The sequence below is a fragment of the Nuphar pumila genome, chromosome 10 (assembly GCF_984573655.1).
Source record: "Nuphar pumila chromosome 10, dmNupPumi1.hap1.1, whole genome shotgun sequence".
NCBI classification, from domain to species: Eukaryota; Viridiplantae; Streptophyta; class Magnoliopsida; order Nymphaeales; family Nymphaeaceae; genus Nuphar; species Nuphar pumila.
In genome coordinates this window covers 81,093,653-81,237,831 of record NC_143258.1, presented here as the reverse complement: position 1 = coordinate 81,237,831, position 144,179 = coordinate 81,093,653, and the positions used below count along the sequence as shown (strand labels likewise).

The 144,179-nt window shown below is 37.6% G+C and overlaps 4 protein-coding genes across 4 annotated transcripts; 1 reads left to right on the top strand and 3 right to left on the bottom strand.

The window, feature by feature from the left end:
- Nucleotides 1-37,265: 37,265 nt before the first annotated feature.
- LOC149827015 (mitogen-activated protein kinase homolog NTF3-like) lies at nucleotides 37,266-44,989 on the bottom strand. The gene is made up of 3 exons (XM_090019118.1): nucleotides 44,062-44,989; nucleotides 40,241-40,667; nucleotides 37,266-38,375 (listed from the first exon to the last, which is right to left on the bottom strand). Exons 2-3 carry the CDS (start codon nucleotides 40,661-40,663, stop codon nucleotides 37,695-37,697), a joined length of 1,104 nt encoding a protein of 367 aa, XP_089875244.1. The 5' UTR covers nucleotides 40,664-40,667; nucleotides 44,062-44,989; the 3' UTR covers nucleotides 37,266-37,694.
- On the bottom strand, nucleotides 42,741-44,068 carry LOC149827016 (uncharacterized). Its single transcript, XM_090019119.1, has one exon. It carries the CDS (start codon nucleotides 43,930-43,932, stop codon nucleotides 42,844-42,846), a length of 1,089 nt encoding a protein of 362 aa, XP_089875245.1. The 5' UTR covers nucleotides 43,933-44,068; the 3' UTR covers nucleotides 42,741-42,843.
- Nucleotides 44,990-55,587: 10,598 nt separating the features above from the next.
- On the bottom strand, nucleotides 55,588-100,420 carry EMB2762 (CCAAT-binding factor). Its single transcript, XM_090019117.1, has 14 exons — nucleotides 99,933-100,420; nucleotides 98,694-98,786; nucleotides 96,047-96,120; nucleotides 89,033-89,094; nucleotides 84,542-84,670; nucleotides 83,593-83,684; nucleotides 59,433-59,531; nucleotides 58,620-58,678; nucleotides 58,352-58,526; nucleotides 58,057-58,230; nucleotides 57,584-57,743; nucleotides 57,287-57,344; nucleotides 57,095-57,200; nucleotides 55,588-56,133 (listed from the first exon to the last, which is right to left on the bottom strand). Exons 1-14 carry the CDS (start codon nucleotides 100,332-100,334, stop codon nucleotides 55,927-55,929), a joined length of 1,890 nt encoding a protein of 629 aa, XP_089875243.1. The 5' UTR covers nucleotides 100,335-100,420; the 3' UTR covers nucleotides 55,588-55,926.
- A 17,514-nt stretch (nucleotides 100,421-117,934) lies between these two features.
- On the top strand, nucleotides 117,935-120,449 carry LOC149827013 (3-ketoacyl-CoA synthase 4-like). The gene has a single exon (XM_090019116.1). It carries the CDS (start codon nucleotides 118,569-118,571, stop codon nucleotides 120,087-120,089), a length of 1,521 nt encoding a protein of 506 aa, XP_089875242.1. The 5' UTR covers nucleotides 117,935-118,568; the 3' UTR covers nucleotides 120,090-120,449.
- Nucleotides 120,450-144,179: the final 23,730 nt, after the last annotated feature.

Sequence of the window (144,179 nt, the reverse complement as noted above, 5' to 3'; positions counted from 1 at the left end):
TAGCCATAACTATTGAGGAAGATCATAGGAGTCAAAAACAAGTTGTGATGCCAACTGAACAATCTAAAGTGAATATGATGACTGGATCATTTAAAGGCAAGGGTCAAAAAGTTAAACTTACAATGAAAAACCAATTCAAACCTAAGGCCAAAATCTAGAAAAAGACAAAGAACAAATCTTGCTGGAACTGTGGACAGGTTGGGCACTGGGCCAAGAAATATCCTTTCAAGAAGGCCAAGGCTCATGGGACCACAAATGGTACTTCTCATGTCAATATGGTGACTGAGGTCATTGGGACTAGTGTTGGGTATGTTTCGGTTAACCCTCAAATATATCATGTTTATGAGTCAACTGAGTGGTTGGTTGATACTGGGGCTAATGTGTACATTTGTTCTGATAAGTCTGTCTTTGTCTCTTACCATGTTGTTGTAGGCAGATCCATGACTATGGGCAGCTCCACGGCTGCAATGGTGTTGGGGATTGGATGCGTGGACCTGAAGTTTCCTTCAGAATGAGTTCTATTTCTACACAGAGTGCATCATGTGCCTGTAGTTAGAAGGAATATTTTAAGTGGCTCATGTCTAGTTAGAGAGGGTTATGAGTTTAACTTTAAATGTAATAAAGTTGTTATTTTATATTATGGAACATTTATTGGCAAGGAGTATTTAGATGATGGTTTGTTTAAACTTCGTCTTGAACATGTTTGTAGTAATAAATTAGAAAATGATACTTCTTTTGATTCATTGTCTAATGTTGCTTACAATATAGAATCATCTGATTTATGGCATAATAGATTGGGTCATGTGAATTTTAATTCTGTAAAATGCATGATGAACTTGAAGATGATTCCTGAATATTCCATAAGTAAAACTAAAAAGTGTGAAATTTGTGTGCAAGCACAATAATGTAAGAAACCATTCTATACGATTGTTAGAGATTCTAAAATATTAGATTTGGTGCACACAAATATCTGTGAGTTTAATGAAATGTTAACTAAAAATCATAACAAGTACTTTATCACTTTTATAGATGATGACACTAAATATTATTATGTGTATCTGCTAAAATCAAAAGATGAAACTTTTGATAAGTTTCTTATTTTTAAGAATGAAGTAGAAACACAAACTGATAGAAAACTTAAAAGATTGAGATCTGATAGAGGAGGAGAATATACGTCTAACAAACTTGATGAATATTGTCAATTTATTGTCATAGTTTATGAATTTACTGCTCCATATTCTCCTCAATCTAATGGGATTGTAGAAAGAAAAAATAGAACCCTAACTGACATGATAAATGCTCTACTTGAGAGTTCTGGATTACCTACCTATATGTGGGTAGATGCTCTGAATACGGATTCCCATAATCTGAATAGAGTTTCCGAGAAGTATAAGGATAGTAGCATATTTGAACTCTTGAGAAATAGGAAATCTATCTTAAAATACCTCAAAGTATGAGAGTGTCTTGCAAATGTACTTGTCTCATAGCACAACAGGAAGAAACTTGTCTCATACCATTACTGAAACCATGATATGTTTTGCTGCAGATTACTCCATCTTGCATCTTTGTTTCTTCATGTTTTCATTCTTTGAATTTGTGGGAGAATGTTGAATATAAAAAAAGATGAAGAATTAATTCAAAGGAGAAAATAATTTGGGGACCACTCTTTGATGGAGTTCTTTTTAGACTTTGATGATGTGGAATAGTCTCATATTGAAGAATTTCAAAAAGGTTATGGGGTTTATAACTTACATAGAGATTATATCACTTGTTTCAAAAAACAAGAGGATGGGATGGTTACCACACACACATGCGCCTGCCATGCCGGGCCGATTCGGGTTCGGGTAATTGGCCCTTTAGGGCCATATCTATTATCTAAGTTCAATGTTCTTTTTGTCCTGCGTTAATTATTTTATTTGGATTAAATAAAGAGAAATGAGAAATGGATAACAGATCATTTTGTTGATGGGTCATGTTACTTCGTAACACCGGTAACAGATCTCTTCCACGTTTTAGTACCTGTTTAGAAATTATAAAACGTGGTTAGAGGATTGCGATTACACAGACAGACTCTAGTGACTCTCGAATTTTGTTTTCCCTCTTCCTGCTCTCTCTTGCTTTCTTGAAGGTGTTTCTCGAAAAGAAGAGTTCTGCAGTAGTCGTTTATAGAGGTTGTTTTTTAAGGATGATCTATCATCGAAGTGCACCGATCTAGATCATCAAGGCTATTGTATCCTGAGAAAAAGATGTCAGACCTTTTTTATATCGTATGTGAGAACAAATCTTTTCTAAAAAAAATATTTTTATATGTTTTAGCTTATTACAGAATATTAATATGATTTTATTGTTGTTCTTATTTTGTTTTATGCATATGTTTGATTTGTTCATCTAAATTTTGATTTAAAACTAAACATGATAAACAAGAATATCATATGTACTGGTGACTTTTAGGAGTAGGTTGGGCCCTTCTGCACTCTTGAGAACAATGAGGTCATTCCTCTTATCTGTGTCCTGGCCCCATAGGAAATGTGCTTTATGGTGTGACCAACATTAATTAAAATACTGTATACGTGTGCAGTTGTGGCCCTTTAGGTGTGCCGGACAACAAAATTGAGGTTAATGACTTGATATTAACACACCATCATTGCTCATAACAGGAACAAATGCTTTGGGTGGCACTCTATTAACTTTAGATTGATGTCTTCAAGCAGTATAAATAGTCAGTATATGATTGGGCTGCACAACACTTGCATGTTGTTTAATTTTCAGTTTTTTTGAAAGTGACTTCTTACAACTGGCTTATGTCACTGATGATGTCATAGGAATTATTGCCACCAAAGTGAAGTCCTTCAAAAAAATTGACCGAAAGATGCTTTTACTTGCCTTCATAAAGAAGGCTGTCATGTTTATGTTCTTAAAAGTGAAAAAAAGTGTGGGCACCCTGTTTCATTTAGTATGGTAGACTGTAGTTCCGCATTTTTCTTTAACCAAGCCAATTTGGACAAGTCTTTCACAACCCCATCAATGTTTACAGTGACAGAGGAGAGAGAGAGTGAGGAAAAACAATTTTATCGCGCGCGAGACAGAGACAGAGAGAGAGAGAGAGAGAGACTTTTGCAGTAAGCAATGAAACTTTTTTAGTGGAAAACTCAAAGTGCCCTTGAGCATGAGACCAATCCTTTAGTGTGACATGTGTGCATGTAAGCGTGAGAAAGTTAACACATACTTGGAGTTCATAGGATCCTTTTCTTTTTTTCACATATTTCTTTTTTGTGGAGGAATTGACAAGGCCATGCCATATTTAGTTTTCTCTCTTGACTGAGGGTCCATTGATAATAAAAGTGTCAAATGTGCAAAAAGCTTAAGCTCCAACCAAGGCTGCATCAATCACTTAGTGCAAGCCAAACCCCTATATCCTCATCATATCCATTCATGATTTTGGAGAAGTGATATCATGTGACTGTGGTTTTTACTTCTCTCTCTCTCTCTCTCTCTCTCTCTCTCTGTATATATATATATATATATATATGAAATTTCTTATAGTCCTTTAATAGTTCTTAGTGCCAAAAAAGCTATAAGATCTCCGTACTTCATGAGAAACAAGGGGAGCATGCCTATTGTTCCATCCACTTTAAGGGAAGCAGATCAGGCAATTGGGATCCAGTCATCCCTAACGTCATATCCAATCAACATACCACCTAGAGATCTTATTGTTACAACTTGTTTTGTTTTGTTTTTGTAATCAAATCTAACCGGTAGATGGAATCAATATGGTCGATTTGATGGGCGCCAACCGTTGGATTGTGTAGCTTCAACAAACCAAAACATGAAATTTTAAATAATAAAATTTGGTGTTTCTACAGCCATTTGAAACAACGAAAAATCCTGCACACAGGTCAGATTCTAGCAGTTCAACTGATGTTCATTAAACAGACCACATGTAGATCATATCTAGGGGGGCAGATTTTGTAAAAACAAGTGCCAACATTGAGGTCTCTAAGTAGGTATGACGATAGACGACTAGATCCTTTTCTGCATGTCAGGTCGTATTTTACATAACTTGTCAATGATTATAATCAATTTCTACCACCCATCCCACTTGAAAATTATGAGGCTTGGTGATGCGGGAGTGGGAGCGAGACATTACCGGGTCTAAGGACTATTTGGATTCATTTTGATCATTTATGTTTTTCATAATTATTTATTTAAATATTTATTCTTGACTCATGCTTGGATCATAGTTTAGGGTTAGATCTGTCTCAGATCTATATTGGTTCTTGAGTCTTATTTGGATCATAGTATAGGATTGGATCTATCTCATTAGGATTAGGGTTTCTAGAGTTTTTCTCTCTTCATTATAAATATTTATTGTAAAGAGGGAAAAAATGAGTTTGATGAATAATTATGAGTGATTTTTTTGTTAAATTTTTTATTTTCTGTTAATTTCTTGTTTTTAATAGTTTTGTAGTTGAGATAGGGTACTGCTACAGTGGGGCCCATGCACGTCTCCATGAGGTAAAATGTGTAGTGGAGATTGAATATAACAAAAGGATCCGATCATATACAATATGACTGGCCTTCCAAAGTGCTCCCTATAATGGCATGCTAAACATGCATTTTATATCAACATTTAGAAAGATGGAGTATGTTTTGTCTTTTTCTTTTTACTAGTCCACTTGATCCACTAATTTACACATTTCCATGTTTATATGAATTCCAATCTGTTGTACTTGCTCGACCAAATTCAGTTTTAAATTATAGAACTCCCAAATTTGTTTGTAATCCAAGATCAGCATTATCAACAAGTGATTAGATTTTTTATTTTTTTAATCCAAATGCACAAATCTTGATTTACAATTCAAACTAACAATATTTCTTCTTCTAGACAATTTCCACATGAATTTAGTAAGACCATGAACTACTTACATATACCCCTATGTCACAGGGACACGCAATTTGGGTCTTGTATCTAGGAGATACGACACAATACATAGACATGCCACGTGAGATGCTGTGACACGTACATATGGTGCTTTATAAATTTTTAAATATTTTTAATAGTTTAATTTTATTTTAATACTAATTATACTTTGAAATTTTAAAATATCAAAAAATATTTTCCAATCAATTAAATAATTAAAGCATTTGTATCCTTGTGACCTATTTTTTCAAAAAAAAAAACTGTGATTCCGTGTCACGTACTCATATAAAGTCCATGTTCGTATCTTTGTGACATAGATACACCTTTCTTATTAATCTGATAAACCTAATTTATTGGGAAAGCCATATTTTACCTTACATGCATTTAGGTATTTAACAACTATCTTTTGACCATCTTACCTTGAGAGTTTATTTATTAAATTATTTATTTATTTATTTATTTTTGTTGGCTTGCAATGGTAAGTCTACATCAATAAAAACGTTAAGCACCACTTTGGCCTCGTTTGGGCAAACAGACTGACCGAAGCAGCAGGGGGTAACAGACAACATAAATCAGCACCTAACATGTGTTCCTTGGGGGTAGGGGTGTCAACTGGTCGGGTTTACCTGGACCAAATCCTATAGGTTCGGACCCAAGGTCCGATTAATACATGTACCTGGGTATAATTTGTGTAATTTTATATCAGACCCATGTCTGACCCGAGTTCTGATTAAGACCCATAATTTTTTAATATAAAAATAATACAAAAATATTATTTTATCAGGTATGGTCTGGGTCTCGTTCATATTGTTCTTATCGAGTCCGAGTATGGTTTCTCTTATAGTAGACACGATTAGACCCAGGTTTGAACCCGATATCATACCCGAAAATCTGATCCAAGTCTGGTTTAGCTTGGGTTCCATCCAAATCCAACCCGTTGACACCCCTAGTTCAGGTGACCTAATTGAATAAATGGGTGGGGCCCGGTGGGCAGAACCCACTTCGTGGTGTGGATGCATGACACGCATATGGTCCAAAAGGTTTCAGAGAGACAAAAAGAGCACACAAAAAAAAGGCACTTAGAAATCTCTTAAGAACAATCTCAACAACTGGTTGGATGCGCTCTATTCTTCGCCGTTGGATCCCCTTGTCAAAGTTGTTAAATTTCAAGGGCATCTTTGAACGCTCGTGAGAGAAGATATAACCAATGTTGGCAAATGTTTGTCAATGAGTGCGTACACAAATATGTAAGACACATGTATACACGGTCAGAATTTAAAAATAAAACAAAAAAGACAGAAAAACTCATTTAACATGTTTTTATCATATATATATATATATATATATATATATATATATATATATATATATATATATATATATATATATATATATATATATATATAGATAGATAGATAGATAGATAAAGTGGTAGCTGTGCAACCCCTTAGGTGCGCAGCTAGTAAAACACAGCAAGTGATGGATGCTCAAACTCTTTTTTCTGCAAAAATTCCCGAAGCAGGTTATATGTTCACTGTTTGCTACAATACGTGTTTGGGGACCCACCATGTGTGTAAGCATGTGTGGCTCGTTTCCCCATGTTTGTCAGCATCAGTTAGCGTTGGAGTCCAGTGTGGTTGCAAAGACTTAAGTACCCTTTCCGCCATTGGTGCCATAAAATGATGATTCTAGAAAAGAAGCGGTTGCAAAAACTTAAGTACCTCGGAGATGGTTATTTAAGACCCAGTCCTTGCACTGCAGGATTATCCGAAAAAAGAATCCCCCCTGAAGAAGGCCATGAACATCAACCCCATCTCTCTCTCCCTTCTCTTTCTGCCTCTGTGCACATCTATCAGACGATCCTACACTGCTCCATCAAGCACTGACTGACCTGCACACTGACTGTAGCATTGTTCAACTTGATAAGTTGTGAAGTCTGATTCAGACTTTTTGCTCTTACAGAAGGAGGGGTCTGGGGGCTCCCCTGGCACGAGTCTCGGGGGAGTTTCTTTTCTTTCTCTCTTGTAACTGTCGAAAAAGAGCAATAAAGTTTTTCCTCTAGGCGGCCATGGTTTTTTACTCCCTCTCGGATTTGAGGGGAGGTTTTTCCACGTAAATCTGTGTGTTGTGTTTTGTTTGATCATTTTTGTTTATTGTTTCCTTCGGTTGTTTCTTGATCACGGTTTTCGTAACACCCTTTTCCGCCATTGGTGTCATGAAACGATGACTCTAGAAAAGGGGAAAAAAATTGCTATGTGATTTACGAAAATTGCGTTGCGATTTGCCTTTTTATTTTTGCAACGTGATTTAGCGATTTACAAACACCGTGTAGCGATTTGCGGGTTTTTTTTTTGTTTGCTACATGATTTTCGTAAATCGCTACTCGGTTTAGCGATTTTCTGGTTTTTTTTTTCGCTACATTGTTTTTGTAAATCGCTACTTGATTTAGCGATTTGCCATTTATTTTACCGCAAGGTCCGTGACGAGGAAGACGGAGAGGAACGTGTCATTCCCGACGTCAGCGGGGAGGTAAGTCCTGTCGGAGAACACAACGTCGGAGGTCAAGATGAGAACCTCACGGTGCCAAAACCCGACGAATGTCCGCCAAGACTTGAGGGTGCGAACGCCTGTGTTGAGTAGCGTCAGGGTGGCCTGAAAGGCATAGCCCTGATCGAAAGTATTGTTGACGTAGGGGTAGACGGATTGTACTTTGAAAGACTCTGTTGTAGGTGTACTAGAGGAAGATTCTATTGTAGGTGTCCCTCGAAGGTGATGAAGGGGCCGCCGCAGTCGGTTGCCCGCTGGACGAGGGAAGCATTTTGGCCACTGCTAGCAGAAAGAGAACGATGATCGCTATCGGATCGCCGACTCTTTGTCTCCCTTAATTTCTTCTCTAGAGAGAGAGGGTTTTACAGTGTTTCACGAAGAAGGAAGAAGGAGATGACGACGGAAAGTTCAAACGAAAAAGAAAGAGAAAGCGCTTCAAGTTTGTTTCGCTGTTTGGACTTTGAAGAGTTAACATCATCCTCGACTTTCTGGATGAAGGACATTTTTGTTTTTTTTTTAACCGTCGTTTTCCTTTTTTTGAATGAACATTTTTGTCATTTTCTCCAACCATCATTTCATAATGAGAATAGCAAGAAAGGATACTTAAGTCTTTGCAATTGCACCGGACTCCGATGCTAAGTGATGCTCACACACACGTGAATACGAGCCCCACGTGCTTACATACGTGGTGCTCATTTGGACCCCCGAACACGCACTGTAGCAAACAGTGTGTCTTTGGAAGAGAACACACAACACCCTCCAAAATATTCCCCACTAAGACCTTTAGCATACATTATTTTAATATCTTAGCACAAATACCCACAAGCCCTTGTAATTCATACTTTATTTTAGGCCTTCTTTTATTTGCAAAAGTGGTAGGTCATTAGCATAAAGCCCTAACAATGTCCTAGATCCTCTTAAACAATGGTTGTAGGCACTATTCTTTTCTTATTTTCTAGTGGAATCATACTTGATAAAAGGAAATGAAAAGGAGAAAAATTTAGGATCTTCTCATGTGCTAATGGGGTTGACACTTTATCTGTCCCTCCCCACAACCCCTCCCCTCCCTTATGTGGTGAAATGTGCGGTCAGCCTTTCCTGTTTCTCTTTTTGGTCGTGCTTCCCTACACACATGGCTACCATCAAGTTGCGTGCTCACTCATGGACAATGGTTTAAGACAACAAGCACCATGCACCGTGAGAAAGGACATTTCTTTGGACCTAAGCATCCAAATGGGGCAATGCAATAATTTCATAGGTCCTTCAAACTAAAAAATGATATATATATATTGCATGGCCATTATTTCTGTTGTTTCTCTTTTTTTAATTTTGATTTAGTTTAAAATATTAAACTTTTGTCTCAATGTCATTATTCCTTCTGTAATCCTTTTTTGTTTTTAAATTAGTTTAAAACATTAAAGTTTTGTTCCATGGGACATGAAGAAACTCAATGCCCTCTAGGTCACAGTCCACTAGTGCACCACCAAATTTTTTAGTTCTCTCAAGCCTATATAACATCTTGGTGATTCTCAACTTTGTCATTTCCCCCTGTTGTCTTCCTTTCTAGAACATTTTCTACCATTTTGTTTTTTTTTTTAGAGTAAGGACCAGAAAATGGTCCACAAGTGTTGTGCACACCTGGCTAGGTGAGTCAGCTTATGACATTCAAGCTAAAGGACGTTGAGAGTTCGATACTTGGGGTATACGTCTCTTGTTGCAAGGCCTGCAGCATCAGGCTCTGGTGGCAAATAGTTTTATCCGCAAGTTTTAAAACTCTTGGGCCCCACCACCTGAACTGGAGTTTTGACTTGTTACACATGAAAAATAAATAAAAAAAGACTAAGAAGGTGAGCCATCAAACAATTGGTTGGCTTGACTAAAGATGACTAAGGCTGGTTAAAATGCATCCACTTGATTAAGAAAATCTCCATCATAGGACCACTTCTTGGTCAGGTAGGGGACTCGATATTTAACTGCATTTTGAAAATGAAATGTACAAGAAGCATAACTCACTTGAGAGGTAACTTTTAATCAACTTTCTGCATCCCAAGCAAAGTTCAACAATGGGGAAAAGTGGAATTGGTGTGAGGGAAGGTAACCTAGCTCAGTGGATGCCAGGGGTGCCACAATCTTTAGGTTACTACAAATTGGTGAAATAGGTCATGACCCCACTCATTCTCAGGCAATTTTTTTTGTAAGGCAATAAAACCCCATGATTCTGGCAACTGCACCCTAGTGAGAAAAAAAAAGCATCTTTTTGAGGTTCAAATGGCAATAGAGCAAATATTATGACGGGTAAATGTTTAGCACTACTAATGAAGGTACAGAACTATTTAGCTGAAAATCATAGATGAAAGTTGTATCTACTCAATCTTACTAAACTCCTAAAACACCCACTTCCAAAACTCATTTTCTATCAAGTAATTTTTATAGATTACATTCGTGGGGACTGATTAAAAAAAAAGGAAAAAAAATAAAATTAAAAAATATGATTCCTACTCAATTGTTTCATACCTTCGTTAGTATCAATTAATATTTAGCATATTATATATAACACACATTTTTGTGGTTAAGTAACACGAATCCATTAGTGTTTACTTGCACTGTTAAAATATTTTTATTGAAGAACAAAAAAGGTTACTATAAATATGAGTTTTTTAAAACAACCTTCCAGTAACTCATCTACCAAATTAATTAGGGTTGGAAAGTGCAGAGTTGGTGTGTGTGGTGGAATGAGTTTTCTTCCACTGTTTGATATTGTCCAAGTTGGCCAGTGCAAAAGTGCAGAGAAAGCGCCACTTCCTCTGCCACACAAATGCACTCATGCATGCTGTTGGCAAAAATCATCCAAAATATGAAAAGAAGAGAGGTATGGGAAAAAGATAAAATCAAAAGAAAGCCTTTAAAGATACAAAAGTGGGTTCTAGATTGAGAGGCACATGTGCTATTAAGGAATATGGTACGAACGAGGCGTGATGGCAACTTGGAGGATTGCATTATTCTGAACCACTGTGCTTCTCACCCTCTACTATATATTGGTTTCTACGTTTGGAGCAATATTTGTTGTCAGTATCCGTATCTGCTCAGTATCGTTTAATTTGGCCAAGGTGAATCGGCACAAGTAGGGGTGGCAAAACCTGACACGACCCGCCAACTCGCCTCTTAGGCGGGTTCGGGTTTGGAAAAAATGAACCCGTTTAATAAACGGGTCGACCCGCCTAACCCGTTTATTAAACGGGTCGGGTTCGTGTTAGGGGTATGCCAACCCGCCTGACCTGTTTAATAAACGGGTTAGGCGGGTGGGTCGACCCGCCAACTCGTCTGTCAACCCGTCAACCCGACCCACCAACCTGCCTACCTGCCAACTCGATCCGTCAACCCGCCAACCCGACCCGCCAACCTGAAAACTCGTTTACCCGACCCAACCCATTTATTAAATGGGTTGGCGGGTCGTGTCGGGTTACCCGTTTATTAAACGGGTCGGGTTCGTTTTTGCCACAGCCGACCCGTTTAATAAACGGGTCGGGTTCGGGTTGAGGTATGCTGACACGCCAACCTGCCAACCCGACCCGATTGCCACCCCTAGGCACAAGTGAATCATTCTGAATCGGTCAAAAAATAATTAAAAAATATTGTGTCAATCAAAATGTGACACATGTTAAAGCCACTAAAATAAAATCAGAAAAATATTTTAAATAATTTTTATATTTATTAAAAAATAGCCGATACAGGCCAAACGCACCAATACTGACAACATTGGTTTGGAGACAATATGATAATTGTAGCTTCAAAACTTTTGCAATTTTATAACTAAATTTTGAATGTGTTTTCTTGAAGGTCGTATATCAGTGACACAGGATATATATATATATATATATATATATATATATATATATATATATATATATATATATATATATATATATATATATATATATATATATATATATATATATAGAGAGAGAGAGAGAGAGAGGTAGGTGTGCCAATGTTTTTTTTCTTTTAATTCTAACCATATAAAAATATTCAAAATTATCAAATTAGTAGGAAGTGGCTTTTGAATCATCCGATTCCAACATATAATAAGGTTTGTTTAAGGGTTGAAAACAGCTCATAAGTTTTTTAAATTTTAAATGTCATAAAATCATATTTTTCATTGGAAAAACACAAACTAAGGGTTGATTACTAGCAAATAAATGATGTTAACACATCTGTATGGTTAAATCACCAAAAAATGGTGTATGTCATCAAGCATGCACACCCTCTCTCCCTATATGTATAGGTTAATCTAACATTAAACTAGTCAGTTTTAACATTAGATGAATTCAACCTTATTAAAATGGCTAAAATACCTTTAAAAAAATTTATTTTTTAAAAGTAATTATTGGTTACTATTGAAGGAAGGAACTAATTAGTAGAAATCACTTTTTTTCTTTAAAAAAAATCAATTTTTTTAAACCAAATATTACAAATGTGATCTACATGGTTTGTTATGCAGAAAACGTGTTTTGAATCATGTGATTATTATAAGTATTTAAGTTTTTTAAACGGTCAAAAAATTAATGGCCCACAATGTGTTAAAATTTCATACTCAAAAGATCACATTTTTACTTCAGAAAAGCACGATCCATGGCTTGATCCTTAGCAAACAAACCATGTGGAACACATGCACCTATGATTTATAGCTCATTAGTCTCTTACCTTCATTAGCTGCAAATATTTTTCTTTTTTTAAATGCATGATTTTTTTTTTGGGTATTATAGGTCTTTTGAACTTAGAGGGAATTGAAAAGTCAAACATCTTTTCTATAAAGTAATTTTATGAAGCTATCAAAGTTACCTATCAACCTCAAAAAGTAACCTTGTATTTTAAAAATGTCATTATTTTAAGAGTATTTTTGTTATTTTCATAAGGTTGAATTCATCTAATGTTAAATATAATTAGTTTAATATAGAAATAGTAGATCTAACTATACAGATGTGTCTAATGTGAATTATTTATTATGTTAAAAGGTTTTATCGTTTAATACATCATAATATCCTATTTTGAGATGGTGAAAATCAACTGCTCACAATTCATAAAAGCAAGGGTGGTCTAAAATTGTATAAAATATCATATTTCTATCAACTTTGGCACATAAAAATAGTAAATAAAACATGTTAAACATTATTCAAAGGTCAAATTTTGTATTTGGAGCTTAGATCTATGTAAATCAAGTGTGTACCACAACCATAGAAGTTCTCCCTATATGTATAATATATATATATGGCCACTAGAATATGTTAACTGAAAATATATGAACCGGAGTGTGAACTAAGCATTTCTAACACTTTTTCTACAAATCCAACCCTCGTGATGTATTTGGCATGGTCTATTTGCTAGGAATTGACTGTTGAGTCATGTATTTTCGATGAAAAATTATAATTTTTGGATGTTTGAGTATTTACGGAAACTCAGAGTCATTGATTTTCAAGACTTAAAAGATCCTTCTTATAAATCATAACCAGATGATCTAAGAGTCGGTTTCTATAAACCAAAAGCTTGATCACATCCATATGGTGAAATTTAAGGAAAAAATAAAAAACCCATAAAAATCTCAAGTTCATACTCTAGTTGGTATATTTTTAGTTTACATATTCTAGTTTTATATATAAATATATATAATCAGGAACCCTTACCAAGAATTGGTGACATAATGGGCCTGCCTATGATGTAAATATCAGGTCACTAACACCCAAGCACTTATGGATCCCACCAGCTAAAGGAACCTGCACAATCGGTGGGAGTCAAACCTGGGATGAAAGTTCAGTACCTTCTTCCCAAGCCCAATGCCACTCAGTGACCTGTATATATACATGTTAAATGGTTTTTTTTTCTTTTCCAATTTTTTTTATTCCAACTCTATAGATGTATCATGTGTTATCGATGAAAAAAGTTGATATTTGGTGCCTCAAAATTTTACAAAGATTTTAGACCATTGATTTTTCAAACCTTATAAAAGCCTACCCAAGTTTCAAAATCGAACACTTCAATAGCTAATCCCTGTAAAATCAAGTGTGTAGATCATATCTATACTGTCAGGATTTAGAAATAAAACAAAAAAGCCTGAAAAACTCATTTAACATGTTCCTTTTAGCATATTTTATTTAGCACACACACACACACACACACACACACACATATATATATATATATATATATATATATATATATATATATATATATATATATATATATATATATATATATATATAAGAAATGGAAACCTAAGAAATGGGCACAGTGCTAAATGAAACATGATATTAGATTTTGGATGTTTTTTTTAAATTCTGACCATAAAGATGTAATCTATATGCTTGTTTTTATAGGAAACACTTCTTGGAGATGTTTTTTTTAAATTCTGACCATAAAGATGTGATCTATATGCTTGTTTTTATAGGAAACACTTCTTGGAGCATTTGATTCCGATGCATAATGTTTAAAAAATCAATGGCCTATAATTTTCATAAATTTCTAAGGCTCCAAATATCACTTTTTCATTCAAAATGCATGATCCAAGTGTCGATTTTTAGTAAATCAATCATGCTGAACACAACTATAGGGTCAAAATTTTTGAAAAAAAAAATCAGAAATCCACTGTCATATTTCATTTAGCACGGTGCCATTTTTGTAGGTTTTCATTTCACATATATAATATTATGAGAGTGAGAGAGGAAGAGAGAACATCTCTTTGATTGTATACTTGCTAAGTGTTACCAAATAACTCAAGATGTAATCTATTTGGACTACGTACTGAGCTTGGTTGGTTGTGTGTTTCTTGAGATTCCATGCAATCTATCCTTTTTGTCTTTCAAAATCGATGGCTATTAGATCGCCTTCATGCTTAGTCATAGGCCCCCACAAACTTGCATGGGCTTATATTCATCCAATTTGCAGCCTACTTTTGTGGGACTGCCCTTTGAAAGAGCGTAAAATTGCTGGCCAAAATAGAAAAAAAGGGTAAAAAAAGAAGAAAAAAACAGCAAAGATGGTTTTGTGGGGAACAAAGACATCTTTGAAAAGGCCTTCACTGCAATTTCGTAACTCTGTGGGTGCCTTTGTAGCTTTCACATGCTCTTTAACTATTCAAAGGTGCGGTATCGAGTGGAAAAATAGGACACAAGGGTCCCCTAGTCAGAGCAACAGCCAGTCATTTTCTTTTCTTCTTTTTTCTTAATTTTCCTCCAAGGCTAACTAAACTAACTCGGTAGAAGCAAGTCATAGGACGTCTCTCTCTCTCTCTCTCTCTCTCTCTCTCTCTCTCTCTCTCTCATGTGCATCTTTTTCATCGTATAAGGTTGTACCATCTAATGAAAAGATATGCAAACAGATAATATGTATACATTGTATATATAGTTTTCAAACTTTTATTTCAATGTCATATGAACATATGCCTACCACTCAATTAGTGCACCTTTGATTCGGTACTCCTTTTTCAGCTTTAGTGCGAGGCATGCCCTAAACTTCCAAGCGTTTCTTTCAGTTGCTTATCAAGAAAAAAGCAGTCGCAGGAATAAGGCTGGGAAGCGAGATGAGCCACTAGTGGCTCAGCTCGTGTTTGGCTGGTAAATGGTTCATTAAATAGGCTTAACAAGCAGAATACGAACAATGAGTGTTCGGCTCAGCTCAGTTCGTATAGGCTCATTAACTAATAATAAATATATTTTATATCATAGACCATAGATAGTTGAAGTGTTTGGCCAGAGCAATAAGTTTATAGTTCAAATCTATTGCTTACAGCTTTGCGACATTGTATTTATTTTATGAATGAGCTTGGCTCAGCAAGTTTAGAGTCTATTCTATTGTTTTGAATTTTACTTTTTATTTGTTAATGAGCCAGCTTGAGCTCCGCTTATTTAACTCAAGTTCGGCTTGGCTTGGTACAAGAATAAGGTGAACTTGAACCCGCTTTGCTCAGTTGGTTCGGCTCATTTACTTCTCTCTCTCTCTCTCTCTCTCTCTCTCTCTCTCTCTCTCTCTCTCTCTCTATATATATATATATATATATATATATATATATATATATATATATATATATATATATATATATATATATATCCTGCAGATCAGGCTCTTAATATGCTTCCTCCCTATAACATATCTAGGGACAGTTTTTTTCTGTTCAAGCATTCTGTTTCCTCCTACATCATTTGTAACTATAGAGTTCGCAAGTAGATAAAGCAAAGAAAATAAATGTTATTCTTCAATTTACCTATTATAAGGATGATGTATATAGAAATTTATATGACAGGAATGTTAACATAGTAAGATTAGCATACGTTGAATAGATTATTTGTACTGTAGAATCAAACTATGCTAATTTACTAAAATGTGAATTTTTTACATTGCAACACGAATTGCTAAAACCAGATTCCTTTGTTGGAGGTATAAATTGCCAACTTGTTTCTGTAATGCATTTGCCGATTCCTGATACCATAGTGCCTGGCTGATTCATGTGGGGTATCGATTGAGAGAATATTCTTTTGTTTCTGGCCTAATTGAGTTTCAGGCCTGAAGAACTTCTAGATTTGTACTCTCTCAAAATGTTAGTTGGAGTATATCTCTAGACCTAAAGGTAGTAAAATAATTTCTTCAATCTTTGAAAAGGGATTAACCTACCATACCAACCAAAATATACCCGTGTAGGTTGCCAAACCACAGAGAACAGTGTCTTTAGAACTGATAAGATCCTTTAATATTTAGTGTATTATGATCATAGCTTTTTAGTTGTATCTTTTTATCTCTGATATCCTTTGGTCAAGTTTTGCTTATACCATCTTTCTAGGAAGGTTCCTACTTGCTACAACACTGTACCCCATATTAGATAAACTTTATATGGATGGTAAATGAGCCGAATGAATCAACCATAGGGTGTTCAAGCTTGGCCCATTCTTAATAACAAACCGGCCTGAGCTCGAGCTCATGGCGAGCTCAAATTAAATCAAGCTGGCTCATTAACATATATATATATATATATATATATATATTGAAAGTGATAGAAGTTGAATTCTAAACCTACTGAGACAAATTCAAACTAGGCGCTCATTTACAAAATAACTGCATTGTTTCAAAGCAATAGGCAATAGTGTTCAAACTCTAAATGTATCGCTTGCAAACCCTTTTGAGCGAGACAAATTCATATGGGACACAACTGTACGTATTTGTATTAATCATCCTCATTCGAAAGCACAAAAAATTAACATTTTTTTTATGATGATGAAAGAAAACCTTCACCGAAAATTGAGAGAGGATCGGCCCCATCGCCATCCATCAGGTCTTGAACCCACACCTAACAGTCCCTGTCCCCAAGATGGAGGGTGATCAGGTGCTTAATGCACAAATATTTGTGGAATCATATTGCACCTGATCTTTTTACCCGAGAATTGGGTCACTTAATGGGATCACCTCCCTACAAGGTAAAATGCCTTATGTGCCCCAACCATGATAACGCAATGGCAAACCCCATGCGCAAATGGAATTTGATCCTGGGCCTTCAGCTTGACACCGGACCCTACTGACCACATGGATAACCACCTACCTTATTTTACTGGCAGGCTCAGCTGGACCAAAATTCCTTTTCCACTAGTGTCCCTTTGGATACAAAAGGGAGATAATTAATGGCAAGATCTTTCTTATGTGACCTCTTTTGTTTGCATATTTAGAAAGTAGTTCTCTAACAGGGAAAATAGTTGAGCATATTTAAAGCATGGGAAGCCACCAAGCTTGTTTTTACCCTTAGAGTAAAAAAAGTTTAAGATGATCATGTAAAATTGGAAGGGTGGGGCCTGGTTCCTCCATTGGTGCCTAATTAAACCCCATGTCTTTATGCTCATAATTTTTTGAGGAAAAGACTCCTCATAGGTGCTCCCGAAAATAACAGTCTCTTAGTCACATCAACCAAGTAAAGTAAAAGAATCTTGTCCCAAGGAAGGGTTGGCGTACTGGGGTGGAACCTTGGCTGCTAGACGGGCAGTCATGGTTCGATTCTCATGGGTTTTGCCATTTTGTGCAGGCTAATGCATAGTATAGACCCCAGGGGCAGGGGTCCTAGCCTCGGAGTTTTACGCTGCCGGCACAACGATCGTAGATATGTCTGACTGAACTAGCGTGACCAGGTCTTCGTGCTGGGTACAGTTTCTTCGAGTTATAAATTCAAAAAAAGTCAAAGAATCTTGAGTGAAAGCCGATCGATGCACATATATTTAGATAAACACAGTTCAAATACACATTATTAAAATCATATTTCAAGAGCAGTCATGGGTAATGATACTGCAGTATGGGTTGAACAATACTGGCTTGCCAATTTCTTATATTACTTTATTTTAGATCATAGAATGGTTAAACCTTGCAAATCTTAATGTCATAATGCCTTTCAAACCCTCTAACGATTTCCCCGCTGTAATAATTCTTGATAAGAAAAATGCCGATGTTGTAGTTAATTTAATTTCATTCAAAAGGTAATTATTTTGTTACCTCAGTCCTTGCATAATGCTCCAAGCTCTAAGCTGAGTATCATGAGCAACTTTTTATTTGTTATGAGGCTAGACAATGGATTCGATGAGTTAAGAGACCATAATTAGGCAAACAAATATATGAAATCATGCATACCAATGGGTCCTCCGTTTGTCTGATAGGAGCAGTTAGTGCACATTATATTGTGTCGAGATATTTCAAGTTCAAAACCAAATGGTACAGACCCAAGGGGTTTGGCATAATAGGATCGGGGCTTAAACCGTTTGATGGGCAGTCTAGGTTCAAATCCCATGGGTGTCACCCCCTAATAAGCCAAAGCTTGGCTACTTTTGGGGGATAGAGGAGTCGGAGTTTTATGCCGACATGGACAGACACAGTAAGTGTGGACAGCCAGATCTCTCCACCTCCACCTTTTCTCCGAGTGAAAAAAAACCAATGGTATGGTTGTGTACTGATGGGGTTTTGCCTAAACCCAACATACTTATAAAAAACAAAAATTGCAATCGATAATTGGCTTGACTATAGCTCATGGAGATGGGAAATGGAGCACGCCAGTTGTACCTTGTAAGCTGAAATCTGCTTTTGGTAATTTGCACGTATTCAAACTAAAATGATTGTACAATGTGGTGCACCACTGTTGTCATGATTAACCCTTCTCCCAAGTCCTAACTGTACTTGAATTGGTCAGCTTTTGGAAGGCCAATTTTATTCACTCACTTGCATCTAAAGTTAAGTTTTCAGTCACACAATACACTTCCACCCTATCCCCCTAATTAGTGTTCACTTTCTTTTACTTCTTCCAAACTGTATCACATCAACCTTACATTACATACCAATGCTACCTCAGGCCTCCCTGACATATGCCTAAGCAATCTTACTCAATATTCTCATGCGTTACTGTGTATTCCATCATTCATTTATTCTTGATCTTTTATGTATTACTTCAGACATCTTAGACAATTTTCCCATGCATATACTTGTTGGTTTTATCAGTCAATGTTGCATGAACAATTATTCATAAAAGACTCTCAAGTATAGACTGTTTTTTTTATGACAAAGGAACCCTCAGAGACATCCAGGCTACTTAATGAGCACGCCTCCATGTGAGGTTGTGTGTTCTCTCCTAAAGACAAATTTGCGTGTTATGGAGTGTACGGAAGAATATCTTGGGACCCGTGATAATTCATATGCCAATGTTACCCATGATGATTTTATAATAAAATAATATATAAAAAAAAGGTAGATATGCATTTAACAAAAATGTTCTCCCATAAAATAATATCCGTTTAACAGAAATACCCTATCGTAAATAGCTTTTCACATTCTCGTGACTTTTATCATTGCCTTGGTTTTTAGCTTGTGTTATAATACATTGTTGCCTTATCGTTCTTGCCTTGTGTTACAAAATATTTTCAGGTTCGTTCCTATATTATAAAAACGATTTAGCATGTAGCCCATCATCTCCTTCAAGAAGACAATGTCTGAGCTGAAGTTTGTGAAGCATATTCTCAAGAGTGCACAATTGCTAGAGTCTCTAACAATAAGCCTCAGTCCAAGGAAAATTGTGCAGTAGGCTGTCATTAATAATAAGCTTATTTGCTTGAAGAGGATGTATCATCAACTGCACATAGAATCGCTTTGCAATAAGAAATAAACTCGATGATGAACGATATGAATGTTTTGATGATCTCTTCTATAAAATTGAAAATCTCTAAAAGATAGATATGCGTTTGACAGAAATGTTCTCCCATAAATAGCTTTTCACATTCCTCTGAGTCTATATTCCCGTGAGTCTTCTAGATCACCTTTTGACAATGCACCATCTATTGTAACAGGAGCTCCTTTTAATGATGTACCCTTTGTCGTCGTCTGCTGCCGTCAGAGCACATTTTGTCATCGTCTATTGTCGTCAGAGCACCTTTTATCATTGTCTATTATCGTTGGAGAACCCTTTGACATCGTCCGCTCATGAGAAATAGTTCAACTACTAGAGGAATCGACATTTTGTCTATTGTTCATTATAATACAAGGATACAAGCATCGAACTGAGTAGACAGAGAATAATGATTTACAACAGAGATACTGGTGGCAGCGTCAAACTGAGTAGATAAAGAGCAGCGATTTACAACAATAATCAAATCAAAGAGTAACGATTTACAGTATAAATCATATCAAAGAGTAGCAATTTACAAAAAAAAGTAAATCAAAGAGTAGCGATTTACAGTAGAAATCAGATTATAGAGTAGCGATTTATAATAGAAATCAAATCAGAGAATAGCGATTTATAATAAAAATCAGATCAGAGAGCAACGATTTATAGTAGAAATCAGATCAGAGAGTAGCAATTTACAGTAAAAATCAGATCAGAGAGTAGCGATTTATAGTAAAAATCAGATCAGAGAGTAGCGATTTACAGTAGATATTAGATAAAAGAGTAGTGATTTACAGTAGAAATCAGATCACGGAGTAGCGATTTACAATATAAATCAGATTAGAGAGTAGAAATTTACAGCAGAATTCAGATCAGAGAGTAGCGATTTACAGTATAAATCAGATCAGAGAGTTGTGATTTACAGAAGAGATTAGATCTGATTTCTACTATAAATCGCTGCTCTCTGATCTGATTTTATTGTAAATTGTTACTCTCTGATATGATCTTTATTGTAAATCGCTACTCTCTGATCTGATTTATACTGTAAATCACTACTCTATGATCTGATTTTTACTGTAAATTGCTACTCTCTGATCTGATTTCTATTGTAAATCGCTACTCTTTGATTTGATCTCTGTTATAAATTGTTGCTCTCTGTCTACTTAGTTCGACACTACCACCATTATCTCTGTTATAAATCGCTATTCTCTGTCTACTCAGTTCGACTCTTGCACATTGTTATCATGATGAATAATAGACAGAATGTTGATTCTTCTGGCAGTTCAACTATTTCTCACGAGCAGACAATGACAAAGGGTGCTCTGGTAGCAGCAGACGGCGTCAAAGGGTACTCTGGTGGCAGTAAACGATGATAAAGGGTGTTTTGATGGCAGCAGACGATGACAAAGGGTGCATTGTCAAAGAGAGCTTTTGTTAGAGCATATGGTGTGTTGTCAAAGGGTGATCTGAAACGTTTAGGACAAAATATTGCGAGAAGCTTCTCTTACAACAAAGGAGTTTACTGCTTAGGGTGAAAATAGAACGTTTGAACTTTAAAGAGTTAAGATTATCCTCCATTTTCTAGATGGAGGACATTTTTATCCTTTTCTAAAATCGTCATTTCATGGCGGGAATGGCGAGAAAAGGTACTTAAGTCTTTGCAACCGCATTGAACTCTGATGCCGACACACACAGAGATACGAGCCCCACGTGCTTACATACATGGCGCTCATTCGTACCCCTGAAGATGCACCTGCGTGTTCGGGGGGGGGGGGGGGGGCATATAACCTGCTTCGGGGTTAAGGACACCACCATCCATCCTTACATGCCCCAACCGATGGTGCCAGCAGGATTCTATTATGGGCCTTTTGCTTGACATAGGACCCTAGGACTTCGCTGACCACAAGGGTAAAAGTATAAACTGCCCCTTGATAACAGAAATTTTGCAAATACAATTTGGCCATTTTATATCCTTAGCTTTAAGATGTCAATCCTCTATGACAAGTTTAGATTGTTTTATACGTGTTTGCTTTAAGTGGATTTAATCTCGCATCCTAAGAAGAATGACATCAAATATTCTTTGGTATGGACCGGATACAGATCTTTTTTTCTGGATGCTGAAGATAATCGGCAAGGACAAGGCTGAGTTTTTAACCAAAGGACCAGATCTTTATAAATAATTCCAACTAAGGATATGTTTGAGTAGACCCTAACTTTTCAACATTCCATTATTGCTTTTTTTTCAAGTTAGTATGCTTTCCTACCCCTTTCCCTATTTGCAAGATCTCTTTTCTAAGATCGAGACTGAGCGATCATCTAGTGTGAGCTAGGAAATTGGTTACGAGCCTATGCTCTTCTACCAACGGCCACTTGGTTCCACATTACTGTGCAGTTTCTTCAGCAAATTTAGATCTTTTAGACCAAAGGTTACCATAACTCAACCTTTTTGGACATCAACTAAGATAGGAAGTTGGCCTCCATTATTATACAAGGCCATAGATGTTGTTACAAGCTGACCTCGTAAGAACTGTTAGATACACGTTTCAAAGAGGGCACCCAATGTTTAGAGATTGATGTGTTGTGTTCAATCGATGTTGTGAAGCAACTTCTCTAGCACAACATCTCTAGCGCAACCTATACTCGACGTTCAGGTAGATGTCAGGTGTTTGGCAGGAGATGTGTGAGAACTGACTAGTGTTCAGAGGGCCAAAATATGGTAAGGATACTGTGAAGCAATATTGAGTGGAGAATGCATTGAACATAATAGCTGACGGTATGCGTTGGGCTATCGATGGCATGCAAGTGATAGTATATCTTGTGATAGGGCACGGTATTAGAATTGGTGTGATGGTATGTGGCAACATAGACGTGGTGTATTGTTCTGGATTGTGTTGAGCCATCGGACCGGAGGATGCCTTTGAAGATTTAGTACAGTACCTAGGATAAGATTATCTCATGTATATCATTTGGCAAAGGAGTGCATGTGGGTTATAGCTAATTTTTACAAGGATCATTTTAGGTGGTATCAACCGTGCAAGATGGCACAGAGCCAGGCAAGTGAGGGGTTAGGCATCAATGGTGTTGTGTTGCTCACTAAAACATATAGCTATCAACTGTTCACAAGGCTGGAGGTCGGCTTTCAAGAGGTCACATCTCTGCCTTGGTAGTACAACTTTGTTGTTTAATTAGATTGTTGGTTCAGATGAGCGTGAACGTCACTCTCTCTTCGAAACTCAAACGATAACTGCTTTCACACATTCGTGAAGAGCACCATGACACCGTGCATAGGATGGTATATAAAGTCGTGGCTTGGGTTAGGTCATTGTGCATAAGGTGGTATGTAGAGCTAAACATTTGTCTAGGCAATTATGCATGGAGTGATGTGTAGTGCCAATGATCATTCAATAGGCGCACATTAAGATGTCTGGAACCTAGGATCATTTAAGCTCTCAACTCCTGTTCCTGGTTCCTCATCATGTTTGGTTTTAGGTGAGTGTAGTTGTAAGTAGAAGTGACCAATGAGTCAAGCAGCCCTGCCCAATCCATCATGAGCCAGGCTTGGGCCTATAAATGAGGTCCAAGTTCAACCCAAACTGAGTCAAAATGGACTAGGCCACAACCCGGCTTGACTCGTATTATATATATAATGTATATATAGCATAATATATATTTTATATATAATATAATATGTATATTATATAATATAATAAGCCTAGCTTGACCCGATTAGGCCCATGAGTTGGGTTTTCCCTATGGGTCAGCCCTAACTGGGTTGTTGGCCCAATCCATCAATTTACTGGCTGGGCTTTGACCGGATGCAGTTGGGTTAATGCCCCGATTAGCTCGGTCCATTAGCCGGTCGGGTCGGCCCGTTGCCCACCACTAATTATTAGCCTCTTAACTACACTATTATTGCAGTTAATAACGAGGTAAAATAGGTGAATATAAGATTTAGTGAGGTAAATGGGGTAAAAATTTTGAACCATCATAAATATTTAAACCCACCAAAACCCTTATGATTCAAGGTGTTGTAAATACCTCCTCTTTATTAAAGGATTTGAAATTTAAAATTTTTAATATTTGGAGTTGGCTATGCTGATCAAGTTAGGTTCGCCTGGCGTCGCATGGGCTCACAAAAAAAAATCATGACAATGGCATTGGTACTTGATATACCCTAATCTATCGCGTATCAGGTGTGTTCATACTAAATACCAGTATGAAACTTACTTCAGTAACTACAAAAAGAAGTATCAAATATTTAAGACAATTACTTAAACAAGTATCAGCTAATGTAGAAATTCATTTCTATTATATTATAAATGAGTATCAAGATTATTTATATAAACATCTATGCATACAAATAGCAATTTTATTTTTAAAGACATTATTTTCATTAAGGCATTTCAAATATCATGCTTTATAGCCCTAAAGGGGTTTGGCGCATAGTTTTAAAAACCTGTGACTCATCAGTCGGTCAGGTCAACTCGGTGACTTGGTCTGATCATATTAACTTTGTATATATATATATATATATGGCTCGATTGGATCATGGACTCACTTGGTTGAGTCATGAGTCAAGCTAAAACTCGGGCTGAGTCATATCATGACTATGCCGTGTTTTGTTCATTTCTGGGTCATTCACTGGGTTGACCTAGTAAATAGCCCAGTAAACCGAATCATTGGATTGACTCGATTAGCTTTTAAACTATGGTTTGGCATAGTGGGATGGGGCCCATGCGGCTGCAGGCAGTCTAGGTTCAAATCCAATGGGTGTCACTCCTTGTGCAAGGAGTACGGTGATTTTATGGGGGAGGGGAGTAAGCCTACGGAGTGATCTCCACGTAAATATAAAAAAAAAAAATCAAGCTTTTATAAAAAAGTATTATATAATAATTATTTATTACATATATTTATTTAACTATTTAATTCGTAGGTGTCTTTATTAAAATATATGTTTTATATAAACTTTTAATAAATTTATTCTAATATTTTAGAAACCGTATTAATGCCTATTAGAAACCTTATAGGTCACATCAACATGTGATTCATATAAAAAAATTTGCTTGAATATTTTTAAGCCCTCACGTACCTATACCAGTACCACCCGTACCCGTTTCTGGCAAACATGGTTAGGATACAGTAGTCCAGCACTCAGAATGTAGGCAATTTTGAACGTGATGGATGGTTTGACTGAACGTCCCTCCACACGAAGCAATAAAAACTTGGGTGTCCGAGTCCTAGACCAATGATATACTCTTGGACGGTGACTAAAAATTGAGCAATAACCATATGGATAATCCACAAAGAAAGCTTTTCTGCTTGCTATGAAGCGTCTCATAAAAAAAATATCTATATTTTAAAGCAGAAATAATCCTTTTTTATTTATTTATTTAAACTACAACTGAGATGATTTAGCCTGTCATACCTACGGTCATGAGTTAACTTGCACAGAGAAGTGAGGCTAATGAAAATCAAACCTTGAATGCCCGTCCAGCACCCTTGAAACAACCCTGTTAGAATTTGAACCGAGGGTGTTTGGTCTCTAATTCACACATCTCAAGGAGATGCCTTTTGGGGGATTGAGCCAAATCGTCCTACTCTTGAACAATGTTGTCAGTACCGTCTCTGACGTGAATTGGGTGATGCCAATTCGGAGCTGAATCTATCTGAATCGCTCACCTTTTAGCCCAAGAATGATAAAAATATTATTTACATTTTTTAAAACTATTTTTCTGATTTATTTGAAAATTAACTGATTGATTCAGGTATGTTCCGTATCGATTTTCTACCAATACAACAAGTATCGGGCGATTCGATTCAGGCCTATGCAGACAACATTGCTCTTGAAAGTTGCAATTTATTCATTTTGCTTTTATCAGTAGCTTTTTTTTTTTTACTTTTTTTCTGATAACAGGGAGAAGCCATCGTCATGTTTTGAATATCCCTCAGTGAGTACGGTGTAAACTCTCCCTCTACGACACCAACCTTGCTGAAAAAGATAAGTATGCCAATTGTTGAACTTGTGACGTCCTTCAACTTGAACACCTTAAGCAAACCCACTTAGCCCGGTGTGTCGAGTCCTTGTGGGTTTGTCGATTGCACTTTTCTTATAGGGTCGCATTGAGATAACTAAATGGCGAAACTGTAATGTCATAATGTTGATGAATAAATTTGAAGGTTGAGAAGATGGGACTTGGATTCTTTGAAATCGTGGTAAGGACATTGTTACAATCTTCGACCATCCTTTGCTTGATTGGAAGGTAAAGACAGAGCAGGTTTTCTCAATCTTCGTATCTCGAATCGTGCTGCAATTCTGATATACAAATAAAAATAAATAAATGTGTATAAGTACATAATCTAATGATTAAATAAGATTGAAATAAATAGATTAGGGATCTAGAAAAAATATAATTTTCGAACTTAGGAATTATGGTTTATCGTTCAAGCTCATTCTTCGATCTGTTATACCTTCGAGCAGATGTGTTCTTCAATGACTTCTAGACATCGTGTTGACATGATTGAAGTAGGTGTGTTCTTACAGGACCAGCACGTAAGTATAAAATTTCTAGATAATTTTTAGATGCTCAAGGTATGAGGTGAGTCCTTATTTATAGAGTTGAGCGCAGTCATTTGGAAGAATTTTTTTCGTATGAAAACTCATCCAAAGAAGAGTCCTGCCCTGAAAGACATACCAGGTGGTTGGACTCAGATAAAAATAAGTTTGGGCCTATCCACATATGTTCGGTACAGTGGATGGCGGACAGAATGTGCCATCTCCTAGCGGATGATACTCCTTGTTTCGTTGTCCAACAACGGCCGATGTTCTTGGTTTTGTCATCCAGCAATGGGCGATGGTGCCTGTTCTGTCATCCAGTGAGAAGGTGTCTAATTCTTATACCTGCATACTTATCTTGAAAAGCATTAGCATTTGGGCATCATAAAATTTTTGGTGTCTACAAATTCTCCTATTTGTCATTAATCGATTTGATTCGGTTTATGATGAAAAAATAAACACGTCAAGGCTTGAAACACTAAGTCATCGAGACTTAATTCAGTCTTGTCGAACGAGGTTGAGCTAGTGTTTAAAGAAAAATTGAATTATCGAGACCATGATTGGTCTCACCGAACAAGATCGGTGCCATCATCCAAAGAGAAGAGTTGTGATGTTGAGACTATTATGGGTCTCACCGAACAAGATCGATGCCAGCATTCGAAGAGAAGAGTTGTGATGTTGAGATTGTTATGAGTTTCGCCGAACGAGGTTAGATCTGTCTAAGGACAATTGGATTGTCAAGACCATTTGATCATCTTGCCGAGCAAGGTCGGTGTTAGTGTCAGGAAGTGAACTAGATTTTTTATATCGTCTGTGGTCTCACCAAGCTAGGTTGGGCTGGTTTGAGAAACACTTTGTTTAGAGAGAAAAAAATGTTGGGTGTTAGGCACGAATATCATAAGAGAAATCTTACTCAATTTCATATCTTTTAGGCTCGTTTTGGTTTTAGATGTCTTTTTTTTTATTTTTATTTTTGAGAGTTTGTGAAAGCAAATATCATTAATCTTACACCGCTTGTGAGTTCATGGATAGGATAGAGTTATCCCAGTAAGACATTAGGGTAGAGGTGTTCTTCCTAGAATGATCAATTTGGACATAAAGTTTTTTGTCCCAGTGAGAGGAATCAGTCATACTTCGATCACCAAACAAAGGTTTTTGGGTATTCTTCAGACCATAGGAACCCTATGGTTAGACTCTTTCATGCATGCAATGAGCTTTTATGATATGTAGTGAAACTCGTGCATTTGTGATAGAGTGGGTAGCCTATGACAACGATGCATGATTAATCACATAAAGTCATAGATTTTTGCGCTTTCTTCAACAATTAGAATCTTCTTAACAAGTTGATTCATGTAGATTCTTACACTTTAGACTTTCATATTCTCAGGTTAGTTTAAGATAGTGACACTTAGCTTCACTAGTATTTTTCTTCTTTAATTCTACCTTGGTTTCAAGCAACTAGTTATAAGGATATAAGATTAAGTCTCAAGGCATTCATGTTAGGTCTGATGGTTCCCACTAAGGCTTAAACTCTGAAGCACTATGACTTGATGAGAATGTATGCAGGTACATATTTTGCCCCTAGGTAAGTTTCTTGGAGTCTTTATTTTTAACTCAAAGAGGCTTTATTTTTCACTTTTGTCATCCTTTTACCTGAAGCATGGCAACCATGGGTCTCATGGCTTCCCGATCAAGGAAGGGTACCCCTAGCTATCCAAACTCTGCTTTCAAAAGCTATATGACCGAAGTCTATCACTATGTCATAGGTTTAGATGTAAGTATTGGCTTTCTTCTAGCTCTCGCTTTTTTCTATTTCAACATATGCCCCTAAGGTAATTGTATGACCAGGACTGCCATCACACCATAGATCTAGAGGTGAATACTGGGTTTTTTTTTCCAATATTTTTCCTTGAGATAAAAAAAAAGACTCCTTAGGAGGGGCAACCTACCAAGTAGATTTGCATCGAAAGTACTAAACACCCAATCATTTTCTTGGAGAATCGGTTGCCTATATGGATTTTCACTGGATCTATATTTATGCATTGATAATAATCTCGAGCTCTTATAATTATCTTTATAGACTCATGGGCTAGAATTATTGGATTAAAGTCTCTTGGCCTCACTGTATCGTAGTCTTATTTTCTTCTAAGAATGTCTTATGTGATAAACTCTCGTGTGTGTAGGGATATACTTGCAGGAAAGATCGTAATGAAGAAAGTTGAATCTGTTTTAGGAGAAATCTCTAACCTTTAATGATCTGTCAATGTCATGTTTTGCATCATGATAAAGTTTTATCCTCTTCCTATAACTTATGGGAGTCAAGATAAACTGGACTGTCAAGATCATTGTGGGTCTTGCCCAATAAGGTCGGATCAGTTCAAGGATAACTGGGGCATCAAGATCATTTATGGTCTCGCCGAACGAGGTTGTGTCAGCATCCGAGACAACTGAGAAGTAGAAACCATGTGTAGTTTCGCCGAACGAGGTTGAGCTAGTGTCCAGAGGTTAATTGAGATTCTAAAACCATTTGGGTCTCATCGAACAAGGTTAAACCAGTTTAAGATGTATATTTTGCTGCTAAAGGTTTCTTCCTAAGAGATTTAAACTTTGAAATGATTTTGCAATGCCCTATTATTGGGTTTTAGGTAAGTTCAAACTCCTTTAACATGCCCTCACATGATTTTGGATAGAAAGGCATCATTGAGAATGGTTTAAAAACTTGACAAATGCTTCCTTAATTTCATCAACAGGAATATCATGCTCCTGTAACAAAGGAAAAAACATTGACCATAAAAAAACTTTTTGAATTTTCTTCTATATTTTTTTTGAATATTTTTTTTTTGAATTTTTAAAATTTTCCATAATTTTTTTTAAAATTTTGGTTTTTTGATGTTTTTTTTTAAAACACTATTTTACAAGATCCAAGTTTTAAAAACTTACTTGGGATCGTGGGATGATGACCCATGTCGAAGATCTTTTCTTTTCCAGACTATGGTGGTTTTGCCCTTACCTGTTATAGACCTTTTGTGAGCATGGTGGCCCTTTCCAAATATAGAGGAAGAGGAGCTTGAATTGTCGCTTGACCTTTATGAACCCAAACTGAATTGAGGCAATGAAAATGTCAGTCCTGTATCATCTCTTATAACGGACCTCCTTATCGAGTTGACGCTTGTTGACCATTTTCTAGACTGCTCTTTCAAAACTCATATGAGCTTTTTTCTTTTATCCTTTTTGTGTTTGAGCCCTTTATGGTCGAGACTCTTGGTTCTCATTCTAAGTGTGATTGTAAGAGATTCTCTTATGACCTTGAGTCTTTTGGAAAGGTTTTTGCTTGACACTTAACCCGAACTGAATGACGCCACACTTACAATTAAGCTGACCGACAGGGTCATTTATTCTTTTAACCAAACGGTTGCCATGCCAGTTTGTTCCTCGAGTTTGGACAATGGAGACTATATGGGGAGGTCATCCTTTTTCGTGATGGACGTTAGGGAAGGAGCCCTGGTATGATTGTTGTCAGGTGGGTCTAGATACATCACGCTTATCCAACTGGTTTTCTGATTTTCCCATGGAATTCCTCTTCCTTGTACCATTTGACCTCTTTGGTAATAGATTTGGGGTAACATAGGCATCGAACAGTAACAGTTACTACAGATGAGGGCTCGTGGAATATAGACCATTGTGTTGATAGAGGATCCTTGTTTCATACTATTCAATGATAATTAGTTTTCACTCGCTTCACAATCCTAAACCGCTTTTTTTTGTTGTGCAATTGTTGTTGCTTCGCTCTGGTTGTTCTTCATTCAGAAGCAGTTCCCCACTGTCTATGTGGTCTTGGATAATATGTCTCAGGATAAAACATTCTTTGGTGTCGTGCTTCATAATTCGGTGATATTGACAGTGAAATTCCACTAGAGGGGGGTGAATAGTGAAATTCTATATAGATCGATAAATTAAAAATAGAATGCAATAAGGCACAACACAAAACACAGAATTTATACTGGTTCGGTCAAAACCCTGACCTACATCCAGTCCCCAAGCAAACCACTTGAGCTTTCCACTATAACATCCGAGTTACCAGATAAATAGTACAACACCCTCTTCCTCAGAGGTCTTCTTCTCTCAACAGAGAAGGGGCACACCCTCTTCCACTGAGGTCTTCTTCTCTTAATAGAGAAGGGGAACACCCTCTTTCACAGAGGTCTTCTTCTCTCAACAGAGAAGAACAACACCCTTTTTCTCAGAGGTCTACTTCTTTCAACAAAGAAGGAATACAGTGAATAACAGAAAGTTACAATACTTCCTATAGAACCTTCAGAATGATATGAATGCACGAATGAAGGATTCTCAGAATGTTCTGTTCTTTTCACTCAGAAGATACTCTTTGTCAAAGAGCTATTCTTGACTTTTTCTCTTTCTTTTCTTTTTCTTTTCTCTTTCTTTTTCAAGGCTCTCTTTCAAATATCGAATAGGAATTTTTCTCGTTGTAAGCTCACATGTCCATTTTTTTGAGAACTATTTTGTTTGTGTTTATATAGCCTTCAAAAAAATAGTTGTTGCCTTTTTGAAATGATAGTCTTTTTGGGATGTGAGATGTCAAGTCATTTCAAAAATCACTTTATGGATATTCGAAAAAGTCTTCTTTCTATAAAAGTAGTATTTTGGGTACACTAGTCGTTGTAGTATTTTAGGTGTGATATATTTTATGTAAAAAGTCTTTTTCTTATAATAGTACATTGAACGTTGGATGTGTAAGCCATCATGTAGTTTTGTCTTTATTCTAATTAATGATTTGTAGTACTAAAGTATTTTATTTAGAAATTGTCACTTCTTTACTTAAATGAGTGTAAGTACAATAAATGCTTTGAGATATTTATTTGTAAATAATCATATCAAGAAATACTTTATGATGTGCTATTTAATGTCTACAGAGAGAATGAAGACTTTAAGCAAGTCGACATTCTTGAGTGGGATTAAACTAGTCATTTCTAAAAAGGTTTTTAGAGAAGATATTTAATGTTTTACAAAGAGAATGATGACTTTAAGTAAGTCGACATTCTTGAGTTGTAAAAAGGTAACTAAAGTCTTTTCTAAACATATTATATTTTTTTTCTTTGTCTAGCCGATTTATATGTTTTGTCTTTTTCTTACACACTTGAAATCATTTTTTTTTATTTCTTTTCAAGTTGTATTATACATGATAGAAGGTACAATTATTGCTTTTTGAAATCATGAGCTAATATATCATGTCAAAATACCTTTTCTATAAAGGTTTGTAAGAAGGTACAATTATTGGTTTTCAAAAAGGTGCTTTTTGAAACTATCGTATACTTTTATGAAATATAGCTTTTATGAATGAGTATGTAATATGCAATATGCATGTTTCTGAAGGTTTTGTTACATATGACTCTAAAGAAGAAAAAATCTTCATCTTGAGGTAGCCAATTTCTTTAGATGATCTTTAGGAATGCATGGCTCATCAAGCTTTTTCTTCAAGGAGTATGATTGCACCACGGTTGTACTTGAACAGGAGGTCTCCATCCTTTTTGGGTGAGATATCCTTGCATCAAATACTCGTTAGATACATGGCAAAGCATATCCAGTTATAATATAACATTTTTCAAGAAGACATATTATCATATCATATAAAATCAAATATGACAGTGTATCATATTGTGTGTCATCAAAATATAGTTTCTCAACATTCTCCCCCTTTTTGATGATGACAAAATATGCTCCCCCTGTCAAAAAGACATTATGCATAGTAATAATAATATCATAAAAATATTAAAAAATGTCAAAGAGTATTTTTCTCCAATAATGGAGACAGGTTTTCTCCCCCTTTGTCATGGACAAAAAGGAGGGGATCAGAGTAAAGTAAAGTTATTACAGACCAAATGGAAAAAAAGTATATAAAGTTATTACAGACGACATGAATAAAGAGTTCATTTTGAGTCGAATGAGGGGTGAAACTTCCTAAGTAAAGCATTTTGGCCGATTTGCAGTGATGCTTGACTCTTGAGAAGGAGATCTTGGGTGTTCTGTACATTGACAAGTGTTGAGAAGATGTCAAGATCAAAAGTTGATGCTGGATCTGCTTCTTGAGGGCCTTCGTCGTCAGATTTTAGGTGAGAGGACTCTTCCTCATGGAGAGAGGAGTCATCAAACGTGCGGTTGGAGTGATAGACAACATCGGTTGCAAGTGGTATTTGGAAGAATTCAAGAATGAGGGTAATGAAGTACCCAAAAGGAAGAGAGTGAAAGGAACGAAAGTTAATCATGTTATGGAAGATGACACTAGACCAGTTGATGGGAAAGGCACAGAAGATGGCATAAAGAAGAAGGGAGATTTCATTGGTAATAAATCCCCTAGAAGGCAACTTGGGGACTACGTTGGAGGAAAGAATTTTGGACAACAACAGAGCATGAGGCTTCAAGTTGCTTTCATGCCATGGAAAGTGGGTGGAGCGAGTGAAGAGGAGGACTTTCTTAAACACAGTTCGGTCGAGAGGAACTTTGTTGGGGAGCTCAATCCCGTAGGAAGAGATATTCAGAATTTGGCCTAACTTAGATATGTCGAAGGAGAAGACTTTTCCATGAACCATGGAAGTGATAGTAGAGTGATCGTGGTCTACAGAAAGGTTGGTGTAGAATACTTTGATGAGATATGGATAAATGGTCATTAATTTTGGAGAGGCTAGGACATGAATAAATTTGGAGAGTGAAGTTTGTAAATCAAATGATGGAAAGGCTTCTAGATGGACTAATTTGCCTGGTTGGATGGTCATGGAGTTTATGGAGTGATATGTGTGAATGAGATCTGAAAATCTCAACTCCGAAGCTTCAAGCATGTTAATGTCGGATGTGGAAGAGGATGTCATAGCAAGTATTTAGAAAGAAGAGCTTAGAAGGAGTGATAGCTTGTATGAAGATAGAGAAATTCGAGTGGAATGGTGAGGGATGAACCAATCTATTAAATAGAAGGAAGAAAATAATTGAGATAAGAAATGAATGGCATTTGAAGTGATTGATTTTTAGATTTTAGTTGAATAAGGAAATTCGTGAGTTGTAAATTAAGAGGCTTGTGAATGATAAATCAAATCAATTTTTGGAAGATAGTGTATTATATTAGTATGTATGTCAAGAAGGACAGTTTTAAATAATTTTTTTATATAGAGAAAAATTTACTATGGGAGAGTTTATCGAATTTTGAGATGTGTCATGGATTGAGTATGAAGTGTCTTATTAGACTTGATGTGAGATGAATGAATAAAGTCAAGAAGGTGAATAATCTATGGATTTTAAAGATTTTCGTGTGAGGAAGTGAAGAGATGTAAGGATTGTTATAGAGTGAAAGAAATAATGGCCTAATAAAACAAACAACTTTTTATACAAAGTTTTTACTTTATGTGAAAGCATTCTAAATTCGTGAAGAATGAGTTTGGAATAAGACAAACAAAGATATATGAGTGAGATGCAATAATTTCTTATTTAAGAAGTATTTTTATGGGTATGCGTGGAAGAAGTGTGAATAGTCATGAAGAAGGGTGATGCTATATACGAATTTGTAGAAAGATAATAGTGGTCATAAAGGACAACAATCACTTGATGTATGACATAAAGTAAAGTTATGATTGATATGAATTGATGTTTTGCTTAAAGGACATGGTTTCAATGAATCTCGTTTGGAGGGAGTTCATGTTTTTTTTTTTTAAATATGTAAGGGGTCAATGGTCACGGATGGAGGCTCACTTCGTATGGGATAGAGAGAGAAAAGGGTGGTACTAATCGTACTCATGAGAATAATAGAAAAAGAAAGGACAAGTTGTCGAGAATGAGTTTTTATAATAATTTTTCATAAAAGGTATGAAGGATGAAAGGACAAAAATAGATTGTACTTAAGATATGACATAAAAGATGACATAGTAAAACTATACGTGAAATATAAGAACTTAACTTTGAAAAAGGTGGTGAAAAAAAATAAGAAGGATAAACACTCGCTTATGACTTAAGTTTGAAAATCAAGATTTCTCATAAAGTTTAGTGAAGTGTTTTGATAGGAGGAAAGGAAGTCATGAAAAGGGATATATTTTGAATATAAGAACCGAAGAAAAATGATTAGTAAAGGTCTAATAAAATAAGTGAGGAATACAATATTATGTTGAAGATGGGCTAGCTTATCGTAAGAGAGGTTTTCACAAAAAAGACAAAAGTGATAAAAGGTGTTATGAGATGAGTGATGTAAACAATGTCATGATAGCTTTACTTAATGTAAATGGTTCTTATGGATATATGTGAAAGGAAATAGGACAAGGAGTTATTATTGATGTGTACTTGAAAGATGACAAGTTGAAAGACATAAAGAATGTGTCATGATGAATGTGTTTTTATGAGTGTTTAGAGTATACGTGAATATGGGAACATAGTTTGACTTTGAATAGTGGGAACAAAAAAATGTATATATATAAAAAATCGATAAGAAGGTAACCGTTTAAAACAAAATTTTAATAGAACTCATAAGATGTTTTAATCTCAATAAGTGTGATTAATTATAAGTCACTTAGTTTGCATATTCCTAATTCTCTTTTGATTCGTGTAAAGTCTTCATGTTTCAAAGGTTTAGTGAAGATGTCTGCTAATTGTTGATTAGTGGGTATGAATTCGAGTTTAATTATGTTGTTTAAGACTTATTCTCTTAAGAAGTGGTGTCTTATTTGAATATGCTTAGTTCGTGAGTGTAAAATAGGATTTTTAGATAAGTTTATAGCACTAGTATTATCACAGAAAATAGTTGTATTTTCAAAATTTAAACCAAAATCTTTCAAAGTTTGTTTCATCTAGATGACTTGTGTACAGGCTAGGCTAGCAGCTATGTATTCAGCTTCAGTAGTTGACAATGATACATAGTTTTGTTTCTTACTGAACCATGAAACTAGTGAGTGCCCTAGCATATGACATGTTCCACTTGTGCTTTTTCTGTCAGGTTTACTTCCAGCAAAGTCAGCATCATTGTATGAGATTAAATCAAATGTGGATGATTTTGAATAAAATAATCCAAAATCAATTGTTTTTTTTAGATATCTCATTATTCTTTTTACAGCTTTAAGATGTAATTCTTTTGGATTTGAGTGAAATCTAGCACACAAGCAAACACTGAACATGATATCTGGATGGCTAGCAGTTAAATAGAGTAGTGATCCTATCATACCTCGGTATACCTTTGTATCCACAGACTTACCATCTTCATCTTTGTCCAAAACAGTAGTTGTGCTCATAGGAGTATTCTTTGAAGCAGTTGAGTTCATGTTGAACCTCTTCAGAAGTTCATGAGCATACTTAGATTGATTGATAAAAACTTCATCCTTGGTTTGCTTAATATGCAGTCCAAGAAAGTAGGTGAGTTCTCCCATCATACTCATTTCAAATTCTTTCTGCATGGACTTAGAGAAAGTTTCACAGAGAGTGCTGTTAGTAGATCCAAAGATGATATCGTCTACATAAATTTGAACAATTAGGGTATGATTACTCACTATTTTCACAAATAGAGTAAAGTCTGCTTTGCCTACAGAAAAACCAGTTTTTAATAAAAAAGTTTTGAGTCTGTCATACCAAGCACGAGGTGCTTGTTTTAATCCATATAAGGCACGTTTTAGTTTGAAAACATGATCTGGATATTGTTCATTTTCAAAGCCTGGAGTTTATTCTACAAAACGGCCAAACGTAGCTGGGTGGTGCTGTCTGGCAGAATTTTCCTACAGATGTTGTCATACGATGAAATCTGGACGGCTAAAGGTTGGTGGACGGCAATCAACTGACGGCCAAACTGGCGGTCGACAATCAGCAGACTGAAAAACTAAGACTTTACAGACATGCGGGTTTTTAGACAGTGATCAACAGACGACCAAAAGTTTGGTGGATGACAAAATAGGGATTGTCATCCGACAGAGACTCAAAACCCGAAAAACATAATTTTCAAGATTTTCCTATAATGCAATTCTAACTATAAAAAGATTAATAAAATGTACGGCACCCTGTCACGGTCTGCCAAAAAACTGTTGATGAATAAATTTGAATGTTTAAAAGATGGGACTTGGATTTGTTGAAATCGTCTTTAAAAATCATAGGGACATTGTTGCAAGATTCGATCGTCCTTCGCTTGAAGGAAAGGTAAGGATGGGGCAAGTTTTCTCAATCTTCGTAGCATGAATCATGCCTATGCGGATTCTGATATGCAAATCAAAAGGTATAAACGTGTATAAGCACCTAATCCAAAGATTAAATAAGATTGAAATAAATAAATTAGGGATCTAAGAAAAATACCTTTTTTCAGACTCAAGGGGTCCATTCTATTGTTCAAGCTCATTTTTCTTTTTGTTAACACCTTCGAGTAGGTATATATGTTCTTCAATGACTTCTGGACAACATGTTGGCAAGATTGAAGTAGGAGTGTTCTTGCAGGGCCAGTACGTAGGTATAGGATTTTTAGATAATTTTCAAAAGCTCAAGGTACAAGGGTGAATCTCTATTTAATACTCACCCGAAAGAGTTTTTTCTGTAAAAAAATGTGTCCAAAGAAGAGTCCTCCCGCCCAGAGAGACATACCAGGCGGTTAGAATCAGATATGGCAAAAGGCAAACTGATCGTGCCATCTCCTAGCAGACGACACTCTTTATTCTGCATTCCAGCAATAGACGGTGTTCCTAGTTTTGCTATCCAGTAATGAACGGTGGTGTTTATTCTGCCTTCCAGTGAGAAAGAGCATGATTCTTGTACCTGTAACGATGGGTCTTGAGTTAGAACTTCAAGGCAGATACCCCTAACTTGATTATAAAATAAATAAATCTTTTATATACGTTAACATTTCTCCATTTCATTCAATAGAGATTTCCTCTAGTTTGATCGGGGAAGAATAAAAAGAAAGAAATAATAAAAGTATCAGTTATCAGTTTCATTTGCATTTGACTTTTTCTTGAGAAAAGCATAGTTGCAAGCCTCAGCCATAAAGATCACAATATATTTTCAGTTTCCAATTTGCACAAATTTCTGACTTGATTATAAAGAAATATGGGATTTCCGAGTGATTTCACAAATATAAAGAAACTCATGGCTATTTCTAGGGATGCTGCTTGACATAAAGTTTAGACTAACATGAAGACCAATAACACTACAAAGTGACACCATTGTCAAAAGTCGACACCAAGGACCAAAACAACAAGATCCTCATACCTTCAACATGATATCATCACATCAAATACACCAAATATACAACTCAAAACTCTTACAGACAAATACATACAGATCTAGAGTCAAAAACACACTCAGCTTGCAACAACTTGAAAGAAGACAGATGAATCATTAGTTAAACGGCTGATAAGTTTCTGTAAGGACTAATTGCAACACCTTTACTAATAAACCTCTAATTTCTTGCTTATCCTATGACTTTGGACTACTGCATCAAATGAGCTTCCTCCTGAATCATGCAGAGCCAAAAATGTTGAGCTCAAAACTGTCTAGGAGCTGGATAGAGCAACCACTGGATGGTAGTGAAGCATTTCCTTCCACATCATCTCTCTGACCATTTCCTCGCTTAGGTCCTCATCCATGTCAAGAACAATGGGTAATTGTGCTGGTGGATCAAGTCTCAGGTCGCAAAGAGGTGACATGTAGGGATGCTGGAGTGCCTCAGAAACACTAATTCTCTTTGAAGGATCAAACACAAGCATCCTCTGCAGCAAATCAATAGCCAATGGATTGGCATGTGGGTATAAGCGTGCCAAGGGTGTCCCAGGAGAGAAGGGCAGGGACCTCAGGTACTTCCGAGACCTTGGGTTGTCAATGAAATCAAAGTTAGACTCATCCATGCTGCCCAAGACATTGATTATCAGCTTCAGTTGGTCAAGACACTCCTTCCCAGGGAAAATGGGTTTTCGGCCCAGCAGCTCAGCAAAAATGCACCCAACAGACCATACATCAATGGAGGGGCCATAATTGTCACAGCAGAGCAGCTCAGGTGCTCGATACCAGCGTGTTACAACATATTCAGTCATGAATTGTTCTTTGCCGCTGCTAGTGCGAGCAAGGCCAAAGTCACAGATTTTCAAATCACAGTTCGCATTCACTAGGAGGTTACCAGGCTTTAAGTCGCGATGCAGAATGTTAGCTGAGTGCAAGTATTTCAGGCCTCTCAGCAACTGTAAAAGTATCAGATGTTATTAACAGGAATGTGTACTACTTACTGAAGCTCAGGGAAACAAGCATGTCCTCTAGGAATTAAGAGTTACATTGACCCCATCAATTGGAAGTTCATCAATCTGAATTCTTCGAATCCTTGCAATTTTACAAATGATTAATTCAAAAAAAATTATGTAAAACATTCTACATGCAGATCAACAAACAATCATGAAGAAAGAATATCATCAAGAGCACAACGGTTCAAGCTGATGACATGACCTGATGAGTTGAAGGAAATATCAAAGTTCAAGATAGGTACATTCACAAATATAAGATAACAGAGCTCTGTCAAGTAGATCTTAAAGAATATGTCAATGGATACGGTTGGAAGTCTGTAGCTTGATAGTTACTCCCAGATGGTGACTACATAAAGCAAAGAAATATGATGATTCTACTTTTACCATAAAAAAAGAAAAAGAAAGAAATTGGGGGTGAATTTCAGAACAGACAATTTCCTTCTGCAAACATAAACAATGGCAGGTGTCAACCTCAGACCCTACAAACATATTTGGACAAAAAAACTCAGGAAACTGACCAACATAAAAAGGTGCAAAATAATAATAATAATAACAGCAGCAGCAAACATTGGCCTATATGTGGAGGGATGTTGACTGGTAGTTAGGGCTGGGCAACAAGCCGAGTCACTTGTCGCTTGGCTCATGTTCAGCACGTAAAGATCTCGTTCAAACTCATAAAATAGACTTGGCAGGCTGAGCATGAACAATAGGTACAGGGATCAGCTAGAATCGTATAAGCAGCTAGTATTTTAGATATATTTTACATGCATTTTTTTTTATCCCATTTTTTCCAGATCTAAAACTATGTCACACGGACTCTTCTAACAAGGCACCGCACCAGCGTCGCACCGCATCCATGTGGGTGCAACACTTGGACACAGCTTCCTTTGTGTCAGGTGAAGTCCACCACACTGAGGTCCATTTTTGTCCAAAAGTAGATTCGGTTAACCCTAAGCAAGTCCAGTTATATCTATATTATGTATATAAATACATAAATGTACACACATACAAACTGTTCAAAATTATATATATACCCTCCCCGCATCCCCGCACCCCCGCACCCAAGTTTTTTTAAAGTGCCGAATCGCCGCACCCGCACCTGCACCTATGTGACATAGATCTAAAACAATGTATTTTTTCTATAAACAAGCCAGCTCGAACTCGGCTTAGCTCGTTACAAGAATGAGAAAAGCTTGAACACTTAAGCTCATCTCTTTCAGCTCGTTTACCCTAAGGCTGACCAAGGGAGAATCCACCTGCTCAGTTTATGCATTTATCCACATCTTCAATTCGATAGATAATTCAGCAGACTAACTAGGTGGTTCTGGAAGATCAATGAACTTCTATATGTTCAAGATCATTTCTTCTATCTGCACCTTCTCCACAAAAGTAAGAACAAATGGTTTTCACTCATTTTATATTAATTGAATCAACTACCTTTCTCATCCTTCCTCTAACTGAGTATCTCTGTATGTGCGTGTGTGAAATGTTCATCTCAACCATCAGCAACATATAAAGATCATAGTACACATTTTGAAATTAGAAATATCAGCACAAAAAAAAAGGCATAATGCAGGACAAAGCATTTTGATTTGCATTGCAATTGAAGTTTGAAATAAAAATTTACATGTTAGGACATGTAATTATTAGTTTGGTTTTCTTCGAGAGATTCTTGCTGCCAAAGTTTGATTCAAATATTAGCAAAACCACAATTAAAGAAGAGATCCAGCCCAAATCCGCTGCAAGATAGCACCCCTACTTAACACATTCTAACATCTAAAAGTTTTTACAACCTATGAAACTCATACCTGAAACAGGAAATATTGGCAATGATCACTGGAAAGTGCTTGAGATGACTTGATAATTTGATGCAAATCAGTGTCCATGAGTTCATAAACCAGATAAACATCCCTAAAGTTACTCCTATTGGCAGGCAACATGATATCCTTCAAAGCAATCACATTTTCATGCCGAAGATGACGAAGAAGCATTAGCTCTCTCAGAGTTCTGAGTGCATCCACACGATTCTCAAAGGCATTATGTATCTTCTTAATAGCAACCTTTTCATTAGTTTCTCTATTAATTGAGGAACACACAATACCATATGCTCCTCTACCAATTGGTTTGATTGGGATGTACTTTGTGTCCACCTCAAACAATGTTTGCCACATTGAGTAATAATGCTTGCCTTTGTTTCCAATCCCATTTGGAGGATCCACTAGAGTTGCCATTGCACTGTAGTATATTACAAACCAGAGACAAGTTAAGAGTACAAAATGTACAATAGAGATATCAGTATAACAAAGAAAGAATCCAAATGATACCACCAAATACTTCAACATTTCGGATAGATTAAAGAAGAGGATCAATTAAATTCATAAGCAAAACAAAACTTGCAATTGATATACACGCATTTTTTAACTTACAATATTTTTGAAAGCCTTTGTTCAAAAATGAAGAAAATGCCAAAGTGTCATAACAAAATTGAAAAACTCCAACACAAGTTTGTTGCAATAGTAAAATAATGTTTTCTTGAGAAATTCATGTGTCAAAAAGAATTTTTTTCTTTTTAAATGTCCAGAATTTCCCAAGAAAATCACTTACCTTAGAAAAACCTTGTTAGTATTATCCCAGACTGATGTTTGTGACTGTGTGTGCATGTGTAGTTTTTTTTTATGAATAGAACATCAACGAGACCAAAGAATGAAGACATTTCAAACATAGTAACAACACACCTATTGTCACAACAATCTATCTAAATGTAAATCAAACAAACTCGATTTTTTTTTTTGTTTCAGAAAACCCAAAATGATATTTCAGTTATGTAATTCCAAATTGCATGAGTATTTCAGTCATTCTCTAATTAGGTTTCATCTTCTTTCCCTGGTTAAGGCCAGTATCTATGATTGATCTCCAAATTTATAGTAATCAAACATGATCCCATTTTCGATAACTTTGTTGCAGAAAATTTACCATTCGACTTAAAAGATCAAGGTGGAATACTTGAGGCCAGATGGTTAACAGTGCTAATTTGTTTGGTGGAAGAGTGGAGATGATTTTGCTTGTTTTTTTGGGTTACTAGGATGCCCCGCCAGGGGGGTATTCACGGGCATGCCCCCATAGGAACCTCAACAGCCCCCCCCCCCCCACACACACACACACACATTGCAAAACCATTCCCATCAAGGTGAAAACCCCCGGGGTTGGGCCCTGCCCACTAAGGGTATCCACTCCCATTGCTTATTTGCAGAATGCTTACCCAGGCATTTGAACATGAGAGGTCCAGGAAACAGTTGGACAATCAAGCACACCCATAGCCAGGTAAGCAGGGCCCAGGTAGTGGAGATGACTCTTACAACCAAGACCTTCATTGTTAACCTTATTTCAGATATAAGGGTCTGATTTTAATCAATTCAATGTGTAACAATTAAGTTCACACAATTTTCAATAATGATAATGGTGGAGTAAAGACCAACTTTTGGCCATCTTTCTAACTAGGATATCCACAAGAACCATTTAATATGCTTTCCTGGAAGGCTAGGCAGAGGAGAAGTCCAACCTCGACAAAGCAATCTTGCACTGTATAGGTTACCGACAAATGCCAAAAAGAACATTCAAGAATTTAACTAAATCAACTTTCGTTCACGAGCATGGCTTTCATAATGCAGATGCCTGAGTTGTGATGGCATGTGAATTGAAAATCCAAGATAGATAATCCAGCTTAGGGAGTCCAATGGCTAATTTGAGGTGCATATCTAAAGACAGGCACCTGAAGCCCTTGGAGACCTATAGTCTGTGAGGTTTGAGAACTGAAAGCACTGTCTCAGAACCAAGGATTTCATTTTGCGAATTGCCTCGAGTAAGGAATCCATATCTTTGAGGAAAGGAGAATGGGCAACCAAACTATTAGATTGTTAGTTAAAAATGTTCCCAAAATCTTTGCCTTTCCACTCTGCAATCCAAATAATTCAATAGTTCTTTTAATCTGATTGAGGTCATTTACAACTCCTACAACATATTTGGCTCATAGAAGTCAAAGACAATGAAGGAAGATTTTGATCCATGGCAATCCACATTGCAAAGAACAAAGAAAAAATAGGAGATAGCCCCATCACAATTCAAAGCCATGACCCATCATTTAGGATAGTTCAACTCTATCAGTCCAGTTGTCACTGATATCATGACAGTTCTCCTTTGTTATCATTAGACGAAAAGAGCTGCCACATCCTATCACACAATAATAACAAATAAGTAAAACAATAAAAGATAGCCATTTCTTCTCATGCAAATTACCAAACCAATAAGATGTTAATCAATGCAATAAAGTCTGTTTTTTTTTTTTTTTTTAGATTCAAAAAGGTAGCCATTCTCAACAGATGTCAAGATTTCATAACATGAAATATTATTTCAATCATTTGGGGAGCTCCTTATCAGAATCAGAGTCCAATTTCCACCATGGCCCAGAGTTCTCATTTCCTTCCAAGCCCTCATCTCCATCAATATATGTGTTTTCACAATCTGTATCCATTTCAAGCTCAAAATGATCAGAGTCGCTCATCTCAGCCTCTGGTACATAAGTCCATTCAAGTTTCTTCAATATTTCACGATCATTCCATCGGCCCACGGTTGACAAAGCTTCCTTTTTAGCCTTCCCTGATGCAATCTCTTGCCATGAGAAGCTTGTGTCAGCACATCTTTTGAGTGCGCCGTCAATCTTATCACCTACAACCACCGTTCTCAGGTTCCTATACCTTGCCTCCTTTAAAACATCAACAAAATCAGAGTCATCTGATACAAGAACCAGGCACTTAAGCCCACGATCAATTGTTTCGGATATATGATCCCTAAGTGCCAAATCAGCAGCTTGGGGTTCATCTGGCACAGTCCTAACCCAATAACCTGCCCGTTTAATTTCACCAGCAAGGCCATATCCAACTTTAGGAACCAAGATATCTCTAGCCGCAGTCTTGTACTTCTGTATTTTCATCGCCATCTTGCCAGCCAACTCTATCCTCCGTTTTCCCTTACACGAATTGAGCCTATTCATCCGCTTCATCTGCTCCCGCTCATGTAATTCCTTGAAATGATTAATTAGCTTAACATTTGTGTGGAACTTCCTCCCACATACTCGACAAACATATGGAACAGCCGGTGTTACCAAACCTTTACTTTCTGCGCGATCCAACACCTTCCTCTCTCTCCTTTGTTGTCTGACATCAGGGGGAACATAGCTAAAAGCATGCATATTCGCATAAGCAACCATGTACCTCACCACACCGAATGCTGAAGCAGCTACCTTAAGCCTAACAGCGGCATCATATGGAGGAACAGAGGTGGGTGGTTTATTGTCCAGATCCCAAAAGATCCCCACACTACCATTGACAGTTTTAGGGTCCGAAAAGTGAGAATTAACACCTCTACTATGAAGTAACCTACTGATTGGCAGTATCATAGATAAGTGGGAGCGCAATCTCAGGGATCTTTGTGCAAGTGCATCCATTTGAATAAGTCAATCACAAGTTAAAGCCACGAAGAATTTACACTAATTTCTCTGCCATATAAAAGACGACATTTTCCATGGATTTGTAAACTATATATTGGAGGAGGTTCAGAGTTCAGGATCAAATACCTTTCCGTGGAGGGTTTTCTTTCCTTCCAAAGAGATGAAAATTTGACGATAGACGATCGCTAAAGCCTCCTCATTTTGCTAAGTGAAATTCCACCTGTTTTGTCGCCACCGTAGCTTCTTTGAACACTCGGAATTCTACTTCGAAAAATCTCCTCCTTTTGCACTTAGAAACCGAAAATTCCTCCTTATCCGGGCTTCTTTCCTCGGATTACTTCCCCAACGCTCTCTGACCTAAAACTCCGTAATTGTTTAAAATTTCAACTTGCACCGAACGAGAATCACATCAAAGAAATTTCGTTTGACCCAAAAATCGTTTCTTTTAAGACCAACAGACGAGAAACGAGAAAACCCCACCCGCAGATACTTCAAGATCCTCCTTTTCTTCAACAAACCCTCAATTCACTATCATTCCACCATAACTCGACTTGTCTCCCCTCTTTTATACGAGAAACATCTCGATCACCAGAAATCTCGACGCCTTTCCTTCGCCTCCTCTGGAACCAACTCCTTAAACCTCAAACTCCCAAAAGTTTCCTACTTCAAACCTCCATTTTTGGAGAAGCCATCCACCGATAGAAGAAAAAAACTTTCAGACCCTTCAAAAACTTCCCCTGGGTCCTTTCTCCCTTCAACACACGTCGATTTCTTCGCTTCGGCTGATCCGACGAGTTCTTGCTCGATGGTCTCCCGAACGCCCTGACCTCCGACACTTCCGAGCCCTCAATCTCTCCGGAACCAATGAACCAGCAGAAGAAAAAATGCCCCCGTCTTCTTCCTGATGAAAAGCCTCCAGTTCTCATGCAAGAACTACCATGCATTTGAGTTCGATCTCCAAAACTTGTACCCTAAGAGAGAGAGATATAGAGGTCTCCGGGTTTCCCACTGAGAACGACAAACGAACTTTGCCCTTTTCAGATTATTTCCTCCCTGGATAAAAATTTCCCGTTTTTCATGATTTTATCCTCTTTGCGTACCATCACGTCCAAAATAATCTCTCTCTCTCTCTCTCTCTCTCTCTCTCAGGTAAATATTTGGAACTAATTCTACAATAACTGCCAAACCCCTCTCCCACGCCCTCTCCTTTAATAATCAATTAATCATATAGAGCCGCTAGGATACGAGAATTAGAATATGAACTAATCTTTTCTTCTTTTTTTGCAAATTTGACCCTTTATATGTGTTCAGTCCATTTGTTAAAAAAAAAAACTCGATTTTTAGATACTTGAATATTTGTAAAAATTATGAGCAATTGATTTTCAAGTTTTAAAAAATCCTACTTAAGCATCACAATCAGATGATTCAAGTGCCTACTCCTTTAATCTGTAAGGACAGATTTAAGAAAAAGGTAAACTAAAAAATATGAAAATCTCAATTCACACTCTAGTGTTTTTTATATTTTAGTGGCTTTATATATATGTGTGTGAGAGAGACCTCACTAAAATGCCTCCAACCCCACCCAATTACTAAACATTCATGGTCATGTTGTGTCTAATCAAGAAAATCTAAATGACTCACATAATTTAGAGAATTTTCTTATAAAAAAATAAACAAAACACTCAAGTTAGTTGGGTGCAGTTAGATATCCAACAAAAAAACATAGCTTAAACCCTATTCAAATTTGAATATGATTTATGTTATCCTTTGCTCCATCCTAAGCGTGACTCCCTGAGGGCAGGGGTAAGCCTACGAAGTTTTAGGAGCGACTAGGTCTTTGATTCTCTGTATAAATATTAAAAAACAAATAACATTCGAGTTGGCATTTTTTATGCTACTACGCAACTACCATGATTGCAATCAGGCTGAGTACTCAAAATAAACCCAACCTAAATGTTTGGTATAAAATGAAGGTACGGAACTACTAAGTAGAAACTACTTTTCTTTCATATTTTCTTTTCTAGTTTTTGTAGATTGGACCTTGCAATGTGACCTACATGGAATGTTTAGTGCAAAATAGGCTTTAAATCACACGATCATAACTTGTAAGCAGGTTTTCTATAAGATTTTAAAAAAAAAATCAATGGCCCACAATGTACCCAAAGTTCACACATCAACCAATCATGTGCTTACGTTAAAAAAATTAAAAAAAAAAAGGCTATGATCCAAAGTCTCGTCCGTAGCTAACAAACTATGTTGAGTACATCTACCTACCTCGTGGGATTGCCAAATATTCATACGCACACGACACGGAGACATGCTAGTTGAGATCTTGTATTCAAGGGGTACAACATGACATTTCAAACACAATTAACAATTCTTTCATTATTTTTTCTATATTGGTATTTAGACATATTTTTTTATGTATAAAAACTGATAGAAAAATATGTTTTGATCATTTGCATTGTTTTTCTCTTTTTGAAAATGACTCTTTTCTTTAGCAAGACTATATGGTTTTTTGGGGGTGATAGTCGGAAAAGTACTATAATTTCCATTGAACCTTATCTGTGGGTGGGTGCAGGGTTGAGAATTTCAAAATGAGCTCCTCCATGCAATCGTAACCATGTTCGCTGGGCTAAGAGTTGGAGGTAAATAGCTTGTACATCACACATTCTAAACCAAGGTTTTCAATAAGCAGCCATTATTTTGACTGATTTTAGTATAAAGACTTGCTTCCCACCAAGATCAAATGAGATAAGAGGCTCATGGATTGACGTGAGAGAGTAGGGATGGCTATATTATTCTCTCCAATGTTTGCACATTTTACACCCCCACTCCATTGAAAAATCCCTCTGCAACTACTTCTCTGCAGCTTGGTAACAGCGAGCCTCTAGTTGACTCAAGAGTTGTTAAAGAGGAATAACTTCTCTTAGGTGTCCAATTAATATTTAAACACGTCACCCTGGCTGCCCAAAATATAAAACTATAGTATCATTAAGAAAAAAAACTCTAGGGTTTGACAAGACCCTCTGTCTCTCCTGTGATAAGGGGATTTTCAAAATCTTCAAAGATTCTATAAAGATATTATTAGAAGCTTTTTTTGTCCAAGATTGTTTCCCCCTGAGATTAGATAGGTAACTAATGTGGAGTTTACTTGTCTAGGAGGAGAGGCTCATTAAATGACCTTTGTTTTTTTCTAAGTTCCTCGTCAAAAAAAAAAATGTATACTTTCTCATATCTTCTTGCACCATTAGGAAACTTCTTAAGGAAATACAAAAGTAGCCAAACTCATTCTCCGCAATTTCTTGGGATTTTTTTTTTGGTGAATCATGAAAAAAATTGGATCACCTCTGCATGCAAACTCTTCGTTGGAAAATCATGATTAATGAAAAAATTAAAAAATCATGATTAATCTGGAAAATTGTAAATTTCACATTAATAACTATAAGTGACTTTTTTATGGAACAAATGAGTAGTTTTTAGAAACATGACCAATTTCTCTCTCAAAAAGAAATATGACCAATTAAAAACTCATTAAATATGCTCCTAAACATACGGCCATAAAATTTTGTCAAAACTGCTGTGCCCTTTAGTACATATCACAACGGATGGTCATAAAATATGACCAATTCTTATGTCATAAAATATTGTCAAAACTCACCAACGGGGGCTCCACTTGTCTGGTAGGAGCAGCTAGTGCACGTCACCTTGTGTTGGGAAGTTGCACGCTCAAGACCTAAGGGTATAGTTGTTTAACTGGTAAGGGGTCTGCCTAACCCGAGCTTGCCAATAATAAAAAAATAAAAATAAAATATTGTCAAAACTGCTCATCCCTTGCATACATATCACAACCGTGCTCCTCTTAAATATATATATATATATATATATATTCATCGTATTTGCACAAAAAGACAACACCTAAAAAAGTGCAATGAAGGGTAAGTTTTTTTTTTCGAAAAGATAAAATAGGTAAGTTCATATGCACTGTACATTTATTAAGGATAAATAGGGAATATTCCAGAATTCATCTTCAATCCTGTCATTGAAAATGAAGAAGGCTATCATTAAAATAATACAAAAAACTATCATGTTTTCCCATATTAATTAGGCAATCTGGGATTAGACCGACGTTACCAGTGCATTTAGACATATTTAACCATAGAATCCCAGTTTATGAACATAGAAAAAAAAAAGTATTAGAATTAGAAGTTTCATTGTTGAAAAAGAAAACAAAGAACAGCTAGTGCATGTCACCTTGTGTTGGGACGTTACATGCCAATGGTATAGTTGTATTACTAGCCCCCAAAATAAAGAGCTTTGAACAATAGAAGAAAAGCGCCTAGACCTAACAAGATTAAGGGAATACCCAAAACTATGATCATTTTATTTTTATCTTTTCATACATAACCGAAGAATGAAAAGGATTTAAATACCACCAAAGCTTACAACTGCAAAAGAAATTAAGTGAAATACTCCATAAACAAAGTCCTCAGCTTGCCTTTCAAAAACAAAATACAGGGATGATAACGATAGTGTGCCAATGCACCTTATCACCCTTCATTTCCAGGATACAGCTAGCCCCATCAGCTGTGGGGCCCAAGTAACGATGGAGGGTGATTAAGTGCAGCAGCACACTAAAAGTGTGCAATTACATTGCACTTTATACTTTCTGAAACACAGGGGGTCAAAATCAAAGGCCGTATTCCCAAAGGGTTTGGTGTGGTGGAAGGGGCCTTGGCCATTTAGATGGGTAATCAGGGTTTCATTCTATGAGTATCAGCTCCTTGTATTATTGAGGCCAGCTGGGATAAGCCCTTACTCAATCGTAGTCAAATGACTTCCAGGGGACGTGGGGTCTGCCACGGGTTTACACAGTAGAGACAGCGACCAAACGTACAACAAACTTAACCCTAACCAGCGTGACTAAGTCTTTGATTCCAAGGGTGGTATATTTTCCTGCATGGAAAAATCAAAGGCTGTTTCATGGTATCTAAGATGTTTTTCCCCACTTTCTTTTGGTCATACTTCTTTTTTTGATTGATGAATAACTAGAAAAAAAAAAGCAGATGATCAGTCATTTATATTAATTTGTAATTAATTGATAAGAAACAACTATTCATTTGAGAATGTGGTATCACAACAGGACATGAGCCCAAAAGAAATCTAACTTTATATATATATTGGCTACTAATGAAGGTAAGGAACTAATGAGCAAAAATCAATCTTTTCTTCAAAAATTTCTAATTTTTTTTAGATCAAATGTTACAGATGTGATCTACATGGTTTGTTTATGAGAAAACTTGTTTTGGATCATGTGATTATGACAAATAATTAGGTTTTTTAAAGGGGTTTAACAATCAACAGCCTACAATGTGCTAAAATTTCATAACTCAAAAAATCACATTTTTACATCAGAAAAGTAAAATCTAAGGCTTGATCCCTAACAAAGAAACCATGATTAACGTACATATGTGGTTAGATTGAGTTGATACAACTAGCACCTATGATTTCAAGGTCATTAGCTTCTTACCTTCATTAGTATAGTAAATATTTTCCCATATATATATTTATATATATGAAAGACTCGAGAAACTTTTTTCTTTTTTGAGGTAAGCCAAGGGGAAAAAACCCCAATCGCATACCGCATACTTGTAGGCTTCCAGTTGGTAAAATCGTCTTTCCTCGCCACGGAGAGTACACAGAAATTTTGCAGTTTGCTTCTTGCTTTGGGAGGTCATCATCGAATCTAATGATTTTCCTTGTTCATGTTGGGACGTGTTTGCTTTGCCTAGTAAAATGTAGAATTGTCTTAGAAGCTACAAATGTGAAACGGCATGAACTTTAGACGCGACTTCGCTCTTCCTTGAAAAGATTAAAACAATCGGACTCTCTCTCTCTCTCTCTCTCTCTCTCTCTCTCTCTCTCTCTCTCTCTCTCTCTCTCTCTCTCTCTCTCTCTCTCTCTGTGTGTGTGTGAAAGCGGGTTTAGGGTTGGTAGGTAGGCAATGGCAGAGCTATATACAATCTAGCTAGGGTGGGCAAGTGCCTACCGACCCTGAAATCTCCAATAAATGGGTTTGGGTCAAGGTAGACAGTGCCCACCTTGACCCAAATGTTCTCTCTATCCACGCCTCTATGCCCACATTAATCTGGATTTATGCCTCGGCCTCTGGTAGTAGCTAGTAGGTGGACTAATTCAAAGATTTGCTCGTGTTGATATGTTTCAATGTGTCTGGTTTTTAAAGGGCTGAAGAATTAGGATCCATGGGATTTGACAGATGCTGGAAGGATGAACCACCTGATCACTGGTATCCAATGTTTAACGTGTAGGAAGACCTAACTCGTTTGTAATCTGGTTGGCGTCTGCCTAACTCTATCTTGCCAATAACAAACAAAAATGTACAACTTGAAAAGAGGAAGAAAAAGTCTCAAGGCAAGTTCTAGTCTCTTTTTTGTGAAGACTTCCAAAAGAGCCCAATTGCGTGCCAAGATGCTGAGGAGAGTCCCGCGGTATATGCATTGCGGATATTGCAAGACAAATGCAGGAGACCCAAGTTCGCAAGAATCTATTTGGATCTGATTCATAGTTTGTATTTTATCATTTGGATCTTTTATATTTGTATCTTATTTAAGATTCATCGTATGATTAGGGTATTATTGTTTTATAAATAATTGTTATGGGGTTTGGGAGGAGAGTTCGATGATTGAACTTGTTATTTTCTTAAATTTTATTTAATTTTCTCATATTTTCTTTTTATTCTCATGCACAAGAATAACATAACATCAAGTTTTTTTTTTATGAATCGAAGATTCAATTTGCATAAAAATAGTATTAGAGCAAGATCTCGATCTTATAACAATTTCAAGAAATGGTAGTCAAGAAAAGAACGTGACAGAAATCATTGTGGAAGCAAAGGACACTGGATCTTCCCCAGAAACAATCGAAAGGTTGATATGCAAATTAAGCTTGAGAAAAATGTTGACAGGAACGATCGAATCGAAGGCTTGCGATGTTTGATCAACATATCTCCAAGATGAAACATATACTCGAGGCTTTCATGTGACGATCGGATGAGATTTGCGAGATGGAGATGTTGACCAATGTTGTTAGTATCGGTATTGGCCCTGAATCATTTGGCCGACGATTCAGCTGGATCGATCGATACCCATAAGTAAAAATCATTCTTTATCTGCCTAAAAATAATAATACAACATTACATGTCCTTCAGAAAGTGACACATGTTAAAACCATTAAAATAATGTTTTTAAAATATTTAAAAATCATTTTTTAGTATTTTTTTTACATTTATTAAAAAATAATCAATTCAAGGGTGATATGCAACAACATTGATGCTGACTCTTGATAGCACGTCGACGCAACCACCACCCTCGATGAGCCAGCACAATACTCACTGAACTATGGTTGGTCATGCACAACAGAGGAGGGTCCGAGACGAGCCTGCATGCAAGATGATGGACAATCGAAGTGCCTCTAAAGGCCGACGAAACCCTCTAAGGTTCTTTTGGTCTACACTGTTAGTGGGAAGAACCAACCACTGGGCATGGCCACTGGACCGGCCACGATTCAATTGCCATGGTCATGTCGACCGGATCTGGGCGGTCAGACATCATCGGGTGGTCCCCAGTGATCGGTGGAACTTTCCAAAGTTTTATCAGGTTGTTCTCTTCTCGAAAAGGGTATCCAGCCAGGTGGAGTTCCAACGCCAGCCGGGTTCTGACCGGCGTCCTTCCGCCGGTGGGATCCCGGTCAGCGGATCGTCCGTCGGCCAGATCTAGCTAGCTGGCGCCTCCCTTTCCTGGTGGTGTCGACACTGACGCCAGCAATGTGGTGGCAGTGGGGGTTGCAGCAACGTTCCAACTTTTGCGCTGTCACCGTTGGGAAGATCTCGGAAAGCATTTGTCTGTTGGTCGGATCCTGTCGGCCGGTGCCCAAGACTGTCGTAGGCGATGTCGGCGTTGATATTACGGTCATAGCGGAGGGTGCCTTACCGACGACCTCAGCATGGTGAGGGTTCTATCAAGAGACCGAACCAGTTTGAAATATTGATGTATATCGGTGATAGTGCTGGAACCTGATTCAGGCCAATTTTCTACCAGTTCGGGGATGATTCAAACTGGTTCGGTGGTCGTGTGCATTGGTTTGTGCCTTCAGGTCTTGGTTCGTTCGTCAGAGGACCCAATTTCCCTGATTACGTTCGATGAAAAAGAATGGTTGTTAAAGTTTCAAATTGGCATTGGATAATAGGCCATGATGTTTTCAAGAGGATTTCAAAAGGTTTGTTCTTTTTCTTGCCTTAAATGAAAAAAAAAATCCTGACAAACATGAATTAATACAAAAAGGAAATTGAAATTCAATTGAGCGATGTTTTTGAAGAAATCCCCAATGAAAACATATATTCACAAAGTAATGTAATAAATTTTGAATTTAATATCTAACCAAAATTGTTCTGTACCCCTATATTTGAAGGTCTACATTAAGGCTCTATTTGGGAGCTGGGATTCACCAAATCCCAAGGATCTCCGTTGATTGGAGTCACCGTTTTGGGAGGGGAGAAAGAGATAGGAGAGGTGTTAGGAGGGGAGATGATGTTATAAATGGGTGGATTTCAAAAATGTCTTCATGAGGATGTTGTTGCCAAATTCACTGATTTTATCACCACTGCCATCACCATTTGCAACAATGGCTCTCTAACATAGCCTGAACTTATGGTTCAACCATGTATGTAGGGGTCATACGGGCAGTCAGGAAATTAATGAAAAGCCATGATGACTTTTGAAAGATGTTATAAGTGGAAATATGATAGTGGCTCACGCCATGTTGACGTGAGGACAGAGATTGATTGAGATAGCTGGATGGTTAGGTTGCAATATCATAATCAAAGGTCCCATGTTTAAATCTTTAGGAGGTTCTCTCTCAATTTATTTCCAAATAGAGACCACATTTTTTTTCCTGAATAGCCCAAGGAAAAAAAAACCCTCATCACCCGAACGCACATAGGCTAGCCTCCAGTTGGTAAGACCCATGATGTCACCCCCTACGCACCGGATAATACACCCAGTTTCGACCTTCTAGTAAGGGATGCCACTTGTAGATTTTTGACTTATGATGACCTGTAGACAAGTTGCCCTTACCAGTGGAGCCATTGGGGGCAAATAGAGGCAGCAGGTTAACCATTGGGAAAATGTGATTTTTTTTTAGTTTTTTATATTGCCCTTTGAAGTTTAAAAATACGTATTTACCTAAAAGCGAGTGCTAGGTATTTTAGTCATTTTGGCTAAAAAAAACTTGAGTTAATGATCAATGATAAGAGTAATTCTCTGCTTTCGCAATTTCCAAGAAATCAGAGCACTACATTAGAAAATTAAAAAAAGTGAGGCTTTTTTTTAGATTGTAGGTGAAAGGATGACTCTTAAATAAAATTTTGTCTAAAAATAAAAGGTGTGCGCGGGGAGACCAAATTGGCTGTAAAATCAGTTATAAATAGAAGGGGAAATTTTCTATGCGGGAGAAATTTCCCCCACTTTTGAGGTGGAGCGCACCTGCCCATCAAACAAGGTAAACGTTTTGCCTTATTTTTGGAAAGAACTTTATCTAAAAAAAAGTTTAATCCACAATTGCATCCTCGACCCACATCGCCCAGGATCATCCACCTCGGCTCATTGTTGCCGGAGGCCATCTTCACCTGGACCCTCATCGCCGGTGTCTCCTCTACCAGCGCTGGTCACCGGCCATCTCTGCCAACTCTCATAGCCGGTCACCAGCCATCTCTCTCACTCGTTCCCCATTTCTGCATCAAACTGAGCTGAAAATATGCTTGGACAACCAGTTGTGAACTGCTTAACTGAAGGAAATATGGGGTCGTCTAGTCTTTGACCCATGACTGTATAGATCAATAATTGTTAGAATCGGTTTTCAAAGAAAATTTTCGAATCAGACATATTTGAATAGGAATGAGAAATTTTGCAGTTTGCTTCTTGCCTGAGGTTGCGTCAACGAATCTAATAATCTACGTGCTTGGTTTGCGTAATAAAATGTATAGATCAATAACCTTAGTGTGTGAAAGAGTAGGGCAAAAGATGGATTTTCGAACCAAAGCGCCTTTGCGACCATAGAAATTTAACTAGAGGGAGATCTTTGGTGCGTTGGAAAACTTGATTCGCATCATTTAGTCCAATTTTTGCCTGAAATTTGTCTGTAGATCTTGACCTGGGATTCAGAGTATCAAACACTATAAACCAGCTCTAAGCTAGCCAAACCAAGGGGATTTAGCCTTGTATCCATTGATAGTGTCTTTGGCCATTTATGTACTCCAAGACCCTCTTTCACTTGCATTTTGAGCGATAAGAATCTTAGCTCAAGCTTTGAGATATCATTGGAAGGTCGGCCAAGTATTAGATGACGAGGCATTTGGCTACCTTAAGAGAGTCATAGTCACTCCCGCCGTTTGCGCTTGGTCGAATTTCTTCATTTTGACATTCAGATCACCGTGCAGAAATCACACTGACCACGGGCCTATAATGAAAACTGACATGTAGCAAAAATAAGTATTTAATGATAAGGGATAGGTATCCAAATTATTGTTGTCGTGGGACTTGTGAATCCCATATAATCACCCTTCAATTCGAGGGACCCACACATGCTATTAAAATGAAGAAAAAATTACAAAAAAACACCTAACCTATTAACTACCCAAAAAAATGCACCAAATTGCGTTATTACGTTCAACCGCCCACTTATGAATATACTTCAAATACCGGGCTTCATATAATATTATTTTTGTCTTTTTCTATAAACAACTCGCTTTATGCCATCTTATGGTGGCATTTTAATCTTTGTTTGACTAAACAAGTGCCAAATGAATGATTGCTCAAGATCAAGTGGGTCTTTGAAACACAAACTATAAAAGCAGGTAGCTAAATGTAACAATTAAAAAGGGTTTATTATAAATTGCAGATAAGTGAGGCAGATTTTTGTTATTACTCTAAGGATCTGTTTGAAAGCCTTGAACTGAGATGAAAGCACCATTCCCTATGTGTTGCTGAAACATGGTTTGCCAAAATGTAGTGTTGAGGATGGAGTTGCCAAAGACATAGTCTTGTGAATGGTGTTGAAATGTGGTGTTGTGCTCCAACTCCATCCCCAATGCAGTGTTCTGGCAACATCACTGCTCCCAAACAGCAGAGAGCATGAGATGATTAGAGAAAACCACCACACACCTCTGATTCAAGGCTCCCAAATAGAGTGAAAAGCTTATATTTGAACAAATTCAATGAAACTGTAGAGTTGACATGCCCATACTTGCACATTGTGGGGCACACAGTACCTTACAAGTCAGACGTCCCATATTTCTGGGAAGCATTATTTAATATTAATTTCTTTTTACCACCAAGTTGTCTCCTATCCAAAAGGGTCTTCAAAGCTTTTGGAAATGGAACAGAAACATGTTTAAAGGGCATTTTGCATAAGAATTACAATTGGTTATTAATTAAGAATACAATGCTTATAACAGGTATGCCGATTATGGCCATTACATGGACCATCTCTGTGATATTCAAGAGCCCATCATCACATACAGAGACCACCATATTCAAGAACACATGATTTTGGATGGCGAGTACCTACGAATGAACTGAATGTTCACGACCTTGGGCCAGAACACACATTTCTCAAGGTGGTTGAAAAGATGAGCTCATCCAAATTACATGAGAACAAGGCTCAGAATTTCAGGCCTCTTCATCAAATGTGTAGATCAGAGCCAAGATGATATACATTCTATATGACAGATTATGGAGCAAAAGAACTGAAGAATCATGGAAACCCATCAAAATTTTATGGTGCAGTCGTGCAGTAAAATTTGACTGCACAACTCCTTGATCAATGAAATGAGATGATTAAAATAGCTAGCACCTAGACGTTGCATTAGTAACAAATAATGAGAACATGAACACCAGGAAGAAAAAAACTAGAGGATCAGTCACACCTTTGCCTCTTTGCACATTTATCACCATTGGTATTATTAGAATTGTCAGCCCTCTCTCTTTGATCCGAATGTTCTGTCAAAGCATCATGTTCCTGCCCACTCGCAAACGTCCACCCTGCAAAATCAGCTTTGGAGAAGAGAGATGTCGGTGTTGTTTTGTAGAATGCAAGAGGCACCTGTTTTATTCGGCGACCAACCTGATATATAGAAATTTTAGTTACTTATCAAGGCACTGTAAGAAAATGACAAGGTGACTAGAAGTAGAGATTGTGACTTTTAGTATGATATTCTAATATGGCTTGCATGTCAGAATGGGTGCACATAGGCAGGCAACTGTGATGGTAGCGATGGTTTCAAAGTAGCTAGAATAAGCAGTTTCATTCGATATGGAAAGAATGAGCTAGATGATGAAGATTTGAGATGCAAATGAACCTGCAGTTCACTTAGTGTGCTATAAACCATCAATATTACCATACACAAACTTCCATTGGATTCTAGATCACTTCTGGAAGAGCATGTTAAATAGATCATGACCAGGGTTACCGGAAGCGCCTAGCTAAAAGGGGAAGCGCGCTTCCCCGAAGCGCGCTTCGGAAACGCGAAACGTCGCGCTTCCGAAGCGTGGGGGGAAGTGTCCCCCTTTTTTGGGAAGCGCGCTTCCCTTTAATGGGGGACGTGTTTCCCTTTAATGGGGGACGCGCTTCCCTTTAATGGGAAGCGCGCTTCCCCCTAGCTTCCCCCTCGCTTCCCCAGTTTTTTCAATTTTTTGTATTTTTTATTTTTATTTTTTCCGCTTCCCCTCGCTTCCGAGACGCTTCCTAGGTCGCTTCCGAGACGCTTCCTAGGTCGCTTCCGAGACGTTCCCCGAATCGGTCCTAAGTGGTCCCACGCTTCCCCGCTTCCTAAAATTTTGAAAGTGCCTCGCTTCCCGTATCACTTCCCGCTCCCGCTTCCTCAACTGGCAACCATGATCATGACCCTCAATGAAACATCAAATAGGTTTAGTCTACATGTAAACTGCAAGATTGATGGTATTACGACAAAAAATATCGAACTGCACAGAAATATTCATTTCTACCTAATAGTTACATTAAAATAATTTCCCACACAAAACGTTTTGCTGAATAAGAGCAATCCCAGACAAGACTAGTACGCTACCTCTTCTTTAAATATTGTTCCATACGACCCTGAACTGAAATCTTTCACTTCAATTTCAGAAGTTTTGGCTCGAACAGTCAAGTCATTCTCAAGGGACAGGACAAACCTGGTTATATAACAATAATCAGAGAAAATAATAAAACAGTGAATTGCAGAAAACATTATTAAATTTAAGGGATTAGATAATATCACCTAGAAACTGCTGGACAGTAATGATGACGGAGAGTATCTACCTCCCATAAGGAACTTCCTGTTGCACAAGAATAAGCCCAAGCGTTCTTAGACAAAGAAAACAATTCACAGATTACACATGAAGCTGGTAAGGTAAAATATAGGATTCTGCCATATACAATGCACACTACAAAAGAAATGACTTCTAAGCCTACTAGATGGTCGAACTGTGGAAAAACCAATGGAATATTCATGTGAGATACATTTTGAGTTACAGATAAAATGAAAATGTGACATTTGTTTGGATAAATATCTTACTCATGGCCCTGGTCTTTGCAGGATCACTTTCTTCATTGTCAAATGGATCAATGCCTGGTTTTTTTCCAATTGTATGTACACAAGCATCTGATTCACTTTCTTTTTCACTTAACTCTTTTGGTTCAGTTGAAGTGTCACCAGCAACTTTGTCGCCAAATTGCTACAAAATCAACAAAAAAGTCACTAATGGCAATAAATAACACCAGAAAGCATCACAGTAGATCACAACTGAGATGATTCTTGTGACTTCTTGTATCACTGGATATATGGGTTTCACAGAGAAACATGATACCGAGAGAAAAACCCTTCACCAAGAAAAGAAAAAACCTACAACTCAAATAGAGAAGCATGTGCATGTAGAGACTAGCATCCAAGATGACTTGCGTAGTTTCAAGAACCATCATCGGCTTAGGATACACCACCAAAAGATTATACCAAATGAAAAATAAAAACTAAAAACAGAATAAACCCACCTGATGAACCAAAAAATTGATTGACGGATGCCTTCTAAGCAAATTGTGTATGATTGCAATAATAACCAATGATCCCGAAGGAGGTGCAGAAAGAGCCAACCTGCTTAATTTCTTGGCAAATGAAGCAGCTAAATATGCTGGGAAAAGTGGAGTTTTCAAACAGGTATCCAGAAACTGTAGGAAGAAATGGAAAACGTTTAGCAAATGTCTACACAAACTATCCAAAGGGAAAGAAGATGGCATAAATTAATAAGAAAATTAATTGGTAGATCTGATACCTATCATCATGAATTACCTCAAAAAACTTGGTCCGATGTTTCACACAGAAAACAGATGGAACCAGTAGTGCATATAGCTTTTCATAGAATTTAGGATATTCAAGACCATGCTGGGTCATAAGAATGAATAGGCTACTAAGTGCCATCACACTGACAACACCACTGGCATCATATGATCTTGTCAGGAAGTCGCTGCAAAACTCAAGAGGTATGCATCAGGTTAATTACAAGTTATTATTGAAATATTTTGCAAGCTACATCAAAATAATTATAAAAGTTCTATACCATAAAAGCAGAGGATTTGTAAGGTGAGGCATGACAGTTTGATGTAGATCAGCAAGAACCTAAAATTCAATTAAAAAACTGTCAAGGAAATCACAGACAAGAGAACAGAACACATTTTAACATATCAAAATATCTTGTTTAGCAGAATACTTGTACCAAAAAAAGAGCTGTAAGAAGGATATGAAGCAACCTAAGTATGGGTTATGTCAAAATCTTATAATTATAAAACATAGGACCATTCCAGAATATCACATGAGAAGACCAAAAGATTGACTGCAATAAATCCAACAGAAGTTGCAACAATAACAATATCTTAACAACAAATCATACAAAGTTCTGGATGTATAAGTACCCACTTTTTAAGAACATTGGGTATTAAGTATACATGGCAGTGGCAGTACGCTGGCGAAGGATATGACAGTGCCAATGGAGTACGGGCATGAACGGCCATGTCAACCTTGAACTAGCAGGGCAAGATGGTTTCATGCAGGATTAAATCTGACTATTGTGGCTGACAGAGAAAGAAAACCTAATTTCCAAACTGAATTTAAAAAATGGACCATTGCTACCCTAGTGTTCACATATGAAAACTTGTACAATCTAGCCATCTCTTTTTCGGAAGCTCTTCGAAGGTGGCTAGAATTTCAATAAAATAAGAAGAGCAATCCTCATGTACTGGCTAAAAATGTCCTTTCCTCATATTTTACAAGACAGAGAAAATCAATGAAGACTATTGTGCATGAAAGCTAGCTTGGGCAGCAGGAAGCACTAAACAGCAAGTAAAATACTGCAGATTCTGTTTTAGAAAGCTACCTTCTTGTATACATCAAGAGGGAGTGGCAATCTTAAGAAAGATATCCATGCCTTACTGAATCTTATCCTCACCTTCTTAACAAGAGAATTCAATAAAACCTACATAGGATATCAGAAAAAATTGTTACACATAATAAAAAATGCAGCATTCACTATAAAACATGCGAAGTCAATCAAGGAAGCTACGGAAGATAAAAATACAATAAAAAAACCTAGTTTTTTTGGTGAAATGAGAGTGTATGCTTTACAGAAAAATGAGAAGACTTTGGAAATTAACATAGAAGATTTGGTCAGATTGAGGAAAATTACAAAAGAAAACTTTTAAAAGTCCACTACATGAACAAGAAAACATGATTGACCAGGGGTGGGAGAAAGAATGAATCTGGGGTCAAACTGGATACTTGTTAGATACACGTGTCCATGGAGAATATAAAAAAAATAGAGTAAAAGCTTCAATACTATTCCATTGATCGAACCAATGACTATTCCTGATTTAATTCCATATTGAATCAATCCTATATCTATTACGAATTATAGGATGTTATGGCAAAACCTTGTTTGAAATGATGTGGTACAAGGCAACGTGCAACTTGAATGGCATGACCGTATATGGTTTTGTCATCATCTTCAATGAAGATCTCTTGGCTCGACAAATTTTGTAAATAGTACATGATGGAGCTCGAGAATAAATGATCATCATAGGCAGGATCTAGGGTTAGCGCCAAACAAGAGTCAACAATTTTCATCTTTTTGTGCCTTGAGGGGTCGACCCCCATACATCATGTATTGTTTCTTTGATAGTTGAATGAACGAAGTTCTCTAAGTTGCCCTAATTCCTCTTTTGCCGCTTATCTTCTTGGGTTTGCTCTATGGTATCAGAGCCATATTGAGCTCATAGAAAGACTATTTTGCATCAAGAGAGGGCGAAGACTGCATTCAGCTGCACATTTGGTGTTGTATTGCAAGCCGTGAAGGGAGTGCTGGCGTCATCAACACCCTCCAAATGACTGGAATAGAGTTGTAGCTTTTGGTCAGTTTGATCCCAGCATCTTCTAGTTCGTGATTTTAGAAGATTGTCAAATCAATCCGCACACAGTTTGGTTCAGACTTTGATTTTCTAAAGAATTTTTAAGATTTTCTGGATTTGGGGTAATTTTTCTGAACAGATTGGAAAATCGATTAATCTGAGCCAGCTTTTGGGTTTCTAATCTGCTGGGTTGGTAGTATTCTGGTCGTTTTTGGCTGAAGAAGCTAGAGATTAGAGAATCCACTCTGATGGAGTATTTTGCAAGATTTGAAGTGTTTTTGTGGTGAATACAGCAGGCGATAACTGAGTTCCGAGTTTTGTTTTGTGTGACAGGTTTTGGGTTGCTGTGTATGTGGGATATTTGAACCTGTATTGGTGATTCTGGCATTTTACACTCATTGTTTTGCTGAGACTTCGCAATTTTGATGTGTTTTAAGTTTCTCTTGGGTATTGAATGCCAATAGTCATTTCTTGGCATGTTTCTCATCAAGTTATGCCAGTAAAATTCAGATGAATTGTTTTTTTGCTGTGCTGATTGTCTTGAGAAATATGTTTTGGCATTGCTATTGTTGTCTTGGTATTCGCTTATAGCTCTTTTAGTTTGGGGGTTTGGTGAGATATGGAGAAGAAAGACTTCATATAATCCCCATCAAGATGGATGGGACTAATTACATATATTGCGGTGAATATGTGTGAACTGTAGTGAAAGGCCTCAGATATGGAGGATATCTTGATGGGTTGAAAAGGAAGCTTCACACGGATGATGAAAACTATGAGGTTGCTTTTGAGCAGTGTTGTTGAAAACGTCCTTCAAGGCGCAAAAATAGTGTCTCGCATCAAGGCGGGGGGAACTTTTGCCTTGAGGCACAAGCCTAAGGTGCAACTATGTCTAAGGCGTGTGCCTCATACACCTTGAGGTGTGCTCCTCATACACCTTGAGGCTCATACCTCATTTGATATTAAATAAAAAAAAATCGAAACAAAAGCGGGGGAGGGAGGCTTTTGCTCCCCAACCCCCGCCCTCTTCACCACCGGTGCAGGTCTTCTTCTTCTTCTTCTTCGCTCATTTTTCTTCTTCACTTCCTCTGTTGTCGCTTCTTTTTTCCTCCATTTTTTTCTTCTTCTTTCCTCCTTTTTTTCCTTCTTCCCTCCTTTTTCTTTCTTCCCTTCCTCTGCTGCCGCTTCTTCTTTCCTCCTTTTTTTCCTTCTTATTCTTCCTTTGTTCTTCTTCTTCTTTTTCTTCCCTCCTTTCTTCTTCTTCTTCTTCTTCTTCTTCTTCTTCTTCTTCTTCTTCTTCTTCGTCGTCGTCGTCGTCGTCTTCCCTCCTTTTATTTTTCCCTTCTTCTTTTTCTTCTTCTTCTTCTGTTCTCCTTTTCCTTTTTCTTCTTCTTCTTCTTCCCTCATTTTTCTTTTTCTCCTCCTCTGTTCTTCTTTCAGCCTTTTTTCTTCTTCGTCTTCTTTTGTTCTTTTTCTTCCCTCCTCCTTTTTCTTCTTCCCTTAATCTGTTGTTGCTTCTTCTTCTTTCCTCTTTTTTTCCTTCTTCCCTCCTCATTTCTCTGTTCTTCTTCTTTTTCTTCCCTCCTTTTTTTCTTCTTCTTCTTCCATTCTTGTCGCTTTCTCTTATTCTTTCCTCTTCCTTTGTTCTTCTTCTTCCTTTTTTCCTTGCATGTGATTATGTATTTACATGTAATTGATTGTGTATGTGTTAGTTTTTGTAAAGATTGTATATATCATTGTGAATGTTAGTTTGTCATTATTTTAAAATAATTTTTTGATAAATGGATATGCATGCAATTGACTGTGTATGTGTGGGATTGTATTTGCACATAACTACATATAAAGATTGTGTATGTGCATGTAATCTATTGTCTATGTGTAGGTTTGTATATAAAGATTGTTAATGTGATTTGTGACTTTTAGTTTGTGTTAATATGCATTATATGATGATGACATGATGTTGAGGAATTTAATTATTAGTATTTTGTTACTTAATTTTTCATTGAATGCTCATATTTTATTTGTTAGATACTTGGATAGATCAAGTTGTTGCATTCATGTTACCTTTACATGTTATTATCATATTTTTTGGTATTTATTTGATATTTCCTATGTCTCATTGGTTGTTACTTCATGAATAAAGCATTTCTTTTATTTATTTATACTTTTAGATATTTTTTTAAGTTGAAAAAATTGAGGCTTATGCTTTATGCCTAGCTTCAATTTTTGGTGGAGTGCCTTGTGAAAATCTCTACAAAAAGAGATTGTGTGTAACACCACAATACAAGAAATACAAAGAGTGCACAAAGGCACAAAGGAGAACACTCACAAGTGCACGAAGGCACGGATACACATGCACAACAACATGAAACAAAATGAACTTCAATTCATAAGTTCCCAAGAGGGGCTTTACAATATTGCATATGCACTCACAAAAAAGAATATGTTTACAAGGGCCACTAAGGCCTAATTATAATGCAAAAAGAAGCCACAGGTGCAGCTCAATATGACTGTTGGAGCTGCACCCAACGGTCACATTTGTGACGGTTGGGGCAGCTCCAACAGCTATATGGAGTTGTCCCTTTCACAACAGTCAAAAAGAAAAAAAAGTGTAAAAAGCAAAAGTAAATAAAAAAAGAAAAAGTAAAAATGTTAGCTCATTAGGATGGCTGACACCTATTGAGTAAAAGGACTGAAATACCCATGATGGGTATTTCAGTTTACAGTTAAAAGAGACATAATATTTTAACACTCCCCCTCAAACTTAGGGTGTCACGACCGAAAGTTTGCCAAGAAGGAAGTTAAATCTTGGAGAACACAACGCCTTAGTGAAGAAGTCTGTCAGTTGATATTCTGATGTAACATAAGGAAGGACAATGGTTTTTCTTAAATATTCTTCACGAACATAGTGGCAGTCCATCTCGATATGCTTCGTGCGCTCATGAAATGTGTGATTTTTGGCAATGTAGATTGCACTTTTATTATCACAACATAATTTTGTGGGCCCTTGAACTTGAATATTCATATCTTCCAACAAGTTGCGAATCCAAACAATCTCCATGGTAGTAGATGTCATGGCTCTATACTCAGCTTCGGTGGATGAAAGCGATACTTTTTGCTGCTTCTTGCATCTCCAAGAGATTAATGATTCACCTAAAAAAATACAGAAACCAGTGGTGGAGTGACGGTTATTTGTGTCACCTCCCCAATCAGAGTCAGTATAAGCAATTAAACTTAATTCAGACGTAGAAGATAGAAATACTCCCTTGTTTACTGTACCCTTTATGTATCTGATGATGCGAAGGATGGCGCTCATATGGACTGTAGTAGGTGCATGTTGAAATTGACTAGCAACATGTACTGTATGAGAAATATCAGGCCTGGTAATGCTGAGATACGTTAGGGATCCAACCAGTTGCCGGTAAGGTGTGGGATCTTTTAAGAGAATCCCATCATCAATCTTCATCTTCGAACCTACTATTTCAAGAGTTTCGCAGACCTTGTCATCTGTGATTCCTGATCTATCAAGAATCTCACAAGCAAGTTTAGTTTGAGACAAAAAATAGCCTCTCTGAGAATAGGCAACCTCAATTCCCAAAAAATATGTCAGAAATCCTAAGTCTGACATTTCAAATTTTGAAGTCAAAATAGATTTAATGCTCTTGATTCCTTTGATATCATCACCTGTTATTAACATATCATCAATATATAACAATAATATAACAATCCCTGCATCAGATTTCTTAACAAACAATGCAGTGTCAGTATAGCATGAAGTGAAACCATTTTCAGTCATTACATTGTTAAACCTATCGTGCCAAGCCTTGGGTGCTTGTTTCAGTCCATAAAGAGCTTTACGAAGACGAAGAACTTTATTTTTAGGGATTTTCATACCAGGTGGAGCATCCATGTAAACTTCTTCATTAAGATCTCCATTTAAAAAGGCATTTTTGACATCCATTTGGTAAATATTCCATTTTCGAATTGAAGCAATGGTGATAAGACATCTGACAGTAACCATACGAGCTACTGGAGCAAATGTCTCTTCATAGTCAATCCCATATTCTTGACTGTACCCTTTAGCTACAAGACGAGCCTTATACCTTTCAAGAGAACCATCACTCTTAGTCTTGACCTTGAACACCCATCGACATCCTATAGTTTTCTTGCCATTGGAAAGAGATTGAAATTCCCAAGTGTTAGCTTTCTTAAGAGCTTTGAGTTCACTCTCCATGGCTTCTCTCCATTTAGTACATTGTTTGGCTTCTCCAAAAAATTTTGGTTCAAAATAAGAGTGAATGGCACTCAAACAAGCTCGATATTTAGGAGAGAAAGAATCAAAAGATACGAATCTAGAGGGAGTCCTTCTAGTTCTTTCAGTTCTCCTAAGATGAGAATCATGAGTGGAAATAATCTCACTAGGTTCACTATATAGTTCAATAGCACTCCTAAAGGTGCTTCTATCTTTATGCGAATAAGTGATGGGTTCTCTAGATACATTTTCTTCTTGAGGGGTAGAAGGGTTAGAGTTATTGTTGATTACAACCATTTCATTTTCACTATTATATGTTGATTCATCATCACTAGAGATATCATCATCCTTAGATAAAAGGTCAAAAAGAAAAGAGTAATCGGCATTTTCTAAATGAGATTCATTTTTTTCAAAACCACTATCATTTTCCGAAAAAGTTACATTCCTTGAAACATATAATTTATCATTCTTAGAGTCATAACATCGAAATCCTTTTTTAGTTTCCGAATAGCCAAGGAAAGCACAAGGAATGGCTTTTGGTGAGAGTTTATCATTTTTATCGGTAAGAACAAAGCACTTACAACCAAAAACTCTCAACCTATTATAATCAGGTTCTTTTTCATATAGAATCTCAAAGGGAGAAATTTTATCTAAATTTTTGGATGGAAGTCGGTTGATAAGATAGACGGAAGCAAGAGCCGCTTCGGCCCAAAAATTTTTAGGAATATTTTGAGAAATGAGAAGGGTTCTAGTGGTTTCAATGATATGCCTATGCTTTCTTTCGGCCAAACCATTTTGTTGTGGGGTCGTAGGACACGATCTTTGATGGACAATGCCACAATCCTCAAGATATTTCTTAAACTCATTAGAGAGATATTCACCTCCGGAATCGGTCCTAAATATCTTTAAATTACTATTAAATTGATTTTTAATCATCATATGATATGTTTTAAAACATGAAAAAACTTCATGCTTATGTTTGAGAAAATGTATCCAACAATATCGTGAGAAATCATCTACAAAAATCACATAGTAAGCAAAACCACCTTTGGATATGACAGGTGCCGGTCCCCAAACATCCGAGTGAATAATTTCAAAAGGTTTAGTACTAAACATAGTTCTTGGTTCAAAAGGTGTACTTTTCATTTTTCCAAGAATACAATCATTACAAGATAAAGTATTTTTACAAAGATCTTTAACAAAATGTAGATAGGATAACTTGGTAATGTTGGGATGACCAAGTCTCTTGTGCCAAACATTTATGTCTTTATGTTGGGCCACATTACAAAAGGTGTTTTTAGGAATTTGAAGAAAGTCCACATAGTACAAGTCTCCTTTCCTAGAGCCTTCCCCAATCAATCTCCCGGACCGGTGATCCTGTATTAAACATTTATTAGATGAGAATTGAATGTTACACCCAAGGTCCGTGAGTTGAGAAACGGAAAGCAAGTTTAAATTTAATTTTGGTATAAGTCTAATTTTTGGAATAAAGAAGTTTTGGGTTTTAAAATTTCCAATTCCCTTAATTTCTAGAGAAGTACCATCCGCGGTCGAAACAAAAGAAGGTGACACATTTTTAGAATACTCGGAAAGAGATGAAATGTTTGGGGTCATATGAAAGGATGCACCTGAATCTAAGAGCCAAGAAGTTTTACCTGGAGGAGAAGATGTGGATACGGCGGCACCGGAAATAGCTCCCTTTAGAAGAGGTTGAAGAGCCTCCACAATTTGATTGAGAGATAGAGCTTTTCACGATATTGTGGTGTTACACACAATCTCTTTTTGTAGAGATTTTCACATGGTATCAAAGCTAGGTTGTTTGGAGAAAGAAATTGGTGTGATTCTTCTCAATATCAAGTGCCTCGAAAAACGTGCCTTCAACTTTTTGGTGATTGGAGTGGAGGCTCTTCTTCATTCAATATTTTAGAAGAATACTTACCACAATAAGATTTTAAATCTTTCTTGTTGTCGTAATCTTCTAAAATATTGAACGAAGAAGAGCATCCACTCCAATCACCAAAAAGTTGAAGGCACATTTTTCGAGGCACTTGATATTGAGAAGAATCACACTAATTTCTTTCTCCAAACAACCTTGCTTTGATACCATGTGAAAATCTCTACAAAAAGAGATTGTGTGTAACACCACAATACAAGAAATACAAAGAGTGCACAAAGGCACAAAGGAGAACACTCACAAGTGCACGAAGGCACGGATACACATGCACAACAGCATGAAACAAAATGAACTTCAATTCATAAGTTCCCAAGAGGGGCTTTACAATATTGCATATGCACTCACAAAAAAGAATATGTTTACAAGGGCCACTAAGGCCTATTTATAATGCAAAAAGAAGCCACAGGTGCAGCTCAATATGACTGTTGGAGCTGCACCCAACGGTCACATTTGTGACTGTTGGGGCAGCTCCAACAGCTATATGGAGTTGTCCCTTTCACAACAGTCAAAAAGAAAAAAAAGTGTAAAAAGCAAAAGTAAATAAAAAAAGAAAAAGTAAAAATGTTAGCTCATTAGGATGGCTGACACCTATTGAGTAAAACGACTGAAATACCCCTGATGGGTATTTCAGTTTACAGTTAAAAGAGACATAATATTTTAACATGCCTCGCTATGCCTCAACGCTTCTTACAACATTGCTTTTTGAGGTATGGAATAAGGATAATGCTAAGGTTAAGTCTTGGCTTTTAAGTTTAGTAGAGCAGAATATTGCTTTAAATATTATGAAATTTGAAGCGAAAGAATGTTAGGAGTACCTAAAGCAGGTATATGAGCAGCCAAATTGGGCAAGAAGGTATCAACGGACTCAAGAACTCAAGAGCTTGAGACAAGAAAGTGAATCAATTCAGACTTTTCATGCAAAGCTTCAGCAGTTATGGGATGTTTTTGCCCCTATGCTTCCCAATATGAAGTGTGCAAAGTGTAAGAAGTGTAGTGAGCTATGTCACAGGGACTCGGCAAAACAGATGCCGCACCCGCGTCGACGCGACATGACGCGGGTGCGGCACCGAGTGCGGTCATTTTTGTCCATTGTTTGGGCGTTAAAAAAAATCCCCGATGAAGAGGAGGATTAGAGCAAAAAAAAATAGCCCTAATATCTCCTCTCCTCTCCCCCTGAGTTCGAGCTCTCTCCCATCGCCGCCCCAGCTCCGCCGCCCAGGTTCCTCCTCTCCTTTTGCAGGTATGTACCCTCTCTCACTCTCTTCTTGGGTCGACAGGGGAGGGGTCGAGCACCCCCTTCCCTTCTCGCTCTCTTGTTGGGTCGACAGGGAAGGGGGCCAAGCCCCCCACCCCCCCTCTCTCGGTCTCTTGTTGGGTCGGCAGGGAAGGGGATGAGCCCCCCCCCCCCCCTCTAGCTCTTTTTTTGGGTCGACAAGGGAGGGGTCGAGCCCCTCCCCCCTCTGGCTCTCTTTTTGGGTCGACAGGGGAGGGGCCGAGCCCCTCACCCCCTCTTGTTGGGTCGGCAAGGCAGGGGCTGAGCCCCCCTTGCTCCCTCGTTTTTCGGCACAGGAGCGCCCGAGCCCCACCCCTCTGGCTCTCTTTTTGGGTCGACAGGGGAGTGGCCGAGCCCCTCCCCCCTCTGGCTCTCTTTTTGGGTCGGCAGGGGAGGGGTTGAGCCCCCCCCCCCTGCTCCCTCTGTTTTCGGCAGGGGAGGGGCCGAGCCCTCCCCTCTCACTCTCTTGTTGGGTCGACAGGGGAGGGGCTGAGCACCCCCTGCTCCTTCTGTTTTCGGTAGGGAAGGGGCTGAGCCCCTCCCTGTTTTTGGCAGGGGAGGGGCCGAGCCCCCCACCCTACTCCCTTTGATTTCAGGGGAGGGGTCGAGCCCCCCCTCACTCTCTTGTTGGGTCGGCAGGGTAGGGGTGAGCCCCCCCCCCTGCTCCCTCTGTTTTCGACAGGGGAGGGGGCGACCCCCCCCCCCCCTCGCTCTCGCTCTCTTGTTGGGTTGGCGGGAGAGGTTGAGCCCCCCTTCTCCCTGTGTTTTCGACATGGGGAGAGGGTCGAGTATAATTGATTTGAAAATTTTAATGTATTTTTTTGTGTTTTTTCAGGATAAAAATGACGGATAAAGGGAAAGGACTTGCGTCATCCTCATACCAACATGTAAGTTCTGCTGCTAGTTTTGCTGATAGTTGCAGTGGGATTGATGATGTGGGGCCACGATGGGTACGTGTAAATAAACTTGCAAAAACTGAAGAAGGAGGTGGTGGAAACAAGAGATTTCGATGCAAGCTCTGCGAAAGAGATTTTGTTGGGTCTTACACAAGAGTAAAGGCTCATTTGTTGAAGATACCAGGATATGGCATTTCAGCTTGCAGAAAAGTTGATGAGGCAATGCGAAGACAATACAAGAAAATACAAGAAGAATATGAGAAGAGAAAGGCAATGGTCGATTCTTCTGCAGTCAGTGTGTCATTCGCAAGCCACCAAGAAGATGCTGAAAAAAAAAAGTCAATGTAAGAGGTAGAGGAACGATACAAGCAGCATTCAATACATATGGAAGAGAAGAATTAGATAGAAAAGTTTGGAGGTATTTTTATTCTGGTTCACTCTCATTTAATGCGGCTAGAAATCTTTATTGGAAGGATTTAATAACATCCTTGGCAAATTGTAATTTTAGTGGTTATGTGCCTCCAAGTTCAGAAAAATACGAATCACACTTCTTGCAGAAGAGAGGGCAAATGTAGAGAGATTGCTAGAGATTAAAAAATATTCATGGGAGCAAAATGGAGTTTCTATTGTGTCTGATGGATGAACAGATATTCAAAGGCGTCCATTAATCAATTTCATTGTTTGTTCGCTTAGTGGCCCAATATTCTTGAAAGCAGTTGATGCATCTGGGAATATAAAAATGCAGAGTATTTGAAGGGATTGTTTATAGAAGTGATAGAAGAAGTGGGTGATCAAAAAGTGGTATAAATCATTACAGACAACGTTCCAGTTTGTAAAACTGCAGCGTTGAGTTTGGAGAGTTAGTACCCTCATATTTTTTGGACTACCTGTGTAGGACACAGCTTAAATCTAGCCCTAAAGAGCATCTGCAACCCCAAAGAAGAAGAGAATTAACAAGCATATGCTTTATGTTCATGGATTGAAGATTTAGAAAGAAATGTCAAAAGCATTAGGAATTTTGTTGTTAATCATCATCATGTTAATGCTATATTTAATAGGCATTCTGATTTGAAATTGTTGAAGGTCGCTGAAACACGTTTTGCGTCCATCATTGTGATGATGAAGAGGATTAAAAGAGTGAAGAATGCTTTGATTAACATGGTGACTGATAAAAATTGGACATTCTATCGTACTGATGATGATATCAAGGCTCAAGAAATTAAGAAATTCATTCTTGATGATGAGTTTTGGGACAGAGTGGTATACTTCCTTCAATTTACACAACCTATTTGGGAAATGTTAAGAGAAGTTGATAAGGATGAGCCCATGCTTCACAGAGTTTATGAAATGTGGGATAATATGATTGAAAAAATACAAGCTATAGTTTTCATGCATGAAGGAAAAAATCCTGCATTGGATGATTCAGATTTTTTTAATCATATTCATTCAATTTTAGTCAGAAGATGGGATAAGAGCAACACTCTTTTGCATTGCATGACACATTCTCTTAATCCAAAATATTATGCAAATAAGTGGCGGGTTGGTGGTATTGGTCATGTCCCTCCAAATTTAGACCCAGAGCTATCAAGACATAGAAATATGTGTATGACAAGACTTTTTCTAGAAGCATATCTTCTACATCAAGTCACACAAGAGTTTAGAAAATTTTCATCTTCGAGATTATATGGACCGACATTATTCGCGAGAGAAGAAGATAATATAGATCCTATCACATGGTGGTCAAGATTTGAATCAGAAACACCTCTTCTCCAACGTCTTGCATTAAGATTGCTATTGCAGCCTGCTAGTTCATCTTGTTGTGAAAGAAATTGGAGCACATATTCTCAAATCCACAACATGAAGAGAAACAAACTCACCAGCAAGCGTGCAGAGGATTTAGTATATGTTCATTCAAATCTTTGATTACTTTCGTGAAGCAATGATGAATACAGGTACTAATTTCTCTCTTAGTTATTTGATTATTTCTTAGTTTTCATTTAAATATACTTGTATTGTATTTATCATTTTCAAATTGGGTTTATAACGCAGACAAGGAACATCCAAATTTCGGGATGTAAACCCAGAAGAGTGTGACTTCGAGGGAGAACATGATTTCAACATAACAAACATAGATTTACCTGAGCCCAGTATTTCTTCTAATGATGCATTTGATGATGAAGAAAATTATGAGCATCCATTACTTCATCAGGATATACTTTGGTATGTAATTTAGTTCTTTTATACTTTACTTATTTGATTGATATTTAGGTCGATTTATGTAATTGCTTTACTTATTTGATTGATAATTTGATATTTAGGTTGATATACTGCATGCATGCATGATGAATCATATTATGACAATGTTTATTGTTAAATATTAAACTGTTAAAACTTCAAAATTATATATATATATATATAATTTTTTTTTTACATTTTTCCCCTGTTGCACCCCCGCACCAGGTTTTTTGGAAGTGCCGCATCCCCGCACCCATGTGACATAGGTAGTGAGTGTAAGAAACTTGAATCTGAAGCTAAGGATCAACAGGTAGATCTTTTGATGGCCTTGTGATTTGAGTTTGATAGTGTGAGAAAGGAGATTCTTCAATGTGCATCCTTACCTTCTCTTGTGCAGACATTGTCTGAATTAATGGCATAGGAAACCAAAAACAAGGTTCTTGGTGTTTGATCATCTGAAGAGTCTGCTTTGGTTGCGGCTACCCAGCAAGGTGGTAGGAGTGGAGGAAAAGGAGGCGGCAGGTCAGGGAGTTTCAGGAGTGACATGAGTACTGTCAGGTGTCACTATTGCAAGAAGCTTGGGCATATGATAAATACATGTCCACCTCTCAAAAAAAAACAGAGAATAGGGGCTTTTGTAGCCTCATCAAATGAAGATGTGATGAAGTCTAAAAAGATGCAGGCTACTAGTGGAGTTCAACCATCCTCTCCCACTGTGAGCAACATTTTTCAATCATTGTGAAGAAGGGCAGACATGGGCTCTTGAGCGCATTCAGAGCGCATTCAGCAAAAAATTCAGTAGCTATTAGCTCAGTCAGCCATTATTTCTCATGCACCTTCTTCCTTTTCTGGTACTGCTCTTGCAAATTGTCTTACCTATAGTGGTTCTATTATCACTGCGGATGGTTCTTCTAGAACTATATCTAAGATTTGATAAATTACTCCTATCCCTTGTCCTGGGAGAAGATTAAATGTTTCCCAAGTTAGTCATGTTCCTTCCCTAGTCATGAATCTTATCTTTGTTGGCCAACTAACCAAACTTAATTGCAATGTTGTCTTTCCTCTAATTGATTTCATTGTGCAGGATCAGCTATCAAAAAGGAGGATTGGGATTGGCCGTAGGAAGATATTTATTACCTAGATTGGCTAGATATGAGTTTGCAAAAGAGAAATCAAAATTCAATCTAGGAGCAGTTGTGTTGGATGACTCCATGTTAAGGCACCAGAGGCTTGGTCACCCATCTAGTTCACAGCTTTGGTCCCTTTTGTCTTCAGATAGTTTCAAATGGTCTAAAGTGTTTATTTTGAAGCATGTTAAGGAATGTGAAAGTTGTAAATTGGCAAAAGACCATGCTTTACCATTTGCATCTAGGACAGATGAGTCAGTTAGGGCGGATCTTGTATATTCTGATGTATGGGAGCCTTCTTTAGTGTTGTCTAAAGGAGGCTCATCCTATTTGTTACTTTCATTGATAATTGTACAAGATACACTTAGATTTACTTCATTAAAAATACAATGAATTACTTGAAATCTTTAAAAAGTTTTGTATGATGATTGAGACTAAATTTGTTTCCAAAATGAAGATCCTTCGCTCGGATTCAGAGGGAGAATATATTAGTTGCCTGTTTGAGAAATTTCTGCAGGAAAAAACATTGTGCATCAGAAGTCGTGCCCCTACATACCTAAGAAAATTTGTGTTGTTGAAAGAAAAAACAAGCATATCCTTGAAAGTACTAGGGCACTCTTGTTTACTAGTCATGTGCATAAAATTCATTGGGCTGATACCTCATGTATGGCAATTCATCAGATTAATCGTATGCCTTTAGGAGTTTTGAAAGGTACATCTCTATATCAGAAGCTTTATAGTGTAGCACAAAATTACACTATGATAAAGGTCTTTGGTTGTACACATTTTATGTTGTTACCTGAGAGATATGGAGACAAACTCTCTCACAGAACTGTGAAGTGTTGTTTCCTGGGATTTGCTGAAGGATAAAAAGGATATAAATGTTATGATTATGTTGGTAAGAGAATTTGTATATCTAGACATATAGAGTTTCTGGAACATATACGTTATTTTGAAGCTGATAGTGGTGAAGTGGGAGATGAGGAAGACCTATCTTTCTTGATGCTTTATTCAAATAAAGAAAGGAAGATTGAACTATTAATATCCTGAGTAATGATCATGTTCCTCAGAGTGGCCTTCAAGTGCAAAATGACAAGTTTGAGCAATCATATTCAAGAAGACAGGAAGGAAATGTTACATTTTTAGAAAGAATTGAGGAAGAAGATATTGATCATGTAGAGAGGCCAATCCTTATTCCCTTTCAGTTGAGTTTGTCGATGCATCTAAAGCCATCACTCTTCCTATCCCCCAGGTGTGGCGTAGTTAAATGCAGACTTGGTAACTTGTGAAATTACCTCGTAGGAACAATGTTGTAGGATTCAAATGGGTTTATAAAATTAAAAAAAGGCAGATGGCTCTATTGAAAGATATAAAACCGGATTGGTTACAAAAGGGTATAGTCAACGGTATGGAATGGATTTTGTAGAAACATTTGATCATGTGGCACATATGACATCTATTAGAACCTTAATTGTTGTGGCTGCACTTAGATCGTGGAGTTTGTGGCAATTAGATGTAAAGAACCCTTTCTTGAATGGAGATTTGGAAGAAGAGGTCTGATGGAGTTTCTTCAAGGATACTTTGATGCAGAAGAAAGAGTAGAAAAATTAAAAAGAGCTTTATATGGTCTTAAACAAGACCCAAGAGCTTCAATTGAAAAATTCATCTCGACAATCAAATCTCTTGGTTTTATGCAGAGTCAACACGATCCAACCTTGTTTGTCATCCACAAGTCAAGGTAGATGCATACTTTTTTCATGTGTAGAAGACATTATTGTCACAAGGGATGATGTTCAGAAAATTAAAGAAACAAAAAGAAGGCTGGCTAAAATATCTGAAATGAAAGATTTAATAAATCTGAAGTATTTCTTGGGTCTTAAGGTGGCGTACTCAAGACGAGGAATCTACTTGGTGCAGCATAAATATGCTATTGAATTAGTATCAAAAGCAAGATTGGTGGATGATACTAAGGTGGACGCAGATATGGAAGCCAATGCAAAATTAAGAGCTATGGATAGAGAAGAGTCAGATGATCTTGTTTAATACATGCAACTAGTTGGAAGCTTGATATACTTAACTATATACAGATCGGACATTTCCTATGTTCATGTGGTTAGTCAATTTATGAGTGCACCAAGATCAGTACATGTTGTAGTTGTACTGAGAATAATCAGATATGTCAGATATACCATGCAGTATGGAATGTTCTTATCCTCATCCACCTCGTGTGATCTTAGAGCTTATTGTGATGCAGATTTTGGAGGGTCTACTAGAGTTAGATTGTCTACTACTTGATTGTGTACTCCTTGGAAGCTCATTGATTTCATGGAAGAGCAAGAAACAACAAAGGGTAGCACTATCTACAACAGAGGCAGAGTACAGGGCTAAAGCCCAAGTTACAGCTGAACTCATGGATTTGATGGTTGCTAAAAGATCTTGGTATACTTACTCATGATCGGACCCCTCTTTTCTGTGATAATATGAGTGCAATTCACATTGTCAAGAATCCTGAATTTCATGAGAGAACAAACCACATTGAGATTGATTGTCACTACTCAAGACGAGCTCATGAAGATGGAGTTATTTCTCTCATGCATGTGGGGTCCAAGGATCAAATTATCGATGTATTTAAAAAAAATCTTCCTCCAGTGCACTTTAGAACATTTCTTTCCAAAATTGGAATGATTCCATTATCATCTCAAGTTTGAGAGGGAGTGTTGAGATGTATTATATAATATTATTTTTTTTTTAATTTTGTCCTTGTATAATAGGTTGTTCTAGAGAGTCAACAATTTTTGTCTTTTTGTGCCTTGAGGGGTTGACCCCCATATATCATGTATTGTTTCTTTGATAGTTGAATGAACGAAGTTCTCTAACTTGCACTAATTCCTCGCTTACCTCTACTCTTCTTGGGTTTTCTATAGGATGTGGTAAAGGCCGGGTCCAGGTCAACCTCGATCCATTGACACCCCTAATGGTGATGTTGGTAATGACTGGGGAGTGATAGTGGTGGTAGCCATCATGGTAAAGAAGGGAATGTGTTGGAGTGGTGATGGCAGTGAAAAAGGGGTGGTGGTGGTGGTAGTGGTGGTGATAATTAGGGGTCAGCAACAGGCCGACCAACCCCGGCCCATCACTTGACGGTTCGAGTCATCCCATTCAAAAAACCTTGGCTTGCAGCCCGCCAATTAGACCCGTGGGCCTAGTTGGGTTGTGTCGGACCTCTTGTTAAAAATAAAATTGTATCCAAATACCCAATAAGGGTATTTTTGTCTTTTATCATATAGTGTCCACTAGGGACTGAAATGTAATTTAACATTATAATAAATAAATAAACTGTCATACAGCTTAGGCACAACAGTCATATTTATGACTGTTGTGCACAACAGTCAAAAATATGATTGTTGGGCAGCAGTCCAATAATGACTGTTGGAAGGCAGTCTAAAGAGCTGGACTGCCTCTCATGTGTTGGAGTGAGGCTCTATAAATAGAGCCTCACTCCCTTGTTATTCCTCAATGCTTTTAGAAGCATTTGAGGGTTTTCTCTAAAGTTTTTTCTCATCTTATAGGCTTGTATGCCTCTTGTGTTGTTTGGTATTTTTATCTCTTTTGAGATTGTATTTGGTCCATTAGTGACCAACTTTAAGTGAGTTTATTAAAGCCCTTTGTTGGCATTGTGTTTGTTTCCCTATTGTTCTATTGTACCTTGTTTCATTACATGGTATCAGAGCGAGGTTCTTGAAAGAAGGAGAATCTCGTGAAGGAAGTGTTCTTCGATCATTGATCATTCCCTATCTTCTCTAGTCTAAACTCAAGTATTCATTATGGGAGAAAGAGAGTTCGCCACCATCATCACCTACAAACTCAATGAAAACAACTAATTGATGTGGGCGACGGCTATGGAGAATCATATCAAAGGAAAAAAATTGTGGGGTTTTGTTAGTGGTTCTACTAGTGAACCACAACTCAAATTGACTAGAAGAGAAGGAGATCAAGTCAAAGCCTTGTCCGAAGAAGAAAAAGAAAATGCCTTAGAAGAATTCCAAAATAAATTGGAAGATTGGGAGGCAAGCAATGCACAAATACTCTCATGGTTTATGAATACCATGGAGTTCAAGATCGCCACCAATATCATCAAATTCAAGAAGGCATGTGACGCATGGAGCTTTCTAAGAAGTACTTTTATCCAAAAGGATATGGCTAGACTTTATTATCTCCAAGATAAGGTACGTAATTCAAAACAAGGAGATAAAAGTGTAAGAGATTTTTACGGTATTTTATCTCCTATTTGGGATGAATTAGCCATGTTGGAACCAAAATGGAAAGGTTCGGCTATTGATATGAGAAGGACCCAAATCGAAAGAGAAAATCTTTTCTCCTTTCTTTATGGCCTTCGACCGGAATTTGAGCAAGTAAGATCTTCCTTACTTCATAGGACCACTTCTTCTATAAGTGAGGCCCTTGCTCAAATTTGTCAAGAAGAGACAAGACTTGGAATGCAAAAGTCTAATGATGAGGTCTTTGCCATGGCAAGGCCCGGAAATTTTGTGAAAACATATAAACCACCTCACTTTGAGAAGAAGTTCAATGGAGAAGGACACAATGGAGGAGGATACAAGGGAGGATACAAAGGAAAAATTATTTGTCATCATTGTAAGGAACCCGGACATATAAGGCCGCAATATCCCAAATTTAAAAAGGTGGCCGCCTTAAGTGAAGAACCTCAAGAATCAAGAAAAAGGGGCAGCTTCAATGAATTAAATCTTGCTCAAATAGCATAAGCCGTCTCACAACTTCTTAAGGCTGCACCTTCTACATCCGGAGTTGTCATCTCTTCCTCGTCTCCTCCAGGTAAGACCTCTTGGATTTTAGACTCAGGTGCTTCTTTCCACATGACTCATAATGAGTCTTTATTATCTGATTGCACTAAATCATATTTTTCATGTGTGTCAACTGCCGATGGTACCTCTTTAAAAGTCAAAAGCTTAGGAAACCTTGATGATATTTAAAAAAAAATCTTTGTTCCAAAAGTGAGAGTCATTCCCAAACTGGATTTGAATCTTTTTTCGGTCTCTCAAATTGTTGACTATGGTTGTAAAGTATTCTTCTCATCTAAGGCGTGTTGGGTGCAGGATCTCCAGTCAGGGAAGCTGATTGGGCAAGGCCATAGACGAGGAGACCTTTACTACATGGATTTCATGTGTTTACCAAAATACTCGTTTTGTAATCATGTCAAAGACATTAATATAGATCTTTGGCATAAAAGATTAGGACACCCAAGTATATCCAGTAAAGATAAAAATTTTGTATGTGAAGATTGTATACTTGGAAAAATGCAAATGATACCTTTTGGGTCTAGAACCTCTGTGACACATAAAATTTTTGAATTAGTGCATTCGGATGTGTGGGTCCCGCCCCTATTATGTCAAAAGGTGGTTATTCGTACTATGTTACATTTATAGATGATTTTAGTAGACATACTTGGATTTACTTTCTAAAACTCAAATCCGAAGTTTTTTCATGTTTTAAAAACTTTCATAATCTAGTTAAAAATCAATTTAAAACAAATATTAAAGTCTTCCGCTCCGACTCTGGGGGAGAGTTTCTTTCAAATGAATTTCAATTATATCTAAAAAATCATGGAATTGTGCATCAAAAATCATGCCCTAGGACACCTCAACAAAATGGGATTTCTGAAAGAAAACATCGTCATATCATTGAAACTACTAGAACCCTACTTATTTCAAAAGAAATTCCAAAGCAATTTTGGGTTGAAGCTGCCCTAACCACAGTCTATCTGATAAATAGAATGCCTTCTCAAACTTTGGAAAACAAGTCTCCTATTGAAAAACTCTTTAAAATTTCTCCTGATTTAAAAAGGCTAAGGGTATTTGGTTGTAAATGCTTTGTGCTTCTTGAAAAATATAGCAAACTCTCTCCTAAAGCCAAAAAATGTGTCTTTCTTGGTTATGCTGATAATCAAAAAGGATATCGATGTTATGATAAAACAAATGATAAACTCTATGTTTCTAGAAATGTTACATTTCTAGAAAATGACTGTGGATTTGATTTTGAAGTTCCTAAAAAAGAATCCGAGTATGCTTTCTTATTTGATTTGTTACCCAATAAAGGTATTAGTAATGATATTGAAACCTTCGAGTCTATTAATGACTCAAGTAGTGAACCATCTCAAGATCTTCTTCAATACTCTAGACGAAATACCGGGGAGCATCCATGTGCCCTTGACAGATATAATCAATTGACAGATAGGCCTCCAAGTAGGTTTGTCTCATATGAATCCTTCTTACCAAACTACAGGGCATGTCTTCTAGCCATTCATTCCTATCATGAACCATCCAACTATAACGAGGCCAAAAATATAAACGAATGGGTTGAAGCCATGAAAATTGAATTAGATGCATTACACAAGGCTCACACTTGGGCAATTCAACCTCTTCCTATCGGAAAGAAGACAATAGGGTGTAGATGGGTGTTTAAAATTAAAACAAAAAGTGACGGGTCTCTTGAGAGATATAAAGCAAGACTTGTTGCAAAAGGATATTCTCAAGAATATGGTATAGATTATGAAGAAACCTTTGCCCCAGTAGCTCGTATGACTACAGTTAGAACTCTAGTTGCTATAGCATCCATTCGAAAATGGCCGATATATCAGTTAGATGTTAAAAATGCATTTTTTAACAGAAACTTAAATGAAGAAGTATATATGGATCCTCCTCCTGGTCTGTCTATTGAAAAAGGCATGGTCCTTCGTCTTCAAAAAGCCCTATACGGGCTTAAACAAACCCCTAAAGCATGGTATGATCGGTTCAGTGGTACGATATTAAAACTTGGATTTAAATCTTGTTACACTGACACTGCTCTTTTTGTGAGATCTACTGGTACCTCATTGATCATTCTTCTTTTGTATGTTGATGATATGATCATCACAGGGAATGATCAAAAGAAAATTGAAGATATTAAAATTTTGCTTAAAAAATCTTTTGATATGACTGATCTTGGTTTTTTTAGATACTTTTTAGGAATTGAAGTAGCCTACTCACCAAGAGGATATATTTTATCTCAAATCAAGTTTGCAGCTGATATTGTTGAGCGTTCAGGAATCACGGACACAAAATATGCTGATACTCCTGAAGTAATAAATGTGAAAATGCGAGCTGAAGATGGAGTAATATTAGATGATCCAAACCCTTATCGACAACTTATTGGATCGTTGATGTACCTGTCCATTACAAGGCCAGATATTGCGCATGCCGTACATTCTGCAAGTCAATTTCAACATGCGCCCACAACCGTCCACATGAGTGCAGTATTAAGAATAGTTCGATATATCAAGAAAACTATATCTAAAGGACTATTCTTATCCTCTTCATCTTTAAGTCTTATTTCTTACACTAATTCTGACTGGGGAGGAGATCCCAATAACCGTCACTCAACTACTGGCTTTTGTGTATTTTTAGGTGATTCTCTCATTTCTTGGCGATGCAAAAAAAAAAACAGAAAGTGTCTTTATCCTCTACGGAAGCTGAGTACAGGGCAATGGCTACCACAACCACTGAAGTTGTGTGGATGAAAGCACTACTTTTCGATATGGGTGTTGATGTCTCAGAACCTTCAAAGCTATGTTGTGATAATAAAAGTGCCATCTATATAGCCAACAATCACACATTTCACGAGCGAACAAAACACATTGAGATGGATTGTCACTATGTTCGCGAAGAATATTTGAAGGGTACCATTACATTGCCATATGTCCAGTCCGAATTTCAGATTGCAGACTTCTTCACCAAAGCTCTTCCACTACCTCAATTTTTGTATCTTCTTAGCAAACTTTCGGTGATTTCCCCATAAGTTTGAGGAGGAGTGTTAAAAATAAAATTGTATCCAAATACCCAATAAGGGTATTTTTGTTTTTTATCATATAGTACAGTCCACTAGGGACTGAAATGTAATTTAACATTATAATAAATAAATAAATTGTCATTCAGCTTAGGCACAACAGTCATATTTATGATTGTTGTGCACAACAGTCAAAAATATGACTGTTGTGCACAACAGTCAAAATACAAAATATGACTGTTGGGCACAACAGTCAAAAATATGACTGTTCAACAGTCATAATAATGACTGTTGGAAGGCAGTCTAAAGAGCTGGACTGCCTCCCATGTGTTGGAGTGAGGCTCTATAAATAGAGCCTCACTCCCTTGTTATTCCTCAATGCTTTTAGAAGCATTTGAGGGTTTTCTCTAGAGTTTTTTCCCATCTTATAGGCTTGTATGCCTCTTGTGTTGTTTGGTATTTTTATCTCTTTTGAGATTGTATTTGGTCCATTAGTGACCAACTTTAAGTGAGTTTATTAAAGCCCTTTGTTGGCATTGTGTTTGTTTCCCTATTGTTCTATTGTACCTTGTTTCATTACACCTCTGTGTGTGTTTGTGTATATGTGTGTGTATATATATACAGGTTGAGCCGGGCCAGCCCGTGTCATCCCACAACCCAGCCCATGGCTGTGCTTGGGTCGAATTTATAGGTCCAAGCCCGGCCCATGGTGGGTTGGGCCGGAACCGTCCCCAAGCTGCCCAGCCTTCTATGTCACTGCGACACGGCAAACTGCTCAACATACCCGCATCGACATAGGAGCAGATACCGAAGGCAGTACCGGTGCACCGCGAGTCGATTAGGTCCCAAACCCATTTTTTAATTTTGCCTTAGTCAAACCAAGGTCAAAGCCCCCCTCCCTCCCCACCCTCTCTCTCTCTCCTCTCCTGGCTCTCTGTGCAGAAGGGAGAGAGAGAGAGAGCATACCTCCTCCTCCTCCTCTTCTTCTTTTTGCTGCAGAAGGAACTGAGAGAGGGGGGGGGGGAGTGTACCTCCTCCTCTTCTTCTTGTTGCAGAAGGGATTGAGAGAGAGAGAGAGAGTGTGTGTGTGTGTGTGTGTGTGTGTGTAACGATATTCATGCATCATCCTCTTCCTTTTCTTCTTGCAGCAACTTTCGAGAGAGGAAAGGGCGAGAGAGAGAAAAAGAGAGAACAAAAAAATAAAAACAAAAAGGGAAGGGCTACCGCCCCTTTCCCTTTTATAACACCTGGCTTCAATGATCAGGTTTAGACAAGTCCAAACCTGGTCAACGAAGCTGAAGGTTTGGACAAGTCCAAACCTGTTTGGTCCAAGGTCCAAAGAGTTTGGGACTGGACCAGGTTTGAACTTGTTTATTGTTTATATTTATATATATATATAGTTGTGTCCCTGTAGTCACATTTTTTGGAATTGTTGTGTCGTACCCTCCCTACTCATACCCTAGTGACATAGCCAGCCTCTAATTGTAGTGAAGAAGGGTATTGGTGGTGGTGAGAAACAGATGGTAATGTCCTGTGTAGTCAAAAGCGCTAGGCGGTGCCTGGTCGGTAAACCCCTAAATAGATTAGTCGAGGACTAGGCAGGACTAGTCGGTACCCCAATTAGAATATAAAAAAGTATACAAAATATACATAAAAATGTGTTTAATTCTTTTACAAATAAGATGTTTTCATCACACAAGTACAAAATTATACATGCTTTCACAAATTATATTAATATACATAACCAAAGTATACATATATATATAATTGTATACACACGGATATAAATATATTCAATTATTCATAACATATTCAGTATAATCTGTCACTTGGGTACAGGTGCGGGTGCAAGTGCAGGTACGGAGGATATGACACGGCAATTCCAAAAAATGTGGGTACAGGAACATGATATATATATATATATATGACATAAATACAAATAAACTGAATATAATCTATATATATGCTATATCTACAATATATATTATATACTGAAAATATAATTATAAATTATAAATTGAATACAAACTTGTATGTACGAAGGGTAAAATGGTGCATGTGTCCAGGTGTCGACACAGGTAAGGAGGGCAAAATGGAGTGTTCAGGTACCGTAAAGTATAATCAACAAAATCTGCTTTCAGCCTTTCATAGAAGCACAATACACATACATATATAAATAACATATTACATAATTCATAATATTAAACATGCTTTCAGGCTTTTATAGAAAAATTAATCAGAAACAAAGTAACACACATATATAAAAAATATAATCAATTAAAATTAATTGTGCATGCTTTCAATGTTTCACAAAAAAAAAATCCCAAAAGCAAAGTAAAACACACACACACACACGTATATATAGAGAGAGAGAGAGAAAGTAATGTGTTCCTTAGACCTACTTTTTCGTTAGGTCTCGTTAGGGCCCTTCAAAAATCGAAGTTTTAAGTATTTTTTCTCACGTCCAATACTGTAGATGTGATCTATAGGTTTTGTTTAGTGGGAACCAGCTTTTGGATCGCCGGAGACGGACCTATACACAGGTTATTCCGGTGACCCAAAATCAATGGCTAAGGTACCAGTTTTTTCCGGCACATAAAAACATGTTTTTTCTTCAAAAAAACATGATCCAAGAGTCAATTCCCACTAAATCAATCACGCTAAATACATCTAACGGTTCAAATCTATCATAAAACACTTAAAACCTATAGGGCAGAACAGAGCAGAATGAGAAATGGGGACTAATATATATATATATATATATATATATATATATATATATATATAAAAGCATGTTTTCATCATTTCACAGAACAAATCACACAAACACATGCACATATATATAATTATATATATACAAAAAATAACAGAAAATATATAATAATAATAATAAATAACTAAACTTCCCTCGTGTCTAGATGGGAGCAGTTTAGTTGCCGACTAGGTACCTTAGTCGGTGCCTAGTCGGCAAAATTGGTACCTTTTAAGGTCCCCACCTAGGAATTGCAAAGCCTAGGCATTTTACTTACACTTAGACTGACTAGGCGGTGCCTAGTTTGGGCTTTTGACTGCATAGGTGATGGCAGTGGTGGAAAAGAAGGGGTGGTAATAAAAGAGCAGCAGTGATGGTGGAATAGAAGAAAAGAAACCGAAATAGAAATAGAAATAGAAAAAGAAGAAATAGGTCCCCCTCTGGCTTTTCAGAAAAAAATAGTAACTTCTATTTCTAGTTATCAAAACTTGTCGAAAAAGATAAAAAACAGAACTATGAAACATTGAGAATAATTTTGTCAACTAAGTTTAAAAACTTTAAATAGAAATAAACCATCTATAAATACATCCAAACAAGAGTAATAAAGACTTAAAGAAAGAGTTCATGAAGGTGTGTGGTCATATAGAATCCAAAGTTCCAAACCAATTACGTTGTACTCTTACTTCTTACACTTCAAACAAAAGAAAGTTACCAGAACAGAGTGTAAGAACAACCAAAACCACATTCAATTTTAGAAAGAGATAAAAAGTTCATATACTTATGCACTCACTTCATCAGTGATTTTTCTGGATTCTATAGAACCATCCTTTACAGACAAAATCGTTGCTGATAATTCAGACTCAGTTTCTTTTGACGAGATTCCTGAATTGATGAACACAAAAATTTACAAGAAAGTTAGACATTAATGCAGAAAATAAAGAATTTAAAATAAATAAACCAATAAGAAATTAACTGATCACAAACGATATAGCACTTGAGGTTTAATAGTACACCTATGCAGAATAAATGTCTAGAAGATCACCTATCCAGATATATAAAACTAAAAAAATTATAAGCAATAAAACAAAATCAAACTAGCAAGTGACATAAAAGATACAATTTATCAATTAAATAATCATACAGCAAACAACAGGGAACCTATGAACTAACCACTTTATAACAAGCTTTATAAACACAAATGCTCACTGTATAGCAGCAGGCAAGCTTGCTTCATCAAGAGTTCAGACCCAACTAAAACATTATATTCCAGGCAAGCTTACAACCAATTAGCATGAACATATAGAAAAGTCACTTTATCGTAGATGAAGATCCCATCATAATCAATAAGACATGCAGCAGTAATAATTAATGACCCATTCACAAGATCAGAACAAAAAGATGTTTCACACTTCATTACATAACCGAATTTGTTGATGCACAGACAGTAATATGTGGACACGACCAACAGGGCCAGCATAGATCAACTCCGGCAAGATTCACGAGACAGACACATAACTTTGTAACTTGGACTAAATATGTCCTACAGATCCGAGTATCAGATACAAGAAAACAGCATGCGACAATGAACCATCCTGTCATCCAGCATAACATAAAAGAATAGGAGGAACAAGATTCTAAAAGTACAGCTTTACAGCAATCACATAATGCCCAAAACAATACTTGAATCATCAAAAGAAATGTGCCAGCTTCAACGCAATAATCATAAACAAGCCACTTGCCTAACGGGCTCCAGATGTCAAGTTCAAATTGCTTGTCTTCTTCCCTGAGTGGAGCTTTAGGAGGCATATGTGAAGGAATTTGTGAAAGAATATTATGTATGTTATACATGACATGGTCCAATTTGCCACCTACAAATCAATGGCAGAATGCATAAGAACCAAATTAGTGGTCAAGAGCTTGGAAACAATTTTCTTTTTCTTTTCAGCAAGCTGGTTGATAATGCCTGTTGGGGTTTGAACCAAAGGCAAACCTGAAGCTTGAGGATGAAAATAAAAATGATGACAGCGTTCAGAAAACACATGAAGAATTAAAAAAGGCAAAAGAAAAAAAGGTGAACTTTTTTTCTACAGGCAAAATGATACAAGCTGGTGCACAGGCGAAAAAATATACACATTACAAAGATAAATAAGAAAAGCTCAAAAAAGTAACCTCATCTTAAATATCATTTCCAGAAATGTCCCAAACAAACAAAAATGGCTTTAGTTTAGCCATGTAATCATTAACCAATGAAGCAATTTTCTTCGAAGAATATATTGTAAATTTATTTCTACATCCAATAATCAACAAATTTTTAAAGCAATGCAAAAAAACAAGGTCTTTTTATATGATAACAGGAAAAAACTTCTATATTTTCATCAATCTAAACTCTCAGTGCTGTATACACCTGAAACATTCATCCACATTTTGTTCAAAAGGTTAGGTATTTGTAACACTTGAAAAAACTTCCTAATAATGAGGAGGCTTTTAGGATGCAATCATTAACCATTATGGGAACTTTTATGTTGAAAAGGTAATGAAAGCTTTGGTTCTTTTATTTAAAGCTCAAAAAAAAAGTATTCAAGCAATCGCATGATGATCTAGGAACTTAAAGCATAGAAGGTGGTAAGAACAGTTCATTGATGAAAAGACTAGACCATATTCAGTATCCAATGCACAGACTCGAAGATATTTGGTAATGACACAGCACATGATCCATAGTAGAAATATAATTCACAACCTTTTCGCGAAAGAAAATATAATTCTAGTGGACCATAAGTATTCAAAACTTTAGATTACTGATAGAATACATTGAAAACTGTTTCAAAGTTTTTTTTTACAGAAATCTAAAGAATTTTCAGCACAGTGTTTGAAAAAATTTATATACAACAACAACTACGCCTTCATCCCAAAACAATTGGGGTCGGCGATATGAACCAAAAAAGAAAATTATTCTGGGTCTTCCACATGAATCCTTCTCCTCCAATCATTTCTATCCAATGCCATGTCCTCGGTGAGGTTCAAAGCATTCATATCCTTTCCTATCATCTCCATCCAAGTCTTCTTAGGCCTACCCCGACCTCTTTGAAAAAAATTATATATTGTAAGAAAATATCACAAATTACAAGCCAATGTAGTTTAGTTTCTTTATTAGACTTCATTTACATAGTATAAGCAGTCCTACATTAGCAATTTGATCATTGTTGGCAATCATGCTTCATTGACTAAGAGAATAACCATCAATAAAAGAGTGAATAAGTTCTGCAAGTTCCAAACATCTTAGGGCAGATTTCCTTTCGTCATAGATGGGATGAGCAATCACAGCTGAGAATCCAAAAACTGGACTTGTTGGTCACAAGATCAGTCTTATGACCAACATTCACAGGATTCCAAGGAGAAGCATTTTCAAGTGAGATTCACAATCACAACTTGCATTTTCTCATGTTTCACTCAACTTGAGAAAGTGCTGTGGTTGTGATTTGCAATCACAGGAAGCTGAGAAAATCCAATAATCATATGGATTTGCAAACATGCCCTTAGAGTTTCATCAGAGGGTTATGATTTTGCCTTTCCCCTTTATTACACTTGTGCATCAAACATCTCAATTGCTCGATCAGTAATTACAAGCAAAATATGCTGCTCTTCCATTAAGGAAGTTTAATATTGCAGAGTGCTGCTAGTGTTCATCTTGGAGACGTTGCTGGAGAACTAGTTTATGAGATGTTTCGATGGAAAGTTCATGAGATGTTAAATGTCCAATATCTGAATTTCATGCAGAACAATAACATTGAAGACCTATAGTTGGTCAGTTGTTTCACATGCTTCATTGATTGGGCTGAGTTCCCTTAAGGACTCACTTCACACTTGAGGCTGATTTTTTCTTAACTCATATTTCTCGGCATATTGAATCTACCATCTTATTTGAATATGACTGACCTGGAAAAAGATAAGGATATGTCTGTATGTTATGAGACAATTAGTGGACCTTTAACACGCTGCTGTCTATCTTCAGTTGATTACTCAGGACTGTCTGGCATATCTACTGCCACAATGGATTTGCACTTGGATGTTAAGTCTCAACCCTCAAGCATATAATTTGGAACTATAAAAAGATGGCCTCTGCCTCCACCCTTTCTAGTTTCTCTGCCTCTGCCCTATGTGGCCTCTCTACTACAAGTATGGCTAATTTTTTTTATTCTGAAGTTTCATTTTATATGACTCCAGATGATCCATAGTTGACCAGTTGTTTCATTGGCATTTTAGCTATATTTATACTGAAGACGGTACTTTATTGGCATTAACAAAGTTGATCACATCTCTACTCTATGTTTCTACTGAAGATAGTACTTTTATTGGCATAAACAGAGTTTGTTATGCTACTTCTCAGTTCAGCTATTCCCAGCACCTTTGAATATGAACTTGCTTTCAATATCTCAAGTAATTTAGCACAACTGCAATGTTATTTTTACTGCTCACGGCTGTTGTTGGGAGTAGAATTACTAGTCTGGATTGCAAGTCTAAATGGTAGATGAGTTGGTGATCTTTAGTAACATTCATCTACCTTCAAAATATACCAAGTTTGGTTGCATTTGTGACATGGTTCAGTCTTCTAGGTTCAGTGACTTAGGTCAAACTGCCCCCACTAGATTATCATTTATTGTAAGCCACCTAAAGAATTCAACATTCTGATCAGATGTCAATTCCTTTGTGCAAACTATAAAATGTAATAAGATTGTTCTTCGACCTTTTCCAAAAGGGAATATGTTTCCACTTAACAGTTTACTGTTGTTAATCTGGTATTTCATGACTTTTTCCAAAAGGGAATATGTTACCACTAAACTGTTTACTGTTAATCTGGTATTTCATGCCCTATGTTAACGTTACCCAAAGTGACTTTGCATAATATGCAATTTTTGCTGATGATTGTACCCAGTCACTTAGTCAGGTATAGGCAGCAACAACAAAATGTGGTTAATAAGAGAAAACATCATGTGGAAGAGACTTCATGCTGCATTTACATCTATATATCATGTCACTATTGAAGGTGAGGTTATTCGCAATATTTTTCATCTTGCCAATAGGATAGTCTAGCACAGGGTTACCGGAAGCGTCAGAGGACATGGGGAAGCGCACTTCCCCGAAGCGCGAAATGTGGCATTTCCGAAACACGCTGAGAAGTGCCCAAAAAAATTGAGAAGCATGCTTCCCAATCTCTTCTTCTTTTTCATTTTGTTTTTGTGTTTTCACTTTTATTTTTCTTTCTTTTTCTCCTTTTTTGCCTTCCCCTCGCTTCCTAGGTCGCTTCTGGTTCACTTCCTAGGTCGCTTCCGAGACGATTCCTGGTTCGCTTCTAAGTCATCCCGTGCTTCTCGCTTCCTAAAATTTTGGAAGTGCCTCACTTCCCGCTTCCCTGACAGGTAACTCTGGTCTAGCATAGTTAACCTAATGTTTAACCTATGTCAAAGTTGTTGCCTACTTTGTGGAATTACCCAAGCCTAAAGTTTTTCGATGTACAGATTATGTTCATTATGCAAACTGGAGTGAGATCTATGTCACAGGGATTCACCAAGACGGGTGCCGCACCCGCGTCGACGGGATGCGGGTGCGAGTATGAGTGCGGCATCCGGTGTGGTCAACCCGACCCTGGGTGCGGTCAACACACCCAGGGTCATTTTGGTCCATTTTTTGGATTAAAAAAAATCTGCTTTGGAAAATAAAAAAAAAGAGACCCTTGCTTTAAATTCATTTAAAATAGAATTTGTAAGATATAGGGCCTTTCCAATAGGTAAGCAATAATCATGGAAATAGAATTTGTTGACTATGATCAAACATTTTCTCTTGTCATTAGTATGACAACTGTGTGGACTCCTAAGTAAGCTACACTTGAATAGATAACCATGTGGATCATTAAGACATGCTTAAATTTGCACGGACGATTAGGAACAAGTAACTCAAAAAAAATTCTATTAGTAAACCAACATCATAACCATGTGCATTCACCTAGTGGATAATAATTAAGCAATAGAATATAACTATCAAATTTAAGCTCAAAATACTCATGCATGCCAATAGCAAATGTTTGCTTATTGATAAGGATAACCTCTAAAATAATTATGTATCGAATTAAAACTTAAAATGTTTGATGAAGATAACAAAAGAGGATAATCTCTAAAATAATTATGTATCAAATTACGACTTAAAATATTTGATGGAGATAAAAAATGAGCAATTACCTCTAACCTTGGCTGGCTCAAAACTCTTAGATAGCTTAGCAAGGCCAATATATAAGAAATAACTGCAATAAAGAAAGATAATGTATTAAATTAAACAAGCTTTATTCTCATTGAGATGAAGCAGTTTCAGAATGAACCATAGTTGAAAAAGCCATATTGCATGATCTAAACACTTGAACACAAAACAACACTTTTCTTTTCTTGAATAATGTGCATCCAGCAATATCATCAAAGACAAAAGAAATCTCCCAAAATGATATAACCAAAATCTTCAAATAATTTAGAAGGATTCCAAATAGGCAAAAAGGCTTCCAACAATCTTATCAAAAAATTTGTCCTATCAGAATTTAACATATAGACAGAGAAAGGCCACAAACTAAATAAATACTAATCAACTAACATTATAAGAATATTCACAATGTACAAGGTCATCATACCATTTTAAAGAGTTCCAACAAACCTCTCTTACAATGAACATGCAAAGTTGGTTTCTTAGGCTTTGCAAATAACTAACACACACATGCATATGAAATTCAATTTTCAACTAGATGTTGGATAGGATGGTTTATCTGCAAGTTTTGTAAAAAGCATATGGTATCAAACCACGAGCATTAATGGTGTATCAGACCTCAGTACTGTACAAGAAACTTTCATATAGGGAAAAAAAGGTGCTCTAATTGTTTTAGCAGCCAGAAAAGTGCATCCAGCCACTTTTGGGAGTGTTTTCTAAGGTGAATGGGGCAGTTTTGAGCTCATTTGCACACACAAAACATGAAAAACTCTTCTCCTCCACTGTTTCTGGATCAAATCACTGTAGAAACTTAGGAATTTTCATAAACCAGATCCTGGATAGTGCTTTTATAAATCTTGTAATGAAACCAAGAAGAAAACAAGAATCAAAATAATGTGCACAAGCACTAGTCCACCGAGGGACAATACACAAGCCAATAAATGGCAAATACAAAAGTTCAAACACACAAAAGCCACCAATGGGCTAGCACAAGAGAGCACAAGAAGTAAAAAACATATTCTTTATTCACCAAGAAAATGCTTAAGAAAAGCATACAAGAGAGAGGGAGAAGAGGTCCCTTTTATAGGCCCCATACAAGGGCTAAGGGAGCCCAATATAGCAGTTGGGAGATCCCAACGGCTAGAAATATAGCCATTGGGGAGCTCCCAACGGCTATATGGTCAAAAGACCACCAAGCCCCTACATCAAAAGTAAAAGACAAAAGGAGAAAAAATAAAAAAAGTCAAATATGTCCCTCTAATGGACAAGACCTATTACAACAATACAAAAAGACAAAAATACCCCTAGAGGGCATAACCTATTACAAACCAAGAAACATGATATATATATACCAATAAATCTTAACAAATCTAACCCCAATTATCCATAGGGAGGTCTTTTTCTGTGCATGTATATCAAAAAATTAAACCCTATAAGCAGATTTTCAGAGAGATCTATCTTCATCTACCCCTTAAAAGGTTGGATCCGTATGACTAAAGGCAAAATATTTGTTTTTAAATGTAGAAGAGGGCTCTAAAGCTCAAAAACTGCAATGAAAGAGGTTAGGTCTACATTATTTAAAGGGATTTTTTACTTTTTCTTATAACTCTCTCTCTCTCTGTACTTCTTCTTTCTTTTCTCTCAACCCTTATTTTTTTCTTTGACTTCTTTTTCTCCCTCCATCAAACCTAGTTTTGGGGTTTTTGAGTTAGATCTGACATGGCAATACTGCGAACCGTTTGACGTAGAGAAAGTTCCACAGTGAGTACCAAAATGTCATTTTTTATGAACTGAAATTTGTTATGGGTTATATATATTTAAAATTTAAATACCATGTTATAGGCCATGGAAACTCTTCCATATGACCATGTACATATTCTCATATTCCACCTAATGTTCATGCTTAGTTTGCCATTAACCTAGCATAAAAAGATAAAGAAAAGAACAAACACACAACAGTCATTGTACAATGACTATTAGAAGTTATTAGTTATTACTGATTCAGAATATGGAAAGTTCCATTGAGATTACTTACCACCACCACTGCCAACTTCAAGACTTTGGCCTAATGTGTTTTGTGAAATTTCATGAAACTTTTATTAATTTATATAATTACGAAGTATGATGACTTTATAATTGTCTAGTATTCTTTGTTTTTATTTATGATTATTTTGTGCTATGATTTTTGCTTCTTCTCGAATGTCTCAAAATTTTGAATCTTTAAAATCTTTTGGAAGTTTAGACACCAAAATTTTATGATGCCCAATTGCTAATATTTTTTTGGAGACAAGCGTTTGCAGGTACTCAGCGAGAATTGGACACCCATCATACTCGAACATTAGAACGGAGCATCGTCCATTACTAGATGGCAGAACTGAACGTCGTCCATTACGAGACGGCAAAACAGAACGTTGTCCGCTATGGAACGGCACAAAAGCTTTGTCACTCACTATACTGAATGTGTGGATATGCCAAATGGCTCATCCCTATCTCTTTCCAACACCATGCACGTCTTCTAGGGTGGGAGGACTCCTCTTGGAAGATCTTCCTTCAGAGAGCACTCTGTTGGATAGGCCTTATCCTCATCTAAGATAGACTTAGATACATTTGAGATTGCAACTGTACCCAAAAAATCTAGTAATCCATACCATGTTCTAAAACTCTATAAATAGAGGTTCACCCACATAGCCTAATCATCTGGAAATCACATACCCAAGTGATGTCCCTGCAAGAACAAGCCTACTCAAGCCCTGTCGGCACTCTGTCCCGATGCCATTGAAAAACACTCCTACCTACATGGAGGTGCTAACGGACAAAAAGAAGCATAAAAGTTAAACGAAACCCCGAGTCCGAAAAAGGTATTTTTCAAATCCCTAATCTGCTTATTTCAATAATCTTTTGATTGGGTGTTTATATGCGTTTTTGGATTTGTTTTCATACTTAAAATCAGAGTGGTGTGATTCGAGCTACAGATATCGAAAAAACTGCCCCGTCTTTACCTTCTCGTCAGACGAAGGATGGTCAGAGCTTGCAAACGACATCCCCCACACTTCTAAAAAGTATTTTGCACAAATTGGATAGGTCTCGTCGTTCCCAAACATTCAAATATTTATCAACAATTTTTTGCGATCGAAATGGGACGTCGAACTTTTTTTTAAAAATTTCGTAGTTAGAATTGCAGTGCACGGAGATTTTGAACCCTAACCAGCCCAAAATCTTTGTCTTTCGGGTTTTTGTCTGTATTCGGACGGCAAATCTTGTTTTGTCGTCCACTGACAGCGTCGTTCCCAAACCCTCGTGTCTACAGGTTTTGTCGTCTGGCAGGCAGTGTCGTCCGCAAACCATCGTGTTTGCAGGTTCTACCGTCTGACAAACAGTGTAGTTTGCAGACGCTCGTGTCTGCAGGTTCTGTTGTCCGTTGATAACGTCGTCCGGATACAATGTTGTTCGTTGTGCCTGCAATCTCGGCCACCTCCGTCATCTATTAGATCCTTCAATATGATAGATTTGTCGTTTTTGCTGCCCGAATGACTATGATGTTTGTACAGTGTGGTGCAAATCACTGCTGATTTCTTTTGCTTCTTTTGCTAAATCTTCTTTTTAATTTTTTAGCCAATTTATCTCACGAATAGGTTTCTTTGCATAAGAGTCATGTATCAACATTAGGTTTAAGCTTATTACATTTTAGAAACTCTTGTTGAAGATTTGCAAATCACATAAAAAATAGAAAAATACCTCCAGCAAGTTAGGGTTTGTTTGAGAAATTGTTTGATCTCATTGTGTGCTCCTTATTTTTTTTATCTTCTTCTCTCTTAGGAAAAGAGTCATTTTATTGCAAATTTTTCAAAAATCTCTTGTCCTATCATTTGGATATTTGAATCCCCCCACTACTATCATTAAATTGTTAGCTTGGGTATATCGACGGTGGTATCATTGGAGCCAAATCATCCACACTAGTACCCTTAAGTTGTTAGCTTGGGTATATCGGTGTGGTCCTGAAAGGGAACCCTGAAACCTTAGAACCCGAAGAGACCTCGCGGATTAGTGAATATAGCTTTCTAAGATACTCATTATTTTGAAAATCTCTCGTTGCTTGTTGTAGGCCTGTGTCAACCAATTGTTTGAGGTGTAATGTATACCAGATCCAAATCCTGCAAACTCCAAATCTAATTCATCACAGAGGAACTACCTCTGGAGAATCTCACGTAATGGATATCACCCCATATGATGTCAAACATTATATTCGATACGGATCCTAAAGAAAGGGCCCACGCGGACATTCCTGATGAATCCATGGACGACCGAAAAAAGGAAAAGGTCGCGATGTTCCCTGAGTTAAGCTCACGTTAATACCCTCATCGGACTCGTAAAGTCCTTCATGAAGGTTAAGAGACGAGTAATTCTAGTACGGATGAGTCTACCGAAAGACAAATTCTTCGAACCTCACATTTCAAAGGCACCCTTATCGGTCTCATAAAGTCTCTCATACGGGTTACGAGACGGGTAGTTCTAGAACAGATGAGCCTACCAAAAGATGAATTTCCAAGACCTCATATTTCAAAGCTTGGTCCGAAAAACGGCACCCTCACCAGTCTCATAAAGTCCCTCATGCAGATTACAAGACAGACGGCTTTAGCACAGGTGAGTCCACACGAACCCCCAAGACCTCGCATTTCAAAACCCGATCCAAAGAAAGGGATGTGCTAGCATAAGTCAGACAGAACATGGAAAGGATAAAGGACAAAATGAAAAAGATACAAGAGCAGTTGAGGCAAGAACAAGTGTGAGCTGAAAGAAGAACTAGAAGAGCCTAAGAATCACAATATAAAAAGGTTCAGGCCGACAGAGAGACTAGACGGGCTCTAAAACCACAAGATGACAGAGAGTACAGTCAGTGGGGAAAGTTCCAAGTGTCTCATGTGGAAAGGAGAGTCCACAAATCCAGGCTGACTCGTCCATTCCAAACCATGTCATCCGAGTAAGACAGAAAGATCAAATCACTAAAAGGGGTTCAGAGCCTAACCTCGAGAATGAGATACATGGACATGGATCGGAGAGAATACTCCATGGATGACTTCTTGTCAGAGGAATACAATGATGAAGATGATGAGTCCCGTGCCTACTCAAGCCTTGTCGACACTCTGTCCTGATGCCATTGAAGAACACTCATACCTACGTGGAGGTGCTAACGGACAAAAAAAAGCTTAAAAGCTAAACGGACCCCTGAGTCCAAAAAAGGTATTTTTCAAATCCCTAATCTGCTTATTTCAATAATCTTTGATTGGGTGATTATACACGTTTTTGGATTTGTTTGCATACTTCAATCCGCAGTGGTACGATTTGAGCTACGGAGATCAAAAAAACTGCCATGTCTTTACCTTTCTGTCGGGCGAAGGATTGTCAGAGCTTGCAAACGGCGTCCCCCACACTTCTAAAAAGGATTTTGCATAATCCGGGTAAGTCCTATCCTTCACGGATCCAATTGGATTTATGCCTCTTACTCAACTCCATTTTTAATTTGGCTCATAAATAAAGCCATATTTTAAAAAATAGTTTATCCATCCTAATTAAGATCTGAATTGAACCATTAATATTCCTATTTTTAAATTACTTGAGAAGGTAATATTAAAAAAAACAATCCCTCAATAGTAAACACACATGGAATGTAGCAATCAACTAAGACCAAATAACATGATTGATGTTTAAGCTTTGTAAGAATATCTCCCCTGAACCCCCCAAAAACACCCACCCACACCCATGATTGCCCACACACACACACACACACACACACACACGTTGCAAATGAATATGTACACATACATAGAGGTTGTCATTTGATATTATCGAATTCACACATATGAAACGGAAATCTAAAAAGATACTCGATTTGAACCCAACCCTCACTTATGATAGTGCCACCTAACCATCCAGCTATCAAATTTGATCCCATCTAAAAAGACACCAGTAAAAGAAAAAACAAAAGAGTGACATCTAAGACATTTGGAGTTTGGACACATTGTACAAAAGCCTATTAGTACCAATAAGAAAAGATTGATGAAGTGAAAGTGAAAACTAGTAGAAAAGGAGGGACCCAATGAAGAGTTGGTGGACTATCATTATGGATAGTCACAGAGCCAACTCCATGCAGTTCAGATAATACTTCCAGTGACAATTTTATCAACATATTTCTATTACCGTAAATACATGTCATAATCATAAGATGACAACAATCATGATACATTTATTAGTTATTACTAGTTGACCATTAAATGAATAAAAGAGAATTAGCCCAGAGAGCATAAAAATAACGATCTAACAAACTATTCATCTAGGGCACTACTTTAGAAACTGTCACATAAGTGTGACTGCGGGTGTGAAGGGTGCGACACGGCAGTTTCAAAAAACTTGGGTGCATATATATATATATATATATATATATATATATATATATATATATATATATATATATATATATATATATATATATATATATATATATATATATATATATATATATATTGTGTGTGTGTGTATGTGCGCATATACATATTTATGTATATACTATAGATAACACTAGACTTGGTTAGGGTTAACTGAGTCCAATTTTGGATGGAAATGGACCCCAATGCAGTTGACCACCACTAACTCTGTGGAAGCCGTGCCCAAGTATTGCACCCGCATTGACATGTGCGTAACACGGATGTGTTGACCTTTTAGAAGTGTTCGTGTTACAATGTTTAGAAACATAAGATGGAATAGACAAACAAATTTGTTATAACTGTTGACAAGAGCAGAGATATAGATAAACCAATAGGATAGCATAAACTTATAATATTTAAAGACAATAACATTCTTTTCCACTAGCATGAATTCTTAATAACTACTACATTTAAGAACAAGTGCAGTTTATAGACTACTGCAGAAACCCATAAACAATTAAATAAACAGTATCATGAATGAATGCTCTAACCATAGAAAATTATTATTTAGTGAAAGTCGCGTACCAAACATCTACAAAATTGAAGTACTTTGATTTGAACAAGTTGAGTAGAACATCAATGGAGTACTCAGAATAAACCTACATGTAATAGACAAGCACCAGTGGAAACAAGATTATCTGGGGGGAAAAATGCAACCAAAACATCAGATCAGCATACAAAAACACACATAGCCAGGAGGAGAAAATGCTAAAAAGTTTATCATACATTCCCCTAACCACCATATGATGTCATTATTCTTTTGTTATTATTTGTTCTTCAAGTTTATGGTTCACTCCCTCCACTTTTTCAGTAACTATTGTCAGATCCAAATGGATGCAGGCCCATGTCCACCTAAAAAGACTTCTACAGAGACTAACGGCAGCAAGTGATTGAGTTCAGTAGTTCCTCATATAAAATTAACTAGAGATAAAGCAATTTGGAGAAGAAAATTTTGATTGAAGCACGGATAGAACCGGAAGCACTCGTTGTTTCAAAGAGAAGAGGATAGGCTACTCACATCATAGCCAAATGGCTTACCCAGAACTAAAATGGGCTCATCTTCCTAGGCCAAAGTAGAAAGATTTGTCACAACGGCAACCCATTTATGGCTATACATTTTCACCGAAGGATGCAACTCTAGGAAATTATAAATGCTTACAATGTTTCATAACCCATCTAAAAACTCATACGAAGAAAAGTATAAATAGTCTGTCCTTTAAGTTCAATCAATATAAAAATTTGAAAATCTGAATTATACAAATAGAAAAATTAGGCTTTCTACTATAACACACAAAGCATTTTTATGCACAAACCAAAGAAACATTACGGTAATCACCACGTGTGATGACTCACACCAAACAAGTTAACCACCACCAACGACAATAGAATTTGGTGGGGCTGAGTGGTGCCTTGGTGGCAGTGCCCTTGTCCAGATAGCAATATCAATAAAATAAATGGCCCAATCTATATACTAGACAATGCAACATCAACATGCATGTGTATACACACACAACTAACAATACAAACTTAAAGGGATGTTTGACTATGTCTCTCGGGACGAGCGTGCAGTCAAACTGTGGATGCGCAGTTCCGCGCATCCCTTGGGACGTGAAAAATGTGAAACAGACCCCCCCCCCACTGGAACAATGTGGACAAGGACGAGGGGCACACTTTTTTTAAGTCGTGGGGCGCCAACTGCCCGTCATTCTCATCACCCCAACTTGCCCTCTCCTCTCCTCGCTGCCTGACAACGAGATTTTCAGGCCACGAGAAAAGCCCCGACGGCGATACTCTCTCTCTCTCTCTCTCTCTCTCTCTCTCTCTCTCTCTCTCTCTCTCTCTCTCTCTCTCTCTCTCTCTCTCTCGGAAGAAGGAAGAGGAGGGATTTCGGTGCTCCAGATCCAAGTTTTGCATTCAACTATGAAGAAGATAAGGGATTTGGGTTGTTCTTGTTTTGCATGATTCTTCACTGTAGTGTTTGGTGGTGAAGTGTTTGGGTGTTATGATTAGGATTTGATTTTTCACTGTCATTTTGATTTGATTCTTTACGGAGAATTTAATGTTTGAATTTGTTAGGGAGAATCATTAGTGGGTTTCGGTTCTTTGGGAAGATTGAATTCGATTTCTCACAGTTTTAGAATTTGTGGGTATGAAAGATTTTGGTATTTCGTTAGTTTTTGTAGCGAATAGCGCTAGGTGCAGGGGATTGCGATAGGGAAATCGCACAAGTCATCGAGGGGGTATGTGGAGAGTTTTGTTTTCGATTATAGGCTTGAAACTAAGAGTGAATTGAACGGTGCTGTGGTGCACAATGGTGCGGGGAATTCAAACAGTGGGAATTTCTTATATTTTGGCCAATATACACAAATTTTAAACATTGTATCGTATTTGGATCCAGTACAAAATCTATATTCAGGACTAAAATCCATATTTTTTGACATATTTTCATAACTGGATCCAATATGTTCCCAATTAAAGCATTTGTATATCCAAAAAATATGAATGTCTTTTTCGTTAAATTACCCAAATTTTAAAAAAATGGTATTTAGATCTAGTAAGAGAACCATATCCGGGTTTAAAATCCAATCAAAACATGTTCATTTGGTGGGACGGATTGGTTTGTACAATTGAAAATGAAGCTATCCGACCCATTTTACATGTGTCCAAGCTGTCCACTTTGTGCAAATCAAACGCTGGACACAAGGAGCACATTGTCCTTGCCCAGTCGAAGCAAGAGCTGGACAAGGACAGTTTGTTCTGTCTTGGACAGGACATGTGCTCTGTATGTGCTGGACATGTATTCTTTCCAAGCTTGGACAAGCAGTCAAACACACCCTAAAGTTACAATAAAAGAAAGTGACTACGAATTTCAGATCACTTGGGTAACACTCTAAGTTCATATCTTGTGAATTAAGATCCCCATTATTGTCACACCAGCCATTTGACCAAGCATTGTCTTGGATTGAGTCACACCAAGTTTGCACAAAGCCCACAATGGCAATCAGCACCATGAAAATTGAGAAAAAACCTCTATTTTGCATTCAACCACGTAAAATGAGCAACATAAGTTGTAACGAAATTTTGTTTTAACTTTGGCCTCTACCTGCACCTAAATTAGAATATATTTATAAAAGAAACATCATTGTCACGAGAGTTGTGTAAGCAAACTTACAATCTTGTGAAGAAACCTAAATAAAAGACTTGACTGGAACATGCCGCCTCTTCCCTGTCTCACGAACTCCATGATAGCATCCAATGCAACATCCTTAAGTAAAGAAAATAGCAGGATTGAGAGGGGTTACAATATGTGCACAAGAAGCATAGTCAACAAAATATAGATCGTCAATCAACTAGGGAATTACTATCAACATTCATTATGATACCATTGTCCTCTACATCACCATAATGTGGATTAGAGACAAGTCACCCAAATCCTACAGCATTCACTAGATAAATGGCTAAGCTTCATGGCTGACAAATATGCAAACGGTCCAATGAACAAGCGTGCATGAATGCATGGATGCCTAGGACAGCAAAGACATGCAGAACAAGAAGAAGATGATGTATATAGAAAAGCATGTGTATCAGCATTTCTATGGACTGACTGTAGATTATTGGACAGTGAAGTGGTGGAATCTTAATAAACAGTTCTAAGGTTCGAACCCCACCAGAGATTACCCCCATGGATGGTTAGGATCAGATATACAATCATGAACCGACCTAAAGATGTTTAGTCAGGCTTGATAAGGTCTTGTATATCTGATTAGTAGAAGACGACAGATTCAGGCTTTAGGTTTTCAGGCCAAGAGATAAACATAGATATAGAAGATCTTAACATATTCCCATTCTCTTGACAAGTGTGTTGGTCCGAACGCTCGTTTTCTATCATTACCAAAGTAAAAAAGATACAATTCAAGAGAAAAATCAATTTGCCAATTTGAAATTCAGTATTTTTTAGCCCTATGAGTAGCTAAAACAACCCGAAAAATAAAGAATTTTTCATAAATTGTAAAATGTTGGTAACTTGGTAATAAAATACTCAATAGCAACAAGATATCACATTAACAAAAATCGACTCCTTTTTATTTTGCAAATTCCCGTTAAAAACAGGAGCTTTTCAACTTCAGGGAGTGTTGTACTGATGCCCCCACATAACCACAAATATCGGAAAGTCGAGATGATGCAAAGTGGAGTAGAGCGCAATATTCTGATATTATCTCAACTTTTTACTAAACGCACATTAACGGAACTTCTAGTTGATTTCAGATAATTTCCGGTTACCAGACAGACTTCCAGCAGACAAATTTTGTGTTTAACTACACAAATTTCAAGCCTCAAGCCCTAAAAATCCCAAAAAACAGGCAAACAGACGAATGAATAGAGGAAGAATCGGGAAGAGCGAGGGGCTAACCTTTAGGGCAGCGTCGGTCTCCGGAGACACGGCGAGTCCGGCCAGCGAGTCGAAGAACTCGTCGAACCTCGCCTTGAGCCAGTGCCTGTAGATCGAGTCCGCGAGCTCCGCCTCGCCGACGCCGCCCCGGCCGGGCGACGACCGCAGCTTCGAGGATGCGTCCCTGAGGGAGGATGAGGAGGAAGGAAGGGTGGGGACGAGAGGGGTGAAGAAGGCTTGGAGGGAGAGGATTGGCTCTATGGCGAGGGCGAGAGGGGGCGGAGAGGGGGAAGGCGAGAGGACGGAGAGGAGAACCGGAGCGTTGTTGAGGTGAGCCCTCGAGGTGAGGAGCTGGTGGCCTAGCTTCTTCAGCTCCTCGGCGGTGTACTCCGCACGCCGCCGGACGGCCGGTAAGGTGGTCATTTTCTCGCCGGAGAAGTGAGTTTTTAGGGTTTGAGGTTTTCGGCTTCGACTTGGCAGTGGCGGCGAGACTCGTTATTTTGAAAAGCAGGGGAGACTTGGGGATCGGGTCGGCGGGCTTTAAGTGCGGCCCCGCTGGACCGGTATGTTTACTAACGGGCCGGGTTTTGATTCGGTTTTTAATCGGTTCGGATTTGAATAGCAGCACACAGCTCGGTTCAAATCTATTTGTAAATATTAACAAGTTTTCAATTTTTTTATGCACCCAATTAATTATCTTTCTAGTTTTTATAGAATTAACCTAACTAATTAGGTAAATATTAATAGTTATCAAGTTACTATGCAATAGTTAATTTTTTATATTTTTTTATATTATTAAAAAATTAATAAATAACTCAAGCACTGGGTTTTAGCCCGGTACCTAACGGACCCGGGCCTAAAACCTTGGCCCATGGGCCAGTCCCGTTGCCCACCTCTAGGGGAGAGTGAGAGTGGACTCCAAGTCGGGTTTTTCAGATTTGGAGTTCTTTCTTTAAAAAGACCAGTTCTTTCCCAAGATAGTTGTGGAAGTCTTAAGGGGTGTTTTCTACACCCTCACCGATCACCACTTAGGATGTCAATGGATTGGATTTTATCCGACTAAATTCGACTCAGTTTGGTAAGCCAAAACTTTTTGCAACAGAATTTGAGGATATTTGAATTTGTCTGCATGTAAAAAAGCGGATATGGTATAAGCTTTTCACAATTTGAATTTGAATAAGTTTAGCAACATTGATCTGTAAACAGGTCAGATTTAGGTCGGTTCTAGGCATTCTAGAGAGCGACTTAATCGGGTTTGAAAATTATATTTGGAGTCGAGTGGAATCAGATAAAATTGAATTTGGATCCGACCAGATTAAAACCCGATGTACACTTCATCGGATTCAGAATTTTGTTGAATTTGAATTTCAGACTCACATTCGGGTTTAAATGCAAAACTCAATACTAAACCAAATCCAATTATTTACGTCGGACCCGTTGACATCCCAGTTGACATTGAGCATAAACATTCCAGCCATTATCTAGTTTTCTTCCGTCACAAGTGGATGAAAAATATTCTGAACAAAAAAAAAAAAAGAATTTAGTTGGTGAATGAATATGTTATCTAGTGTGACCAACCCAAAAAAGAAAATGAGTTGAATGACACTTGACTAGGTAAGGTTAGATCAAATATGTTTACGTGGTTCAGATGACGTAACAGATGATAATGTAGAGTTGGTTCCAATGTGACCAATCCCAAAAAAAGGAAGAAAATGAAAAGGTTTTTTTGCAAATTAGTATCTTGATCAAGTCTTGCATATTAGGGCATCGGGCAGGTCCGGGCTCATTCAGAGCTCGGCCCACCGGGCTTTAAGTGCGGTCAGGCCCGGAGATGGCCCGGCCAGTTTACTAACAGGCCGGGTTTTGGCCTGGTTCTTAACAGACTCGGTTTGAAGAGAAACTCATGGCCTGGCCCAACGGGCCAATGTGAAGCAGGCCAAGTCCAGACTGACCTGACCTAAATTCATTTGTAAATAGTAATAATTAACAAGTTCTCAACTTTTAATGCACCCAATTAATTATATTTATAGCTTTTATATAATTAATGTAACTAATTAGGTAAATAGTAATAGTTACCAAATTACTATGCAATAGTTATTTTTTTTAATATTAAAAATTAATAAATAACGGGTCAGGTTTTGCCCACAACCTAACGGGCCCAAGCCTAAAACCTTTGCCAAAACCAAGCCCATGGCGGGCCAGGTCAGCTTGGCCCATTGGGCTGCCCAGTCTCTTGCTCATCCCTACTTAAGGTTAACATCTGTTATATTTTTTTGAAGGAAACTTTTAGGGAAAAGTAAATTGAGGATTCTGCTCTTGCATAGGTGCATTTTGCAAAATATGAATAAGGTAGGGACTAATTTGCAAAATATAGAAGAAAATGATTGTTCTGCCCTCGTCCAAGTACTAATTTGAAAAAAAACACAAAAAAACAAGGACTGATTTGCAAACAAAATAAACTAAAATGACCACTTTACCCTTTTTCAAGAAAAAAATCATTGGAAACCCCCCTAAGGCATTAGATGCAATTTGTGAATTGCACGATCTCAAGAAAAAAGTTTTTTTTTTCTTTTTGGAGAGGCAAGTTGGCTTAAAAAGATCCCAACCAGTTACACAAGCAAGCCATAGAGATTTGAACTTGCAACATCCCAACACAAGGTGGTGTTCACTAGTTACTCCTACCAAATAAGCGGAAAAGCTTAAACATTGGTTGTTGTGACCCCCTCATCCTCAAGTGTACTTCTTAGAATGCTTGAATGTGGGATGTTTAAGTCCCACTGATGAGAGGCATATCTGCTGCATTAGCGATCTATGTGGCAAGGTAGACACTTGCACAACACGATATGATCATGTATTTAGCATTCACATTGACAAAGAACATAATATCATAGCCGAAAAGGGGTTTCTTCTGGTCCTGATAAGGTCAACTTCTCCATTTCCAAATTGGTTGCAGATGGAAACTGCAAGTAGGATGAATTTGATAGTACAAATGTGCATGCACCTGGGTGTTGGTGCAGAAACAAAGTGATACAAAACTGGCTCTGCATCACTCATTAAATCATTTGAGATCCGTATAATTTAGTTTAGATATTTTTGAACTTTGGGTCATTGTAATGGATATTGGATCTTAGTAATTGATACATATATTTTTTTATTAGATTTATGATTTACTTTCCTAATTGGTGTTTATCAGATATGGCAGTTTAGATTTGTTGGGATTATGATTCTTTCACTATAAATATAAACGTGGCCTAGGACAGTTCATGGTTGAGAATTGAGAATTAGTTTGAGTATTTTATTATTTTAATTTTCAATTAGATTTTTTGTAATTTTTTAGATTTTTGGTTCTTTTTTTGTATTTTTTTGCTTTTCTTGATTTTTGTGCATAAAAGTAGTGGAACATAGTGTTTCTTCATGAATTGAGAGTTTGATTTACATCAATTTGGTATTAGAGTGATTTTTTCATAAATCGAGCTCTCGCGGTTTACATCAAATTTGTATGAGTTAAAATCCTAATTGTGTTTATGTTGTTGGAGGTGAATGTTTCCCAATTGGACCACACTCTTTCTTGATTGAGCAACAATGTCTCGTTGATTGCTTAGTTATTAACTAAGTTGCAAGAGAATCAATGTGTAATGAATCATCGATTGGAGGCATTGGAACGATAGAATGTCGTTCTCACACAACGTTTTGAGAAGCAACATCAACAATCGATGGTTTGTAATTGAGATAAGGGATTGGTGAACCACGAAAAACATGTTGTCGATTGCTCTGACACAAGGTTTGTCGCTCATCGTAGTACAAAAGAACAACGGAGGAGGGTCTGAACCCTACCCCTCTCCCATGCCCCATCCACCAGCACCACAACTACTCTCTCACCCTCTCATCTCCTTGTTGTCGTCGACCAACCAAACACATCATTGTCAACGTCATGGGGGCTCCCATCGACAGCCAGCCATCGTCCAACAAGTATACGAATGAGGCAGACTTGGACTTGTCTATTGGCTACATGGCATTAGGCTACCCAAAATGATTTCTCCATTGTTCCTCCTTAGGGTGAGACCCTTTATTTATAAAGTACAAGAACTCCAATCCCCTTATAAAACCTATAAAATTTCAATAAACTATTAAATCAATAAAGGTGATTTTTGTTCAATTTTTGAAGTTTAGATTTTGATAAATAGCAATTGAAGAAAATAAAATTATGAATATTTGTACTCGAACGAAATTAATGGTTCGAGGAATTCAACCTGAAATTAAACTCCATGATTTAAATTGTCGGATATAGTATTTGGATCTGTATCTCAAGTAAATTCAGAATTCATTATAGAAGTGGATTTGGATCCAATTCAATTATATTGGATATGATGTTTGAATATTGGATCTTGGAGAAATCTGAAATCTATTCTAAGTTTGGGTTGGATTTTTTTTATTGATCCTAATAGCTATGATATCCAAATTTGGATATGGATCAATTAGAAAACTTAAATGAGGTTCTTAATTAATCAATTACATATTAATTTATACTAATTTATCATATGAGGATAGGGTGGCTCAACCCCTAGTGGGACACACCTATCCAAAATATGAAGGTTGACCCCCTTCTCTCTCTCTATTTATGGCATGTAACACAAATTAAAACTAAACAAAAACATAAAGAAAATTAAGTAAAAAAAAACAAGCAAGTGAGGGTCTCCCCTCCCTAGTGGGCCTGTCCTACTTAATTGATAGGCACAATCCATTTTGGAAAAAAGAAGAAGAAATTTTTTAAGCAAAGTATTAAATACTTACCTTGTAATAGGTTGAACCCATACGGTATAGAGGGGGAACCTCTCAACTTTCCCATATGGTGTGTGTGTGTGAGAGAGAGAGATACAAGGAAAGGGGGGTCTCACACCAGTCCTCTCACTCTCCTTTATTTTCCTCCCCTTTTCTTTTTCCCTTCTTCTGTCTTTCTATATCTCTATCAAATATCTCTCTCACTATTGAATTATCTCAACAATTCTCTCTTCCCTCTCATCCTGTATGAGTGAAGGACCTTCATTATAGGAGTCGTGCAAGGGTGCACATGTGTAGGTTGTATGATTGTTCATCTTTGCGCTTTTTAGACAAGCTTCAACAAGGTAGAGTACTTAAACCTTTGTGCAGTAATGATAGACCAACATATAGGGCTATATTGGATGTACCTCATGTATATGCATCGATCCACTTTGAATCAGTGAGATCGATGGCACCATTGGTGTGAATCAAAACCCCAAATGTTATGCATGTCGTTTGACAAAAAAATTAATAATAACAAGAAATAGAATTTTATTTTAAAATCTGAATAGTTAATATGATGCATGACTTGTTATTTAAGATTTTAAGGCTTGGTGTTCGATTTAATCATTATTTTAGGTGTAGCATTTTTTATCAAATATGATTTAAGAATCTTAGTGTGTTTGGTACATTGTTATTATTTCATAATGATTAAATGATACATATAAATTGATTTTTATTGTTAGATGAAATGATTTAAAGTTAAGAAAGTAAATAGGAAATTTTTTATTCAAAAAATATGATGGCATTATATATATATATATATATATATATATATATATTCGTTAATGTCATTAAATAAATATGATCATTTGCTCATGATCTGTGTTTAGAACTGTACTCTAAGTTCATTGGTGTTTACTTGTTAAATCTATTCACTTGTTTCAAAGATGCTTGCTTACACGTACTTGCACATAAAACAAAACATTGTGTTTCTGTATATCTATGCAGTGTGTGGGTGTGCAGGGAATGGACTAGGCTTGCACGACCCAACCCTTTCCTTCACACTGACCCTAGGTCATGTTGGTTGAACCATACCAAACTTGGCCGATTTGACCCAGCTCAACAAGGGTTAGCATTGCTTGGACCTGAGCACAGCAGGCTGCAGCACCCTGCTGGGCGCTGTTGTTGCTTGCGGTGGCATGCCAAACATGGCAGATTGGGGTCTACTCAACCCCCTTGCCTGTTGTTTTTTGGGCACGCTATGACAACCATGATGATTGTCGCAACCCAAAAAAATATAAGTTGGTCGAATGGAAGCTGCAGACCTCAAGCGGGCCATCTATCTCTTTGTGAAAAGCAAAGTATTGTACCTTGCTGAGAACAACAGTTGCAGCCTGCTATGATGAGCAGGGTGGTCAGCAGCTATTGCACCTACCCAGGTTCTGCAGGCACCTGTTGTAGATCACAAAACATGTAAGATATATATATATAGGTATATATTTTAAGTATAATATATAAAAAATATATATAATATATATATCAAGAGAAGGGTGAATAAAATATATATACACAAAATATGAACTATTAAGTGTAATATATAATTATATAAAATATAATATATATAAATATATATTCCATGTATAAATTAACATGGAATGTTTTTACATGAGCCAACTTATTTTCGGCTTATCTCATTCAAAGACGAGCCAAACTCGAGATTGGGTCAGCTAAACACAAACACGAGCTGAGCCACGAGCTCATTCCACTGATAAACGAGTTGAGCCTCAACATGCCATGTTCGGTTCATTCGGATCGTTTACCAGCCCTAGTCACATTGGTTAACCTAAGGTTCTTGTTTGTCGATTGTTAGAAAATGGTAAATTGATTTTAAAATTTTAAAAAATGATAGTACCTATAATACTTGAGATTTTTTTATGAATTTTTCATGATTGTTAAATAAATAAAGATAGAATTTGGTACTAATGGTGGTTTAAAATCGTATTATGTATTTAAATTGGTATTCGATTTTAATTTAAGTTTAAATACACATTTGAAACTTATCTGGGTCTAATATGGTATTTGGACCCACTGGGGACCCAAGTGTGCGATGCCTCAAATATTGTTATTACTGTTTTAGCAAACATTTCGGATGATCAATAGCTCATTGATTAAAGTAGAGTTGACCTTGACGTTCCTCATTTTGAGAGCATCAAACTCGACTATCTATACGCCAAATTTGGTGTTGATTTGAGAGTTTTATCATTAGTCAAAATTCATGCTAAATTATTGTACGAAAATTAACGAACAATTAAATATAAAACAACTATGATAATTTATATTTTAAGGACTATCAAATCAGCTTTAAACATCAAATTTGGTTGAGTATTCATACTTGTAAGCCTCTCGGAAGGTCACCTTGTCACCAAATCTCAAATAGAATTTCATGTGGGCATGCCAAGTGACACTCCTATTTTTATTTCATTAATTAAATACTTAATTATAAAAAGTTTAATATATTTATTTAGAAAACCTATAGGGCTGGAACGATAGAGTTTGGGACGAGAAAGAAAACCCATATGGAAAGGGATTATTTTAGAAACATTAAATAAAAGGGATGAGACCCCTCCCATCATATGAATTTGACACACTCTCTCTTTCCTTTTCCTATCTCAAGTTCCTATAAGTTCAATCTCTATTAAAGGAGCTTAGAGGTATATAGTTTGTGTAATAACCATTAAATATGTAACAAAAGGAAGGAAGGTTCGGTGGTGGTGAAGCAAGCCACATATCCAACATCTAGTGATTTTCAGTAGTATTAATTTACCTGATTTTCTAAGGTAAGATTTACATGGGTTCTTGCATCATGCATGCACCAAGCATATATATACATTCTGAAATATGTTTTGGACGTATATTCATATATGAATCAACCCCAAATCATGTTGTGATTGATATCGCATGGTATAAAATTTTTATAAAGCCTTTTTAGAATTTAAAAAAAAATGCTTTTAAGAATACCTCATAAAAAGGGTTTTATTTGGTAAAAACATGTTGGATCTGATCAGGGATGGTTCTTATATGTTTTACCTCATAAAATTGGTGCCTAGACTATTATAAAACGGATATCGTAATGTTTTAGGGATTGTAAAGTTTTGAAATGGTTTTTTACAAAAAATGTTTTTGAGAAAACCTCAAATATAACTTGTTTTGAAAAAAAATCATACTAAATATATTTATTATGATTTCATATATTATTTGGGTTTCAAATTAACCCTTAAACCATGTTAGAACTGATAGTATATAGTTTGAAATTTTTGTAAGGCCTTGGAAGAACTTTACAAAAAAATATTTTTGGGAAAATCCTAATAAATCTCATTGTTATGTTAAAATCTATGTTTAATGATTATAATATTCTAATAATGATTTTAAATATTATTTAATGTTATAATTCATGTTGATATGCATGTATTGAATGATCTAAACAATATTCATGTATGATTCATGATTTCATAATGATTGAAAATAAATATTATAAATAATATTTTATAGATCATACTAATTGGGGTTTATGAGAGCCTTTTTCAAAAAAATACATTTTATATGATTCTATTTATGATATGTGTTTACTTAATTCATGATTAACCATGTTTTATTTATCATATTAGACATGATATACATGAAAATCATATTTATATAGTTTATTTTGTGAAAATTATAAAATATACATGATTTTTCATAAAAAGATACATTGTCTTAATTTTTATGGTCTTGAACACTTTTTATGAACTTTATCATACACTCAAACTACTTGAAAAAAATTCTCAAATTTTAGAAAGATAGTCTATACTCATTGAGGAAGTCTCAAGAGAAATTTTGGCTTCGTTTGAATTTCAGATGGGAAGTTACGATCTCCAAAAGTTAGAACAAGATTTCTATCTTAACAAACATTCTATATTTCAGATTTTATTTCTGTTAATTTGTACCATGGTTATGGCAAAAAAAAAATGTATATGAAGCTCAAATTCGTTATAGTTTGTGAGTTAAAAATCATGAAAGTTGACCCAAAAATTTGAAATTTCTGAAGCTTTGTTTGTCCAAGAACCTGAATAGGATGCGGTCCATAAATTTTAATTCATGGTTTTGATGAAGTTTGAACATGATCTCTATAGGCAATTGTTTTGTACATGTTCATCTATTTATAATAATTTTTATAGAATTTTCTAGATATGTAAAGATACTGAATTGATGCTTCTTCGGAGGGACTAAACTGGATAGAATAGTTTGGGAGCGAAAAAACTAGTCTCAATAAAATAATTATTTCTCTATGATTCAAACTTGGATTGAGGTAACACAACTATGCATCTACTGTTAAATTTTTAGATTTTTTCTCACTAGAACTTAATTAAGACAAAATTTATACCAACTAATAAACTTCAATCTTTGTAGTTCTGAGTTGGAACTCTTGTGCTCATGTTGTTCGGGTTTTGAAAGTAGACTAGTTGGAATATGGTTTTGTTTTAGAACTAAACTAATAAAAATATGAATGGTCAAATATTAATATATATATTTATTGATGTCATAATATACACTTATGATTATGCATGCTTAAATATATTATGTTAAACATATTTTTATGTATATTGCATGTTTAATTGATAAATAACATGTTAATGATATGCATGTGTTATGATGAATGCATGTAGTGCTATGTCATGTAGTATGTGAGTATGAAATGATGTAGGATAATAGATACACATTAGATTTTGTGCATATGGGTGCTTAAAAGAACTTACATGTTGATCTAGAGTTTTGAAAGAGGGTCATGATCTTATTATTACAATGGGCTATCCATTTGAGGTAGTTGCATTGACCCATGGCCTAATAAAGATAACTTTATTGTGTGATTCCAGGTATGCCTTACCATTGTGTGTTAAACTAGAATGACCTATGTCTAATTTGGAGATGGAAGACGATATAAACTCTCCATACCCTTAAACTATAAAAAAATTACTTCGAGTGACAATGACTCAGTTGGTCCCTAGGTTCAGAGGAGTTAGGGGCCCGAACTGTCTATTTTAATCCTAATGGTATGTTCATATCTTCTGTAAAAATTAGAATCGATCCTGTTTGACATGTAGCTAAGCCACCATGAGAGCTTTCTCTCAGACTGAGACCGATCTCGATGATTGTGACTTAGTTAGTCTCTCAAAAAATCAAATTACATAGCATAATAAACACCTGAGTGATCTAGTGTATTTCATGATACCCTATGTATACCCGATAGAGTTTGGTAAAAAGATAAACAATAAAGTAATTGTTCACTTTCCCTTTTTATGCATTCATTTATCTGTTGATAACCATATCTAATGCATGCCTAAATTAATATATGGTTAATTGTATAATATTCTAAAATTATGTATTCTTGAATTTAATTGTGTAATTATTCAGTTGAGCGTCTGGTGATAAACTTTGTGCAATGCAATTGATGTATGATTATGCAAACTTAGTGTTTTGTATCAATGCCATGCTTGTGTGAATTTTATTGAGTTTCTTTAAAGTCTTACACTTGTTTTCAAAAAAAAAAAAAAATCAGGTAATGTATGAAACCAAACGTTTGGGTCTCGGAGACATATGTTTAGACTTTTATTTAAACATTTTAATTGATTGTTTAAATTCTTAAGTTTAAGACAAAATATGTAAATGACTTATATTTTATGTGGAACCACTTAACTTTTAGATTAATTTTATATTGATGGTTGAATGTGATGTATTTCGTGATTGTAACTTGTTCAAGATGTTTAACCCAAAATTCAAAATGTTTAACCGATTTCAAATTTGTAATTTTTGTTGTATTTTTCAACTTAATTAAAAATAGGTTTTTGTCAATTAAATATATATTTTTTAAATTTTGTTCTAAGAAGCTATTAAACATTTGTGCATGTGCAGGCTGACTCTTTAGAGCTTAATTCAGTTAAGGCAATGACATTGATGAGTCATTTAAGTTACTGTTTCTTTTATGTAATGTGTTCAATTGGTTTGATAATAGTGGTTATGTATTGTATCAGATATTAGGAGGCTAAGATATGATCGCGTTTGCGCTTAGGTGGACCGTTTAGTGTTTGATATGTAGGGATGATAGTGGACCGATGAAAAATGAAGCCCTACCCTACCTCGCCTCATTTGGACCGGGATGGAGGACATGAAACTGGGATGAAGGCGAGGATGGACGTTAAAATCAAAACTTTTGTGAGAATAGAGGTGAGGATGGACTTACGCTTCCCCCACCCCACCCCATCCCATCCTAGATCCTCGTTAGTAAAAAAATTAAAATACCTTTAAGGATGGCACTGGGCTGCAGAGAAATAGGGTTGTGCCCCACCTCGCCCCGTTTGGACTAGGGATGGAGGACATGAAATGGGGATGGAAGTTAAAATCAAAACCCGTGTGAGGAGAAGGGCAGAATTTTGAGAGAGGGCGGGGGTGGAGACCTTGTCCCCCGCCTTCGCCACGGTCCACTGCCATCTCTATTAGTATGGTTGAAACTTGTTTGTTGGTAAAGTCGTTACATTATTACATATAAATATAATATATTTTTTTTTATATTTTTTGGTTAAAATTTTGGATGCCTTACAGTACCAAATATGAAATTTCAAACATGACTGATTTAGAATTGGATTACGTTGCAACATAAAAATTACTATTAGAGAGAGAGAGACATATTGAATGTGTAGAATGAGTCTAGAATTTTTTATAAGTTCAAAAGAAATTCTAGTTTCCATGAAAGATCAGGTACGTTATATGGATAGATTGTTTCTTAGATGGGTCCTACAAATTTTGTTTAGAGCAATTTAAGTTTTAAATGAAATGAAAATGAACTGCTGAAACAAAAAGTTTTAAATGGCTTTCTGGTTGCTGTTCTGCATCCAAGTATACAATCAGAGTTGCCTATCTTTTTTTTTTTTTATGATCAAGCTGAGGGATTAAGGTCCCCTCCTTTCCGGTAGAAAAGCCCTATATAACCAGACAATTATTCAACCACCCATATCAGCGGGGGGTTCGAACTTGCAATGTTCCATCACATGGTGACTTGCACAAACTGCTCTTACCTAATGCACTTTTCATGGTTTTTTTTATGACCAAATACTCTGACAGAAAACTGAGTCACTTAATGGGCTTGTCCCCCCTGCGAGGTAAACCACGGGTGAGGTCACCGACACCCAAGCCCATATCGAGCCCACCAGTTAAAGTCAACTTGCAAAATCATTTTCATTAAGTAGTTGAATGGTCTATTTCATTCATATCCTATTTATTGCTTTGGCACGAGCCCACCCAGCTTGGCAAAGACATTTTCCCAAGTTGTAAAGAAAGTAGATGATCACCTTTTGCCAGGTTCCATGGCACAGACATGCCAAGCCCATCAACCATGAAATGCAAGCAAAGTGGCCTTTACTGCCCATAGAAGAAGCTTGGTGTTGAACTTTGCAGTGAACACTGATCCCATAATAATAATAAAAATATAAGATGGGTTCCATCATACATTCAATCGTAGCGATCCAATCAATGGCTAGATGGCTAGGATTGAATGTAGGGCATATTTCCTCACCTTGAAGAGCACCCCTAATGTGTGTGTTTATGTGTATTAATTATTCTTAGGCCGGTAAACAAACTTATCGAGCCAGTTGGGAGGTGTTGATGCCAAGCTCATGCTTGTGGCAATTGAGCTAAGCTCAAGCTCATGATGAGCTCGAGCTGACTCATTTTAAAATAAACACATTGTTTCAAAAATGCAAATAATAGATTTAAAGCTCTAAGATTTATTAAGTCGAGTTTGAGCTCGCTGTGTTTTAGCGATGAAAGCAATAGGATTTGAACTATGAGTCTAAATCATGAAAGCCAAACAATTCAAATATTTTGTTCTATGCTATGCTTTGTGATATAAAATATGTTAAAAATGGGCTGGGTTTTGACCGGGTTCATGTATATAATGGGCTGGGTTTTGACCCGGTAACTAACAAGCCCGAGCCTAAAACCTTGACCCAAATACGACACATAGCGGGCCGGGTAGGCGTGGCCCATAGAGCCGCCAGGCCCGTTGCCCACCCCTACTGGGAGATATCGTTTTTGGTAATAGACAACTTTTGGTAGGCATGAATAAAAAAGGGCAACTTGTTTTCAAGGTCGCCCATTAGACAAAGTTATCATTTTTCCAACACTTTCGTATCTCCATGAAATAAAAAATAAAGGATCGTATCGAGATTTGTGTACGATAATATATGAAAATATAATTAAGAATTAAAAAATTGCATTCCTATCTATTAAGAAAATATTATGTTGGTTCAAGTAGTGTGTCACCATAAATCCACCAATACTTTTGTCTAGAGCTCAAGGAACATAGGAGCTATTTGCTAAATATATAAAGAAAGATTTATTTACGTGAAAAGCACCCAAAGATTTTATCAAAGTGGAAATGTTTCTTAATCCCACATTTTTTTATTTAGTAATTGATAGTGATTTTCTAGCATGAAATTTTGTCTTGAAGTTTAACTCAAACCTCTCAAATTGCATTTGAAATGTTAGGTGGCTGTTAGAGAGTTGATGAAAATATAATGGTAAATTCAATGCAATATAGTAAAAATTTTCAAAAGGTAAAATAGTGTGTATATTGTAATGTATTGCCATTAAAAAAAAAACCAATAGCTACCAAGTTGTCGACTACCAAAAAGTTGCGTCATCTACTGGCTTTACGATCTGGGAAAATGGGGAATACGAGTAAGGAGTATGGGTGTCAACGGGTCAGGTTTACCAAGACCAGACACGAACCAAACCCTATAGGGTCTGGGTACGGTGATAAATAATAAGACCTGGGTCCTGTTTCGAAGGTCCAATCAATACTTGGAATCGGGTGTAGTTTGTGAAATTTTATACCAGCCCGAGTTCCGATTAAGACCCACAAATTTTTAATGTAAAAATGATAAAAAAATATGGTTTTAACGGGTCTGGTTTTTTGTATAGTGAACATGATTAGACTTGGGTCTGGATCTGATATCATACCCAAAAACTGGGTCCAAGTCTGGTACCACCTGGGTCTGAACCAAACGGACACCCGTTGACACCCCTAGTCGGTGTGTGTGTGTGTGCACGCATGCCCACACAGGCAATTTCTTATTGTATTATAGTTTTTTCTATAAATCTGAAAAAAAATTTTGCCCGTGAAGGTTCATCTCATTTGGTAGGGGCGACTGGTGGGATGTCACAAGTTTAAAACCCATACATTTACGTCCTGTGCTGCGCGAGGAGGAAGCTAAGCTAGTGTACTTCACAGTAAGCAAAGAAGACCTCAGGTTTGACATTGTCATTGTGCCCGTGGAGACCTTGGCTCGAATCTCAGCAGCTACACTTTCTTTACCAACGGGGCTCCGTGTGGTTGGTATGAGCTGGTGGTGCACGTCTCCCTGTGGTGGGACGTTGCAGATTCAAATCCCCATGGTACGTACCTTGAATAATAACTGGTTTAGACTGCCTAACCCAGCTTGCCTTTCCAAAAAAAAAAAAGATTTTAAGACTTGACACATACAAAACTGTTGGCTAAGAATTTAGCAATGGGGCTTCATAAGTATTGAAGATTAGAGGCAAAGAATAAAGAAGTGACTTTGAACATCATTTTTGACCAATTCTGAATAAAGTGGTTAAAAATGAACAATTATGAATAAACTGGTAGGCGTCTGCCAAACACTAGCTTGATTATCGGAAAAAAAAAAAAAAAAGACCTCGTGTTTGGTGTTGATGAACTTGAGAAGCAACGTAGTTCATTTTTAGTTTTCTTTTTCTTTTTCAACAAGATGGCCATAAAGTAGTCATCTTGAAAAAGAAAAAAAAATTAAAAAAAGAAAAATAATAATATTTAATTTTAGAAAATTTTCAAGTAACCACCAAAGTTTTGGGTCTAATTCATGTGCACACCAAAAATTTACAGTTTTTTCCAACAAAGTTTCTACCTGAGTTAAGCAAATGGAACCAAGGCACTTACCTCTAATAGCTTCTGTTATTTATCGATTAGAATGACCATTTTATCCATACACCTTTTCCAAATTAAAGAGCTCATTATTAGGAAACTACTAGCCCTTCCCTTATATTAGCTCTCTCTCCCTCTGTCTCTCTCTCAGAGGTTGAGACGTTGGGCCAAGCTTGATATAGCAGCCTACCTATTTTTTGAAGAATACATCCTATTGTTGGATCTAGTTCACCGTATTCAAACCTCTTATCTATGGTTTGGTCATTATTTGAGCCAATCTAGTATTGAATCAATCAAAAATATGTAAACTATATCGACTTCTATGTCAGATTAGATCCAAACTCAACTTAGATCCAATCACATCTTTTTTATCAAGGAAGTTTTTTCTTGAATTTATAACCCGAAGAAACCACACTCGAAACAAAGACCTGATCGTGTTATCTCAGCCTACCATACCTAAGGTCGTCGTGCCAACAACATAAAACTCCGAAGCTAGGACCCCTGCCCCAGGGCCTATGCTTAGCATTGGCTTGGGCAAAGGGGGGTGAAGCCAATGAGAATCGAATCTTCACTACCCGTCTAGTAGTCAAGGCCCCCACCACACTACTCCAACTCCCTCCTTGGGGCTTGTCAAGCTATACTAAAATTTCTCACAATATGAATGATTGCATCACCAGATAGGGTCACATGGGCGAGGGGCCACTATGGTCTTCAACCTTTTTTTTTTTAACTCTTTGTGCACCTCCGTTAATATACACATCACATGACCGCACCTTTGTTGACCTGACCAGCATCATGAGTTGGCGTATCATATTTTTTCAAAAGAAAATTATGATAATTTTTTTATACAAGCCCACCTAAAATCATAGGCTGGCAACAATTTTTTTTTTTCTAAAATTTTTGTTATAGTCCTGAGGCTTTTTCACACTAGTCAAATAAGGACTTTTTGTTCACCTCCCTCACACAACCACAACAACAATAGAAAATGTTTTGTGGTTTTTATTACAAATACTATAACTTTTTTCAGGCAACAACTTCCATAATTAAGTAGTTTAACTAAGGCGTCTAATTTTTCAGGCAACAAAAGGGTAAAATTATAAAAAAAAAAGTAGCCATGTTTGACATATTTTAAGTATTGAATTGGTCATGTTCAACATATTTTTTCTAGTCTCAACGAAAGCACCAAATGATGCCAAAAATGGGTGTCATCTACATCATTGTCAGTGCTTTAATTTAAGATTTTTATTTTACCCTTATTCACTATAATATACATGATTGGCTTTCTTATATGCAATGAAGGTTACATTTACCCACCCTCAAACGAACAAGCAAAACAGATCAGATCAGAGTTTTGATCAGTGTTGTTAAAATTGATTCACCAGGTGAATCGATTTCTTGAAAAAAAAAAATCCAATCGAGTTGAATCGATCAACTTTTTCCCATCAAATAACAAATGTCATTAACAAAATTAACTCCCTTAAAATATATAGTAAAAGAATAAATTGAATTGACTCATTTTGAATTGTCTTTGGGCCAATTCACGATGATTTAGACAATTTTTAATAACATTGGTTTCAACCAAAGTTTAAAGTAAATATTTTCAGTTTTGGCTAGCTTATATTTAAATATGGCATCAGATCCAAGATAAATATATTTAACTAAAGTATTTAACAATATTTAACTCAAGAATAAAGTAAAAAAAGAATTTTTAGTATTTTAAAATAGAAAGTTTTTAAAAATACACACCCATAGTTTGAGCATTAATAAAAAATACACCCAAGTTTTTAGAAAATTTTTAAAAGACACCTAAAATTTTTCACAGTAAATCAAAAGCAAAACTTCCATTCATGTAACCTAGGTTATCACTAACCCAAGATGAGTGAAGAGAGTTAATTTACTAGTTAACCCTTCAAAGACTCCTTCATTCTTTTTTTTTTTCAAGTGTATTTTTTTTTAAAATATGACATTGTGGGTAAGATAGTAATTTCACATCACATTTAACAGAAAGCTTGGCCATAGTAAACTCCTGAGCCTTTTTAATTAACCACGATGTTTGTTAAGTGTATTTATAAAAATTTTCAAAACTTAAGCGCCTTTTTGATTAATGACCAAACTTTAGATGCCATTTTCAAAAATTTTCTTTAAAATATTTAGCTCATGTTAGTTATTTATAGAGGTAGCCAATGGGCCTGCCAATGGACCGGGTTGGTCCTGTCAACAGCCCGGTTCAGGTTTATGTATATATATACATATATATGTACAGGTCGAGCTGGGCTGATAACCAGCCCGCCTGGTTCGAGCTGAGCCTGCCAGCGGGCTGCCGGGGCCCATTGCCCACCTCCAGTTAGCAAGGATAAATATAGGTTAGAACCTGTTTTCATTTAGCCAATGTAAAAAAAACTAGACACTATTTAAAATTTCAGAAAAAGAAGTGACACGTGACATGTTATTCCAAGTGAAATATATGTAGTAAGAAATTACTCAAAAAATTAAGTAGATTCGCATCAAATCAACGTGCTATAGCCAGTCGTCCTATCACACCTTATGACCATTCATGTGGCTTATGCCTTAGATTCCGAGGACAATACGCAGTACTGAAACGAACAAAAGCAGCACACTAAATAAATGCAATTGGTATTTGGTACTGTCAGCAGTCACAATGTAGCTGCTCAAGCAAATAGATTCAGAAGCAGCAGCAGCAGAAGCCGCAGAGGTTTAATTTACATACACAATTGAGACCCTGTGCATCAATTTATAAAGTGGGAGAGTACCCACCTTTCCTTTTTCCATTTGCATCTTCTGATTTATGGTAGAACAGATATAGGTAATAAAATTGTCCCAATTGGAAGTCAGATTGGTGACGTCTAATTTAAATTTTAAAAACTTCAAAAGAGCTTTTCCAGCCTACATGGTGAGTGTGGAAGGCCTTGTAATATTGAAAACCATCTTTAAAGAAAAAAACCCAAACAGAAAAAAAAAGAATGAGATTCAGTATTGCCTATATAGCGCTTGCATCCTTATCAGTTTTCCTGGAAGCTTCCCTGACTTGGAGGCTAACCTCTCTGTCAAATGAAAGTGCGGTCAAGGGGCTAAATTAAATAAAAATACTAAAATATCCTTAACCATTTGGCAATATTCTGGTGTTTTAGATCTTACCCATTCCAATTAGAGGAATGATTCTGGAAAACAACTCGAAAATCTATACTATATGTGTTGCATTGTTGAGTTTCATTTTCGTGAGAGAGAGAGAGAGGGGCCTTGTGCATTTTGGGGGTTTTTCTGGTGCAGTGGGTTTCTCTCTCTCTCTCTCTCTCTCTCTCTCTCTCTCTCTCTCTATTCCGTTCCTCTCTATGCACAAAAGAGGTTGCGTATTTATTCAGCAGGTGCAGATGTCCCTTGTCAGCCTTTATATTACCTTCTGGAACCATCGCATCTTGGTGGAGGTGGTGCTGGTGCTTTGAAGCCAAAAAAGATTTACCTCCTCTCACTCTGATACTATTTCATTATTGGTGGTGGTGGTGATTTGTATATCTTAGAAACCCAATGTGATTGCCCCACCCCATCTTTCTGAATCGGTTTCCCTCAAAATCTTTATTTATTTTTCTTCTAGATACAAATATTGTTTATTTGGTGGCAATTGTGGTGGTCAAGGAGGAGATTGCCTCTTCCTGCTCCAACAGGAAACATCTCTATTGATCCCAAAACTGCGGCTGGTGGTGGTGTTGATTTATCCCAAAACCGGTTAGATCCGTTGCCAATCGAATATCTTTGGGTTCATTCTTAGGCTTCCGGTTAGATCCGTTGCCAATCGAATATCTTTTGGGTTCATTCTTAGGCTTCTTCTGATTCATTTACATAGCATTGGTGGTGGTGGTTCTGAATTAATGGGCAGCAGAAGCAATGGCAATGCTGCCGCTGCGCCGCCTCCTCCTCCGCAGCACACTCGCCGGTTGCCGGATTTCCTTCAGAGTGTGAACCTCAAGTACGTAAAATTGGGGTACCACTACCTTATCACCCACCTGGTCACCCTCTTGCTTTTGCCGCTCATGGTGGTCATCATCTTGGAGGTCGCCCAGATGAACCCAGAAGACGCCCGCCAACTGTGGCAACACCTCCAATTCAATCTGGTTAGCGTGATCGCCTGCTGCGCCTTCCTCGTCTTCGGCTCCACTCTCTACATCATGACCCGCCCCCGTCCAGTCTACCTTGTCGACTACTCCTGCTACACCCCTCCCCCTCACCTCAAGGTCTCCTTCTCCCAATTCATGGAGCACTCCCGCATCTCTGGCAACTTCGAGGACCCCGCCCTCGACTTCCAGGGCAAGATCCTCGAGCGTTCCGGTCTCGGCGAGGAGACCTACCTCCCGGAGGCCCTGCATTCGCTCCCACCCCGCCCGTGCATGGCCTCGGCTCGGGAGGAGGCCGAGCAGGTCATGTTCGGCGCTCTCGAGAAGCTCTTCGCGGACACCTCGCTCAAGCCTAAGGATATCGGCATCCTGGTGGTGAATTGCAGCCTCTTCAATCCGACGCCTTCGCTCTCCGCCATGATCGTCAACAAGTACAAGCTCAGGGGCAACATCAAGAGCTTCAATCTCGGCGGGATGGGTTGTAGTGCCGGTGTGATCGCGATCGACCTCGCCAAGGACCTCCTGCAGGTGTACCGCAACACTTATGCAGTGGTGGTGAGCATGGAGAACATCACTCAGAATTGGTACTTTGGCAACAAGAAATCCATGCTCATCCCCAATTGCCTGTTCCGTGTCGGTGGCGCAGCTGTTCTGCTCTCGAACCGCTCCTCCGATCGGAGGCGGGCTAAGTACCGGCTGGTTCATGTGGTTAGGACTCACCGGGGGTCCGATGACAATGCGTTCCGGTGCGTATACCAGGAGGAGGACGACTCGGGGAAGGTTGGTGTTTCATTGTCGAAGGATCTCATGGCGATCGCCGGAGGAGCGCTCAAGACCAACATCACCACGCTCGGCCCCCTGGTCCTCCCCTTCAGCGAGCAGCTGCTCTTCTTTGCCACGCTCGTGGCCAAGAAGCTCTTCAATGCCAAGGTGAAGCCCTACATTCCCGATTTCAAGCTCGCATTCGAGCATTTCTGTATTCATGCTGGTGGGAGGGCTGTGATAGATGAGCTGGAGAAGAACCTCCATCTGCTTCCTGTCCATGTCGAGGCGTCGAGGATGACTCTGCACCGATGGGGAAACACTTCTTCGAGCTCAATTTGGTACGAGTTATCTTACATTGAGGCCAAGGGTCGGATGCGGCGGGGGCACCGCATTTGGCAGATTGCGTTCGGAAGTGGCTTTAAATGCAACAGTGCGGTGTGGCAGGCTCTGCGAACGGTAAGGCCGTCCTCCGGTAATCCGTGGTTGGATTGCATTGATCGGTATCCCATCTGAGCCAATTGAGGTGGTTTGGTTTGTATCAGACAGGCAGATATAGGTCCTTCTTCTTCTTCCTCTTGCAGCAGGAGGATGTGATTCCATGTAGGCGGTTTGTTAGCTTAGTTGGAACTGTGAGCAATTGGCTTCATTCACCCATCCGATGTTGGGTATTATTCTCTTACCTGTTTCCATGCAGTGGTTGTTAATCAAGTTGTGTTTTAGGGCTTAGTCTATTTCTCTGAGTTCTATTATGTACCTTGGTATAAGTTGAATTCTGTTTAAGCTGCATTGCAGTGTCTCACCTTGTGACTTTGATGTATGTTCTCTCTGATCTTATTTGTGTTAAATGTGCTATTGAGACTTTGAGAGCTTTGCTAAGATAGAGCCGCTTCTTCTTCCTCACCTTTTTATTATTCAATTCAATGTTGCTATGACACACCGCTCATTAACTACTTCAAATAGGAGAAGAGTTATAATTCAATTCAACGTATACATGCACATGTTAGCTTTTCTATTGCTCTCTATGCATGATTTGGCTTGCCACATTCACTTGAGTGTTGAGCTTTAAAAAGATGGACTCGATTGGATTGTTACTTGTTAGTATGTGCATAAAGTTAAAGTCATATATGTGTTTTCCAGAGTGGTATTTATGTTCGCATTTCAGTTATTGAAATGTTAAATGGAATTGTTCAGCTTAAAAAGTTGGGAATATGCAAAAGTAATACGGCATATTCATGCACTGGTTGGACTGACAGTGACCTGAAGAGGTTGTTTTGCAGGCATAAAGTTGAAAGCAAGTGGACAATGTCAACCTAATAAATTACATCAGGTCATATTCTTTGTTTAAACAATTACTTTAGACTTTTCTAAAGAGTCCTTAAGGTTAGAATAGTAGAAAATGATTGATGATAGAAGAGTTAACTTAACTGCTTAAAATTCAATGCTTAAAAACAATAATAGTGTTTTCGAATTAGGCTATAGAAAGGGATTTTTTTTTTTCACAATCATACACATACGTCATAGATAAAGGTGATATTCTGAAAATATAACGGCGAATTCAATGCAATACTATAAAATGGATTCAAAAGGTAAAATATTGTTATATTTTAAAAGTATTGTCATTCTAAAAAAGCCTAGTAGCATTATGTTACTTTTTATTTTTATTTGCTTTATATAAATTAAATATGTTTATTTTTTGCATTTTCTCATTTTTTTATGATACACAAACACATGCGTTATAGCCTACTTTATAGCTATTTGTTCTTATCGCAGAAAATTTATTAAAATCTAATTTTCTGGCTCTTTATTTCTTTTCAAATTTTTAATATCAATATTTTTGGGAATTATAAGAAACCCTATAATACATCAAGAAATTGTCTTGCTTGTTTATTTTCGAGACTGATATTGGTGACCACACACACACACACACACACACACACACACACACACACACACACACACACAAGTTTACCAGCGCTGAACTGAACCAAGTAACCCTTGTTACTAGCTTGGCTTATTAAACATGACAAGCTTGAAAATTGGCTTGTGTTTTGGTGAACAAGAAACAATAGATCTCCTTTAAGATCAAACAATTCCTTTGAATTGAGTATGATTGTAGCCAGAGCAGCTTGGTTTTTTAGCAGCCATGTAGACATGCACATACATTGGGAATATGATTTCCCTGCCATTTCTTTTGTCATGTATCGATAAAAATACATCCTGTTGATATTAGAAGACCAATCACTTGGGCCTTCAAATTTGTTGAAATACTCATGAAGAATTTACCTGATTCTGTTGTAGCAAAAGTTTCATCATCATAGGTGATTGAGCACGGTGATCTGGTCCTGATTGGTGGTCCATAATCATGTGTTGCAGTTGTCCTCGGTGTTCCAGAAATCATAAGATGTATTTTTGTGAAAAAGTTGGCTAGGCACATCCAATGAAAAATGTTTGGTTGATGCTGCTGATGCCACTCTGGTCAATGTCTCAGAATTCTGACATTTAAGATTTGAAAGAGAGTGAGAGACTACTTTTTTTGCTAGTGTTTTCATTTCTTAGGAGTCCAGAAAGGGGTGACAGATTTTTATCAATTTGTATTTTGTGCGCTGACTATTAGACAAACCCTTTTGTGATTGCAATTTTGAGTAGATTTTTTTTTTTCATTAGCCTTACTGGTCTGTTACAAGTTCATAGTGCCATTAACATGCCCAAACTGATTTTTGTCCTACCTGGATAGGGGGTACTTAGCATAAGGTTAGAAGAGTAAACATTAATGTATATGTAGATGTTGGAAAATCAGGGACCTAATTGTTCTTTATTTTTGTTTGTTCTATTGGCCATAGACTCTTGTTTATATCTGTTTTGTTACTTTTTTCTTCGTAGATTATTAATGAAGGATAACAAGATGGTTGGTCTGATTTTTTCGCTTTAGAGATGTCAACCAACTAACAGAGTCATCCCTTCTTGGGCCAAATTCATGTAATGCATTTCTCCTTTCTTATTCTTTCCCTTTTTCTCTCCCTGTTATCATTCTTTTTCCCTTTATCGAATGTTAGAATGTTTTATAGCTATTTTTCATGGCTTAGACATTTCCTCTGTTGTGTGTGACTCAAGATGCATGAGCTAGCTGGCATGATGAATATCATGGGATGTCCCTTCTTTTCCCTTGTTCTTTCTTATTGCTACCTATTGCTGCTGTAAAATGCCATTTCAAGGATATCGTTGGACTTCCAGAAAGTTTGCACATACAAGAAATGTGATGAATTCTACAAGCATTTGGTCTATCTGGGGATTGGCAGTTGAAATGACAGCTGATGCTTTTATGGGTGCTAGTAAGGGCCCAAGTTGGAATATAGTTCATGTATAAACAAGTTAAGAAATTGTTGCAGCCTTTCTACTTGGTTAGAGTTGTGTAATGTATTGAACAGTCAAAGTGAAATCCCTCGCCGCCAACCCACCCAGCACCTCGCCCCCTTTTCCTGAAGTGATCTTTTAATAAACAAAATAAACAGAAACTAGTGATGAGAAGTCACCAGAAGGTAACAAATAAGCTGGGAGACGTGAAAATTCATAAGACTTCCTATCTCATGATGCCCATCTGAAGTTGTTCATTTTGACATCTGTTATTTGTTGTGCTCCCTTTTTTGATGATGTTTGTCTCAGGATAAGGTTTCACCTGATTAAATTTTGAGGGGAAGTGATCTAAATTCCTGTTTGCTGCTAGTTAATGCAACCTGATATTGGTCTTTGCTAAAGTTTTTTTTCCCAATATGGTGCCTTTCATTATCTTGGATGGTTTCTTCAAGAAAATGCTAGTGTCCCAAATTTGTGACCTTAAACTAAACAGAAAGTTGCTGAAAGGAAAAAGTAGTATATTTTGGATCTTGTATGTTCATCCCTTGTTGCTTAGGATCAATGTCTCGAAGAGTTTATGAAGTAGTATTTTCTGTCATTTACCTGAGTTAACTAGGCCCTTTTAATGTTCCCAAATACTCAACCCTTCCGCCACTGCTTCATTGTGCATCTAGGATGCCTATGACAATGGTTACTGTCCTTGTGTTATAGTTATGAACCCCATCATCATGTACCTAGTGAGTTGCATGATATGTATCTACTGGGTTCAACTCCCTTCTGGATGCCCTTCTATTCCCAGGATTTCATTTTTATTGCAACTTGTAGTGTTTCCGGGTATATTTTTATTTTCATGTGCATGGATAGTTCATGACGAATTTGATGCATGGGATCAGACATTAAGTTTATTCAGTATCCTAAAAATGCACTAACTATTTTCATCCTATCTCTAAAAAGATGCGTCATTAGGTGCAACTTTAGTTGAGAAATGGCTGTACATTGCACGGGAGAAATCTGTGGGGGAGCTATGCACCAACAAATCATTCAGTGTCTTCTAGTAACTGAAACAGTAGCAGTTCAAGAGGATTGAAGACGTTGGGGAAGACAACGACATCTGCCCTTGATACTCTATGACTACTACTAAAATCATCTCCATATTTAAGTTCCGAAGTTGAGGCACATCTTGACCATTTTTCAAACTGAGGTGTTGATTTAACAAATCTCGATCTACTCATGTAGATTCATGGGAATGGGAATATAATGAATGACTCATAGTCTTAGTAGTCACTCTCCTTCATCACTGTATACTTGAAGCCGAAAAGCTTTCATTGGTTCATGTGGTTCCATCTCCAAGCCAAAGTCTACTTGAGAAACTTCTGTGAAACGAGTATTTACATCTGCATATAAAAGCATAGTATCAAGACTGTTAGGATCCTATATGCATAGTTGATCAAGGATGCTATAGCTTTTTCAAGCTATAGCAGATTGAAACCAAACAAGTAGCCCATTGATCTTACCTACTAATGTAGTTGAGGACCATGAATTTTGGAGTATATGCCAATATCCCTTGTGTGAAGTACACATGAGTATTAATTTGACAACTGGTGGTAGGTACATCCATCTTCTATCCACTCCTGTTTCTTGTCACTGCGATCTTTGCTAAATGCAACTTGCAGATCTTATAAATTCACCAACTCAGTGATAGATCAAAAGATATGTTTAATGGATGAGTTTTTTTGCAAGCTAGAGCATTTCTGGGCTACAATGCTACTAATTTCTGAATGATATCATCCCATTTACAGTCTGGAAACAAGTATTTCCAAGAAGAATAACTCTGAAATTTTCTAGTAAATTAAGCTTCCATGTCTGCCGGAACTGAACCTAGACAATTTGATCTTGATCTATTTGCAGATTTCAACTCATTAATGGCCACTAGCTATGTGGATCCAAACAGATCTAAATACGTTTTATGAGTGTGTGGACCTTGCATGAGCAGTTTATTCCTGGATAACTCTCTTTGAAAAAACTACAAACACATAAAAATAGTCAAATGTCCAAAATTAGGACTGTGGAAGACAGTTTGTCTGAGCAGAATTCTATTTTCTTCTTATCTCCTATTGAATGAATCATATTCTATCACAATAAAGACAATACTATTCTCAGGATATTCCTACTAGCAGAATCTATTCTTCTCAAGTCTCTCAGTGGTCCAGCTGATACTTGATGATAAACTGGATCCAATGTGTTTCAGGCTCTCCGAAGCCTAGGAAGGAAGGGAATCAATGAATCATTCAAGATATCCTTTCTCAACTCCAATCCTCTAACAAACTTGGAAAGAGACTTTTCCCTACTTTGGAGACGTTTCCTGTTGTGGATTTAAGAACAGATCGAAGGCTGCTTGCACGATCTCAGGCGATACACAATGTCCAGAGAGAGAGAGAGAGAGAGAGAGAGAGAGAGAGAGAGTATTCTCTAAGGGTGGGCTGGATTGGCCAGCCCGACAAGCCCAACCCAAACTTATGCATGCTTAATCTTGACCCAACCTTGTCGGGTTCAGGCTGGGTTTGAGTCTTATCTGGCTAAGCCCTGGGTTGGCATTGCGTTCTTGTTTTGCAGTTGGGCCCAGGTTAGGTATTTTAGGTAGTGGGTAGGCTCAGTTCGGTCTAGGTTTAGGTCAATCGGTCAAATTGGGGTAACAGGGTAAGCCGGTTTTGTGGGGTTCTGATAGAGGTCGGGAGAAAATTAAGATCTCTCAATCTACTGCACAAAAACTATTAAATTTTAGGGATAGACTCTAAACACGTGGAAGAAGGTCTTGTTAAAATTTTAGGCCTAACTCCATTAGGTTCAAGAGATATTAGCTGAAGAATAGATAACAGTGTTTAGATTCTAGACAAGGGTTCTAACAGGGTCAGTACTTGATTTGGGTTTGGAAGGTCCGATTATAAAATTGGGTTCTCCTCAGTGGGGTGAAGGAAAAAACTCAATTTTGGTGGGTTTGGAAGGTCCAATTATAAAATCGAGTTCTCTTCAAGGAAAAATCTCAATTTTGGTGGGTTGGTTAGGGATATGTTGATGGACCTATGATTGAAATTTTAGCCTTAGATCAGGTCGGGCTGAAGAGGTATGATTCAGGCAAGTTGGGTGAGATTATGCAGTTTACAACAAACAAAATCTAGGCTTAGGACAAGGTTCAACGGTTTGTGAGAGGTCAAGGAGTGGTCTAGGCTTAAGGAGAGTACTGGTGTAACTTGGTGTGTCTAGGCTTAGTCCACAACTTGAGCAGGGGATGAGGGTCTGCAAGGCGTCGGGTTCACCAGGGTGAGTCCGAAAGAACTTAGCTACCAAATTCTTTTAGTTCACCCACACTATTGTGGTACTTGGACTTGGGCAACAACCTAAGTTCTTGAGTTTCATGACCTAGGGATGGTCTGGTTCAGCTAGAGAAAGAGAGAAGAAAGAGAGGGAGAGAGAGAGAAACACTTTTTTGAGAGAGAACAATTCATTAATTTATTTTTTCATGCTTTCAAAAGGGAAATATACAGCCTATATAGGCTCAAGACACTCCACCATAAGTTACAATGCTTCAAAATAAATAACAAACTACATCAAGATAAACCTACTTAGACTTATTCTAGACTCAAACCTATTAACAGATAACACCTCCTTGACTTAGCTAGAATTAGCCAAGCCACGATTAGGCTAAGCTTTAAACCCTTTACACGATTTTTCAAAATGCCGAAGATAGGTAAGTCGCCCCCCCTTAGGTGGGCCCCATAAGGGCCAGCTGAGTTTTGTGATTTATAGGCATCCACTATGATTTTTTGGATATGATTCTTGCCTCTGTATTTTGTTGGATATTCTTGATGATTGATAATGAGCATCGCAATGTGCAATACTACTACTACTACTATTATTATTATTAGTACTACTAGTAGTAGTTAATGAACATCATGATCCACAAGTCAGTAGTAGTCAAAACCGATCCTAACAAGGGGCTTAAATAAAACAAGCAAGCAATCACCTTTCAGCCAAAAAAATTACTACATTATATTACATGTAGTGAATTTAGGTATAAAAAAGAACGAATCCTACTTTTTTAATCTCTTAAAATCAAGATTATTTGCTATTTTACATGTAAATTTAGGTGAGAAACTATAAAAAAAGGGAATCCCATTAAGCTAGCCCTTTTCAAGTAATGAAGTAGATGTGCGAAGCATTTTTTTCTCAATATAACATTTTAAAAATAAATAAATTTAACACAACTCAGGTGATTGAAAAAAAAGGTGTAGCACACTTGCAGTTTTGCTCAGTACTGCCCATTATTGGTCTTTGAGAAGTGGTCCAGAATGGTCGGATCTGGATTAGTCAAATTGGTCCTGGAATTGTACGTGATAGGTCGCCTTTGCATTGCAGGACAAACGCCACATGGGCAGAACTTGTGGCGTTTGTCCTGGACTTGCCAGTAGCGTCCTGTGCAGATGTTTTATAAAGTGTTGCTTAGGACACACTTTGTCCTGTTCTGGACGTCTGGCGCCCTGTTCATCAAACTCGAGACATCGCCCAGGCAGGGACCGGTCAGTTCCTGTACGGGTGTGTTCCACATATCAAACACACCCTTGAGGAAAATATTAAACCCAACCTTATACGATCTGTTAGAGAAGATAAAGTCAACAAGGTCAACAGGAATCATGAATATCATGAAGATCAGGCCGATCAAGTCAAGACTCTCAAGAACCGTGGAGTCCTACCAAATGTGGAGTCATTCAGAATGAAAAAGATATATTCAGCTTGATAAATAAAGAAGGAAACCGAGTAGATCTTACCAAAAGTCGATCTAGAGAATTCGCTACCATCAAGAGTCTAAATATAACTCAAAGTATAGAAAATATGCTGGAAAATAGGCAAAAGAAGATTGATGAAAATCTTGCCACGTACATGTATTTAAAGCCTAAAGGAAATATCAAAACCACTCGAGAAAAATTAATTCTGAGTGAGGATTCGTGGACGTAGGTAATCATATCTCAGACCAAACCACATTATATTGTTTATCTTTCTGCAATAGTTTTCTTTTTGTTTGGTATTAGAGCTTGTGATTACTAGCCTTCATCCTTCTCTCATATAGTGCTGTTACAGATTGTGCAGCGTGTGCAATGTCTTTGGTTTGATTCATTCATCGTGTGCAGATCAGTTTTGCAGCATCGTCTCCCTCTAGTGGTGAGCCTATTCAAGTTTCTTCTTCATCTTGTGCTATAGTAATGACCACTTCCTCATCATCATCTAGCGTTTCCAGCTCTGGTGTTAGCGGTATGAATTATTCTCAACCCATGCTACAACTTTCGAACACTACATCTTTTGTCAATAAGGCTTAATGCAGAGAACTACTTAATCTGGGAATCACAATTTACCCCCATATTGATCTCATTCAATCTTATAGGTTTTGTTGATGGGAACAAGCCTGCTCCACAAAAATTTAAGGAAAATTCTGTTGAACAAATCCCAGATTATATAGATTAGCTCAGGCGAGACCAGACCCTGCTAAGTTGGATCCTATCATCTTTGACTGAGCAAATTCACAGTCAAATAGTTATTGGGGTTGTTGTTGGCGCCTAGTGGGTTCCTCTTTGAAATCTTCTCCTTAAACATAATTGATTCTTTTGCAGACAAATCTTCATCTGTTATGGAGGACTTCTGTTGCAGCAGATCCTTGAGGCATCGATCCTCCTAAAGGAAGAGCTTTGACTAGGATAGAGCTGCATCCCATGGCCGCGCCCTTCCGTTTGAAAGATCCCTTTGAGGGAAGGACTGGCCCTATGATCTCTTTGCCCCGAGAACCATGAAGACCCGATTTAGAATTAGTTTTTGGTGGGGTCGCTTGGGGATCTGGTGTTAAGTGAGAAGCTTCAATGCCACTCACCCCCACAGCCATGGGACTGGTCCAGTGGCGTAGCTAGGATTGATGTGAGGGGTGGGCAAACAGGGGTGTATCAAAAAAAAATGGTGTGATAGTCGGGGGTTCGGGGGCAGCGCCTCCGAAAAATTTATTTTTGAGATAAAATAAAAAATGGCTACAATTATTAATAAAAGTCTATTTTATATGGACAAATCAAACTATTTGCTGCAGTCAGGGCTGAGCTGGGCTAGGACTGGGCTTAAAAAACAAATAAATAAATAATTGTTTCGGGAGGCACCTGCCCCCCCCCGCTCTGCCTCTAACCACCAAGATTGGCCGTAGAACCCAGAAAAAGCTTTAAGCTAAAAAACGAATACATTTTTTATGACACCAATGATGACCAACATGCACCATATGCAGAATTCAAGCAAAAAGAGTATAAAAATGCCTGTTAGACAAAAAATACAGACGTCCAATTATTAAAATCTGTCAATGGCCACAGTTACTCACTACAAGAATCCTAGACAATCGAGAACAAGCAATTCACTCACACCAACTATCTGGTAGATAAAGATACACTATCCGTTGCCTTCGTTACATTGATAGACATCCATACCTTGTTTTAGCAGCAGGCACAAAAAGAGAGTCCTATGCATGCACGATGACCAAGAAAGGATCACAAGATTGACTCTTCCAATGAGGTTGCGCCCAAAAAGAAGAAAGAAACTAGACCCACGTTCAGTGGTGCCCCAAAAAGAAAGGACCAAGAACCAAATTGAAGGGTTGGCCTGTATTGCTCCTGTAGAATGGATAACTGGATACTGTGTCACCAGAGCCACTGAACATGAACAAAACCCACCCTCAAATTTAGGAGATAAGAGGGTCTTCTTCAAACTGCTAGTGATGGTCGCCGGAGATTGGCGAAGGTTCGACTGATTGCGACACAGGTGCCTCGCGTCGCCGGAGATTGCAGCAGAGAAAGAGAAGCTCGGAGGGGGGCACCGCCACCGCGGGTTCACCGAAGGGAGGCCGGCGGCACTGCAGAGCATAGGGGTTGCCGGCGAATGGGGTTGCCGCCTTGCCTGTGACAGAAGGGGAACGCCGGAACGGAGGGGCAGAGCTTTAGAAAACTGGCGAGGGTTTTACCCATTGCCCCCTTTTGGCATGTTCTAGACTCATCGAGAGCCCGGGTCCCGGTCGACTCGGTTTTCCGAGTCATGAGTCGACTCAGTTTTAAATTTTAGGGTGGGCGGCCGCCCACCCATGCCCACCCCTGGCTCCGCCACTGGACTTGTCATTCTAGTCGTGGAGGCAGGGGCCAGCCATTGAGGCCAGCGTCTCCACTACCGCCTCTACCTTCTTCTGCTTCCATAGTGGTAGAGTACGACCAGCAAAACGTCTCTAAGTACCTGAGTTGTCCCATAAGGCTCTGCACACTTGGACACGTGCGTCAGCTTGCTGACCCACCTAGCCAAGTGTGTGTGTGTGTGTGCACAAGAGGGCTTAGTTGAGAGAAGGGTGTGGTTTTGGTAAGCTGTGGATATCGAACTCAAAAATCCCTAGTTCCAGATACTGCAATTCTACACTCTGGGTATACTAAATATACATGGAAGAGAACAAATTTGGAGGATTTCACTATGATTTGACGTGGATCTTATAAGTACAAACAGAGGCCAGTGTTGTGCAGCTTAAACTCAGTGGTAGGGGTGGCAAAATCTGACACTACCGGCCAACCCGCTTCTTAGGCGGGTTCGGGTTTGGCTTTCGTGTCATAAACGGGACCCGCCTAACCCATTTATTAAACGGGTCGGGTTCGTGTTAGGGGTATGCCAACCCGCCAACCCGGCTGACCCGTTTAATAAACGGGTTAGGCAGGCGGGTAAACCTGTTTACCCGAACCCGACCCGCCAACCAGTTTACCCAACCCCGACTTGCCCGCCAACCCGTTTACCCGACGCAACCCGTTTATTAAACGGGTTAACCGGGTCGTGTCAGGTTACCCATTTAATAAATGGGTCGGATTCGTATTTGCCATAGTTGACCCGTTTAATAAACAGGTCGGGTTCGTGTTGAGGTATGCTGACCCACCAACCCGACCGGATTGCCACTTGCCGGAACCATCCTAGCCCACCTTGGAGGCCCACGTTTACCATTGAGTATTGTTTTTTATTTGAAGAAACCACCACAGGAACAGAATCCTAGCCGTGCTCTCTCAGCCTGTTACACTTACAATCACTGTCCTGTCAGGGTAAAACTCCAAGGTCTTACCCCTCGATCCGGAGTCGCCAAGCTTCAGCTTACGCAAGAGTGACACTTACGGGATTTGAATCTAGGCTGCCCGTCAAACGGCCTAGCCTACAGATTGGCTCTTCCAAAAAATCAAAAATTTTCAGGCTTATTATTTGAAACTAAAGGGTTCAGAGTCAGGCAGGTAGGCCCAACTTCCAGCACAGTAAGCGTTGCCTACATCTTGGTGGTGACCAAGATGAAATGTTTGAGACCCTTCTATTCTATACCATTTTAGGGCTGTCTGTTTGGACCATTGAGTCAAAGTTGTTTGTTTGTTGGACCCAAATCTAGACCCTGTCTTGTCGGATAGCCCCATTTGAATGTCACAGATCTCAATTGAGCAGGGTTTATGTCAAGAAGGAAGGGTCACAATAGAGGTTAGACTAGAGTTGCGAGTTAAAGAAGCGGGAGCAAAAAGTGATCCGGTAAGCAAAAGCAAGAAGCAAGGTACTTTCAAAATTTTAGGAAGCGAAAAGCATAAGACGACTTAGAAGCGAACCAGAAATCCTCTCGAAAATGACTTAAAAAGCGACCTAAAAAGCGAGGAAAAAGCGAAAAAAGAGAAATAAAATAAAAAATAAAAATAAAAGTAAAAAATAAAAAACAAAAAATAAAAAACAAAAAACAAAAAATAAAAAATAAAAAATAAAAAATAAAAAATAAAAAATAAAAAATAAAAAATAAAAAATAAAAAATAAAATTAAAAGTAAAAAATAAAAAATAAAAATAAAAATAAAAATACAAAAAAAAGAAAAGGACGCTTTTCATTTTTTTTGTACGCTTTTGAGAACATTTCAAAAGCGTGACATTTTGCACTTTCAAAATGCATTTCGAGGAAGCGCACTTCTCCACTCCCTATGGCACTTCCGATAACTCTGAGTTAGACTCCAACATTGCCTTTTAGGACTTATAGATTATATGTGTAACACCTTGATCTGGGACCTCAGGAGTCCGAGTTCAGTTGGTATTACTTTTCAGAGGGAAGAGTTCAAAGTCTACACAGAAAAAATGTGGCTAAAAAAAAAACTTTTCATTTTATTACCATCATCACATTTTTCCTTACAAAGTTCATCATTCATGTCAAAGGAAAGCAAATACATTTTATTCAATGACAAGAAAATGAAATATACCAAATGCTCTGTTGTAGAACCCCTTTCGTTTACAGAGAGGGGGGTGGCCACCGACTGACCCTCTCCTCTGTACCCAAGAGGGTACGAGTCAGCATCCGGTACCGACCGACCCTCTCTGTGACAGAGGGATCAACTACTGGCGTCGGTCGACCGACCCTCTCTTTCTTTCCCATCTCTTTTTTTGTTTTTTTCTATTTCCTCTGTAAATCGCCGGTAGCCATGGTTGCCGGCCCTCACTCACTGAAAAAAGGAAAGAAAAAGAAGATGAAGAAGGAGAAGGGGAGGAGGTACTCACCGAACTGTCACCGTCGCCAGTAAGTGCTCCTCTCTCACTCTCTCTGTCGCCCTCTCTCAGTTTCCTCTTGCTCGAGTGAGGGGAAAGGCGCACCGTGAGGGCTATTTATAGCCCCTTACGGTGGGGTGAGGATAACCCTCAGCCCCCCCGGAGTCACCAAGCTTCAGCTTACGCAAGAGTGACACTTACGGGATTTGAATCTAGCTTACGCAAGAGTGACACTTACAGGATTTGAATCTAGGGTGCCCGTCAAACGGCCTAGCCTACGGATTGGCTCTTCCAAAAAATCGAAAATTTTCAGGCTTATTATTTGAAACTAAAGGGTTCAGAGTCAGGCAGGTAGGCCCAACTTCCAGCACAGTAAGCGTTGCCTACATCTTGGTGGTGACCAAGATGAAATGTTTGAGACCCTTCTATTCTATACCATTTTAGGGTTGTCTGTTTGGACCATTGAGTCAAAGTTGTTTGTTTGTTGGACCCAAATCTAGACCCTGTCTTGTCGGATAGCCCCATTTGAATGTCACAGATCTCAATTTAGCAGGGTTTATGTCAAGAAGGAAGGGTCACAATAGAGGTTAGACTAGAGTTGCCAGTTAAAGAAGCGGGAGCAAAAAGTGATCCGGTAAGCAAAAGCGAGAAGCAAGGTACTTTCAAAATTTTAGGAAGCGAAAAGCATAAGACGACTTAGAAGCGAACTAGAAATCCTCTCAAAAATGACTTAAAAAGCGACCTAAAAAGCGAGGAAAAAGCGAAAAAAGAGAAATAAAATAAAAATAAAAAATAAAAAATAAAAATAAAAGTAAAAAATAAAAAATAAAAATAAAAATACAAAAAAAAGAAAAGGACGCTTTTCATTTTTTTGTACGCTTTCCAGAACATTTCAAAAGCGTGACATTTTGCACTTTCAAAATGCATTTCGAGGAAGCGCACTTCTCCACTCCCTATGGCACTTCCGATAACTCTGAGTTAGACTCCAACATTGCCTTTTAGGACTTATAGATTATATGTGTAACACCTTGATCTGGGACCTCAGGAGTCCGAGTTCAGTTGGTATTACTTTTCAGAGGGAAGAGTTCAAAGTCTACACAGAAAAAATGTGGCTAAAAAAAAAACTTTTCATTTTATTACCATCATCACATTTTTCCTTACAAAGTTCATCATTCATGTCAAAGGAAAGCAAATACATTTTATTCAATGACAAGAAAATGAAATATACCAAATGCTCTGTTGTAGAACCCCTTTCGTTTACAGAGAAGGGGGCGGCCACCGACTGACCCTCTCCTCTGTACCCAAGAGGGTACGAGTCAGCATCCGGCACCGACCGACCCTCTCTGTGACAGAGGGATCAACTACTGGCGTCGGTCGACCGACCCTCTCTTTCTTTCCCATCGCTTTTTTTTGTTTTTTTTCTGTTTCCTCTGTAAATCGCCGATAGCCATGGTTGCCGGCCCTCACTCACCGAAAAAAGGAAAGAAAAAGAAGATGAAGAAGGAGAAGGGGAGGAGGTACTCACCGAACTATCACCGTCACCGGTAAGTGCTCTTCTCTCACTCTCTCTGTCGCCCTCTCTCAGTTTCCTCTTGCTCGAGTGAGGGGAAGGGCGCACCGTGAGGGCTATTTATAGCCCCTTACGGTGGGGTGAGGATAACCCTCAGCCCCCCCCCCCCCCCCCCCCCCCCCCATGGGGGGGTGAGGTTTATCCTCTCCCCCCTCATCGCAGATCGAGGAAAGGGGGTTCTTCGATTTTTGGGGAACCACCTTTCCCCCCCCCCCCTTTTTTTTTTTCAATGTTTATCCCCTCCAGCGACTTCGTCAGAGGGGGTTTACAATTCTACCTCCTTAAAAGAAGATTTATCCCGAATCTTACCTGGAAACAATTATAGAAATTGCTCACGAATGTCAAATTCATGCTCTCAAGTAGCCTCCTTATTACTGTGATGACTCCATCTAACCAATACCAGAGATAACTCTTTGTTTCTTAGTTTTTATACCTTTGTATCCAAAATCTCTATGGGCTTTTCTCTCATGCTTAAGTTATCTTGTATATCTAATACAGACTCAACTGTATCCAATATGTGGGAGGGATCTGACACATACTTCCGCAACATGGAAACATAAAACACATTGTGAATTCGAGACAAGGAGGGAGGTAAGGCTAAACACTATACCGTCTGACAAATTCTCGCGAGTATCTCAAAGGGTCCAATATATCTGGGATTCAACTTTTCTCTTCGACCAAAATGCATCACTCTATTAAATGGAGATATCTTCAAAAATACGTGGCCACCTTGATCAAATTCTAACTCACGACGCCTTTGGTCTGCATAACTCTTCTGTCGACTTTGTGTTGTGAGAAGACACTCTCGAATGAATCTCACATGGTCTGACATCTGCTACACCATCTCGGGCCTTCACAATCTTCTTTCTTGAACCTCATCCCAACACAAGGGAGTTCGACATCGTCGACCATACAATACCTCAAATGAAGTCATGCCTATACTTGCTTGAAAGTTGTTTTTGTAGGCAAACTCCATCAATGGTAGAATATCATTCCATGAGTCGCTATACTCCAAACTACATGCCCAAAGCATGTCCTCTAGGGTTTGAATGATTCACTCTGACTGGAGGTGAAAGGCTGTGCTTATTTTTTAATTGTGTTCCCATTGCTTCTTGAAAACTTTGTCAGAATTGCGATGTGAATTTGGAGTCTCTATATGAAACGATTGAATCAGGTACTCCATGAAGTCTGACGATCTCTCTGATAAATAATTGAGCCAATTGGTCACAAGATTGAGTTGTCTTATAGGCCAAAAAGTGAGCTGACTCAGTTAGTCTGTCAACAATCACCCACACTGAATTCATCCCATTTTAAATCCTTGGAAGCCCTGAAACGAAATCCATTGAGATATCCATCCATTTCCACTCAGGTATGAGAAGTGGTTGCAAAAGACCACCTGATCGTTGATGCTCAATCTTCACCTGCTGACATACTAGACACTTGCTAATAAACTCGACAATGTCTCTCTTCATATCACTCCACCAAAATGTATCTTTCAGATCTCGATACATTTTGGTGCTGCCAGGATGGATGGCATATCTAGAGTGGTGTGCATCCTCCAATAATTGATTTCTAAGTTGGTCATCCTTAGGAATACATACCCTTTGCCGAAATCTAAGAAGTTCTTGATCATCAACTTTGAATTCTGACTCTTCATTTTCTGGATTTTTCTTTCTTATTTGGGCAAATTCTGGGTCCAACGGTTATTTTTTCCTAATTTGCTCCCACAATTCTGATATCATGGTGGTTTGCATGAATAACAACCGACCTGATAAGCATTGAGCTTCTGCTTTTTAATGAGCCACCGAAGAAAATAACTCCCAATCTGCTAGTCTGGCCAGTGCTCCTGCCTTTCTGCTAAGGGCGTCAGTGACTACATTCGCCTTTCCTAGATATTATTTAAGCTCAAAATCATAATCTTTTAAAAATTCCAGCCATTTTCTCTGTCTCAAGTTTAAGTCTCTTTGCAAAAATAAGTATTTGAGGCTTTGATGGTCGATAAAAACCTTAAATTATTCACCTTATAAGTAGTGTCTCCATATCTTGATGGCGAAAACGACTGCTGCAAGTTTCAAGTCATGCGTCAGATAGTTGACTTCATGCATTTTGAGTTGGTGAGATGCATAAGTTATCACTTTACCATGCTGCATCAACACATAACCCAATCTCTTATGAGAGACATTGCTAGAAATAGTGAAACCTCTGGATCCAGAAGGTAAGACCAACATTGGTGCAGTGGTCAAACATTTTTTTATATCCTGAAAACTCTGCTCACACTTGTCATTTCACTCAAACTTTACGTCCTTCTTAATGAGCTTTGTCATTGGAGCTGCTAATAGGGAAAACCCTTCTACGAATCACCGGTAGTATCCAGCCAATCTCAAGAAACTACGAATCTCAGTAGGATTCATGGGTCCAGTCCAATTAGTGACTGCTTCAATCTTCGCATGGTCTACCATAATTCTATCTTTAGAAACAATATGTCTAAGGAATGACACTTGTTCCAACCAAAAGGCACACTTAGAGAATTTAGCATATAGTTGATGTTCAATAAGTGTCTGTAAGCAATGGCGTAGCTAGGATTCATGTGAGGGGGGGGGGGGCAAATAGGGGTGTAACAAAAATTTTTTTGTGTGTGATAGTCGGGGGTTCGGGGGCTGTGCTCCCCCAATTTTTTTTTGAGATAAAATAAAAAATGGCTACAATTATTAATAAAAATCTATTTCATATGGACAAATCAAACTATTTGCTGCAGTCAGGGCTGGGCTAAAAAAATGGATAAAAATTTATTTCATATGGAATCAGGGCTCGGCTAGGACTGGGGTTTAAAATTTTTTTTAACAGTTTCAGGAGGCAGGATTGGGCTGCTCCCCAGCTCCATCTCTGTCTGTAAGACTATCCTCATGTGTTCTTCATGCTGCTCTCTCGTAGTAGAATAGATGAGGATGTTATCAACAAATACCACCATGAACTTATCCAAATATGATCTAAAGACTCTATTTATCATATCCATGAAGGCTGCTGGTGCATTAGTCAGACCAAAAGGCATGACGAAGAATTCATAATAGCCGTACCTTGATTTGAATGTTGTCTTAGCCACATCTTCTTTCTTAATTCTCAGTTGATGAGAACTCGACCTTAAATCCAACTTCGAGAAACATGCAGCACCTTGCAGCTGGTCGAACAAATCATTAATACGTGACAACAAATATTTATTCTTGACAGTCACTGCGTTCAGTTGTCGATAGTCTATACACATGCGCAGTGATTCATCTTTTTTCTTAACGAACATGATTGAAGCACCTCAAGAAGATACTGATGGTCGAATAAAACCTTTCTCTAATAATTTTTGCAGTTGCTCCTTGAGCTCCTTAAGTTTTGCAGGTCCCATCTGATAGGGAGCCTTCGAAATGGGCATTGTTTCTGAAACTAGATCAATTTGAAACTCAATCTCTCGATCAGGAGGAAGACCTGAAAGGTCTTCCAAAAAAACATCACCATATTCTCGAACTATGTCTACGTCAGATTTAGTGAGGTCTTCTATCTCTTTAGTCTTCATGTAGGCTAAGAATCCCATGCATCTCTTTTGAATATATTTATTGGCCTTTAGATAAGATATGATCGTTGGTTTCAATAGTTTTCTAACACCCTGATATGAGAAAGTTGGAGTCTGAAGATTTTGAAAACTGGTAATCTTCTTTCTATAATCAATGGTGGCATGATGGTCCGACAACCAATCCATGCCAAGAATGACATTTATGTCCTTGAAATCGAGTTGCAATAAGTTCATATGCAACTCACAATTTTCTATTTTCACTATACAATCATTATATACCGTGTCCATCATGGTGGATTCACCTACCGATGTTTCTATCAAGTAAGAAACACTCAATCATTAAGGTGCAACAGACAACTGTTTAGTGAAACTATGTGTAGCTATAGAGTCAAACAACCCATGTGCTACTTTAAAAATTATCATGTAATAGGCTTATCATTATTTGATTCATTTATACTCGTATAAAATTCTATCACATGTTAGCGATTATGATACTCATTTATTCAAAATATCTTATTTTATTTTATTAATCACCCGAGTACGCATAAATAAAATATTACAAAGCAAACAAGAAGAAAATAAAGCAAAACAAGGAATAATTGAACTAAACTAAATAAAGCTAAGTATTCCTAAATACATCATGTTACTCTTTGATTAATCTGGAGCTTGGTTCTTTCCTTAAACTAATTCGCGTCTGCTAAGGGTGGGTCATAGGAGGAGCATTCAAGTCGTATAGGAGTAAAGTAGGATCAATTGTGGGATCCTCAGACACAAGGAGGATACCCATATTATATAAGAATAAAGTGAGAGGGTAGGTAGGTGAGGCAGGATCAACAGTGGGATCTTCATTTTTGCCTTCTTCTCATGAATTTTTCAATATTGCTCATGACTGAACTAGTCTTGGGCTACTTCTATTCGCTTATACAACAAGTCATACTGTGTCTATGGCCTAAATTATTTCTCTCTTAGTTTCTTCAACAAGAAATTCCTTACTCAGATTTAAAACTCCTCGACTGACTGCACTCATGGCAGCCGCCTAGATGGCTTAGGACATATGTTGTCCCTTTACACTAATCATATGAGTCCCTCTCCGAGACATAAAATTTGTGATAGGAGATGCTCTCCTTGCGACTCCTCCTTGAGCCGCCATCTAATCCCTCATCATCCAGTCACGTACAGACCGAGCTCTCTGACGGTGAGACTGATAAATTCCTTATCCGTAGAGCTGTGACTATTATCCGTAAGTAATGTTGATATAGTTATGTTAGTACATATCTCTTTTTCTAGCTATGATGCAAATCGGTGGGGGTCGTGGTGTAAGATCTTTAATAATTTTAGCCATGCTTGTCATGACTTCAATCACCATCATCATTGCAGCGACAAACTCCTCTCTTCCTACAATCGGTGACTCTGAATGATTTTGTGCACTAGGGTCTTCGTGATTGTTGCACTCGCTAGCTATTTTCTAATAACAAACAATCTAATTACTAACATGTTCTTATCGAGCAGAGACTTAAATCATATTCTATATCATTGAACTTGTTATGAATGATGAACTTCTTTATGTGAACCTGACTCTGATACCACTTTGATACACCCCGATCTAAGACCACAAGAGTCCGAGTTCGGTTGATATTACTTCCTAGAGGAAAGAGTTCAAAGTCTACATAGAAAAAATGTGGCTAAAAAAACTTTTCGTTTTATTACCATCATCACATTTTTTCTTACAAAGTTCATCATTCATGACAAAGGAAAGCAAATACATTTTATTCAATGACAAATAAATGAAATATGTCAAATGCTCTGCTATAGAAGGAGAAGCTGCTCACGTCCTGATTGGTCTAATGCATGAAACCTACATTTATAATTTAAACATGGGAGTGAGTCTACAACTCAGCAAAAAATAATTATAAACAAATAAACTATTAACTTACAACTGTAGTAGGCTATAAGCCCCTAGTCTTAGTTTAGTTTTTAACACACCACACAAGTTGGTATATTTTAATTTTCTCAATTAACTTTCTCAAATACTCTCTCACATAACTATCACTAAGTTGGCTATACCGGTCATAGCTGTCTATGGGCGTAGCAACTCCGTAGAACACCCAAATTCTACATGTTGGCCAGACAATGAATCATACAATCCCAGTAATCTCTGGACCACCAGGTACTGCAGTGAACCACCACGGAGACCCCACCGGTAGCTAGCTGAAGAGTCAAGCTCTCAATCTCGGTATGATTCATGCTACATCCTAACCATGATGGTTATCAACCATCCCTAGTCCTCCAAAGTCCCAACCCGGTGTGAGTGAAACCTTAAGTCATAACTAAGTTCAACCCATTGAACTATATTCTCAAACTCGTCATACACTCACTCTCTCACGAGTGATATTGTGAACTTTTTACAACGAATCTCATTCTTAAATCTCATGATGACTTTAGGACTCACACTTCTCTCATTAAGCATGCAAATATGTAGGGTCTCTACATTGTTAAATCACCGGTGCCCCATTCTCTGTGGGGTGGCTGCACTCTGACTGTGAACCAGGTAGCCCTTGCCACAGGTCGCCACTTTCAGGATTTAAGAGGTTATGCATGTTGATCTCAACACATTTATTCATACAACATGAATAGACTATATGAGACTCCAATCTAACATAGTCTCATCATAATGCATGATATTAATGAACATTTAGACATGCAATCACAAATACAATCTCTTTCAGTCATGCAAGACACATCATAACTAACATGGATATCACAACCACATGTATGTAAAATTAACTCATAATGTCAGGCATGATAACTTTTATGCATGTCATGGTAACACTCGAAAACTATCATGCAAATCATATTAATACTAAAAATCATCATAACATTTAACGTAGAACTGTTTATTCACTTCTAAAATTACTTATAATATCTCTTACCTTGAAAGTGAATATGTTATCTCTCCGAAATCGAGCCTCACGAAGCTCTAATAGTATGATCTGGTTACACAATATATTCATATTAATGCACAAAACTTCACACGTTATTACTAAATTACCAAAATACCTTTTTTTTGAATTTATTCATGAACCCTCAATTTTCTATATCACTAATTTAATTGAATTTCATAGACTAATAGATTCTTTTCTACGATACGAGTTCAACGCACTAAACCTCACTCGATTATGAGTTTGGTGTGCAAAGTTATATCCATTTTATCAAAATGGATCTTGGGTACCCAAAAGAGTATTATGGTCATTTCAGATTTCAGTACAATTCGAGACTATCTTAAGATCCGATCCGGATCTATTTTTGATCTGGATCCAACCCTATCTGCTTGGATCTAGATCCATTACTCATCTGAATCCAGAACAGTTTGACTGGATCCAGAATGGTCTGACTGGGTCCAGAATATCCTAACTGAATCCAGAATAGCTTGATTGGATTTATGTCATTTTAACTGGATCCAGAATAGTCTGATCTAGACCCAATTTTGATATAAATCCAGGACTGATCCAATCAGATCCAGAATAGTCAGTCTGGATCCAGATCGAACTGGATCCAAATTGAGAACCCAGATCCAGTTAGATCGAACCAGTTCGGTCTGACTCGGGTTTATCCAAACCGGTTCAACTTAGACCCGATTCGATCTAAACCAATTTCATTTGAACCGGTTTGGTTTGAAACGGGTTGGTCTGAACCAGTTCAGTTCAGTTCAGACCGGTCCAATCTGAACCGACCCATATAAACCAGTTCAACTAGACCCGATTCAACCAACATATTTTTTTTGAACCCGGTCTGTCTCAATCTAGGTGCGACCCAGACCGAATCAGTCCTTTTTGTTGTTGTTGTTGTTGACCCGACCTTGGGTTCGGTCTGGGCGCGACCCAGACCGACCCTCGACCTGTCTTTAAAAAACCCCTGAAAGGGGCAAAACCCCTTTCGTTTACAGAGAGGGGGGCAACCACCGATCGACCCTCTCCTCTGTACCCAAGAGAGTACGAGTCAACATCCAACGACGACCGACCCTTCCTGCGACAGAGGGATCGGCTACCGACGCCGGCCGACTGACCCTCTTTCTCTTTCCCATCTCTCTCTTTTTTTTTCCTGTTCCTTTGTAAATCGTCCGCAGCGATGGCTGCCGGCCCTTACTCACCGAAAAAAGGAAAGAAGAAGAAGATAAATAAGGAGAAGGAGAGGAGTTACTCAACTGCCACTGTCATCGTCACCGTCGCTGGTAAGTGCTCCTCTCTCACTCTCTCTGTCGCCCTCTTTCAGCTTCCTCTTGCTCAAGTGAGGGGAAAGGCACACCGTGAGGGCTATTTATAGCCCTCACGGTGGGGTGAGGGTCACCCCCTCGCCGATCGTGGGGGGTGAGGTTTATCCTCTCCCCCCTCATCGCAGATCGGGGAAAGGGGGTTCCCCAATTTTCGGGGAACCTCCTCCCCCCCCCCCCCCCCTTCTTTTTTTTCAATGTTTATCCCCTCCGACGACTTTGCAGGAGGGGGTTTACAATATAGACTTTGTTTTGTTGAAGTTCATGCAAGAACCAGCAATGTAATTGCCAGAAACATGTACAAAGCAGTAGCACGGGTGTCAGGTACTAGTTTAAAAAGTGGTAGGTGCCTTTTTACTTAAACACGTATTCTTACTGCTTCCAAAATCTTTTATACCAACTTCTAATAAACATTGATACAGTTTCTAAAAGAATCGTTAAAGTTAAAAAAAAATGACATGAATTATATTTTCACAAAGGCACCTATGAATTAAAAAAGTTTTTTTTAAAGGTGAATTAAAAGAGTTAAACATGCTTATTTGATAAACCGTTATTTTTTTAAAACCATTATTGTACTTTAATTTCTCTTTTAGTCAAATATTTACTCGTCTCAATGAAAGAACTCTGTCTGTATTGATGACATGCATTAATGCTATTTTTCCAAGCAGCTGTTTCCTTGGGAGGTCAAGTTTGATACTCATTTATAACGTAATAGAAATGATTTTCTAGTAGAGATAGTATCAGTTTCTCAATCAAATGATTTTCTAAAACATTTAATACTTCTATTTATGGCTCCTGAAACGAGTTTCGTACTAGTAACTATATTGATAAGAGATATGATTTACCGAATTTCTTAAGCAAATATGTTATAGAAAAATTTACAAAAACCAGCCTGATTTTTGGCCGATTTACAAAGACACTCTTAGCTTTTGAGATATAATTATGAATACACCTGGTTGACAAAATAATTCTTGAAGACCTGCCTCACATAACTCAAAGTCTTTTTACCGAGGCATTCTTAAGTGGGTTTTCACATGGGTCAGTTTGGTGCAAAAATTGCCTTCAAGAAGAGAGGACGAAAACCTCTAGAATCTTCTCAGATTGAAAGAGGAATGAAGAGAGAGAGAGAGAGAGGACGGACGGACGGGTGAGCAGAAGAATGTAGAGAGAGAGAGACTATTCCGGGTGGATTCTGGCAACCACCAATCGGTAGAGGGGAGCTTCGGCCTTGGGGAGAGAGAAGGGAAACCCTTTGGGTAAAGGGTTTGTAAGTAAAACAAAGGTTGTATGTATCGTATCATAACTCCTATCAGTAGGACCCAAAATAAGATATGTATTATATCTTAAAAATGCATAAATTTTGAAATAAAAAATTAAAATAAAAAATAAAAAATAGTAAAATTTCTAAAAAACTCATAACAAAAAAAATGATGAAATACAAAAAATGCAATCATAAAATCACAAATGACGCATCTATGTCTCTATGAGTTACATAAGACATCATCAATCATCAACTATATCACAAGAACAATGCAAAATATTAATAGGGTTTTCTTATCTTAATCCACTTATTTGAGTGAAAAATAATAGAAATGCACTTTTACTTTATAAATTCACAAAAGTTCCCTCCTTTCGCATGAATTGGCCCTCAAATCGCTCTCGCAACTCCTAGAGTGTATGGATACCGCAACTCCTAGAGTGTATGGATACCTCTCTAATGACCTTTACACAAATGAAAGAATCGACCCTCATGAGTGTTTAAAACTCAAAAATGCAAAATTACTTTTTGATTCCTTTTAAAGTTCACCGACACTGTATCGTGCGATAACAGTATGATATAATATAGATAGACACTCATATCACAATTCAAGTATGTATCATATCATTGTCTAAAAAATAATGATACATATCGTAGTGGTGTATCGTACAAACAACATTCAGTGAAACCATTTTCTAAATGAAAGAAATACAAGAGGATAATTGAGTAATTTTTTTTAGTCTAACCAAGGATTGACCGTAGTAAACCCACCTGACTTTGGAAGGGTGGGTCCTTGAGAATTATTTTGTTAACTGTATTTATAATATCTCAAAAGTTAGGATGTCTTTGTAAATAGATCAAAACCTAGGCTGGTTTCTGTAATTTTTTAAATGTTATACTACTCGCTATCTTAGCAAATCCATCCATATTAGGATATGCTTGGTGCTATGTGCTTCATGTCCCTATTCTTTTTTAAATGCCAACCTAGCACTAAAAGTCAACCTATATG

Excerpts from the sequence above, each read along its gene's own strand:
- LOC149827015 (XM_090019118.1), bottom strand. The coding sequence starts at position 40,663 with ATGGCAACTCTAGTGGATCCTCCAAATGGGATTGGAAACAAAGGCAAG. Across the intron at positions 38,376-40,240 it reads GCCAATATTTCCTGTTTCAG|TTGCTGAGAGGCCTGAAATA; the intron begins GTATGAGTTTCA and ends ATACTTTTACAG.
- LOC149827016 (XM_090019119.1), bottom strand. The coding sequence starts at position 43,932 with ATGGATGCACTTGCACAAAGATCCCTGAGATTGCGCTCCCACTTATCT.
- EMB2762 (XM_090019117.1), bottom strand. The coding sequence starts at position 100,334 with ATGACCACCTTACCGGCCGTCCGGCGGCGTGCGGAGTACACCGCCGAG. Across the intron at positions 59,532-83,592 it reads CCAGAAAAATCACTGATGAA|GTTTTATTGAATTCTCTTGT; the intron begins GTGAGTGCATAA and ends TATCCTATGTAG. Across the intron at positions 58,679-59,432 it reads CTCTTGATGTATACAAGAAG|GTTCTTGCTGATCTACATCA; the intron begins GTAGCTTTCTAA and ends ATTGAATTTTAG.
- LOC149827013 (XM_090019116.1), top strand. The coding sequence starts at position 118,569 with ATGGGCAGCAGAAGCAATGGCAATGCTGCCGCTGCGCCGCCTCCTCCT.